Genomic DNA, 123,232 nt, shown 5'->3' with positions numbered 1-123,232 from the left:
GCCAATAAATCGAATAATTTGATAACACCTACGACAGTCACTTATAATATGATAATAATAGTATTAATATGTTAGTTAGAGTGGTGAAGAGTAGACAAATACTACAATAACCAAAATAATCAAAATGCAAATGTAGTAGGTATTTAAACTTCACCTATTTTTAGATGTTCCTACTTAATTATAACCTTGCATGCAATTAGGAAGTTAGTCAATTGGAAATAATTTTTACAATTAGATAACAATGTTTAAAGTTTATTTGAAGGTTACTTGTTTTTGACCGAGTGCAAAAAAAAACAATAAATTGGTTCTATAATATTAAATAATTGGAGCCTGCATACCCGTGAATTTGACATTAATGATATTACTATTAATATGTTAGTCTTAGAGTTTTCAAATACTAGAATAATCAAGATTTTATATTAGCCCGCTGAGTGTTACTTTACCTATGTATAAATGTTTTTACTTATTCCTAACCTTGTATACAATTAGGAAGTTTTCCAATAAGATATAATGTTATATATATTTGACTGTCATCAAAGTGAGAGGTTTAGCTAGCTATAAAACCAGGTTCAATCCACCATTTTCTACATTTGAAAATGCCTGTACCAAGTCAGGAATATGACAGTTCTTATCCATTCGTTTTTGATGCGTTTTGTTATTTGATTTTGCCGTGTGATTGTGGACTTTCCGAATTGATTTTCCTCTAAGTTCAGTATTTTTGTGATTTTACTTTTTAATATGATAAAGGTATCTATCGTCCTTGAATTTTTCTATCAAGAGCATGCAATGAATGTACCAAATAAGGAATATGACTGGATATTTTTCACATTCGTTTTATGATTTCGAGCTTTTGATTTTGTCATTTGAAAAGGACTTCTTGTTTTGAATTTTCATTGGAGCTCGATATTTTTGGCTATTGTACTCTTTGATTGTCATTAAGATAACCTCATACGAGGGTTCTGACAGTGGACAGGCGATTAAAAATAGACAGACATGTTTAACTAGTAATTGTATATATTCATATGTTTATATAATTTAATTTTGGATGTAACGCGTCTTCTGATTGGCTGACGTTATTTTGTTATGAGCCCATAGACATAATTTAGACATGTGATCGTAACGTCATCAACGTTTTTTCATGGTTTTCTACGGTTTAAAATAGAATTTAGAATTAAATTATAAGAAATGACTGTAATATTTTTTCTGTCTATTCGAAATAACATAAAAAATGTGGTGCACACTGTTAAATAACCCGCTACGCGCGTTATTCAGTGTGCACCAAATTTTTTATGTTATTTCTTCATAGACAGAAAAAATATTACAGTCATTCCTTAAATAAATAAGGCCGTTAGTTTTCTCGTTTGAATTGTTTTACATTGTTATTTCGGGGCATTTTATAGCTGTCTTTGCGGCATTGGCTTTGTTTATTGATGAAGGCCGTTGCTTGAGTTGTACGTTTCAATCGCATGCAACCCATTTCCATAGACTATCAACATAACATAAATACAGTGAAACCTGGCTAAACCGAATCTTGCATAAACCAAAATCCTATATAAACCAAACATGTTCTTAAGCACCGCCATATCAAACTGTATGCGTTGTGAACCTGAAAAAAAAACGAAAAGGAAACAAAAGTCCCGAAGAAGTTCGGTTTAAACAGGTTTTACTATATTGTGTTACTTTGCTAATAATTGTGAATAAAGTAATAGTTTATTACCTTCAAATTGAAAATTTTAATGACAAAAATGGTAAACTATTAAAAAAAAAAAAAAAAAAAAAAAAAAAAAAAAAAAAAAAAAAAAAAAAAAAAAAAGATGATTAAAAAAATCATCACCGAAAGCTCGATGAGGATAGCTAAAATTGTTAACCCTCATAAAATATTGTCAACATTGGCTATGCTCTATTTGCACTATCGTTCTTTTATCTCTGTGTTATTTAAAAACAATATAATTAGTGGATCTAAAAATCTCTATACCGGAAAGAATGATAGGGTTCTTTGTTACCCTTTGTAAAAAAAACATTATCAACATTGGCCTTAGCTGCCCTATTTGTTCTATCAACCTTTAAGCTATGTCTAACATTGTATTTATTTACTACAGTGAAACCTGTTAAAACCGAACCTCTTCTGGACTTAAGATTTTGTTCGGTTTTGGCCGATGTTCGGTTTAATCAGGTTCACAACGCACTTATTTGATATGACGGTGCTTACGAACAGGTTTGGTTTAAACAGGTTTTCGGTTTATACAGGATTCGGTTTAGTCAGGTTTCACTGTAGCTTTAATTTTGTATTAAAGTGCATCATAGTATTAAGTATTCAGATTTCTTAATGTATCGTTAAACTATTGTTATATAAAATACAAAAACACGTCTGTGCAATTTGACCATCCATTGAATATGTGATATATTTAGCTAGGTCATAAGAAATAGTACTATGTCGTTATTATTAGATGTTTCTCTCCACAATCCCTCTTACATTATTAAAAAGTTTGTGTTTGCTTGTGTTTTAGCACTATGGATCGCAAAAGTGGAGCGAACCTGTATTTTGCAGTTCTTCTTGTTATTTTGCACATCACAGTAACAAATGCGTTAGATCGTAAGTAAATAATATCATCATAGATACCAGGAGTAAAATTGTATACGCCAGACGCGTGTTTTGATGAAAGGGGGATGCCAAATTTCTTTTACTGTATGAAAAATATTAAATTGTTGGTACAAAATGTAAATTTAAGATAGTGCTTGCAAAATGCTTTTTCTATGTTTATTTTGTAAAAATAAAAAATCTTCCTTGCCTAAATAGTTTGGATTTTTTTAGGAAATTTAGAAATTTATTTCAAGATATGAATGAGGGGGGATATACGATTGAATATAGGAAATAGGAGGTAAAATAATTTTGGGTAAGGAATTAGTATGTGGATGGGTTAAATCGTGGGACCTTTGAAAGAGGAAAAAAAGTTGTGAGTGGGAAAATTCAAAAACGTGGTGTTAGAAAAAAAAAGTAAAATCACAAAAATACTGGACTTAGAGGAAAATCAATTTGGAAAGTCCATAATCACATGGCAAAATCAAAATGACAAAACACATAAAAAAACGAATGGACAAGAACTGTCATATTCCTGACTTGGTACAGGCATTTTCAAATGTAGAAAATGGTGGATAAAACCTGGTTTTATAGCGCTAACCCTCTCACTTTGATGACAGTCTCATCAAATTCCGTTTGAAGAAAGCAGCATCTCCTTATCACCCCACATAAATTAGTAAAAGCTTCACTGTGACTTTGAGATGAAGAACAGCAATAAATACGCAGTTTTTTTTTTTTTTTTTTTTTGTGTTTTATTTATTGCTGTGCAAGTACTGATTTTGTAAATTTAATGTGAATACCCTTCGCCTAAAATAGTATTATGGTCTTAAAACAGCAAAATGGCGTTTATGAAAAACGGAATAAATCAGTTGAACTTCGTACATATATTTCAGATGCTTATTACCTCTTATTTTAACAGAAGTCCTTACTAATTCATGTTAATTAACAGTAAGCAATGTGAATTTTGAACATTAAATTATAATCTAATTCATATCTCCTTATTTTTTTTTAACCAGAATGGCAAGATAAAAGGCTGACATTTTAGTCGCCTATGTGTAACAGACAAAATCGGTCGCCGTGATTTCGTCGTTTACGCAGAAGTGGTATCATTCGGCAATCCGCGGTAGAATCCGCTACTCTCCTTCTAAGGGTACGGAATCGGCCGAGTTGAGACGAATGAAGTGGTATAAAACAAATATTAGCCTTTTATCTTGCCAATCTGGTAATAAAAAAAGGAGAAATGATATGATTATCATTCAAGCAGCTTTGCATCAGAAACCAAATAACATACATGTATAAGTTAGAAACTAAAGTATATGAGTGATCCGATATGCTCCGGAAGGATAAACAGATTCTTCTCTAAACGAGACAGTGTTTACATTAGATCATTGTATAGCCGACCATACGGTATGTGTTATTCGCATTGTGGGGCCGTCGTTGTTGCATGTCTTCCAGTTGTCTGTAAATGCTTAAAACAACTTTTTTTTTAACTATGGTGAATAGTTGTCCCACTGGCAATCATACAATATCTCCTCATGCTTATTTCTATGTATTATCTTTCAGAGGAATGTACGAATTCAACACTGATTGAACCCCTTGCTACAAACTGTGTCACAACTAGTTTTGTAGCGTTTTCTGCCGCTGCTGATGATGCAGCCAAATGTGTGTAAGTGAAATAATTGTGAGGGCCATGTCCTAATTAACAATAAGAAAAAACAATAATTTCAAAACAAAATTTTGTTATAAATAATTGACAATTATGATTATGCATTTAATTCTATATTGTCAATTTTTTTACCGTTATTGATTTGTATTGCAAGTTCTCAATATACAAGTGAATTCTTTTTTTTCTTTGTTTTTACAAAAACACGTGTTATTGTTGATGAAGACAGCCATCTTGTAAAGCATACGATTGTTTCGTAATATTTGTATACCTGCTTACCAAAAAAACAAACTCCTTCCTCTTTTGCATGTAACATCTCTCTCATATTGAAGATGCTTGTTTACTTTCAGGTATTTATAGATTTGTGTTCTGTGTAGCATTGTCTAATTATTTAACATTTTATTTCTCTTTGATGATTTAACGACTGCATTCTTTTCTTGGTACTAGCCATTTTTAAGGAACGACTATAATATTTTTCTGTCTTTTTTTCTGAATATTTTTTATGAAGAAAAAGAAAAAAAAAGTGCACACTGAGTAACATGCGTAGCATATTATTTAGAAGTTTGCACCAAATTTTTTAGGTTATTTCCAAAAGACAGAAAAATATTATAATCAGTCCTCATAATTTAATTCAAACTTCGGAGCAAATCATGAAAAAACTTTGATGACGTTATAAATTGGGACTGTCGTTGAAATATGACGAAACATTAAACAGAGGCGTATGGCAGAGAAGCTAGTGTCCAAAACATGACTAGTGTTAAATAATGTATACTTCCTTCAAAAACTTAAAATTGTATGTTTCTATCTAATTCCATGTATGTGTGTCAGGACTAGGTTTACAGAATAAAGAATGTTGGAGGAATACCAAAGAAACAATTGGAGCAATAATTGAGAAAAATCGACTACTGAGGGAGCTACCATCTGATTTTTTTGCGGGGAAGGGGAACGTACAGATTGAAAAATAAAAAGGTATAACATAAATTACAGCTTAAACAAAAGCAGGACAGATCTTTTGCCCCCCCCCCCCCCCCCCAATACAAATCCAAATGGTAGCACCCTCAGATATAAAAAAAAAAAAAAAAAAAAAAAAAAACATAGAATAATCAGCAAAATATTTCAAAAATAAAAAAAAAAACGGTTTAAATAAAAAAAAAAAAGTAGGAATAAAAATTCCAATATCAAGATCCTTACGTATTTGTTTGTTTTATTTAGGATCGCTACAGGTACTATCTTGCCATGTATAACGACTGCAGTACAGGACACGTACACTGTTACATGTACCGACGCACAACAATACATTGTTATAATAGGATTCAGGTCAACAATTACAGCAGCTCTACAAGGATTCGATGTTGTTGAAAAATGTAAGTAAAAAAATAAAATACCAATGCCTGTACCAACATAATCAAGTCAAGTTGTTTGATGTGTTTGTGCTTTTGATTTTACCATTTGATTAGGGATTTTTCGTTTTGAACTTTCCTCGGAGTTTTGTATTTTTGTGATTTTACTTTCTAGCACGTGCCAGGTGTGCTGGACTTCAATCTTAATTAATTCGGATTGTAAGTTTTTCTGTCGAACGTCGATTATTCTCTCCGAACGCTCCATTTTCCTCGGCCAATAAAAACTGAAATAACGAAAGGTGTTGAAAGTAGCATTGAATACCAAACAATTACAGCTGATTGCTAGCTTGACAGTGTTAAGTCATTATAAGGTATACTATACCCTTTTAGATTTCAAAAAAAAGCAGCCTAATGCCGCTAGGCCTTGAAGGCAGAACTCGAACCCGCAAAGTGGAAAGGGATTTATATAAGTTTCAAAACTTGTTTCCCCAATCCACTATGAATAAATATGTTTAAACTAAACTAAGGTATACTATCCTCCTTTTAAAGTAGTATAGTTTACAGACAGATGGATTGTTTATCTGTCGGACAAGTCTACTCTTAAAGTAGGGTATACCTTAGTCCCACTAGGCCACGATCGCACTACGGTCTGTGAAAAAATGCAAATTTTGATGAGCGTAGTACGATCGTATAGATCGCAGTAAGGTCGCATCACGGTCGTGGTGAGGTCTTCAAGATTGTGATGAGGGTGGCCAACTTTGAACATGTTCAAAACAATCGTGGTGCGGTCGTGGCGAAATCAGGTCGTAGTAAAAGCGTAATGAAAGCGCACTAAGATCGTAGTAAGATCGCAAAGGTCGTTGTACCATCGTAGCGCGAGCGTAGCGAAAGCGTGATTCTTTTCGGAGAAACTGCGCTACGATCTCACAGCGACGTTATTACGACCTCACTATGACTATCACGTTCTCACTGCGACCCAACTACGCTTCCACTACAACTACACCACGCTGTTCAAGACCATAGTATGATTCTAGCACGCCCTTGTCGTCCTCATCACGCTCTTCTCACGACCTGACTACGTTCATACTACGATCATTATTCTCATTGTCATTTTTAATCTCTCCAGGTTTTGTTTGTCTGTATGTAATCGAAACTTCTTGTCCATTTTCTCTAACGGCTCAACCATGTTGCTGGTTTTCATATAGATTAGACCATTGGTTTTTCCGTTTAAATGGTTTTACACTAGTAATTTTGGGGGCTCTTTATAGCTTGCTGTTCGGTGTGAACCAATGCTCCGTGTTGGTTGAAGGCCGTACCTAGGCCTATAATGGTTTACTTTTAAAAATTGTTACTTGGATGGAGAGTTGTCTCATTGGCACTCATACCACATCTTCCTATATCTATTGACACACCTGTGTCATCTCTGCTATCGTTCACTAAAATATCGTCATTTCAGCTTTATGGAAGAGCAATAGGTTTTAATTTAGGTCGGATTGGTCGGTCCGACATAACTACTTGATCAGGATCGTTACTATCAAAGCTCCCTCTGCCTATACATCAAGCCCTATACCACCACATCCACGTGTTCTAGTAGATTTTGGTGGCATGACTATGTTTCGAGAAATCTACGTATTAATCAGAAATAGAAGGAATGGAACTATATTGATATGGAACACGATGTTCACGTTATTGTTGAGAGCGTTGTAAGATCGCAATATGAACGTAGTATAATCGTGGTAAGAACGTATAATCGCAGTAGAAGCGTTGTAAGTTCGTGTTGCAATCGGATAACTCGTGGTATGGTCGTAGTGAGAACGACGTCGTGATGAGCGTAAAAAGATCTTGATAAGTGTAGTGAGGTCGCAGAATAAGCGCGGTGAGAACATGGTATAATCGTAGCAGGATCGTTTTAGAAGCGTAATGAGGACGTAGTAGCATCGTGAAAGCAACGAAAATTTACATTTTCATGCCGCTCATACCGCGACCTCACCACGATCTGAATTTATTTTAGATCACGGTGAGCGTGGTGCGCTCGTGGTCTAGTGGGACTATGGCTGTAGTTTACCTAACCTAATAATGACTTCTCATTTCAGCTAGCAAGCAAGCTAACCAAAGATATTGCCTTTCTCTACACACTCAATGCAATCGGCTATAACATGTATTATGTATAGATGTCAATGAAACTACTTTCTTTCAGATACCAAACTACAAAGACGTTAACAACTATCAGTCATTGTACGACCTTCATAAATTAGAAAACATCGCATAGTCAGCAACAAAGTGCCCGGTATGACAAATGTAAAACAGTTCAAACTATAAAAAGCCAAATTTAAATACAAAACAATTATAACGAAAAACAAATATGATATACAGCAACAAACGACAACCGCTGAATTACGGCTCCTGATTTGAAGCTAGAAAAGTGTTGCGGGTTTACATGTACATTGTATTTCTAAATATGTTAATGTTCAATCTATTCTTCATCGGAAGAATTGCAAGTACAGTGAGACCTGGCTGAACCGAACCTTTTCGAGACTTAAGATTTTGTCCTTTTTTGGCCGATGTTCGGTTTTATCGGTTTCACAACGCATAAAATTTGATATGACGGTGCTTAAGAACATGTTAGGTTTATACAGGTTTTCAGTTTATGCAGGATTCGGTTTAGCCAGGTTTCACTGTATATTATTCTGTAACACACGGTATCACATTAAATTTTCAATCAAGAAACATTGCAACATTGTTCTAGAAATTTTGGAGAAGGTATGTCTCGTTGCCTATATATAGCTATTTATTTAAATGCAGTAATTCTTAGAAAAACAAAATAGTAGTCAAGACCGTGGTGGTTTTCTTGAAAATGAATCTATGCAACGTTTATTGTTTAACAGGTCTACCTACGTTTACCTGTGGGGATATTACATCTATTGTATACTATGCAGCAAGAGCTTGTTCTGAGCAACTCCTTGAATTCCAGACACATACTAATTGCAGGTACATTACACCATATATGAGAGTTTTTCTTACCCCTTTACATTTCTAGGAATATGATTGGTTAAAAGCAATCGCGTGGAGACCGTGTATATTCCATATTAGGTTAGTAGGCGGGGCTTGTTATATTTGGAGGGGATATCCTTCAGTTGTGTATATTTTAGATTTTTAACATTTTATCTAATTTTCCCAAATATTGTCTACTCATTAGAATCTAAAACCCCATTATTATCTATTCAGTATTTTTATTTCCTTTTATTCTGCATTCGATTATAACTCGATCATTCAAATAAGTCGTCGTATTTTATTTGACAATTTCAAAAAGTTTGTTCATATGTGTCATTGTCCTTAATATGCATGAAATATTTGCCACTGGACGTTAAGCAACCAATAATCAATCAAACAATTCGCCGTTTCAAAATCTAATGCATCCTGTGTAATATTTTCAAAAGTGTACACCACAACGTCCTGATTGGTTAAAAATGTCACAAACAATGGAAATTTAACCAATGACGTGGCGTTATTTTCATTTTGGGGTACGAACAATGAAATTACCCATGATTCTTTAGATTCTAAAACGGCCAATTATCGGCTTCATTTAAAGGAATAAATATGATTTTCAATGCTAATCTGAGACTTGCAAACACCGTGTAAACAGATTTTCGAATGTAAAACAATTATTACGGGTGCCTCATGTGAAGCGGGAACACTTACAATACTCCCGATTTCTATCTTTCTATGTTGTGATTTCACACTATTGTTTCATGTAATGGTGAAGGTTCTGGTACCATTTAAACGATTAAATATGTTGCAGTTCTTTGCACCTCTCCTAAGTCGGGAATCTGATGTTCAGTAGTTGACATTAGTTGATGCGGTTCATAATTGTCTCTCATTTTTTATGTAGATTAGCTACATGTATAGACCGTTGGTTTTCCCGTTTTAATGGTTTTATACTAGTAATAATTTTTAGGCCATTATATAGCTAGCTCCGTGTTGAAGATCGTACCTTGACCTATAATGGTTTACTTTTATAAATTCTGATTTGGATGGAGAGTTGTCTCATTGGCACTCATACATGTACCACATCTTCTTATATCTATTTTGACTTATTGTAAATAATTATAGTACATTGTGTGGCCTGGCTACATGTTATGCCATAGCAGCCTCGGAGGTGTCATCATGTTCAGTAGATGATTTCGAGCAGACGATCACAGACAATGCAGCAGCTTGGCAAGCTGCATTCGCAGAAACCCAAACGGAAATGTGTTGTCGTGAGTATTTGTAGAATCTAGTGCATTTTGGGTAACATTTTCAAAAGAATACACCTAAAACGTAAAATTTGGTTTGAAGAAATCAATATATATGTTTTTATTGATTGTTGTAAATTATAGTTAATTTATATATACAATGTATGTGGCATGGCTATCTGTTATGCAGTGAGTATCTATATAATCTGGTGCATTCTGGGTAACATTTTCAAAAGTATACATCAAAACGTCGTAATGTGTTATCGACGTTAGTAACGATTATCAAGGTAACTTCTGTTGTCCTGAACATGCATGAAATATTTGCAACTGGAGGTTAAGCAACCAACAATCAATCAATCAATAAATCACGTCGAATTAATACCCCCCGAAATGAAATTACCCATAATCCTTTAGATCTTGATTCGACGAATTTCTGGACAGTTTTGTTTTATAACCATTAATCACGTTATAATAAATCGTCTATAACTACATGTAATTCCTTTTAAAATTCTTAAACTTTAAATTTATTAAACTTTGTAGTTGTTTACTGTCTTATTGTATCATTGGCAATCAAACATGCAAAGCAGAGCATTGTTTTTGTATGTTTTAAAAAGTTCAATATACAAAGTTACATTTGATAGGAGCTACCGATCTTTAACTCCGAACAATTATTAGTTATAGAATTGGACATACGAGCTGACGTATCTCGCTAGGTCTAGTGCAATAATCTATCTTTAAAATTTCCTTTTATTAGATTAACCCCTGATCAAATAATTTCATTCAAATGAATAATTTATATTGATAGTTTATATATATAATATATATATCTACTTTTATGAGTCTCTGGGTGGATTTCACAGAGTAGAGGATGTTAGGCCATACAAGAATATAGAAATAATACAAAAAAAGAGTACTAACAAAAGAGCACTAAAATACAACAGAAAACACTTGAGTAAAAGATAAAGAATATACAAAATTACATTAAAAGTTATTGAATACAACTCCTAATCAGGAATAGATTACCATAGCTGTATTTCGCAAAACATTTAGGAATTTGGTCCTCAAAGCTCTTCAACTTCGTACATGTACTTGGCCATTTTAACATTTTTAATTCAAGCGTCACTGATGATTTTTTTTGTAGATGAAACGTGTCTGGCACAAATATGAAATTACAATCCTGGTACAGTGAAACCTGACTAAACCGAATCCTGTATAAACCGAAAACCTGTGTAAACCAAACATGTTCTTAAGCACCGTCATATCAAATAAAGTGCGTTGTGAACCTGATTAAACCGAACATCGGCCAACACCGAACAAAATCTTAAGTCCAGAAGACGTTCGGTTTTAACAGGTTTCACTGTATCTATGATGAGTTTATCATCAAACCCTCATTTATGGCATAAAATGTTATACAGTGAAACCTGACTAAACCGAACTCTGTATAAACCGAAAACCTGTATAAACCAAACATGTTCTTAAGCACCGTCATATCAAATAAAGTGCGTTGTGAACCTGATTAAACCGAACATCGGCCAACACCGAACAAAATCTTAAGTCCAGAAGAGGTTCGGTTTAAACAGGTTTCACTGTACTTTTACAGTAAATGATCCTGAAATAAGATACAACTGATAAGTATAATCTATATTGAACTGAAAACGAAGTACTACAAACATATTTATAACAAAGATTTTAACGTCTATATTTTTCTTATCTTCTTTTTCAGCATCAGTAGGTTTGATCTTCAATTTGGAGTTGACCGTTTACGCACTTGCTGTCATAACTGGAGTCTTCTTACAGAAACATTTTCTGACGTGAAATATATTTGCATTTAATTGTTAAGACTAAAATGATATGCATATGTGATGTACCAGAGACATTGTACATGTAGTATAATTATATCTCTGAATGTACAAACCTAAGTTTTGTGTCATATACAGTAACTGGTTTTTGAATAATTTTTTGAATTGATTTGTGTTTAACGTTGCAAGATCATGTACTGTAGTGAGAAATTAAAATAAATATAGTGACTTAAAATGATTTTTTGAAAAATTCAGAAATTGAGGAAAAATATATGAAAAAAATAGAACCAGAAATATTTCTCAATTCTGAATTCGTAAGTAAATTGAATAAAAGACATATATCTTTATAATTATCATATATGTTCATACAATATTCTTTTATGCACCGACCTTTTTTTTTTTTAATCTTTTATGGCTTTTTTGTTGTATAATTCAAAATTTAAAATTTAAAAATAAATGTTTAGAAGGAAATTCAGTTCTAATAGGACTAAACAATTCAAAGTCATAAAAAAACTCAAATTAAAAAAAAATATGCATATGTTTTTTATAAATAAATGGATAGTTTTCATTATACAACTTATGTACATATACTTTTTTCTAAAGAAAGTTCTGTAAATTGTCCACATTTAGAAGAAGTTTACTTATTTTTATTTGCTTGCTTCCAGTAAGCAATTCGACGACATATTTTCCGTATGCATAGTGACCTGAGCGTAACCGTCCTCGTAAAAATCCGGTGATCGCAATACGCATGAATCTGTCATTAAAATAAACAATTACCGGATTGTACATGTTAAACACGTTCCCAATACCCATGCTTTTTGTTATCTGTTTACTATAAGGTGACAATCGGTAAACTTCGGCTTCAAAACACGGCATTTAATGAGCAGCGATATTTGTGAAATCATAACAGACAGCGTGAAAAAAAATGACGATATATTTGCGTAAAAAATGATAAAATTGTGCACAGAGGACTAAGTTTATGATATATACATGCATTGGTTCAAGAATTTGATAAACATTATTTTTCACCACTCACTGGTTTCTTATGACTTTTTAAATAAAATGTTCCTTCAAATCATTTGCATTAATGGTATTTGTTTGATTATTGTATATTTTCTCTCTTACTATCATCTCGGTATTTTGGTTTGACCAAGCTTGGTGTTATTTAAAAATTGAATGCTTCTTTTTGTAACTTCATTGGGGTGTAAAAGCGTTGACCGAAGTACATTTTGTATGAAGCGCGGAAGCGCTTCATACTAAAAATGTGCGCACGGTCAACGCTTTTACAACCCTATGAAGTTACAAAAAGAAGCATTCAATACTTATAATTACATTTTTTAGCAATGATAATGAAAACACGAATTTTATTATTGTTTTATTTAATTCACCTGTGCACTTTATTGTGGGACCACGTGTTATCATGAATGAAAAGTTTTATTGAGCAATGCAATTGCCTACGGAATAACACGTGAGGTGCAGTTAACCAATCAGAATAAAGTATCATAATGAAACATACATCTAATGTAATTATTTGTTATTCAATATCCAATCGGTTGCTTGCAGTCGGTTCGATAATCAACTGATGTACATGTATTAGTTGAAAATAATAAGATATTAGATATTCGATATTATTAAAAGCTTGATAGTCGTAGTTAGAAGGAGAAAAAAGATATGTAGGAATATATTGTCCCGAGTAGAATTTTTTATTGCACGAGCTTGCGAGTGCAATATATGTTCTACTCGGGACACTATTCCCCAATATTCATGCAATAACCCTTTTATTGTATAGCAATATAATATTTGAAAGTAAAAATTGGTTTAAACTAAGATTTTGTCGTTGATGACGTCATGAATTTTGAAGATTTATTGCACACTACCGTTTGGTTACTTTCTGTGGGAAATATTATATTGCTATGCAATAAAAAGTGCACTAGTGTAATAAATCTTCAAAATTCATGACGTCATCAATGACAAAATTTTAGTTTAAACCAATTTTTACTTTCAAATATTATATTGCTATACAATAAAAGGGTTATTGCATGAATATTGGAGAATATTGTCCCTCGTAGAACATATATTGCACTTGCAAGCTCGTGCAATATAAAATTCTACTCGGGACAATATTCCCCAATATTCATGCAATAACCCTATATTATGACCCCTTTAAGCTTTCATCAATTTTCGTTCTCCTCAAATACAAATCTCAGTTTAAAAAGTATAATATCGAAAATCAAACCGACCACTAGCTTCACATACATGCCTATCGCCAAGGAAACTGCTATTGCACCACCTCGTGACTGTTATATATTGCTTAACCACACAAACATACAAAAAATTAAAACACTTTATAAATTTTAAGTGTTTCTGGTTTTACCGTCTTCTGGATCATTCAATGCCAACGGACGTGTGAACCATCATTTTGATTCCGGAACAAACATTCAAGAATTGAAATGTGGCACGATCGAGACAAAAGGACGTAAATGCTAGTACATTGGAACTAAAACTCATGTATGTTAAAAGGTCAGCTTTAGCCTGCCTCCGGGTGCGGGGATATTTCGCTGTGTTGAAGATCAATTGGTGGCTTTGCGCTGTTATCACATAAGCAATACCGTATGGGTGCCACATGTGGAGCAGGATCTGCTAACCCTTCCAGAGCACCTGATATCACCTCTAGTTTTTTGGTGGGGTTCGTGTTGTTAATTCTTTAGTTTTCTATGTTGTCTCATGTGTGCTGTTGTTTGTTTGTCTTTTTCATTTTAACCATGGCGTTGTCAGTTTGTTTTAGAAGTATGACTTTGACTGTCCCTTTGGTATCTTTCGTCCCTCTTTTACTGCTCTTGGGTCAGTTGTTGTCTCATAATTTAGACACATTGCTTACATCAATCAATCTTTATGGGCAAGTTTGCTGATCAAAGATTGGTGTGCAATGTCCAGTGGGAAATATTATATTTTTCACTTAAGTGGATACATAGGCAATCATACCACACCTCTTTATTTCAATATATATATATATATATATGTTATATGAAAGTTAACCCTACTTTGTCCAAAAGGAATATGCTATAAGTCGGATTTTTAAAGCGTATTTCATACGGTAACATAACACCCAATCCGGATACATCTTGGTGAACCCACCATCCGAGGAAAACATGCACTAACCGTGCGTACAGCCGAAGCTGATTTTAAAGATGAATTAAAAAGTCCCAACAGGGATATGATGAACATTTGTCTGTTTTATGTCCAGTGGCAAATATTATATACATTTTCCAGACTCAATGTTTTTGAAATTTTTATAATAGATTGTTTCATCAAGAGATACGGAACTTTAAAAGTTGCCTCTGGATAAGTATGGTAAGTTCGATAAGAGCAAACGAATCTTAATTGACCCCTCAGACAGTTATAAGGATTCCATAACGACAAAAGAGCTTACCACTCTTTCCAAGACTTTCCTTAGACTAACTATAGGATTAGGGTCTAAGCATAAACTGGACGTAGCTGCGTATTTACATTCGTCACAACTCGACCGATTCCGTACCTCTAGCGGAGTCAACCGAGAATTGTCGATTGTGCGTATTTATACACCACAACCAAAAGGACGTAAAAGCTTAACTTCCGAACGTGAGAAGTCCAAAGACAACTATGTGTGCAATACTTAATCAATCTTCGGGGTTTCTGGACAAAATTTAAGAAAAGTGTTTACATTCCTTAGCTATTAAGTGATCATATATCATGAATCAGGCTCAAGCTGGCAGCCTCTTTTAGTAGCCAATCAACATAACACCCACTTTTTTTCCAGCAGCAAATTAAATTGTACATTGTCCATCCAAAAATCACGAAAATGTCGAATTCCGAATCTGCTCGTGATTTCCATTCCCCAATACATATATTATAAATTTTATTTATCTTGTCCATGTACATGTATAATTCACAGATTGTTAGTTATATATGATCAATATTCAATATGTATCTATCAATCATGTTTACAAACATTTTGGTTGTTATATTAAAACATTTACTATTAATAACTACATGTATACCAAATGAAGAACCTAGGTAAATTGGTGTCATTCTTTTCGACTTGCACTCGAACTGGCACTCGGTCAATTGAGAGCAACCAAAAGGAGTAAAATCAAACATATAATCGGTGCAATTTTTATTGGAGGTTTTGTGTTTTCATTGCAGATGATTTGCTGTGAATAGAAAATATTTAACAGTAATCCCCCCCCCCCCCCCAAGAAAAAAAAATAATTTTACCGACTGAAAGGTTAATTTTACTTCTTTATGTTGCTCTTACTTGACGGAGTACCAGGATGTCCTATCAAAAAGCAGATAATCTGTCGAATGAATATAAATTCCGAAGTCAAAAGTTGGTTATACAGTCGGAAACCCGGTTGAAATACAACAAAAGAATCGAAGCTCTTTGTTAGAGAAGGCGGTAAATGTGTACTGTAATGTTTACTATAGTGACAAAAAAATTAAAAGTTAATAGAAACAAACAAAATTACAAATTTCTTCTCAATTACGAAGTGTTTTATTTCAAAAACACCGTTTGCCTAAGTTTTCAATTTATCTAGTACATAGTTAAGCAGAACAATTATATATCAAATCGACGACATGGGTATCTTTCAAGATGGATGTAGAAAATGTGTAACCTCCGATTTTTAAAAAAAATTACCACGGACGGAAAACATATCAATCTATTATTGACGACAGTCTTTCAAGTTGGATGATGAAAATGCATATCTTCGAAAAATCATATTTGTTTATATAATACATATAAAAACTCTAGATGAGTTGAATAACATTTCCTTTATACATGTAATACTCTATGTAATTCGTTAATAGCAAATACACAAGCTACAACTACATTTTCCCTTAGGCAATATTTTCTTGTCACATGTTGTAACGGAAGTACTAATTTTACGACAACAACCCATGTTTCTACTATAATAATTATACCTGATGGTTATTCGCGGAATGAAAATTGGAATATTTAACGGACTTTAAACAAAATATTACAATGTTTGACGATTTCGATATGTTTTGCAGGATAATTATTTAACCATCAATAGTGTAGAAAACAATTATGAAGATATTCCTTTTAATATTGGTTGTAAATTTACAATTTCTATATGTCACGGCAAGTGAGTATATATATATAAAACATTACGAAAACAATAACAGTAATATAAGCCTTTGTATCAACAATAATCTTTTAAAAAGACCTTTAAAATGTAATTATAGATTGTTTAAATGTATTTGACATACATAATTTTATATAAATTGCATAGTATGATTTATTTTGAACAAAAAATATATACAAATACTAAGTATACAGGAGACTTCCATCGCATCCAAATGTAAAATTAATAAATCTTTATGTAATCCGCTTGAAAAAGATCTAAATAATATATGACTTTGTCCAGAATACTTTGAATTGTCTGAAACAGATGGATTACTATTACTTCGAATTCTTATTTTATCTTCATTTGATACATGTATTATGCAGCTTACTGTAAGAGTTGGGTTCTTTAAAAATGCATTTGCACAGAGGGGAGTGGACACAACACCTGCATAAATATAACTGTAATATGTGCAACTCTATATCTGATGTTTAATATAAAAAAATATTATAAATTATGTATTGTGTACAAATTTGTATTGTATGGTTTATGATATGCCTTCAATCCCTAGTGGTATACATGTTCATTTCATTAATAAATTAGGAATAAAAAATATTTTGCATTAAGTACAAATTTAGCATTAAGATTCAAATTAGGTAAAACATTCCAAATAAGCGAGTGCAAAAAATGAAATCAACACTTTACAAATGTCCTGCATCCGAAGCACTTTTCTGGATTTACCTTCATCAGGAACTCTTGTGATGTACTTAGGTGAGGTTTTAGAATTTGTGTCAAATGTTCGGACTCCTTGATGTTTTTCGATACAATACAATGTAAAATATCTTGCCCCATAACACCAATTTATTTTTTCGTATAAGCCCTAACAGCTCATGAAAGGTCATTTGCCAAAATTTTAGAAGATTCTTGATTTCCTTTCTTTTGTTTTGAGACCCAAATAATACCAACGAAATACAAGGTGAAAGTCCGAGTCAGCCTTTTCCCGCCATATTTTAAATCTCAACTATCTCGAAAAGGAGGTCCATGACCCATCAATATTTTTAGCTTATTTTTATCCTCAGTTGATGCTCTACCAACTTATAGTATTAGTTTTAACTTCTTAATTAAAGCTTAATATTTGACAGCAAAGGATGTGTTAGAACTACAACAGTTGACCGAAATAAAGTACATGTATACAAATCAATAGCCAAATCAATCTGAGTGTAAAAATAAGTAAGGGAGCTACCATTTGATTTTTATGGGGGGCTTAGGATGGAAAATTTTGTCCTGCATTTTTTTTTTAGTTGTAATCTCTGTCCTGCCTTTTTATTTTTCACTCTATTCGGTCCTGCCTTTTTTTTTTTATTAGTTTATCCTGACCTTTTTTACCTAAATTGTCATCCTGCCTTTTTTTTTTGCAAAGTGTCTCATCCTGCCTTTTTTTTTACTCAAAACTCCTGTCCTGCCTATTTTTTTCAAATTTCATCCTAGCCCCCCATAAAAATCAAATGGTAGCTCCCTAAGTCGCGGTTTGTCTGCCAACGAGAAAACTCTCCAACAGCGTCCAAATGACAATGACATTAACAACAATAGGTTACCAACAACGAGCTTTCAACAATCAGCAAAGCCCATACTGAACTATAAATGTAAATAATCCAACGAGTAAACTACCGACCTGATTTATGTACAAAATACTAAACGAAACATAAATATGCAACGACAACCACTGAATTACAAGCTCCTGACTTGCGACCTGCGCAAACAGACAAACTTCGCCTGACAAAGTAGAAACGAAATGATAGTATATTTTAAAGCGGTTAGGCGTTGCTCATCGTTGATAGCCGAACGATGACCTATAGTTGTTAATAACTGTGTCATTTTGTCTCTTGTGGAGAGTTGTCTCATTGGCAATCATACCATATCTTCTTTTTTTATATTGAGTCTGTAATTTACTTTGTATTTTCAGACCCATGTACAAACGGTGAACTGATTGAAGGAGCTGCCTTAAAATGTACAGCCCAACAGTTGATTGGTCTACTACAAGCAAAATCACTTGAAGAAAAATGCGGGTAAGATATTTTTATGACGGCGTATCATTACATTATATTCAGGTACCCATTCGGCAAGTCAGGAACCAGAAGCAGCAAATGAACTGTAACATGCGTATAAATTCAATTTGAAAAATGCCTACACATATTTTTTTTTTCATAAATTAGACCGTTAGTTTTCTCAATTGAAATAATTCAGGCCTGCTTTTATCGACTATACGGTATGAATTAATACTCATTGTTGAAGTACGGTTGCTTATAATTGCTTACATCCGCTTTAATTGAACTTTGGTGGAAAGTTTGCTCAACATCTCTTTATTTTATATACATGTATGCAAACACATCATAATGATGTTGTTCTTTAACTTGCTAGCTACTATGAGATCTGGACTTGCAGACTCCAGTATCAACCAATCAAAATGCTGGATTTCATGTTTCGAGCATGATTTTAGTGTCTTGAAGTCATAAAACTTTGCTCAGTGCTTGGAGCACAAGTATCATGCTCGAAACAGGAAATCCAGCAATTTCATTGGTTGATTTTCGAGTACGAGTACAAAAAACTGTCTCTAAAGTTTTATGACCGCAAGACCTGGTCTCTAATTGGGAAATCATGTCTCATTTTTTATCAGACCAAATCTTCTTATCTTCAAATAAACTTTTAGTTTCATGTGTTTATTCTATTTATTTTACCAGCAGAAATATTCACAAGAGCTGTTTAATTTTTACTATAATTTACTTATCAATGTTAAAGAAAGGGATTAGCCTATTTTGAGTTTTTATATGATGGACAAATAGAATGGAAAATCCTTGCCGACAGCAAAAATCTATTAAAAGTGAAAAAGCTATTGAATTCATTTTTGTATCCGATGTTATCCGAAATAAATTTAACAAGAAACGTTTCAGCGATTCGAACAAACACAAATGTCATGTATCTTTCGTCACAACTAGGCCGATTCCGTGCCTTAGAAAGAGGTACATGTAGCGGATTCATCCGAGGATTGCCGATTAACACATGAATAAACGGCGGATTTTAAAAGTAGTGTTTTTTGTAAATAAGGTAATGGTATAATATGTTCACCAAGGCTGTATTTGTATTTTTCAGAATTGTTTTAGATAAAGTAAGACCCTGCATTGTAGAAGCCATCAGCACAGACCACAATAGAACATGTAAAGCACGAGAGATACACGAGCTCATTGTTAACTTTCGTGACGTCATTGTCGAGCATTTGAAATTCGATGTTACAGAATGTATGTAAAAATGTTTAAGGTGATACCTAATACTTTCACTAAAATAAATTTGGCTCGTTTAATATTCATAAACTTTTGACAAACTACTTATTTTGACCCTTTGACAAATATATAAAAATTTCAAAAAATTTGAACCAACCATTTTATCAGAAAAATTACACTGGTTATATAGCAGTTTGACAAACACTAATTTTGATCATTGAGAAGCTTAATATTCCCCTAACAACACAACGTAATTTAAACGTTTAACTGATTTTACAGAGTTATCTCCCTGTAGTGTTAGGTACCAGCTTTAATAAAAATAAGATACGAAAAGTATTTGCTTAAACACCTGAACCTTTTTGATGTCCAACTATCATGTTACAATAAAAAGAAATGACGTTTTAACGCTATTTTCTGAATAATGTCCCCAATTGTCGCTAATCATTTCTTTTACACTGCTCTTAAACAAATATTTGATATTTACAATTTGTTTTCAAATTTATAATTACCACACAATTGGCTATAATATGTGCAGTCATTTGAACTCAAGTGGAAAGTTGTCTCGTTGGCAATCATACCATATCTCCTTATTTTCATATATAATTATAAACTAAAAAGTAAACTGAGACGAAAGATACCAATGAAAAATTCAACAACCATGAGTCGAGGAGAAAATGAAAACGCCTTATTAAAGATTGAATAACGATAAAAAGACAAACCAAATCAAAACACAAAACAAATCAAAACAAAACAAAACAAAACAAACAAAATAAATTAACGGCAGCAAGACTAACCATTAACTGTGGGGATTTGTTTTTGTTATACAAGACCATGTATCATGATTATAACAAATACTATGTTTCTTAACTTTTTTAGATGCTTAACTTTCCTTTGTTCTTTGATTTTAACGTTGCGATTTACTAGTATAAGAATGGAATCATATCCTTTATGGCAAATGAAACAACCATAAATGAACAGTCATAAAGAAGGAGCCTTCAAATTCTTGAGATTTTTTAATAAAAGAACAACTATAATATGAAACACAAGAAACTTGGTTTAACTCATGTTGTAATTTCAGGTTTACCAGTAATGAATTGTTCAGATTTCGAATCTGTGATGTACTACCTCGAGGTGTCGTGTGAATCTCAATTTGAAAGTTTTATAGAATACTCAAATTGTGGGTAAGTTATAATAGCTTAACTATACACACATACAAGTTTGGCTTCTATCAAATACCAAATCAACAACACCTTAACAAAGTAATAGTACATTTGCATTGTCGTAAAACTTAAGAGTACTTCAATCGACACTCCTTGAGTTGAGCAGTTACATGTGGAGCAGGATCTGCTTACCCTTCCGGAGCACCAGAAATCATCCCAAGTTTTGGTGTGGTTCGTGTTGCTTATTCTTTAGTTTTCTATGTTGTGTGTTGTGTACTATTATTTGTCTGTTTGTCTTTTTCTTTTTTATCCATGGCGTTGTCAGTTTATTTTCGATCTACGCGTTTGACTGTCCCTCTGGTACCTTTCGCCCCTCTTTTACATCTCGAAAGAACGGAATTTACCGAGATGAGCTCGAGACGATTATGACTACTATAATATCAAACACATAGCGAGGCATCATTGATATGCTTAGTATATAGTATATTTATTATAAATCAACTAATTTTGACGAGCGTTTTATTTTGTGCCGCTCTCACGAGAAGGAAAATAACGTTAATATAATTTATGTCAAATATATGCCAATGAGATATTAAACTCATAATGTTTATAACAAATTAAATTGTAACACCGCCATGGCAAGACAGTACACAAATTATAAACATAAACATGATAAATTAGACATTTAAAAAACATTGCTAAACAACACTAACCATATATTCCAAGTGCTCTTGAAGGGTAAGCAGATCTTGCTCAATATGTGGGACACGTTGTGCAGATCATGCAAGAAATTATTATTGCTTTTAATTTTTATCACATAATGACAAATGTAAAAATAAATAGAAGTACATTATTTTTGTGTATACATGATTACATGTGGTATTTGATATTAATTATTTCATGTTTATATTTTTGTTCAGAAATCTGTGTAGATTAGGATCTTGCATGTCAGATGCAGTGACCGCACAAAATAAAACGTGTTCCCTGATAGAGTTTCAGAATTCAATAATGTCTAACAGAAACGCATGGACGGCGGAAATGGGAACTTCAGAGGTCGATATTTGTTGTAGTGACGGTATATACTATTTAGATCACAATATTCCATACACAGTCAAATCTGCTTAAGAGACCACCTGTATTAAGTAATTATAACACCTGTGTTCAAAGACCACCAATGTTATCCTTCTGAAGAACATTTCATATAAATTAAACCTGCATTAAAGACATCCTTTTTGCTCTTCCTCAAGTGGTCTCTTAAAACAGGGTTGACTGTATATAAGAAATGATTTAAGTTTGACTTAGTGGCCGCCATTTTGGAGAGATACATAAAATCGCGAAGATGAGAACATCAGAGGTCGATAACTGTTGCAGTGAGTATTTAATACTTTGTAAACCACAAAACTGCATGAATAGATAAATTTAAACATGACATAAATTAAGGTTGAGTTATCTCCCTTGACCGCCATTTTGGAAGGGGTATAAATGGCTGATTTTCTTATTTCACTTACCAAATTGAAACATGAAAGCATATTCAAAAATACGTCATACTATATTTGGAAGTGGAAGAACACACATGAAGTCGTCGTACTGTAAATATCACGACATATAAAAAAAAACTTCAAAAAAAAACGTCTTTTTCTTTGTCTTCGTCTTTGTATCAGATAAATTCAAGATGATATCCCCTACATATGAACATGTACGTTCTTGTTATTAAATACACACGACATGAAATATCGCCAAAACCAACCATCAATACCATCGAAAATTTAACGATAAAAAATGACGACAAAAGACATAAAACTAATTAAAAAAAAGTACCAATTACAGTAAGCAAGCGTCAAAATAGATGTCTTAGGGAGCTACCATTTGATTTTTATGGGGGGCTAGGATGAAATTTGAAAAAAATAGGTAGGACAGGAGTTTTGAGTTAAAAAAAAAGGCAGGATGAGACACTTGCAAAAAAAAAAGGTCAGGACGATAATTTAGGTAAAAAAAGTCAGGATGAACTAAAAAAAAAAAAAAAAGGCAGGACCGAACAGAGTTAAAAATAAAAAGGCAGGACAGAGATTACAGCTAAAAAAAAATGCAGGACAAAATTTTTCATCCTAGCCCCCCCCCCCCCCCCCCCCCCCCCCATAAAAATCAAATGGTAGCTCCCTTATATTTGTTCACATTTGATTGATGTCTCTGTGTATAATACCCCGAATATTCCTTTTTTTAAGTAAGAATATATTACTATGATTTTATTCCATTAAAATCATAATGCTTGAAAAAAATATATAATAATTTATCAAGAGTCGACCATGTCGACTGTTTATCTTAATTTATGTTATTGAGTTATACACACATGCAAGCAGCAGTCTTGCGTTATAGCAATATTGATATACAGTGAAACCTGACTAAACCGAATCCTGTATAAACCGATAACCTGTATAAACCAAACATATTCGTAAGCACCGTCATATCAAATAATTAAAAGTGCGTTGTGAACCTGATTAAACCGAACATCGGCCAAAACCGAACAAAATCTTAAGTCCAGAAGAGGTTCGGTTTTAATAGGTTTCACTGTACATACATTATGTTCTTTGTAACTGTTTTATGTGAAATGTGAGGAATGAAGTCATTCTCATTTATTTTCAGATGTAAATTCAGTCAGTTTGCCATTCATATCAGTATCACTGAACTTATTGTCGTTATTCGTCATGTTTGTATTGCTTTGATTATTTAAAAGACGGTGTTATGATCTAAAACAATGTTGCATTATTTTGAAAATATGGCAACTCTATGTCTTCTTCCGACAAAAGGGGGACTTATGTTTTTGGATGAGCAAGATGTAAATAATCAGGATGATAAACCCGAAGCCTCGTGTGGATTGAGTTCGTATGTTGCCTGTTGCAAGGCGCGAAATATCCGATATGCCCTCATCTATCAGTGGCAGTCCAAATCTCCTTGACCTTCATCCCACACAGCCTCTTTTACAATACATATCGTATTCTTCTTCATGACCCACCTTCGACAGTTGATAGGCATTATATTTCCTGGTCGGTGCGTCCGTCTGTTCGATCGTCTGTCTGTCCCGCTTCAGGTTTTAAAGGTTTTGGTTGAGGTAATTTTTGATGAAGTTGAATTCCAATCAACTTGAAACTCAGTACACATGATCCCTATGATATGATCTTTTAACTTTTAGTGCCAAATTAGAGTTTTTACCTCATTTCAGTCACGGTCACAGAACATAGAAAATTAAAGTGCGAGAGGGGCATCCGTGTACTGCGGACACATACTTGTTATTATTTGTTCTCGTCCTGATCATGCATGAAATATTTGCTGCTTGACGGAAGGCAACCATCAATCATTCAAACATTCACAATTTATTTAGAAGTGAATTTCAAAATATGAACAATCTTATGTTGCTAGGGTCTACATTGAGTTTGCAAGTTTCAGATGTCCTTGTTTACAACCTTTTACGATTTGACCAAACCACTACTCAACATCACAATTCGTGACTCAAACGTTTTCTAGTTCAACCTCATCTCCTTATTCATGCATTAAAAATAAAGAAAGCAATTGGGTCCCAGCAATGCATATGAAAACAAATTTACCGTCCACAAAGGGGACTATATTTTAAAGGGAGATAAAAGTGGTATTGGGTTCCTATACAGGCGATTAAAACTTAGATGTAGCCTGTAATTTTCAACTCTTTATTCGTCAACATTTTTTGTATACAATGTATTTAATAGAAATTTGTATTTTTCGTCATATGACATTATCATGATTATTGTTTGCATCTTTATTACTTTTGAATCTTCTCCTTGTGAGGAATAATAATTACTAATAAAATGCACATGTTTTATATAACTCTAATGTTCTATTATTCTATATATTGTATTGTATTATATTGTATTTCATTGTATTGCATTGTACATGTATTGCATTGTATTACATTGTTTTTCATTGTATTGTATTGTATAAAATTATTGTTTGATTGTATTGCTTGACCCTCATGGGTGTAATTTTGCAATAAAGATTATATATTAGTATGAGTTATAATAGTCCATGTATTACCAACTAATACCATTTTTAGTTACTTAATGTGAAAAAAATTACTCAACTACAAATGGCATTCAGAATTTTAATTGAAATTGTTCACCTGAACTTGTTGAAGACAAGCAGTGTAAACTATCATGTTTCTACGACACCGAATCGCTATGTCGGCCATAACTTTCCTTTAAAATTCAGACACAATAAGAGAAAATATCTGACGCCAAAAAGAGAAGTGATTGTTTTATGACGTCAACAGTTCAAGTGTCGCCAATTCTCGGGCCAAATGTCGCCATTTCTGGGTCAAATGTCGGGTCAAATATCGCAGATCCCCATGAGGTCTATACATTGCTGGTACAATTTGTCTGTATGGGATGATCATTTGGGTAATTCTCGAGGCCTAAAATTTGAAAATCCAAAAACTTAATACAAACGTTGAGGACCTTATACACTCGAAATGGACCGACAAGTGTAGCCAAAACTGGACTTTCATATTACAGTACCAAGGTGCATTTGTACCCCTGCTCATCCTTTCCAATTCTGAACAGTCTATTATTTGAAAATGTCACTGTTTATGTGAACAGTGCTGTGTGCTAATCAGCCGCCTCGAAGATCTCGTGGAAGTGCGTTCGCCACGAGTATAGGAGATCTCGGGTTTCGACCCCGACCGGGTCCAATAAAATATTTCAAAATTGGTATTTTTTATTCTCCCGGTAAGCACACCGCGCTGTAAAGAGTAAAAGCAAATACTGGTCGGCTCGAAGTCAGAATAATGTTCCCGGAAAGTTGTTGAATAAACAAGGAACTTAATCAGATGCTGAAGTCCTTTAGCGCCAAATGCTGTTTTTTTAATCATGTACCATGTATCAATCATTTTCAATGGTATCAATTGCGCAAATTTACCTGTACACTTACATTATTTATGTAGAATTACAGCGGATTTCAACTAAAACTACCCTACTTTAAGAATAGACTAGTCCAACAGAAAACCAATCTATAGATCTGTCTGTTGGAGTCAGGACTATGCTACATTTGTACTTCCAAAGAAGGGAAGTATACCTAACCTAATAATGACTTCACGGTTCAGCTAACAAGCAAGCTAACCAAAGATATTACCTTTCGCTACACACTCAATAAAATCGGCTGTAAATATACTATAACTATAAGGAAGGCACTAACAGGAAGACAAGATTGTAAAAGTGCCCAAAGCTTATTCTGGAACATAATGTAGTAAACGTATTTTTGAGATTTTATAGTACAAGTGTTGGTACTGATTTTTCTGACGTTTAATCAACATTCCTATACATGTACATGTAATAATATTGTACATTGTACATGCAGTGATACTGGTGGAAGACATATGTATGAATCCGAAACTATAATCAAAAGTGGTGTGCTTTCATTGGCATAGTAGATGTTTACAGGTACAAGTACAATTAATGTTTATGATATCTGCATGATTTCCTTTTTGATATTTTAGTAACGGACTTGAAAAGGAAGATATTGCATGATTCCCAATGAGACAACTCTCCAAATATCTTTATCTTATCTTTATCTCTTTAGTATTGCGACTGACCTTTAAAAAGACGCTTAGTTAACGGGATTAATGTTACGGAATAACACAAGGCTGAAAATTGCTTTAAATGATAGAAAAATATTCTATATTTTGTCTTACGTCTGGTCGTAAAAAGTTTCTTTGATCACATTTTTGTATTTTAGCCCTTAAATGGGACACCCCTCAATTTACTGATTTTAGAAGTCACCTTAAAATCCCAAAATAATATTTGTACCTGTAAACATCTGCTATGCGGTGAAATATAATAGCTGTTAATACAGGCTATGTTCTTTAATATTTCATTTCCGATGCACATATCATCAAGGATAATCGGAATGATGAAGACATAAATATAATACCATCCCCGAATAAAACTTTGAAACTTAAAAAATGCAGTTTTTTTAGAAGAGACCAAATGACACAGAAATTAACAGCTATTATATTTCACCGTACGGCTTTCAACAATGAGCAAAACCGCATAGTCAGCTATAAAAGACTCCGAAATCTCAAATGTAAAACATTTTTCAAATGAAAAAACTCAAGGCCTATTTAATGTACAAAAAACAACGAAAAACATATATGTAACACAGCAACAAACGATAACGACTGAATTAAAGACTCCTGACTTGGGACAGGTACATACATGTATATGTATATACAGAATGTGGCGGGGTTAAACATGTAAGTGTTATCCCAACCCTCCCTCGAACCTTGTACAGTGGTGTTTTACAGTACAATTAAAAACAAACTATAAAATCAGTTGAACAAGTCTGTACTAATCAGATAGATACAGATAGAAATAATCCAACAAAAACACAAGGTTCACGGGGATGGGTATTTGTACATCCCAACAACAATTATAATTTTAATTTCTTATGTTTTGGGAAATTTTACTAAAATGTGTTTGAGGAATTAGCTATTACAAAAGGACAATACAATCGTGAATTGCTTGTTGTTTGTGTACCGTTCAGTGACAAATAGTTCGTGCATGTTCAGGACTGGAAGAAATTGTATAAGTTTCTTAATTGTATGAATGTTTATGATCATGCAATGATTAAGGAAGGAATTGTCATTGTGTTTATTTACAGTCCGAAGTCAATAAATCAAAAATAAAACTACATTTTATTCGATTCTGTAGGATTTAATAATGTCCTCCATGAAAAAATGTCCACCGGACACATTTTGACAATATTTACTTATTTAAATGTGTCCTGGGCACAATTTTCCTATGAAAACATGTCCTCAGGTATGAAAAAGTGTCCATAAACATGGACATTATTCACTACCATAATATTGTTCAGGTGGACATTTTTTTCACAGGACATTGTGTATTAATTCCCTTGGAGGACACAATTTAATAGCAACTACTATGAAAATTTGTCCTGTGAGTGGACACTATTTCATATTGTTAGCAGTAAAAAAAAATCCTTTTGAGGGACACCATTCCATGGCAATGGACATTATTAAATAACAAATTTCAATGAAAAAGTGTCCATGTGGACACTTGTCATAGGACACTATTATGTCTTACAATTCCTCTTCATAGAAAAAAATGCCTCTTAATTCGTTGATATATTTAACGAATTTAAGAATTAAAATTCTCAAATGAAATTTAACTTGTTATTAGATTCAAAATAAAGTTTTGAAATTTGTATTCTCAAAATAACCAGGCATTCAGTTATTTGAGTAAGCGTGTTAGCTGAATGTTTTTATCAGATTTTTTCAATCATATAGATTTATTTATTTTTTGAATTATTGAATTTGTTTTATATTCTATATATTTTGAAGTAAGAAGTTATAGGTTATTCAGTTCGATTATTTTTTTATTTTCTTATTAATGTTGTTGCTTCAATTGTATTTCTGATACGACGTAGCGCAAACACCAATGAATCATTCAATCCAAATTTTGATCAATACCGATAAATTTGCTTTAGGGTTATTATAACTTGTCTAGGGAAGAGAGTGTGGGTGGGGGTTTGCAGAATACATACTACTGGGTAAAAAATATAAAGAATAGAGAAAAATGGCATATAAAATAAGGAATACAGAAATGAAAGGCCTCATCAATGCATTCTCCCATGGAAATTCTCCGTTTTAAAAATTGAGCTGTAGAGGTAAACATCAGGATAATCTCCCTTAGAACAAGAATTAAGGAACATCGAATCATTGTTCGAATGCAAAATAAAATTGATTTTAAGTGAACTGTTATCATGACTTTTCTGACTCGAAATATAATTGTCAGTTTGTGAGAATTAACATAGTGAAAGAACTGTAAATATATCCTCCTGAACATCATGTGTACGAGATTCTCGACGGTTTCAAACCAAAACAAACGTACTGTTATACAGGTAAGAATGATACATTTTACACTTTTACCAGCAGCTGAGCTAACGGAGCTACCATAGGTGGATCCAAGGGGGCCTAGGGAACCCAATGTGGGACAAATTTGGTTGATTAAAAAGGGATCACTGAAGCATGACTGGACCTGACCCCCTTAGGTCAATCAGTGGCCCCCCTTATAAAAAGACGTTCGGGATCCGCTTTTTATGGGAGGGCTAGGTTGAAATTTGAAAAAATAGGCAAGACAGGAGGAGTATTATGTTAAAAATAAAAAGGTAGGATGAGACAATTTACAAAAAAAGGAAGGATGACAATTCATGTAACAAAAAAGTCAGGATAAACTAAGAAAAAAAAGCAGGACCGAATATAGTGAAAAAAAATGCAGGACAGAGATTACAACTTTTGGAGAAAAAAAATGCAGAAAAACATTTTCATCCTTGTCCTTCCCCTCTCCCAATTTAAATCAAATGGTAGCTCCCTAAATGTTGTCATACAGTAATAATTAGGGTCTGGATGGAGTCATTCGTTTCTATATTCTTTTATTTTGAGGCACTTTTTTTATATTTTCTTTATTTTGTTGGACCATTTTTCACCATTCTATGTTTTACAAGTTAACCCCCAGTATTCTATTTCCTAATTTTGTTTGCCTTTTTTTCTGAATATTTAAATACAGAAAATTGACATAGAAATTCAAAAAGATAAGAGTACAGAAAGGAAAGACCAGTATTCAGACCCTCACATATCAGTGGTATTTTTATAGAACTTGTAGAATATGCATTTTCTGTTTATGTCGTTTGATTTCTGGTTTGTTAACACATAACCAACAACCCGTTTAATTCATGATAAGGTCTGGCTTGGATTTACAGCAATGAAAGTAAAATAGCTAAAAGTTGCAGAATAATGGGATAGAAAAGACAGAAACTCCAAGGAAATTCAATAAAGAATAATGGAGTTGTAAAATTTCTAAAATACAGAATTAACATTTTGATTAAAATGCAGATCCTATAAACAAGAATCCGACAACACTCATTTTACTGTATGTTCTAGTAATTTGTATCAGTTAATGAAATTTCAGCTTTCAAATCTTTGAAGCAGTGTAATAATCTGACAAAACCAAAGGATCCCGAAAGGTCTTTAAAACAGAAAGTAGATTGGAGTGTTTTTAGATCTTTCTAAGTAAACTTTTAAGCTTTAACATAGGATAGGATATGTTTTCTAATCGGATTGAGGGAATGATAGTAAAAAAATCTAAAGATTATACCTGTGTAGGGGAGAGCCATGGTGTAGTGGTTAAAGCTTCGGAATACAAACCCAAGATTCCTGGTTCGATTCCCGTTCAGGGTAGAAATTCCAGGGACTTAATTTTCAGCTCTCCCTTGACATTATTTGCGAGTATGGTTTTGAGAAAAGTCCGTCGGAAGGGGACGATAAATGGCTGGCCCTGGCCCCAAGTTAAGAGAGAGCCATATCTCTTGCACGTAAAACACATCCTAGTAGATTTCGAAAAAGAGCAGGGTAATGCCGCTACAAGGCAGCACTGGCACCAGCAAAGTGGAAAGGGATTAGTATAAGTTGTAATAACATGTTTCCCATTCCACTATAAATAAGTATGTTTAAACTTAATGCCTTTTATTTATTATTTCTTTTACAGAAATATCTTGATAATCACGACCCATGTGTTAGAGTGATGATCCTACTATTGGTTTTGACAGTGCTGCCTGTTTGTATTTACGGAGGTAAGGGTCAGTCAGTATTATAATGAGGATCTTGAAGAATAAAGATTGATAGACAAAGGGTGCAGAATAAAGAGCCCGATATAGAGAAAATTTATAGGCTTAAGGTGGTACCCAACACTTTCACTAAAATTAATTTGGCTCGCCATAGCAAATAGATGTCAGGGGTTCGCAAAACAATGCCTTCTTTGTATACATTAAAAGGGCTACTTTGCTATTTATGGTAGCAAATTTTAAATCAAAAGTGACGGATGTTTAAAATATCTTATTTTCATAAAATTTACATCATTAAACAGTTCAAACCTTAAAGAAACTATATTTAACCACGCGAAGAAGAAATTCAAATGTTAACATAAAGTAATACGGGTATAAAACTATTTGCCCATACAAATCTATAGTAAAAGTAATCGCTGTATATGGATAATTACTAGCGCATGCGCATTAAAGACCGAACGAATTCTTGTACATGTTTAATTTTCATAAAATTTTGTCAAAGTATTTACTTTGACCCTTTAACAAAAATATAAAAAATTCAAAAAGTTTGAACCAACTGTTTTGTCAGAAAAATTACACTGGTTATATAGCAGTTTGACAAACACCAATTTTGATCATTGGGAAGCTTAATATTCCCTTGACAACACAACGTAATTAAAACGTTTAGCTGATTTTACAGAGTTATCTCCCTGTAGTGTTAGGTACCACCTTAAAAACAAAGAACAGAGTACCGTAAGATAGGGGTGGTAAAATATAAAAAGAATAGAGAAAAATGATCCACAAAAATGAAAACAGAAACGAAAGCTCCCCTCGTCTAAACCCTGTATAATTTTTGATCCATTTTATTGTGTCGTCCTTCATTACCCTACAAAATCTCCACTATCGTTAATTTGTTATAGTCCTTAATATGCATAAAACATTTGCCACTGGACGTTAAGCAAACAATAATCAAATTGTGTAAAATAACTTTTCTAAGACAGGTTGAAAATGAATATTCTGCAACACAAAATGCTGGAAATAATTTTACTCGTATAGCAACAGACTAAATGAATAAAAGTATCCTTCTGTCCATCCCCCCGCCAAAATTAAAATTATAGCTATGGATAACATATTTCTCCTAAATTTTTGTATCAATCTGCATTTGGTGGTAATGTTTTTGGGTTCTTTAAATTGATAATATTATGATAGTTAAATGGTCGCTTCACATTTCTGTGATAAATTTTTTAGATATTTTTTTAAAGATAAATGACTATTAATTGTAGATATATGTACTGACAGCAAAAAGTTAGAAGAAATAGCTACGACTTGTGCTACAAAAGACATCCTCACGTTCTATCAGTCAACAACAACTGAGGAAAAGTGTGGGTAAGAAATGATTTATAATGACTAGCGAAATTAAAACTATGTACGAGGGTATGGATGGGGTCTGTCATTTTTTTATTCTTTAATGTTAGGCTTTTTTTCTCTATCCCTTATATCTAAGCACCTGAATACTCTCTATTCCTAATTTTTGTCCATTTTTTCTATATTCTTTTTATATTTTGCTCATTATTCTCTATTCTTTATTGTTTCGATCCATTACCATGATTATCTCTAATTTCTTTATGTATTTTGCCCATTTTTCTCTATTCAGTAAACCCCATCCACATCCTCATGTATTTCAGTATACACAAAAATATTGTCGAAAAATATGTAATTTATTCATTTCTGTACGAGTTTTAGACGAGAGGTTTGTTACGTAGCAAGTATCAATAAAATTTATATTATCCGGTTCAATATTATTTTCTCCTGCAATATTTACGTTCCACTTTTCCTGTTTTTTTTTAATCCCTTAATCATTTACATATTTAGCAGACAGCAATGAAACAAATGTCAAGTTACAAGTAGAAACATGTTCCACAAGAAAAGTGTCAAGATATTTTGTATAGGGTGAACATGGTCGGATTAGGTGAAAACATCAGAATTATACCCACAAAAAAAGGGAACGTCTAAGCCATTGTAAATCCTTTTTACCTACTATTGCATGTTTTGAACTCCATCAATTATTTCGAATTGAAAAGTAAGCCATTTTGGTAATCTGTTTTGGGTTTGATGTTCATGTATCTACAATTGTGTTCATTTTTTTGAGGAAATACATGAATTTATATAACGTAAGCGGAATTTTTTATATAAGTTTTTTTTTTTAAATTTTGCTTGACAAAAATAGGTGTAATTAGCAAATACAATTTATTTTTAAACATTTTTACTACGAACGCAAGTATCATTTCATGCTAATTCATACTCTATATAATTTATAGATATTTGCTAAATAATGTACAGAAGTGTGTGTTCGATACAGTCAATGCAACATACGACGAGGTATGCTCGGCAAAAGAACAACACCAAATGATTGTGGACTTCAAGGAGGAAGTGCAGCAATTTCTTCAGTTCGATATTAATCTATGTGGGTAATCTTTCTTCTTAGACTGGTACACGCCTTTATTGACAAGTTAACATTTGTATATTCCGAAGATATACAGATTTTTTATGGAGGCAACCAACCTATCTTTTTATAAACATTCGTTAGGGAGCTACCATTTGATTTTTATGGGGGGGGGGGGGGGGGGGCTAGGATGAAATTTGAAAAAAATAGGCAGGACAGGAGTTTTGAGTAAAAAAAAAGGCAGGATGAGACACTTTGCAAAAAAAAAAAGGCAGGATGACAATTTACTAGGTAAAAATAGTCGGGATAAACTAATAAAAAAAAGGCAGGATCGAATAGAGTGAAAAATAAAAAGGCAGGACAGAGATTACAACTAAAAAAAAATGCAGGACAAAATTTTTCATCCTAGCCCCCCCCCCCCCCCCCCCCATAAAAATCAAATGGTAGCTCCCTTACCTGTCCGGGTCAAACTAAAGAATTTAAAATTTGTATTCGCTTCTCAACTACGCACGCAGCATTATGGAGTTAACAGAGCAAAGACTGGTTGACTCAGAATAACGTGTCCGGATATGGTGACATGTTGTCGTGCTAAATGTTACTTTCTGGACTAACACGTTCAAACTACGACTCATCGTATCAATTAAGTACAAACCATGGTCAATATTCATAAACTACTACATATCCATGTTCTCGTCTTGTACACTAGCATTTGCAGCTTGACGTTCAAAAATCATCAATCAACACCATTATTATAATTTCATGCTAGAGAAAAGCGAGAGTACAAAGTATCCTCGTGTTGATGAATACCATATTACATAAAAGTAACGGATTTAACATTGTAGCTTTAGACTCACAAAGAAAGATTAATCTATATATTTATATCGCAGATTATGTTTATACTTATGTTTATCTGTGTTAGGAGGGGTAAATTAAATACTACTAAAAAATGGTACAAGGAGTCCAAAAAATTTAAAATTATGACACAAATATATTAGAGTTATTGCCCGTATACCGTAAGTTCTTTGTCCGTTTATAAGAAATGAAGCAAGTTAGGTTTTAAAAAGTATGTTGGAATATCATGCAGTTGTATATATATAGGCGTGTGAGCTTGTAAAATCGTTGAAAGAAACAACTTTACATGGCGCATTTGGGCATGTGATATAATGTAGCGTCTTAGAATTTAAATGGTGCTGAAAGTGGCAATTAAACACCAAATAACAATTAATATACTCTTTATTTTATTAGGTATACCACCGAAGTCATGCAGCAATATTGAGTCAATACTTTACTATCTTCCGGCTGAAATTGGCGCTTAACATCAACAACCAATTTATTTATTTTATGTTATTAGGTATACCACCAAGGTCATGCAGCAACATTCAGTCAATACTTTACTATCTACCAGTAATATGTGAATCTGTATATTATCAGTTTGTCCAGACCGGAAACTGTAGGTGAGTTTGAAATTCCATCGATTTTTTTTTTTACCGTACTCGTCTGTGTATAATACGCATCCGTGCAAAGCATAGACCCTTGTTTGAACATTGAAACTGTTGGGAAAGAACTATTTATGTATTATAACAAGTATGACCTCTCTGGAAAAACAACTTTAATTACTGTTCTTAAATTTGCATGTTGTCATGTGAGTGTTATGTCGATTATTTGCTTGAAGCTTTCTTATTTTGGAAGACACATTTCTACAAGAGTATAATGAAAGTTCAAAAGATAACTTAGCCATATTTTGAAGAAGAAAAAAATGGTACTTTAAAACTTTTCCGTCTTACAATTCAAAACAAGTGCATAAATTGAAATAATCTGCACCCATGGACAAGTTGAAATAATTTGGTGTCAGTAGTCAGGACCAATTTTTTACCACTGTACTCCTTAGAGTATTAAATATAAAGTTTGTGTCTTCCACCAACTAGTCAAAATATTCGTCATGCATAAAAACTAGAACATGGGGGTGAAATGCAAGTAATTTCATAATTTCTTGAAAACTTGATTGATACAGAGGGAGTTTAAAACCAAAATTTAAAAATCAGTCAAATGCTGAATAACTACATGTATTTTCATTTTAACGACTTTAAACTCCAAAGTACATATAAACTCTGTGGTTAATTTTGACATCATGGTACTCCGTGAAGTAGAGGGCTTATAATTTATAGCAATTCGAGTGGGGTAAATTAAAAAAGTCAAAAGTCGGTGATACGAAAATAGTTTATTGAAATTAAGAGTCTCCTTACAGCAATTTTGAATATTTGTCACGAGATCAAGGCGCTTACATGTACCAGCCCCATTTTCAATTTTCTTTTAAATACTTTCTTGAAATATTCATCCATTTTAGCGTATATTTAGATGACCTTAATTGCTACAAAGGCAACATTAATACAACTGAATCATGTGACATCAGCATTATGAATAATATTATCAAGTCCAATATTGAGATGTGGACGGGATCAACTCAACAACAAGCCGATTGTCCTGCAGGTAATTAAACCAATAGAAATATAGCTATGTTTCCCGCCTGCGTACATGTACTTGTACCAAGTTTGTATGCTCATACATGTGCTTGTTTCAAAATTAACACCAATATCACTCTGTAGCATTATCTAGGTACATGTATATTGGTATTCCCGAAGCGAAGAAAAAATGATAGCAAAACGTATCTGTGTAATCCCCAATCTCTGTTGCAGTGTTCATATCCGTTCCGTATATATATGCTTTGCAGATCTTTGCAATACTGCACATAATGTGTTATTACGTATTTGTGTAGTCTAAGATAGAAATAAACAGTTAGGAGTGTAATTTCGCACTTTGGCCATGGTGGATTTTTTTCAAATATTAAAGTTATTGTACAATAATTATATAATATATTTTGAGATATCGGATGACCAATTGAGCCTTCAAACGGGAGTTCATAAGAACATCTATTACAATATTTGCTTGTATATGGTTGATATTTATTCCACAAATTAATCCCATGAAAAAGTTATATCAATGAAAAAGGAAATAAACTCATTATTTCATTTTTACAATCGCTATGTATTTTTATTTCATTTTTACAATCGCTATGTATTTTTATTTCATTTTTACAATCGCTATGTATTTTTATTTTATTTTTACAATCGCTATGTATTTTTATTTCATTTTTACAATCGCTATGTATTTATTGCGTTATGTCTTAATGTGTGTTTAATACTTTTATAGGATATACAGCGTCGGCGCAAGGAGATACTAATTCAGCAGATACAATTTCGTCATATTTTTATTTTGTTTTAATTTGTTACTTCTGTTGTTTACCGTTTGGTTTCCTAATTCTTTAATAAAAGTGTTTTTTGTACATTTTGAAATGTTTATTGTAAAATGTTATCAGTTTAAGTAAAAAAAAAGTTTGCGAAACAAAACCAAGATTTCTTTTGTTCTTTTCTTGTGTGTGACATTGCTTTACTGTAGATTCTACGTGTCTGATGCATTCTGGGTACATATTTCATTTTGTAATGAAAAGTTTATGAATTCATTTGTTCAGAAAGAGTATTGCGGAAACAGAGGTCATACATAATAAGCGGTTGTTTGTTTTATGTCCAGTGGCAAATAGTTCTTGCATATTCAGAACGAGTATGTATAGTAAATCATCAATTATTTTTGCTTCTGTGATTTTTTAAAAATCAGATGGACCTACATGTACAAATAGCCAATCAGCTCTTAAAACATCCTATAAATTAGCTAGGACACCTATTTGTTAAAGATAACTTGTTGGTGCTTTGTATATAAACAATAACCTGGCTATCCGAACAATTTATTTTCGATTCCCTGTCACTTGAATTTTTTACAAGTCCAATTTTGATGTAAATGGTACGTGGACATATTAATTAGATATAAGAAGATGTGGTACAAAAAAATGTATGAGTGCCATTGAGACAATCTCTATCCAAGTAACAATTTATAAAAGTATAAACCGTTATATGCCAATGTACGATCTTCAACACGGAGTCTTTGCTCACACCAAACAGCAAGATATAAAGAGCTAAAAAAAAAGTACTAGTGTAAAACCTTTCAAACAGGAAAACCAACCGTGTAATATAAAAAAAAACGAGGAACACTTATGAACCACACCAACAAACGACAACTACTGAACATCATATTCCTTACTTAGGATAGGTGCAAACAAATGCAGCGGGTTTTAACATGTTAATATGTACCAACCATTACCCTCATCTGAAACAATAGTGTAAGTAACAACATACATGTAGAAAGACACTACAAAATATCAATTGAAATGACTTAACTCAATCATTTGACATATCAATAAAAGTCTGAATCGACGCACCATACAATTGAAATGCATGAATTGATTGGGTATGATACAGTGAAACCTGACTAAACCGAATCCTGTATAAACCGAAAACCTGTGTAAACCAAACATGTTCGTAAGCACCGTCATATCAAATAAAGTGCGTTGTGAACCTGATTAAACCGAACATTGGCCAAAACCGAACAAAATCTTAAGTCCAGAAGAGGTTCGGTTTTAACAGGTTTCACTGTATTTTGAAAAGTATCTCGCATGCTCAAAAACTTTGGCGCCAACTTGAGAGTAAAACATCAAAACTTCCGAACTTCACGGACGTCATGCTTCTGGTTCTTTGTGTTCGGAGTCCAATGTGCTTTGTGTAGAACTTGCGTCTGTTAGCAGCCTTCGTGATCTATGTTTTGAATTTTTATGCCCCACCTACGATAGTAGAGGGGCATTATGTTTTCTGGTCTGTGCCTCCGTTCGTCCGTCCGGTTAAAGTTTTTGGTCGAGGTAGTTTTTGATGATGCTGAAGTCCAATCAACTTGAAACTTGATTCACATGTTCCCCATGATATGATCTTTCTAATTTTAATGCCAAATTATAGTTTTGACCCCAATTTTATGGTCCACTGAACATAGAAAATGATAGTGCAAAGTTCAGGTTAAAGTTTTTGGTCAAGGTAGTTTTTGATGAAGTTAAAGTTACATCAACTTGAAACTTAGTACACATGTTCCCTATGATATGATCTTTCTAATTTTAATTCCAAATTAAAGTTTTGACCCCAATTTCACGGTCCACTGAACATAGAAAATAATAGTGGGAGTGGGGCATCCGTGTACTATGGACACATTCTTGTTTATACATGCAGTAAGAGTTTTTTTCTCAAAAATAGTCAACAGCCATGAATTTACCAGTGGTATAGTGCTTGAGTGCGGGAAGTAGAAAGTTCGATCCCGTCAACAAGAAACCAAAATTTAAAGGTTAATTGTGTCTGGTTGTCTGTTATCAAGAACACGGCATTATCGGCATAAGAGCAAGGACTGACACGACTCTAGTCGAATGTGCCTGAGAAAAAACTATATATTTTCTTGAAACTGTTTCACCTGGGGTGCAAGACTGGTCGGTCCGTAGACATCTTTGACCGCCTCTTAAAAAGCTAACTCGGACCGTCTAATGAGTTGACTCTGTCCGACTTGTCTGCGGCCCGAGTTGTTCCGCATTCTTTAGCTGGTACCATAAAAAAGTCCCGACTCAGAAAACATGACAAATTTGTCAACTACATTTTTACAGGAGGGTGAAGTAATATAAGGATGTGGTAAGGGTGTTGATAAAATTGATAATAATGGGTAAAAATATAGAATATAGGGTCAAACAATTAATAATTAGAAAATTATACCATACGACAAATGAAAAGAGAAATATGAGTGCTAAACTATAAAAAAAAAATCGAGAAAAATATGCTCAACCAAAAAAAATCCGAATAAAGAAAAAGGGACAACAACAAAAATTAAGGTGGTACCTAACACTACAGGGAGATAACTCTGTAAAGTCAGCTAAACGTTTTAACTACGTTGTGTTGTAATGGGAATATTAAGCTTTTGGTGATCAAAATTGGTGTTTGTAAAACTGCTATATAACCAGTGTAATTTTTCTGATAAAATGGTTGATTCCAAATTTTTGAAATTTTTACATTTTTGTTAAAGAGTCCAAGTTAATATTTTGTCAAAATTTTATCAAAATTAAAAGAGCCAAATTAATTTTAGTAATAGTGTTGGGTACCACCTTAAGAATCCTCTTTCCAGACTGAAGTGTCAAAATATCAAAAATTTCTTGTTTCTTAAAAAAAGACATTCTAACTTCTGACATTTTTGTTCAAATATTATCATTTTAGATAAGATGCAATAAGAAAAGTCGGTGTTAATTTAGACTGATACATCTGTCAAAGGGACAGAACTCGTCAGTCAAGTGTTATTTGTTCTATCTATCATATCTTCAAACTATGATATATTATATAATATTTCAAATACATATTACATTTTTGCACCTCGGGCTTAAAAGACTCAATCATATAAGTTGACAAATGCTGTAAGAAGAATATATATGTCGAAGAAAAATAATTCTTCATTAAATCAGCAAATCACATGGAGTGGATCCATGATTTTAGAAAAAAAAAGGGTCAAAATGAATCATCTCCTCTTGAACTACTGGTAATGTTTCCACGCATATATTAACATGATACTAGTTCAAGGAGAATTAACTGTTAATATAATGTTTACCAATTTAACTCAAAATTTTATATCTAAATTATAACATACTGAAATATATATAAAAATGGAAAAAAGGCCCAAAAATGGTGTATATTTATTGGTATACAAAATGTACAAATGTTTCTTCTCATATTGACGATTTTTGTATAAAATTGCTTCTGGCGCTAATTTTTGTGAGTACAAAGTTTTCTTAAACAGATCAGTGGCGGATCCAGCCATTTTAAAAAGGGGGTTCCCAACCCAGAGTAAAAGGGGGGGTTCCAACTATATGCTCCCATTTAAATGCATTGATCGGCCAAAAAAGTGGGGTTCCAACCCCCGGAAACCTCCCTCCGCCACTGCAGATAATGTACGAAGGGTGAGAAGGAGGTTAAGGGTTGAGTTCTTTAAAACATTTTGAACCCAGTTACATTCTAATTTATTTCTTTTACGAGCTTTATAAACAGGAAAAAAAACGAGTTTTTCTCTTGAGTCTTAATGCACAAGGGTACAAATGCTGTGTTCTTTGTTCTGTTCTTACACCAGCTTAGGGGAATACAGTGAAACCTGTTAAAACCGAACCTCTTCTGGACTTAAGATTTTGTTCGGTTTTGGCCAATGTTCGGTTTAATCAGGTTCACAACGCACTTTATTTGATATGACGGTGCTTACGAACATGTTTGGTTTACACAGGTTTTCGGTTTATACAGGATTCGGTTTAGTCAGGTTTCACTGTAGTTGAAAGCATACAAACATGTTCAAACCATAATATGAATAAGATTAATGAAGTTTTTAAATATAAAGAAAAGTGAATATTGGTCAATTAGATATAAAAAAAAAACAGAAAATGGTATAAAACTAAAGAAGAGACCTTCATTCAGACACCCCCTCATTGTCTTTGATTCTTCGACATGACTTTAATTGACGCGGACCCCGATGAGAACAGCTTAATTACATGTATCTCTGAGGCAAAGAGTTCACTCGGCAATCCTCGGTAGAATCCGTTACTCTCCTTTTCAGGGTACAGAATCGACCGAGTTGAGATGGATGGCAAGCATTTATTTTCACATTTCAGCATAAATGCAGGACAACACAAGACTTTATTTTACAAAAATAAAGCAAAAACCAGAAGTTTTCTTTGAGATTTAGTCATGTGGCTTTTTTTTAAAAGGTACTGACCATTCGTTATAGTCTTAATCCCGGGACTTAAGGAGGTAGACCTAGGTTAAGGGAAATAACTCTTAAAATCATCAGTACGTTTGTGTCAACCATTTTCAAAAATATATTCTTAGCTTCTAGGTTACATAGATTATTTTCAATCTGTTTCAGGTAAATGCTTAAAATACATTGATGAACTTGACTTTTACAAACGCTTAACTGATTTAAAGAGTTATCTCCCTGAACCAAGGTCTACCCCCTTAATATGATGTTTCGCCATTTTTTTAAATTTTTTTTGAAGATTTTTTTTTATAATTCGACCTTTTTAATATAAAAAAAAAATAAAGTTTTTTCAATTACATTCAAGTAACAGCATTATTTTTTTTTTAACTCAACTTGGTTTATTTCTTGATTTGTCGGAGGAAATAAATAACTTTCATAAAAAAAAATCTCGAGAATCAAAAATCATCAAACAATACATTTTTTAAATTCATGAACAATCGATGCTGAAAACTATAAATTGATTACAGTGAAACCTGACTAAACCGAATCCTGTATAAACCGAAAACCTGTGTAAACCAAACATGTTCGTAAGCACCGTCATATCAAATAAAGTGCGTTGTGAACCTGATTAAACCGAACATTGGCCAAAACCGAACAAAATCTTGAGTTCAGAAGAGGTTCGGTTTTAACAGGTTTCACTGTATATCGTTCTAAGGGAGCTACCATTTGATTTTTAGGGGGGGGGGTCCTGCATTTTGTTTTTAGCTGTAATCTCCGTCCTGTCTTTTTATTTTTCACTCTGTTTGGTCTTGGCTGCCCTTTTTTTTTTAGTTTATCCTGACTTTTTTTCACTTAAATTGTCGTCCTGACTTTCTTCTTTTTTGCAAGTGTCTCATCCTGCCTTTTTTTTTTACTCAAAACTCCTGTCCTGCCTATTTTTTCAAATTTCATCCTAGCCCTCACCCCCTTTTCCCATAAAAATCAAATGGTAGCTCCCTAATATTCTACGAACAAAGAGAATATTTTCAAAAAGAGTCATTGACAACTTCAACAATAAATTATAAGTTTATAGGGAAAGTCCCTTTAGAGTGGTAAGTAATATTTTCGAATTATGTTTTCGCGTGTTTGCTTTTCTCGTGCTAGAAACTATAGATGTCCAGAGGTATTTAAACCTCGTCTATCGGGGAAAGTCCCTTTACAGTTTGGATTTGGTTTTGGCGGGTTTGCTTTTCTCGTGCTAGAAAGTCGATGTGCAGTGGTATATAAACCTTGTCTGACCACTGTTTCAGTAGACCTTGGAAAGCAGTCGAATCCGTAAGTTGAATTTTCTGTTTTTGAACTTAACATTTGGTTTTTGTTTTTGTTTTTTCTTTTTAGAGTCGAACATTGTTCAGTTTTAAATTTACATCTCGGTTGCAAAAATGAACGAATTGTACACATTGTTTGCTACTAACTAAGTTAGAATATTTAAAAATTGAATGCTTCTTTTTGTAACTTCATTGGGGTGTAAAAGCGTTGACCGAAGTACAATATATGAAACTTCATTCTGAAAATGTGCGCACGGTCAACGCTCTACAACCCTATGAAGTTACAAAAAGAAGCATTCAATTCTTATAATTACATTACTTGGCTATGATAATGAAAACACGAATTTTATAATTGTATTATTTAATTCACCTGTGCACTTTATTGTGGGACCACGTGTTATCGAAAGTTTTGTTGAGTAATGGAATTGCGTAAGAAATAATACGTGATGTGCAGTATTAAAGTCAATTAGAATAGAGTATTATAATGAAACCTACATCTAATGTAATTATTTTGAATATTATTGTGGATATCTTGTGTACATTCAATAGACCACTTTCGAGTTCATTCGTCACCGGAAAAAACTCGTCAATTATACGCGCTTTTATCACCGTCATTTGTGCGTTTTGGGGCGTCGTCACTTCCCTTCCAATGTTGAGCGAGTGGTTGGAAAACTATAATTCTATATTATACGAATTATTCGGCAAATTGAATTTTCAAAATTGACAATCAACACTGCTGTCATTAGGGAATTGTCAGTAAGTACCTACAGAGCAACCATTATTTCTAGTTTATCCTGCACAAAGACGATCACCAAGACGCTTGATGAACGTAAATAGTGCAGGGATACAGGCGACCCCCTCTATCTGGTAAATGACGTCATAAAGGCGTGCATAATTGACGAGTTTTTGCCGGTGACGGATGAACTCGAAAGTGGTCTATTACGATAGCGATATGATAAGACGGTTAGCAGTAAGTATAAGAATTGCCGTAGTTTAGAAAATGGAAGGGGGCATGGATTTTTCGTTCAAACACTTTTTTTGTTTCAATATTTCTTATTTTCAAGAGTATACTTTAAAGAGACGCAAATTTTTCTCAAGAAAAGAAGACCGCCCCCCCCTTTTTTTTTTACATAGGACGAATGGTCAAAGCATCAGAAAATGATTAGAGTAAACCTGCCAAAGTGTGCATGTATCATTTACTAAGAGAAAACATCAAATATATTTAAGAATTGAATGCTTCTTTTTGTAAATTTATTGGGGTGTAAAAGCGTTGACCGAAGTACATTTTGTATGAAGCGCGGAAGCGCTTTATTCTAAAAATGTGCGCACGGTCAACGATTTTACAACCCTATAAAGTTACAAAAAGAAGCATTCAATACTTATAATTACATTATTTTTTTAGCTATGATCATGAAAACACGAATTTTATGTATTTTTTTTATTTAATTCACCTGTGCACTTTATTGTTGGACGACGTGTTATCATGAATGAAAAGTTGTATTGAGCAATGCAACTGCTTACGGAATAACACGTGATGTGCAGTTAGCCAATCAGAATAAAGTATTATAATGAAACCTACATCTAATGTAATTATTGAATTATAAATATAACTTTTATTGCATTTCATTGAACATCGGGATAACGATTTTGTGCACACTTTTACTGAACACTCGCAGATTGTTGTGTTTTCATGTAAATCCCATTTTTCTTGTTTTCTAAGATTTTAAAGGTAAGATTTCAAAATGTTGTATGTTTCATCAGCAATATATATTTATTTTTTGCCTCTCGTTCGGTAATTGTACTACATGTATATAATTTTTGAAATTAGCCTGTAAAATGCGATATAACTATTTTAAATAGGATTCGTCATAGCGCCTTGATTAACCGATTTGAATATACAGTCAACTTGGTCAGCAGTTTTGAAACTCTCGGACAGTACATAGTTATACCAGAGACGCATAGTTATACCAGAGAATAACCATGCTTCGACTTGCATTAATACTTTTAGTATTTTATTTAGTTGCGCAGGTAATTTAAATATTATTTTAATCATTATTATCTACTGGTTTTTGTGTTTGAGGGTCTGGGTGGAAGTTCATTTATGTATTCCTAATTTGCCCATTACAGTAAAACCTGACTAAACCGAACCCTTTCGGGACATGAGATGTTGTTCGGTTTTGGCAGGTATTCGGTTTCATCAGGTTCACAATGCATAAAATGTGATATGATTGGTCTTCAGAAAATGTTTGGATTAGACAGGTTTCCGGTTTATTCAGGGTTCGCTCTAATCGGGTTTCACTGTATAATGTTATTCTTTTGAGTGCCAATCAGACAACTCTCTATCAATTCAAGTAAAAATTTATAAAAGTAAACTATTATATGTCGAGGTACGGCCTTCAACACGGAGCATAGGCTCACAAGCTATAAAAGGCCACAAAAACTAGTGTAAAAACAGTCAAACTGCAAAACCAACTGTCTAATCTATATAAAAACGAGAAACACGTGAACTACATAAACAGACAACCACTGTACACGTAAGAGGGCTGGATAGGGTTTTACGTGTTTGACGGTAATGCGTAAAAAATGTAGAACCGAGATAAGGTTCCTTCCCAAAAAATATTGAATTGTTAATAATTACATTAGATATTATAAAAAAGATGCATGATTGCCAATGAGACAACTCTCGAAAAGAGACCAAAAATGACAACGGTTCTAAATTAACAACTCTAGGTCTCCGTTAGGCCTTCAACAATGAACAAAGACCATACCGCATAGTCGGCTATGAAAGACCCCGAAATGACTATGTTAAACAATGCAAACGAGACCTGACTAACGGCATTATTTATTTTTAAAAAATAAAAAAAAATAAAAATATTAGGGGGCCAAAAATATATGTAACAATGAGAACGATATTCGAGAGACCTAAGGGAGCTACCATTTGATTTTTATAGGGGGGGGGGGGGGGCGGGCTAGGATGAAATTTGAAAAAAATAGGCAGGACAGGAGTTTTGAGTAAAAAAAAAAAGCAGGATGACACACTTACAAAAAAAAGTCAGGACGACAATTTAGGTAAAAAAGTCAGGATAAACTAAAAAAAAAAAAAAAAGGCAGGACCGAACAGAGTGAAAAATAAAAAGGCAGGACAGATTACAGCTAAAAAAAATGCAGGACAAAATTTTTCATCCTAGCCCCCCATAAAAATCAAATGGTAGCTCCCTAATTATGTAAAAATCACCAAAGATAGGCCATCGCAATGTCATTTCTTTGCCAAAAAAAACCCACCAATATCTCATTGTAACTTAAAAAAAAAACCAGCCTTAACCCTCTTGCTGCCAAAGCCACACATTTATGGCTTTTACACACAAATCTTGTTGATTGTGGTCCATGGTAACATCACAATACTGAGGGGCATTGACGACGTAAAAAGACGGTGCCTAAAGGACGATTTTGGCGGGAATAAAGCAAACTGAATAAGGGAGCTACCATTTGATTTTTATGGGGGGGGGGGGGCTAGGATGAAAAATTGTCCTGCATTTTTTTTTAGCTTTAATCTCTGTCCTGAATTTGTATTTTTCACTCTGTTTGGTCCTGCTTTTTTTTTTTTTTTTTAGTTTATCCTGACTTTTTTTTACCTAAATTATCCTGACTTTTTTTTTTTTTTTGGCAATTGTCTCATCCTGCCTTTTTTTTTTTACTCAAAACTCCTCTCCTGCCTATTTTTTTCAAATTTCAAATACCACTATTGAATTCTAAGGGGGTTGGGACTGAGGGGCCCTGATCCCGAAATCCCGGCCTTAAAACATGAAATCCCGTCGTCCCGAATTTGAAGAAATTTAAATCCCGACATCCCGAAATTCGAATAAAGAATTCCCCAATCCCGACCTTAAAAACACCCAGATTTTAAAGAAAAATGACTCGGAAACCGATTACCCCTGAATTTGCTATTTCAAAAACTATCGAATTCTGGGTAATATTTTTAAAAACGTAAGAAGAAACGTTGATTGTCAAGTGCATTCACAAACTGACGCGACGTTATTTTCTACAATTTTAACTCAGAACAATAGAATTTAAAAATAATATTATCTTGATTACTGACATCATTATCTTGTTTTTTCTATATATCCCGGACTGCCCCAAAATATGAATCGTAGTTTAATTTTCATTTTTTTCATTTTTTTTTTCTTCATTTTAAGGTTTATGGTAGACACCCACCTGTAGGTCTTCTTAAACGATATTACGACATGGTTCTTCATGAACGAGGTAAGGGTTCTGCAAGGAACGAGGTAAGGATTCTACAAGGAACGAGGTAAGGGTTCTTCAAGGAACGAGGTAAGGGTTGTGAAGGTACGAGGTCACAGGCACTTGTTTCTATCCATTGGAAGACCCACTATCAACGTATATTTACGAGAAGGTACCCAACTACTTTTTTTCACCTCTCCGGTTAAAACCCTTATTTCTCTGTCAATTCACTATCATTTTTTTTGTTCCATACACCCTTCGATTCATAAAAAGTTTATCTTTCAGATGATATGCATTGTATTTACCCTTAGAGTACCCCTTACCCCCAGTACACAAGATTTGTCAATGAATTTTCATGTGATCGTTTTTAGTCCTACAAAATACAACTACTTCCGTTTTAGATTATTTGCATAAAACAGTGAAGGATAAGTCTAAAGAGTCACAAATGATTAATGTAAAATCTAGAGAGTGAATAACCCTATGAACTATGAACCGACTAATCACAAGCGGTTTTGAATTTTTCTGCTTTTACCGGTTGTATTTTGTAGGACTAAAATGATAACATGAAAATTTATTGACAAATCTTGTGAACTGGGGAGTAAAGGGTACTCGAAGGGTAAATACAATGCATATCATCTGAAAGATCAACTTTTCATAAATCGAATGGAGTATGGAACAAAAAATTGAGACTAAATTGACAAGAGAAATAAGGGTTTTAAGCGGAGAGGTGAAAAAAAGTAGTTGGGTACCTTCTCGTAAATATACGTTGATAGTAGGTCTTCCAATGGATAGAAACAAGAATTTTAGTATTAGTTGAAATCTATTACGACTCATTGCATAAGCAAATGCAGCTAGGAGTACTTAAAAGACAGTTGGTATTCCAATATGATTCTATACTTGGTTTTTGTATTATGCCCATGAGAAGCAATAGGCCAATAAATGTTCTCATTTCGGCTAAAGTAACATCTATCCACTGTCTGCTTCTTGAGTTCGGTGGCAGGTTCTGAACAGGGTGTTACTGGAAAAATTGTGCTGCATATCTGTTATTTGTTAACAATTCAAATAAACTTGTTTCACCAGTAGATAACTGATTTTCAAAATAATCTATAGGTTGGGGGTTTATGATATTTCTATTGATTGGACCAACAGGACCATCTGTGATAAAGTCATAGATGTGATCTCTTACATAATTTTGCTGGTCAAAAACAGGAATCCAGGGACTTCGTCCGCCCTCGGAAAACTGCAAGTCATCGTCATCACTGGACATATCTTCGTCATCCGTTAAAATTTCTCCGTCGATGTCCGAACCGCTGTCTTCTGACCCAGACGCCATGATTGAAGGATGATGACGTCATATAATATGGGGAAACCGTTTAGCCCATTAGAATTCCAGATAATAATTAGTTTATATTTTACATTTTTTTTATTTTAATTACTAATTGGATATGAAATTGAGACAACCCGTACCAATAGACAATAATAGTGCATTGACTTGACATATCAACGATATAAGGATGAGGCTTAGAAACGGGGAAATGCGAGGCTGTGCCGAGCATTTTCCCCGTTTCGGGCCGAATCCTTATATCGTTGATATGTCAAGTCAATACACTATTATTGTCTTTATAGTGCAATCTTAACAAAAACATTTTCAATTGTTGTTTATTGTGTTAATGTTATTTATTTGATTTAGATATTGGGGAAAATCCCCCTTTAAAAAGGCCTCATATCACACAGACGGAGAAATATAAAACACGATGAAATGTACATCATTACCGCAACGCAATCAATGGTGAACGAATTCGTTGCAGACTAAAATATCAACAATAAACATAAAACATAATGATTTATAGGTTGCAAACACAAAAATATTAATAAGTGAAATATGTTTTCCCAAAAATGGCAAAAGAAACAAGTTTGAGTCGTTAAACGCATCGTTGTTTACATTGGAAACAAGAACGGGTTGAAAAGGTCGTATGAATAATTAAATATAATTTCGACAATTTCTATTTAAATATTCATGAGGAAAAGTGATATCAGGTCAGTGACTGTATATGGCATAGAAATATACAGTCAACGTATTTTGACTGCTCAAATAGAACGAGTGCAGTATAAAAAAGGATAACCAAGCATCACAAGTCATTCAAATGGCTTGCCTATGACTTACCGTAATATATATTATTTATCTTTTCTCGTATTCAGACGTCACACATGTGAATTAATCAGTCCTTTCATATAAATCATGTTTGTATAATGAATAGGTTACTCGTAAGCAAGAGGGAAAACATACACTGCAATAGATATTTGCAAAAATAAAAGAACAGTGTAATATATGAACATATTTTTATATGAAAATTATATTAAAAATGCCGCAAAATTATACAGTTGATTCCATAAGTTCAGCATACAAATGATTAATTTCTGTTCATTTCTTCGCTCATTTTCTTCTGAACAGTTATTTCAAGTACCAAAAACTGCCTTTGCTTTAGTTTACTTCATTCCCGCCATAATTATCTTTTCGCGTCGTCTTTGGGTTACGTTTCCCTCAGTTTTAGTTTGTTACCCCGATTTTGTTTTGATTTATGAGTTTTGAACAGCGGTATACTACTGTTGCCTTTATTTATGGTCAAGGTAGTTTTTGATTTTAGTCCAAATCAACTACATGTTCCCTATTATATAATTTTTCTGATTTCAATGCAGCATTAGATTTTTTACCCCAATTTCACGGTCCAATGAACATAGATTAGAAAATGATAGTGCTAGTCGGGCATCCGTGTAATATAGACACATTCTGATTCTTTGCATATTTTAACTTTTGTAGAAGTTGACAAATGCATGGGATTCCCAGAATCCTTTTTGGACTGCGCAATTGTACAAGGATGTGAAAACGAGGCGTGTCCAAAAAACATGTACTGTTGTTCCACTGATAAATGCGGAAATATGTGTCGTAAGTAATATATATTTTCTCGTTGCATTGAAGAACCATTGGTAGCCTTCGGCTGTTTTCTGCTCTTTGGTCGGGTTATTTACTTTGCATGACACATTCCCAATTTCCTTTCACAAAACTATGTTTAGCTAATCAATTTACAGTCAAACCTGTTTTAAAAAATCACTGAAGGAAGAACAAAAAAGTTGTCTTTGAATACAGGTAGTCTTTTTAACACGGGTTTTTGCTTAAAACAGGTAATCTCATTAAGCAGGTTTAACTGTATTTTAATCATAAATTTTATAATTGACCAATTGAGGTGGGTAAAGTAAAACAATCATCGGGGATTAAAACGTTTCTTATTGTTCGTGGCGTGGATTAAAACTATAGCTTAAAAATGATTCGGACGTAAAAAGAGGTTACCAAACAAAACGATTTGTGTAAAATTCAGAGTTTGGAATTTAGACACTGCAGATAAAAGATTTGTCAATTACTTCTGGCTAGCAAAAAACAACTATTTTCAGTAGGAATTATTTTCAAACTACCTTTTTCTATAAGAATTATTTTCAATAAGAATTATTTTCAAACTTTTCAATAAGAATTCTTTTCAAACTACCTTTTTCAGTCTGTAAGAGAGATCCTGAACACTGCAATCTTTTCTGTCACGATGGATATATTTTGGGGGCCAATGGATGCCCTGAGTGTGCCTGTCGTAAAAAGAGCCAAAGTAAGTAGTACAAGTTTGAGCTTTCTAAAAAGCTATGGACTGCTTCGCTCGCTTGTTATGTTTTGGATTTTTTTGTCAGATTTTCGGAATCCTCTGGTTTTATCCATTTGAATGTCTAAAAAAAATACCTATTGACCCCTATTTTTCTTCATATAAGTTTTTTACATGTATAATGAGAAGCCATCTGTAAATGTCTTATAAAATTTTAATTATTTTTTAATAATTTTTGAGAACTTGTCAATGATAAAGCTATGAAAAGTCACGAGAACATTTTCCTGCCAAAATTTCAATGGCTAATATCTAGAAAACAAGTACATTTACCAATATATGTGTTTGCTCTTTTGATTCCTTTATTAATTCCCTATTAATATAAACTAGTGTTTTGAAAAGCTTATTATTTCGAAATTTGAGAAGCGAACTCCCTTAATTAAGGTAATGTGTGTGCAAGTGGTTGTTGAATTAGTATTGGAAATGGGGTATTTTATATTTATTGATTGGAGGCAGTTGCTATTTGTCCGGCTAGCCGGACGAATAGTACCAGGACTATTTGTCCGGCCAATACAATGCGCATGTCACTATTTGTGTGTGCGTGTAATATTATCTTCAGCAGCACCAGGGGGTAGCAAATGTTTGTAATCTTTATATTGTATTGGCCTAATCTTGATACTGGTAATTGAAATTGTTAATTGTTGTTTTATTCATACTGTATATAGTCCAATGTGGATAACGAATAATAAAATAATATAAGAAAAAAAATTACATAAGAAGAGAGAAGAAATCGTTTGTAAAACAAACTTGGGACGTGTTTGACTCGTGCATTTTAAGTTAACGTAAAGGATTTTGTCTAGCTGAAAAAGTTACAAAATTATTTTGTCTCGGTAGCTATCAAAGAGAATTATAGATCCCTTGACATAGAGTTATCCATATTTTGAGTGAGAGGTGGGATATTTTTTCTATAATGCCCCCACCCCAATCCCCCAAAAAGTAAACGACACTGTTAAAATCTTATTCAGAAATTCTGGGTGGGATTTTATTTTATTTACGTGAGGGGGTCGGGGTGACACGGTGTGCTCCTTTTCCCAAATTCCTCTTTTCTTTTTTTTTCTTCTGATCCCATCTTTATTGTCCCGTGTATTTCATTACCCCACTTGTTATAATCCTATATCCAATATCCCCATGCACTTCAAGTCAGTTGTAACCTCAATCCCCCCCTATATATCACTTCGAGGGCTACTTTCAAGATTCCGGCATTTTCGGAATATAAGTAAGCTAAATTTTATTCAGTTAGACATGCAATTGTAAAAGCCTTTCTCAACTACTCTTCGCGAAGTTGCTTTGAACATATTTTCCACCATTTACACAGCTATAGCGACGGAGTCGAATAACTTTGTAAAACTATAGTTCTCCGATCAATTATCTTTATTTCCCATTTTCTTTCAGTTTGTGATTTAATTTTTTTTAGTCCCTTTTACAAGATTATGTCATTATATGAAGAACATATACTATCCTGTTCCATTTGCAAATATCAAAAACTGCAAAATTTATCACAAATATTGATATCGCCATTTCCAGCCATGATCTTGAAATTGGTAATCAGTGATCGAATTACACGCTGAAGATAATATTACACGCACTTCCGAACGCACATCATATGACATGCGCATTGTAATGGCCGGACAAATAGCCCTGGCACTATTCGTCCGGCTAGCCGGACAAATAGCCACTCCGTTAAATGGATGCTTTTAAGAGTGCGTTATACACGCATGTTTGTAGTAAGGAACATTGTTTAGCAAAGCAAATCGTGTAAATTGTAGAGTTACAAAGTTACAAAGCAAATAACGTTTTTAGAATTGCTATTTCAATATTGAATGTATCTGTGAAATATATGCATATAATGATAAAATTATCATGAATTAATGAATTGATCGGAACTGAAATACACATAGTTAATTTTCCGGCATTTGATTTCTTATCCTGGACGAGAAAAGTAGGTATTTCTTCATCTCAATTAACACTGGCTTCAATATCAACGCATTCACGATAAGTGTATATGAGACAAGCGGTTTGGCTCAAATGAACATTTTACTGCACGAAAATCGGAAAAGAAAAACTTATCCCTAGAGTTGTCTCCCATTTTCGGACTGTCGTAACTTTAAGTTAAGTTACGATCATCCGCTTACCACCAGTGATTTAAGACAGTAGCTGTTACTGCATTTCAGCCGCATCATAATGCAACCGATCAGAATCAATCATGTGATAAGTGATTAATTCAAGATGGCGTGTATGTCGACTGAAACCAATAGCTCCGCACCGTGATGGGAAGCAATAATTTATGCGTCGGTTGCCAATGATCGGAGAAGTGGCGGTTCCAGGAAGGTTCCGGTGGTTGGGTCCAACCCCTTTTTTTGAACGATCAATGTATCTGAATGGGGACATGTAGTTAGAACCCTCCCTTTTTTTGTCCTGGTTTAGGACCCCCCCCCCTTTTTTTAATGGCTGGATCCGCCCCTGTGACTGGTGTAGATAGTGATCTTGGCATTGATAGTAAAAAGCCCATGCAACTTATTTCTGGTATGTTTAGACAGCGTGAATAAAGCCGAATCTCCAAACTTTATGCTTATTTAATGTTACAAGTTTCACATATTTTTGCCGTTTCCTTTCAGTTTTGTTTCGTACTTTATAGATTTAATTTTGAGAACCTTTTTAATTATGTGAATATAAATGATTAAAATCCACATTATTAAAAAAGTTACCAAAAAATAATGGCTAGCTTTAATCATTTTATCATAAAAAAAACTTCCCATTTAAAATATATGTTAAACACGGTTGTATAAAGCTACTTTTTAAAGATACCTTTTCTGAAATCCTCCAGCCATGATAAAATCTGTTACAAAAATTTTCACTACAACTCTACATACTTTCAAACCAAGAGACTAAATGCCTGCGATTTCGCGATTCTGTTCTAGTCTTAATTTTAATTGTGTGTTTTTTAATTAACAGATGAAGATACAAGACGAAGAGGATATTACGGTCGTCAAGTCAGACGAGGATATTACGGTCGTCAAGCTAGACGAGAGGAAAAGGAGCTCGAGAGCAGGTATGATCAATCTTTAAAATTGAGAATGGAAATGGGGAATGTGTCAAAGAGACAACAACCCAACCATAGAACAGACAACAGCAGAAGGTCGCCAACAGGTCTTCAATGCAACGAGAAATTCCCGCACCCGGAGTCGTCCTTCAGCTGGCCCATAAACAATTATATATACTAGTTCAGTGATCATGAACGCCATACTAAACTTCAAATTGTACACAAGAAACTAAAATTAAAAATAATACAAGACTAATAATAAATGCTCCTGACTTGCGACAGGTGCAAAAATGCGGCGGGGTTAAACATGTTTATGAGATCTCAACCCTCCCCCTATACCTCTAGCCAATGTAGAAAAGTAAACGCATAAAAATACGCACATTAAAATTCAGTTCAAGACTACCCCCCCCCCCCCCCCCCCCCAGTTCATTAAGGGGCATAAGCTATCGTCTCTCATGTAGAGTTATTGGTCCTTGCCCTCGACATGGTAAACAAAGCACATGTGTTAGTAGTGAAACATTACTTTTCTTCTACGTAAATAAAATAAGTTTAATCTAATTGTAAATCAGAATTGACAAGAGAGCAAGGACCTATAACTTTCATGGGAAGGATAACCTTTAGAGATATACGAAAAAATGTAATTGTATTTTTATTCAAACGAAAAAATGTAATTGTATTTTTATTCAAACGAAAAAATGTTATTGTATTTTTAATCAAAAACAAATGAAAGAAATAGTGAGAGAAATAATGGCTTTTCGCAGCCAGTTGAGTTAGATTTTGTCAAAATTAGCTAACGTGAATTATTCAGTTTGCTTTTAGTTTTCGAACACTTTCTGCCAATGATTACTTGAATTGAATGCTTCTTTTGGTAAATTCATTTTTTTGTGTAAAAGCGTTGACTGAAGAAAATTTTGTATGAAGCGCTTTATACTGAAAAAAATACTAGAAGCATTTAATACTTATAATTATATTTTTTAAATATTTTCTTTTAACTGAGCACTTTAATGTGAAAGCTCGTCACCATGAATCATTTTGAAATACAGAGTCATTCAAAATGACGCGATATTGCTGTTAGCCAATCAAAATAACGTATTTGTAATTACATGGGATGACATGATATTTGGAAAGCAGACAGAAGAGAAACAAATGAAAAATATTGAAAAAAGGGATAAAACGGGAATGTGTCCAGTACATTGTACATCGATGTCAACACGCACTTGCATTTACTTATGTTCAGTGGACCGTGAAAGAGGGGTCAATACTCTTAATTTGTCGTTGTAGTTAGAAAGATTATATCACAATGCACATTTTTTAAGTAAAAATTCAGTTGATTGGACTTCCAACTTCATCAAAAACTACCTTGACCAAAACTCTATAATGAAGCTGGGTGAACAAACGGTCGTACGGACACTTCCCTGTCTCTAATTGGGCATAACTCCAGTATAGAGCATTGAGGAATAAAAAAATAAAATAGAAAACAAGAGAACACAAATACCAGATCTGGCTGAATTAAGCAGGGTTTATTACTCGATTTATTTCACTTGACTCGGCGGAGTTTAACCGGTTCGCTCATAATAAACCAGTTCATCTATTGATAGGTGTTTTATGATAAACTCATCAATGAAGTGTCCAGTCATTGTTTTGTAAATTCCTTTGATGACACTGATAGGTGATTAGAAATCAGTAATAGTTATAACGGCAATCATCCTTATCACACACATCTTCAAATAGACTGTCCTTGTGCAAATTAAAACGTAAGCTCCGCCCGATCAGTTGAAATAACATTGGTATCAAGTTCAAAACCGGCTTGTTTCGGGCTAATGTGCGCGGGGAAAGGCGTTAAGTGGGTTCCTAATTTGTGAAATCAACTTCAAAAGTTTTCAACACAGTACCTGCATTTTACAGGACGATTGCACCTGCCATTTTGGATTTGTTTGAAAATCTTTTTTCTCATGACTGATATTGGTTTTTCTTTGTGATGCTGCATGCAATGCAGATTTTGCCTTGTATGATATTATTCTATAAATATATTGTATGGACTTTAAAAATTATTCTAACTGTATACGAAAATTATGAAATGTACTTAAAATGATTTTATCTTTTACAGATTTGAATGATATAGGAAGAGGAAACAAGAAAAAAAAATTTTGATATGAAAAAACATAAAATGGAAAAAACAATACTTAAAAAAAATTGCAACTTGAATATTTTGTTTGGTTATTTCTTGTAGACATTCTGTCGTCACAATATTTGTTGACTGTCATGAAATAGGTAAACCCTTTCCCGGACTTGCCCTTTCCCGGACTTGCCTAACTCGTTTTTTAGGGGGGGGGATACTGCCAAAGAGATGCCCAAGTTTGGATGTATAAATACGTAGACAAGTCTGGTACCGGTCGCAATAAGGAAATCAAATCCGATGATTTGTAGGAAGAGAAAAGTAGACTATATAAAAAAGACGATGTGGTACATGTACAAGTATGATTGCCAATGAGACAACACTCCAAGAGACCATAATGACACAGAAATTGACAACTATAGGTCACCGTTCGGCCATGTTTATATAAACCGAAACATTTTTTAGGTTGTGATGTTACACTATAATTGTTTCAGTTGAGGACTAAGGTTGGTACCTATTAAAACATTTAAAACCGCTACATTTGTCCAACACTTAGTCCCAAGTCAGTTGATGTGGTTCATAAGTATTTCTCGTTTCTCGTTTTTTATATAGATTAGACCGTTAGTTTATTCATTTGAATGGTATTACACTTGTCTAGTCATTTTGTGTGCCCTTTATCGCTTGCTGTTCGGTGTGAACTAAGGCTCGGTATAGCCATTAAATATTTGCCACTGGACGTTAAGCAACACTAAATCACAATGGCGCTGTAAAGTTTTTTGCCTTTTAGTCAATATTGTGTCAGTTTTGTCCAACTTTATGGTTTACAAGTTTGTAATGCTTCAACCAATAGTTGTTGTTAGTTACTGTTTTGCATTGGTCTTATTTTATGTTAAGTTAAATGTTAGTGAAATCTGATAGTTTGCCTTTTTTTCGTATTTAGTCATCCGCGACTTTTATTGACTTGTTATAAACTAATATTATAGAACCTCCTCATGGTGTTTTGATTATGTTATTACTAGGCCATTTTTATAATGCTAATTCACTAATCAGTTCAAATATTTCATGATTGAGGACTGTTTTTTTGATATTTGACAAAAATGTGATTATGTGACCACCTCTAGTACACAGCAGCATATTAATTATTTTCATCTCGTTATGCGTGCAATATTTGTTCCTGTGAATGTTCTTTTACCTGTGATGATTTCTCTTTTACAAATTATGACTTAACATGGAGAGTTGTCTCATTGACACTCATACCACATCTTCTTATATCTATCAACCCATCCTTTTCTTAGTTTCTAAATAAAAAAAATGTACAACTTGAATATTTGGACTATGCATTGTATTATGTGTACAAAATGTATTGTATGAAAAAATGAGCTGTTTAATGATTGCTAGCTGACTATGCGGTATGGGCTTTGCTCAAAAGCCCATTGTTGAAGGCCGTACGGTTACCTATAGTTGTTAATGTCTGTGCCATTTTGGTCTTTTGTGGATAGTTGTCTCATTGGCAATTATACCACATCTTTTTTATATAGACAATTACCTACCAAAGCTGATCTTATCAATTAAAACCAGCCGTTCAGCCTTTAAAAACAATGAGCGAAAACACTTGTTTTTCATATTGGGACACCTAAATAAACTATGAATTATATTTAATGTACAAAATATGATATGAAATAAAGAAGATATGGAATATTTGCCAATGAGACAACTATCCATCAAAGCTCAAATTAAGTTGATGTAAGCAATTACAGTCAACAGTACAGCCTTTAAAAAATTAGCGAAAACACAAATATTTTTCATATTGGGACACCTAAATGGACACTTCGAACTATCATACATTATATTAAGTGTACAAAATATATGATATTACAGAAAAATAAGAGATGTTGAGAACCATAAGTACGGCCTATAAGCAATGAGCTAAAACACATGTTTTTCATATTAGACACCTGAATGGACACTTCGGACTATCATACATTATATTAAGTGTACAAAATATATGATATTACAGAAAATTAAGAGATGTTGAAAACCAGACGTACGACCTATAAGCAGTGAGCGAAAACACTTGTTTTTTTTTTATATTGGGACACCTAAAATTGCAGTTTCAGACTCAAACTCCCCGGCAGTTCCAGTTCCGATCCGCATACTACTCTACACTAATTGGTTTAATGGAGTAAAGGAAAATAGTTCCGGAACGGAAACGATCACTGTCCGGCGTTTGTTTCAGACTATGCATTACCGGGTATATTAGGTGTACAAAATGTTATGATATAAAATAAGGAAATGTAGAATGATTGCAAACAAGACAATTGTCCACCAATTTAAGAGCTCAAATTATCAAAAGTTGATGTAAGCAATTAAAGTCAGCCTTACGGTCTATACACAATGTAGAAAGGAACTTAACGGAATAAAATGAATTACAGCTAATTTTCTAATGCATGTAGAACAAAACTTTGGTTGGCTTGCTTGCTTTGTTTGTATAACTGTTTATTCAAGCTTTGTAAATAAGATTGACATCTTTAAACAATGTATATAGGCATGGTTTTACCTGTATATATCATATTTGAATTTAATTGGGTGTTATTCTAATGATTTTACAATATACAAACAAAGCAAGCAAGCTAACCAAAGTTTTGTTCTACATGCATTAGGAAATGAGCTGTAAAACTTAAGATAACCAAATGTAGTTACATTCGCTCCTTTCCATTTACTTCTTTAAAATGATTTGTAAACAACATATGATCAAGTAATACAAGAAAAGAAACAATTGGATGATGCTGACGAATTAGGGTTTAACGTCCAGTGACAAATATTTATGTGCATATGAGAACGACAACACGTTATATGTATTGAACAATTGCTCCAACTTATTGAGTACTATACATATATTCTTATGTTGTATTGTTATACCACTGTCCCAGGTCAGGGGAGGGTTGGGATCACGCTAACATGTTTAACCCCAGCCACATTATTTATGTATGTGCCTGTCCCAAATCAGGAGCCTGTAATTCAGTGGTTGTCGTTTGTTTATGTGTTACATATTTGTTTTCCGTTCATTTTTTTTTATATAAATAAGACTGTTAGTTTTCTCATTTGAATTGTTTTACATTGTCTTATCGGGGCCTTTTAAAGCTGACTATGTGGTATGGGCTTTGCTCATTGTTGAAGGCCGTACGGTGACCTATAGTTGTTAATGTCTGTGTCATTATGGTCATTGTGGACATTTGTCTCATTGGCAATCATACCACATCTTCTTTTTATATTTTTTTTTCATTTTCGGATACCTTAATGTACTCTTCTTAATATTTGGGTGAACATATTATTATTAATTTTATTGTAAATAACAGGTACTCAAAATAGCATTAATGTGTGAAAAATCTTTTCTTAAGTAAAAATGACTATTTTTGTGAAGATATTTGAATATGATAAGAAATGTTAATGTCATTTGTCATATCTTGCCAATAATCAAATGAACTTGTATATGTAAAATATTTCAGATATATATGAAGCATTTTGTACCTTGGGCATAACAGTCAATTATTAATATACAACCTGTAAGAAAATTGATCTAATTTTTGTGGTGACATTTGAAAATAGTTGTACAATGTTACTAAAAGAGGGACGAAAGATACCAGAGGGACATGTAGTCAAACTCATAAATCAAAAATAAACTGACAACGCCATGGCTAAAATTGAAAAGGACAAACAGACAAACAATAGAACACATGACACAACATAGAAAACTAAAGAAAAAACAACACGATCCCCACCAAAAACTAGGGGTGATCTCAGGTCCTCCAGAAGGGTAAGCATATCCTGCTCCACATGTGGCACCCGTCGTGTTGCTTATGAGATAACAAATCCGGTAAGTAGTCTAATTCGGTACTAAGTTTACTCATACAAGAAGTTCTACGCACGTTCACAAATCTTGGAATTCGACCATAATTTATATTAATATATAATTAATTATATATTAATCCGTCTCCTTGAAAATTATTGTAATATTTAGGTACCTTTATTTTACAGTACATGATATGTTCTTAAATTTTGGTACAGAAATAATGGCAGGCGTCCCTTTGCGCCAATTACTCTTATTCAGGGTTATTTTTTCCGCCAATTTTTTTTCTCGAAGCCGTTTGTTTTAGATGGCCATTAATTGTGAAGTACCCATACAGTAGCAATAAGATGCAGATATTAAATAAAAAGTAAAAGAAATATACAGAATGAGAACTCAGTCGCAGAAACTTTGTGTGTGTATATTAATGAGTTTCAAATTCCCGCCTTTTATATAATGAATATGTTGTCCGACTGTACGTAGTTTTACGTTTTAAAGTATTCTATTAAATGACTGAAAATGACGTTATCTCTGACAGTGTAAACAGCCTGTCCAAGCCTGATGAAGGAGGAGGAAAGTCATTTTTCTTTTATTTGGCGCAATAGTATTTTTATTTTTGGCGCAAATCATACTATGTAACCTCAAAACAGGTGGCACAAACGTAGCATAGGAGAAAAAAAGTTGCGGCGCAAAAGGATGCATTTTTTGGCGCAAACGGATTTTTTTCGAAATAATACAAACAGGGACCACAATGTTTCATGTTTGAAAATAATAACTTTAAGGGATGTGAAATATATAGACAACCTTTCAAAAAGCTGAAAATGTAATAAAAAACAATCTGTAGTACTTACATTTCAAGTACAGTCAAATTAAAATTAAGTACTGTAAAATACAGGTACTTACAATAATTTGAAAGTAACAAAAAAGTACTGAATATTAAAAAAAGATTTCCATTACTTAAGATTTTTAGTACAGAAATAGTACATATTAAAAAAATGCAAAAGTAGCTGAGTACCAATAAAAGAAGTCGTACACATGTTAGGGCCCTCATGGGGTTTTTGATTATGTGATTACTTGGCCGTTTTTTTAATGATTATTTGATTATTAAGCCAAATATTTCATGATTGTTTGATTACCTAGGACTGTATTTTTAGTTTATGATTATTTGATTACTAAAGATAAGCAAATATTTAATGATTATGTGATTATATTGGCAAAAAAATGGTGATTATGTGATTACTAGGACCCCCCATGAGGGGCCTCACATGTTAGAAAATCTTGGCATTCTACCATATGATATCTGAAGGGAGAGGGGGTGTTGCAGAAAGATTTTAAAAGATTTAAAAATAAATAACCTTCCATTTTAGAATGGAAATAAATTATATTCTGCAAAACAAAAAGCAGGAAACAATTTTGTACAAAATATATCTCTGAGGGGGGGGGGGGGGTCAGCATGTGTAGCAATATATAAAAATGAATAGTCAATCCGAAAAAAGCCTGTTTTTGTATTGTTGTATACAACTTGAAACAATAAGATATAAATGACTGTACACAATGTAGTACATAGAAATATATAAAAGAAGATGTGGTATGATTGCCAATGAGAAAACTTTATAGTACTGGACATCTACTTTTAAAATTCAGTACTGTTTTGTTACTCTAAAATTATTGTAATATTTAGGTACCTGTATTTTACATTACTTTATTTGTACTTGAAATTTGGGTACTACAGATTTTTGGTTACTACCGTTACATTTTCAACATTTTGAAAGTTTTTCTATTTCAAATCTCTTCAAGTTATGATTTTCAAACATGGAATATTGTATTATTTCTGTACCAAAATATTTAGTACAAACAGTAAAATACAAATACCTAAATATTACAATAGTTTTAAAGTAAAGAAATAGTACTAAATATTAAAAGTAAATTTCCAGTACTGAATTTTTTAGTACAGAAATAGTACCTATGCAAAAGTAGCTGTGTACCTGTTTTTAACATTTTGCCCATTATTCTCTATTCTGTAGACCCATAGGCGGATCAAGGGAATGGTTCCCCCCCCCCCCCCCACACGCCCCACCCTCTTTTGTGTGAAAAAATTGGTTGATTATATAGATAATCTCTGAAGAATAAATGGAGCAGGTCCCTTTTATGGCTGTCAATGCCCTTCCCCCCTTTTTTTAAATGGATCCGCCACTGAAACCCCATCCAAACCTCCTTAGTATTATCGTTGTAAATGTTTATTCAAGTTGTAATATATTGCATACAATAGATATTGATTGTATAGCTAAAATATACAATGGCTAAAGGGTATATTACAACTAAAATACAGTTATCAACACTAACATATTTATAGGTGTTTTTTAACTATACCAATTATGTATGTCGAAAGTCATTAGAGAGAAGAAATAACCGAAGGTATTTTAGATTAAGAATAAGTGACATTGCTTATTTACAATTATTTTTATGAACTGTGATTTCACGTAGCGTTTATCATGGGTGAAAGGGAAATCATATGTTCTTATAAATTGAATACCCGGCGAGCATAGGGCGAGCGAGTTTCACAAAACAAGTCGATCTGTGAATATATATTAAATAATTTAACTCTCGCTTATATCAATAAAGTATGCCTTTAGAAAAATATGACAAATATTTTATACATACACCTGAAAAAACAAGTATCACACCACCCTGATTTTTCTCGTAAACCAAAATATTATATGAGATATTATTTATGGTCCCGAAAGTATATAAATTATCACATTTTGTTTCGAAAAGACCAGTCATAAATAATTTAAAAGGTTGAAAATATATTGAATTTTAATAACTTATTTTGTTTGACAAACAAGAGTTCGTGGGTACTAAATATAGACAATATTTAACTTTGAATGCTTGTAGTAAGAAAACTTCAATACAGTGAAACCCGACTAAACCGAATCCTGTATAAACCGAAAACCTGTATAAACCAAACCTGTTCGTAAGCACCGTCATATCAAATAAAGTGCGTTGTGAACCTGATTAAACCGAACATCGGCCAAAACCGAACAAAATCTTAAGACCAGAAGAGGTTTGGTTTTAACAGGTTTCACTGTATCACTATTATTTTGTTTAAAAAGCGAAAATGTGTCAATTGTTATGATAAACATTACGGTGTCCAATGACAAGTCAGGCTTCACTGAAGGGGATCTTGAACAGCAAAGGCCCCAAAGATGCAGAGTTTATTAGATTCACCACTGTATGGACATGCCCTTACTCTCACCAACCTTGTCCCAACTATTATAGGTACATAGTAAAGTAAATAGCCGGTTAGATGAAGATTGTTAACCCTGAATTATAATTTTTCTAAGAGAAGGAAAACTCCAAAATAAACACTGGCAGCTAATATGGCTCGTCAGCCTTGGTCGGCAACTTATCTGAAGGAAGAAAACCTTGACAGAAAATCCCTGGTCATCCAAGTAGGGGATCGGCATAGAGCCAACAACTATATCCTGTAAATGGCGTACCGTGCAGTAAGCAAGTAATCAAGTGCCATTCGTCACAACTCGGTCGATTCCGGATAGAAGGAGAGTAGCGGTGTCACCCGAGGATTGCCGATTGATCAAGTGCAATACCCAAAAAGTGCTTAGAAGTGGTAAGAGAATAAGCATTTGACATTCTGGTTGATTTCTGTAAATAGATTTGGTCTACTATTCTATTTTCTGCAAGCCCCTTTTCAGACAACATATGGCTTTTTAAATTGATAAAAACAGAATGACATTGAAAGTGTCTCTAAAGATCAGATAAGATCATGACATTGTCCAAATTACTATCATCTGATTATAATGGGCGGTCCATATTGCTTATGTGGTATAAAAAGGTTTGCGTACCTACTAACATCATCAGTGTGACCCCAACTGTACCACGTCAAACTGGTATATCTTAAATTGATTTTGGACATAACACATTGAACGGAGAATAATCATGTATCGGGTTGCTTTAATATTGCTAATAGTTTATTCAGTTGTCCAGGTAAATATGTTTTTTTTTTATTTATTTAATTGCTGTTTAATTGTAACACAGTTTATTTATTTATTTTGTTTTTTATTGCTTAATAGACTAAGTCTTCATATTAATATTCATGCTTTTTTCATTTAATAATTTCCCTTAAAAGTCAATATTTAAAATTAAAAGTTTCGACGGAAACAAATACTTAAATTTACATCCATGCATGTTGTATTAGAATCACTGGAATTTGAAAACTATACTTTGTTAGTTTCTGTGTCATTTGGTCATTGGCAATCATACCACATCTTCCTTTTTATATTTTCCGAAAAAGGTTGTAAAAAGTGCAATTGACACATTACGGAAAATTTGCTCAAGTTTTTCTAAATCTAAAATACACACATCGGCAAAATTGGATTTGTACTATAATATATTGTCTAAGCTTTAATACTCGACTGAAATCAAGTCAGGCAATATTATTTCAGTGATTGTCATTTGGTGCAGTATCTCATATTTACTTTTTAGTTTATTTTTAGTTTTCTCGTTTAAAATTGTCACTTCGGAGACACTTCTATCATTCGGCAATCCTCACTAGAATCCGCTACTCTAGGGTACGGAATCGACCGAGTTGAGACGAATGTAACTACACCATCACTCTGATAGCGTGTTAATTGACTGTTTTTGATAATCATAACACGTGTTCATTTTTTATCTTCACTTCTTTGAATATTTGCTTAAACTAGAACTAACTCAATTAAAATTCTAAACTTAGTTAAATCGAATCTTAATTCCAACCAGTGTTTAATATTAGCTTTACGTGAATTTTACCAAGTAAAAACTTCTCATTATGATTAAATTTGTGTTTGTTGTGAGCCAAGGCTCCGTGTTGAAGACCGCACATTGACCTATAATAGTTTAAATTGTAACTTGGATGGAGAGTTGTCTCATTAGCATTCATAATTCACTCTTCATCTTATATCTCTATATTTTAACAGGTGTTTTACGTCATGTGTAACAAAAGTTGACCCCTTATTATGTTTATTAGAAATTTTGGAAATAAAATGCCACTTTTTTATTGATTACATATTCAATATGATCTGCGTTGAATATAAATGTACATGTATTAGAGTTAGAGTAAGAGTTAAGTTGATTTTGGAATATTCATATACTGTAAATTCAGAAATTATTGCGAGGTTTTTATTATTGCAACAAATGCGACAGATGTGTAAACGCAAAAATTTAATGGGATTTGCTCATTGTTGAAGGCCGTACAGTGACCTATAGTTGTTAATGTCTGTTTCATTTTGGTCTTTTGTGGATAGTTGTCTCATTGGCAATCATACCACATCTTCTTTTTTATATTAAACTCGCATTTTGAGAATATTTTATGTGAATTAAACAGGATTTTTCTCAAAATCGTAAAAAATAAAATCGCATTTAAGTCTGAAATGACAAAATCGCAATGATAAATGCACGCAATAATTTCTGACTAGTACGAAAAAAATTGTTCTGTTTTGTAGGGTTGTTGTAACGGGCAGAATCAATTTGCGCCAATGGCAGTTTTGAAAAGGTATTAATTGCGTCGCTCTCTTTTATTTTGATGGTATTAATTGCGCCAATAAATGAAATGAAATTGCGCCACATTTACCTGTAAATATTTTTTACTTATATCATACCTGCACATGTTTTACCTATAGCATACATGTACTATTATTAAAATTTCCACTAAAGATTTAATTGAACACTCATCAAATTTAAGAAAACTCACCCCAAAATAAATTGTTTAGTAATAGAATATTTTTTCACGAGTCAAGAGTGTCTGATATACCATTCAAGAAAATAGAGTCTGATAGAGGTAAAACCGGTCATCATTGTTGAAGAACACAAAATTCCGTCAGGCATTTGTACAGAAAACTGGAGAAATAAGGTGGAGATGTAACAGTTAAGGAAAACTGGAGAAATAAGGTGGAGATGTACAGTTAAGTCGTGTTGTGCTAGGTTATTCCCAGATGAATCGTGTACAATTATTTCGAATGGAGAATTAGATTATATGTCATGAAACAAAAGTCCAGAAACAAGAACGTCAAATTTTGAGAACTGCGTGCAAAAGAATAGCAACCGATATGTTCCAGAGCGACCTTCTAAAATAAAAAAAATCAGAGCTCTTCAAAATTGAAGAAGAAAATTTAGAAAAGAAAGATTTAAGATGTGTGCGTCAGTCAATGTATATGGAGAGAATAAAACTGCATCGGGCTCAACCTAAAAGTCAAGCAGAATTTCACAGAATATTGGATGATATTGGTGTTGTTACAAACAAAGATGATGACTTTGTATTGTGTAACAAGCCAGAAAGCGGGATAATTTTATGAGGATGATTACTTTATTGGCGCAAATGATACCTATAGTTTTGAAAATTAGGTGGCGCAAAAGAAGTATTGGCGCAATTAAGTTGTGGCGCAAATGAGTTACTTTTTGGCGCAAAAAGATATCGCCCCTTATAACAACATATTTTTCAAACAGTTGCAGACTTTATAAACTCGAAATAGGATAAGAGGTGTATTGATATTAATTTGCATACGGTCGATTCCCTATCTGACATGGCTCATATGTTTTACAGTGAAACCCGACTAAACCCGAATCCTGCATAACCCCCAAAGAAACTGTATAAACCAAACATGTTCTTAAGTACCGTCACATCAAATTGAATGCGTTGTAAACCTGATAAAATCGAACATCGACCAAACCCGACCATAATCTTTAGTTCCGAATAGGTTCGGTTTTAATATTTTCACTGTGTTATTCTAATTTTTTATTTCTATAATTCATAAGGTTTATGGCAGAGAAAGCAGCCAACTTCCGGTTGACAAAGAAGATAAAAGTCTTTTAAATTTAAAAGAACGTCTTTACGACTTGATGTTAGAAGATCGTGGTGAGTTACCTTATAATGAGGCTCTCAAAGGGATGTGAAAGTAATCACATAATCACAAATGTTTTGCTAATATAATCATATAGTCATTAATAAACAAGTGATCAAAATTAATGATCAAACCATCATAAAATATTTAACCGGGTAATAAAAAAAAACACGATAAAAACGGCCCAGTATTTAAGTACATTTTGTAATACATTTGTAATTTAATTTTAGATGTAACGCGTCTTCTGATTGGCTGACGTCGTTTTGTTTATCATATCATAGACACAATTTTGTCATGTGACCATGACGTCATCAACGTTTTTTCATGATTTACCCAGGTTTAAAATGGAATTTAGATTAAATTGTAAGAAATAACTATAATATTTTGTCAGTCTACTCGAAATATCGTTACATGTGGTGCACACTGTTAAATAATCCGCTACGCGCAATATTCAGTGTGCACCACATTTTTTTTTATGTTATTTTTCTTAGACAGAAAAAAATATACAGTAATTCCTTAAATAAAAAAAACAAAACAAGAGGAAGCTCTATGCTGAAAGTCCATTTTTAATTTGATCGACATCTTTTTTACGTGAGCTAGGAAAACACTCGTAGGGAGGTCATGTCAAACGGAAAAAAACAATATCACTGTTACTAAATTTTAATTTTTTTTTTTGCAAAGGGAAACAACTTCTATTCGCAAATCAAACGATCACCGTGTATTGTGCGGGATATTACATGTGTTTTTAACTTCGTGTATGGGATTATGGAGTAAAACATTCTAAAAAAAAACTTTGAAATTAAAATTAACCTAGTACATGTATGCAAAACCAAAAGTCCAAAACACGTCAAACGAATGGATAACAACTATAATACAGTGAAACCTGGCTGAATCGAATCCTGCATACACCGAAAACGTTACTGAATAAACTAAACATGTTCTTAAGAACCGTCATATCAAATTGTATACTATTGTAATCCTGATAAAACCGAACATCAGCCAAATCCGAACAGAAATCTTAAGTCCCGAAGAGGGGTTTCACTGCATAACATTCCTGACTTGGTACAGCCATTGTCTTATGTAAAAAATGACAAATTGCATCTGTTCTTTTAGCTAGCTAAACCTCTCACTTGTATGGCATTCACATAATATTCCATTAAATTGACAACGATGTGTGTACAAAATAAAGAGACAATGCCAAGAAATTGCCGCCGTTGAAATTCTACAAACATTCCTTGGAGCAAATTACATGGTTGATTAATATTGACCTTTGGTATATAGCCGTGTTCTAAGCGACACGTACATAAATAAAATCAATAGTAGTATACCGCTGTTCGAAATTCATAAATTCATAAATCGGTTGAGAAATAAAAAAACAAATCCGGGTTGCAAACTAAAACTGAGGGAAACACATCAAATATGAGAGGGAAACAACGACACAACAGAAACACAACACTAAAATGTAGCACACACAGAAACGAATTATTATAGAACAATGGCCATTTCCTGACTTGGAACAACACATTTGGAGAAGTAAATGGTGGGTTGGTCATAACTTAATTTGTTGAATGAAATGAAATATTTGACCGCTAATTGGTGCCGTAAGAGGCCTACCAGAATTTTAAGTAAGGGTTTCTTGGAATGATGATATGTGATACAGTGAAACCTGACTTAACCGAATCCTTCACAAACCGAAAACCTGTATGAACCAAACATGTTCGTAAGCACCGTCATGTCAAACAATGGGCGTTGTAAACCTGATAAAACCGAACAAAACCTTAAGTCCAGAAGAGGTTCGATTTAAACAGGTTTTACTGTTTACTAGTATACTATTTTACTTTATAGAGATTAATTCCTGTGGAATACAAGATGCCTATTTGAACTGTGCAAATGTAAATTTCTGCCAATCCCATAACAACATATGTCCAAGTGGTCAGCATTGTTGTTCGACGACATTATGTGGAAATATTTGTCGTAAGTATTTATACATACTAGAACACACCCGTGATATCGCGGGTCCGTGACTGAATTAAAGTATATAACTATGCGTAAGCCTTATTTTAGTATTGGTATTGTCATCTGATAAAGTCATGCCGATTATAAGATATACAGTTTTCTCTGCTTTCAAATCTTTCTGTTTGAACCCGTCGACCTGGAACTTATCAATTAGTCCAGATTTTTAGTATACGTATTGTTATCTTAGAAAGTCTTGCTGATTAAAATACTACAATAGGGAACAATTTGACAATGATTGAATTTAGTAGTGTCAACCCTTTGATTATGACCCGTGTATATATATAGCAAAATCCTAATTACACCGTTTGGTGGTGCGCCTGTCAAATGCGGAACGTACAGATAAGGTAATAGGTAACAGGTGAATATACTATTGGTATCGGTATCGGATTCGACCCAGAACTTGTTAATTATTGGCAATATAAATTATGTGGAAAACAAAAGGGTCTTGAGTGGCGTAATTTTTAATCTACACCATTGTCCTATATTGGCTATATATAAAGTTGAATTCTTTGATTTGTCGTTTTTACCCGATGACGGCTGACAAATTGGACCTCGTTATTTTAGTATTATAGATACAGCAGATAAAACTTGAGTATTCCGACACCGTGCTTAATCCTACATTTTTTTCTGGTTCATTAGTCATCCCTAGCGTATCGGACGACAAAGGTCACACTGTATTTAATATTTGATGTTACGCGTCTCCTGATTTGCTGACAGTGCTTTGTCGATCAGCTAACAGACAGAAATAATTTTGGCATGTGACCGTGACGTCATCAAAGTTATCCCAGTAGTTAGCACTTCGGTTTTGACATGAATATCTACTACATTGTCGTTTTTATAAATTTACTGTTTGCAAAAGTATGAATCATCCGCAACAGTTTAGGACTTTCTTATCTCGTTCTTATATTACCGTAGTCGTATTTGGTACAACGTTTTGGAATATTGGATCCAAATGCTTTTCAACTTTATACTTGGTTGGCTTTCTAACTATTTTTATTTGAGCATCACATACGTCTTGTGTAGACAAAACGCGCATCTGGCGTATCAAATTATAAGTCTGGTACCTTGATAACTATCTTGGGGGAGGGTGGCTACTTCAATACGTAATTGATAGGGGTGTCGCTGGGTTTCAGTTACCCTACCCTTTTCATATAATTTAGATTTGAAAAATATATACCTTTAAATATACTGCATAATTTATAGGGAAAAAAGAAACATTTTCCCATATTGTTTGGGTTTCATGTGGTGTGTAATGATCCGGCATGTAAGAGTGGAATATCAAAGTGCCAAAAGAGAACAACTGTTTGATGAAAAAAGCGGGGAACACCATGAAAGATGACAGACGAAAAATTTATGGAAACTTTATTGACCTGATATATATTTCTGATAGTTTTCGCGCCCTGTTCACATATTTCAAGCTTGAAAAGGTGACCTATTCTAGCGGCACGTCCTATCACCTTGTGTATAGGAAGTGGACTCTCCCAACTCCCATCCCCACCCCAGATAACTATTGACAATCTTTGGCAAACGGGGTGATTTTAACTTCCCAATTCTCAGCAGTAACATACTATCAGTTCTGTGGTATACTGTTTACATATATCAAATGATACGTTATGCTCGTGCATGTTCACACTATACGGACTCTATATACAGGAGTGTGCTTCATAGCAGAGTTATGAGGAGGATATATTAAAAATGACACTACGTAAGATATTTGGACATCATCACGAGTTGGTTGATCTATACGATGTGTCTGTGTCTAAACTAACAAATGACATTTTCAATAATTAATATCTTAAATTATATAACGCATGTTTACGTGTTATGTTTCAATGTTGTTGTTTTTTTATTTTGCAGTCTGTAAACCAACCCCCGATAACTGTCCGATATATTGTACATATGGATATAAGACGGGACTAGATGGCTGTTATATTTGTGATTGTAATCCAATAAGTATGTACCTCCATTATTAAAGGGGTAGACATAGGTTAACGGAGATTCATTTATAGGGGAGATAACTCTCAAAGGGAGATTATTGTACAGATGTTTGTAAATAGGGATATAAGACGGGGACAGATGGCTGTTATACGTGTGATTTTTATCCAATAAGTATGTATCTCTATTCGTAAAGTGGTAGACATAGGTTAATGGAGATTCATTTATAGGGGAGACAACTCTCAAAGGGAGAGAATTGTACAGATGTTTGTAAATAGAGATATAAGACAGGATCAGATGGATGTTATACGTGTGATTGTAATCCAATAAGTATGTATCTCTACTATTTAAGTGGGTAAACATCCATACAGGGAGATTAATTTTTAGGGGAGATAACTCTCAAAGGGAGATAACTGTCCGATATATTGTACATACGGATATAAGACCGGATCAGATGGTTGTTATACGTGTGATTGTAATCCAACAAGTCTGTATCTCCATTCTTAAAGGGGTAGACATGGGTTAATGGAGATTCATTTATAGGGGAGACAACTCTCAAAGGGAGAGAATTGTACAGATGTTTGTAAATAGAGATATAAGACAGGATCAGATGGATGTTATACGTGTGATTGTAATCCAATAAGTATGTATCTCTACTATTTAAGTGGGTAAACATCCATACAGGGAGATTAATTTTTAGGGGAGATAACTCTCAAAGGGAGATAACTGTCCGATATATTGTACATACGGATATAAGACCGGATCAGATGGTTGTTATACGTGTGATTGTAATCCAACAAGTCTGTATCTCCATTCTTAAAGGGGTAGACATAGGTTAACGGAGATTCAATTATAGGGGAGATAACTCTCAAAGGGAGATAATTGTACAGATGTTTGTAGATAGGAATACAAGACGGGGACAGATGGCTGTTATACGTGTGATTGTAATCCAAAAAGTCTGTATCTCCATTCTTAAAGGGGTAGACATAGGTTAACGGAGATTCATTTATAGGGGAGATAACTCTCAAAGGGAAATAACTGTACATATTTTGTAAATAGGGATATAAGACAGGATCAGATAGATGTTATACGTGTGATTGTAATCCAATAAGTATGTATCTCTACTATTTAAGTGGGTAAACATCTACAGGGAGATTAAGTTTTAAGGGAGATAACTCTCAAAGGGAGATAACTGTCAGATATATTGTACATACGGATATAAGACAGGATCAGATGGTTGTTATACCTGTGATTGTAATCCAACTAGTCTGTATCTCCATTTTTAAAGGGTTAGACATAAGTTAATGAAGATTCATTTATAGGAGAGATAACTCCGTAAGGGAGATAAGTGTACATATGTGTGTAGATAGGGATACAAGACGGGCCAGATGGCTGTTATACGTGTGATTGTAATCCAATGAGTTTTATCTCCTATATTTAATGGGGTAAAGGGAGATTATTCTTTAAGGGAGATATAACTCTTAAAGGGAGATAACTGTCCGACATATTGTAGATACGAATATAAAACATAGCAAGATGGCTGTTATACGTGTTATTGTAATCCAATAAGTATCAAAACGAGGCTCGAGTTTAAGAAAACGTATTGTACTAGTAAAGTACATAATTCAAGGACTCTTTGCATTCTTGCGTATCCATATATTTTGATATATATGTTAATATACAGAATCCAATAAGTATGTACCAAAACGAGGCTGTGTTGTAAAATTACGTTCTTTCCTTGAATAATATAATTAAAACTTCCCACTTACGATAGACGCCATTACTGCATGCGCCATATTCATTATACATAATACACTTTTCTATTTCTACTTTCCTGTTTGAATAATTCAATATATGCACAATTTGAAATTCACAATACTTTATTACGTCATATGCCAGTTACAATACATCATAGACTAATTACTATTTGAGTCATGCAATCTTTTTCAAAATTTTCTACCCTCAAAATTTTTTAAAATGTAAGGTATAAGAGTTGTTTTGATTTTCACCGTTTCAGAATCAAATGCATTCTGGATAATATTTTTTAAAAGCGTACACCAATACGTTGTGATTGGTTAAAAAAGGTTCTAAACAATTGAAACTTAACCAATGACGTAATGTTATCTTCATTTTGATGTACGAACAATGAGAATACACAAAGTTCTTTAAATTCTGAAACGGCCAATTACAGGTCAATACGACATCTATCAATCAAGAAACAAAAGCAATAGGTGTGAACAATTACAAGTCTTTAATATAATCGTCTCAACTCGGCCGATTCCGTACCCTCATCTAGCGGATTCTACCGAGGATTACCGAATGGTCTTTAATAATGAGCAAATCAATAAAGAAAAAAAACCCACAAATCTCCATTTTATAAATGCCATTGATAAATGTCGACTACATTTTGAATTATTATTAGAATATTTTATTCAGATTTGAAACGACTTCTAAGAAGAATTCTTGACAAAAAAGAAAAGCAGCCAACGCAGGAAGAGACAGAATGAAGATGGATTAGAACAATATACAGGTACAATAATATATTCAATTTTAGATGATTGATTGATTACTGTTTTATGTCACTTTCATCCTTGTCTGTACCAAAACGAGGCTCTTTTGTAAAAAATGTACTTTGCATACGTTTATAAATTTATCTTCGAAAACCAGGGATGTATAAATACAGTTAACGGTACCTGCAACGAATATCCAAATCCATTCTTATTCAAACTATGTACAGTGAAACCTGATTAAACCGAACCCTGAATAAATCGGAAGCCTGTCTAATCCAAACTTGTTCTGAAGACCAATAGTATCACATTTTATGCATTGTGAACCTGATGAAACCGAATACCTGCCAAAACCGAACAACATCTCATGTCCCGAAAGGGTTCGGTTTAGTCAGGTTTTACTGTATAGAGTCTAGTTTATTTTGTCGGTTTTTAAAGATTTCACTTTTGAATTTACTTTTCAGTCCAGTAAATAAAGAATCTATATCATGTACAAGTAGATAACAGACCGATAGATAGAAACGACACTGTCGATGCCACTGCTGGTGGACGTTTCGTCCCCGAGGGTATCACCAGCCCAGTAGTCAGCACTTCCGTTTTGACATGAATATCAATTATGTGATCATTTTTATAAATTTTCTGTAACAAAACTTTCATTTTTTTTAAAACTAAGGATTTTCTTATCCAAGGAATAGATTAACTTAGTCGTATTTGGCACAACTTTTTGGAATTTTGGGTCCTCAATGCTCTTCAACTTTGTACTTGTTTGGCTTTACAACTATTTTGAACTGAGCGTCACTGAGGAGTCTTATGTAGACGAAACGCGCGTCTGGTGTAATAAATTGTAATCCTGGTACCTTTGATAACTATTTACATGTATCATTGAAAGAAAAAAACGTTATAAATATTAATAGATAAATAGTCAATAAAAATAAGAGATAAGAAAAACCCAACTGCCATGCATTATGAGAAATGAGCAGTATGAAAATGTCAACTGTGCATTTTTATTGTCTCTTTTCATATTATCATCTTTACAAAAAAAAAGCAAAAACCAAAACATCTATATACATTGTTATTATAAAGATATTGTACGTAATTTTGTTTCTTTTATAGGTAGAGAGTACAGAAATAACTTAAAAGAAGAGAAGTAAAGAAACTGCTTGAACATATAATCCAGTCTAACATTACATTCTAATGAAATACGTTTGTTACGATAATTTTCATTGGACGTTGACAAATATTTGCGTTGCTAGGTAAACACAATGTGCAACAGTAAAATCTTTGTTTTACGAAGGCCAAGCTTAATATATAATACAGTTATCTCCTAATTTTATTATCCTTTAACCATTTTGAATGTTATAATTACTGTAATGAACTAATAAAGCATTTTGTAGTTTAAGGAAGCTGGCTTGTCATGGTTTAGATTTTTTGTCAGATTTTCGGAATCCTCTGGTTTTATCCATTTGAATGCCTTGAAAAAATTTGCCTGGTGACCCCCATTTTTCTTTTTGTTATTCTTTTACATGTATAATGATAAGCCATCTATAAAAGTCTTACAAAATTTTAATTACTTTTTAATAGTTTTTGAGAACTTCAAATTGTCTGTGATAAAGCTATGAAAAGTCAAGAGAGAATATTTTCCCGCCAAAATTTCAATAGCTTATATCTCGAAAACAAGCACGGTGACCTGTATATTTTTTTTGCTCTTTGGATTTCTTTATTAATCCTCTATCCATATAAACAAGTGTTGTGAAAAGTTGATTACTTTGAAACTGAGAAGCGAACTCCCTTAAACAGTTTTGTCAATGTTTTTTTAAAGCTGTGAAAAAAGTAAAATCTACAAAAATAACGAACTCCGGGGGAATTTTAAAAAGAAAAGTCCGTAATCAAATGGCAAATCAAAAGCTGAAACACATTAAACGAATGGATAACACCTTTCATATTCCTGACTTGGAACATGCATTTTCTTATGTAGAATATGGTGGATTCAACCTGGTTTTATGGCTACCTAAACCTCTCATATATCAGAATTTGCGAACCCGTCCGAAGCATCTGATATCATCCTCGGTTTTGAATTGGAGTAGAGTTGTTAAGTTGCTATGTTGTGTTTTGTGAACTGTTATTTGTCATTTCGTCTTTTTATGCCCCACATACGATAGTAGAGGGGCATTATGTTTTCTGGTCTGTGTGTCCGTGCGTCCGTCCGTCCGTTCGTTCGTTCGTCTGTCCAGTTTCAGGTAAAAGTTTTTGGTCGAGGTAGTTTTTGATGAAGTTGAAGTCCAGTCAACCTGAAACTTAGTATATATGTGCCTTATGATATGATCTTTCTAATTTTAATGTCAAATTAGAGTTCTGACCCCAATTTCACGGTCCACTGAACATAGAAAATGATAGTGCGAGTGGGGCATCCGTGTACTGGGGACACATTCTTGTTTCTTTTTCTTTTCTGTTTGGCATGTCCTTATTTTCAGTTTATTTCCTCGAACGAGTTTCATTTCTTTGGTTATCTTTCGCCTCTTTCTCATTAAATCGAATTTTACATAGTACAGTGAAACCTGATTAAACCGAACCCTGAATAAACCGGAAACCTGTCTAATCCAAACTTGTTCTGAAGACCAATCATATCACATTTTATGCACCGGAACCTGATGAAACCGAATACCTGCCAAAACCGAACAACATCTCATATCCCGAAAGGGTTAGGTTTAGTCAGGTTTTACTGTATTTACAATGTACTGTACGATTATGATGTATATTGGCGTAGATAATACAAACATCCGGGTTCTGACATCTGTATTGCCGTTTTTTCAAGTCGGCATAGAAACATTAAAGGGAGGCAACTCATAATGCAAAAATACATGAATACAATTCAAGTAACGAGAATACTGATGCACAACTGGAATAATGGTAGAGTTACTTCTATTTTTCATGTCTGTGTATTGTTTATCCGTATGTCTATACCAATATGCAAATTCTTCATCAAGTTTTGTGACGTTGGAAAGATTAGTAATACATCAGCTCATTCAACTTTGAACTTGGGTTGTAAATGACATTAATGTATTTTGACCCAATTTTTACCGACAATCTCTAAAGAATGCTTCCTTTTTTATAATTTAAACGAGTTTGAGATTTTCTGATACATACTTCATCCTCAAGCATCACTGGGGTTTCTTTTTTGGTCGAAGTATTCATCTGGTGACGAAATAATAGTGTCGTCAATATAATTTTAATTTTACGATAACAAAATCATGATAACGCTACAATTACCATACACAAGATTCTCAATTTAATCCACATATAAACGTAGCAAAATATATGGCTATTGAAACAATAGGCACAGTTTTAGGTAATTGTTTATTACAAAGGTATAACACACATTATTTTGTGTTTGTTTTTTCTACATTAGGTAGAGGTATAGGGGGAGGATTGAGACCTAAAAAAAATGTTTTACCCTGTCGCATTTTTGCGCCTGTCCAAAGTCAGGAGACTCTGGCCTTTATTGGTCTTGAATAATTTTTAATTTTGGTTTATTATATATATTTCGAAGTTTAGTATGACGTTCATTATGACTGAACTAGTATATATTTATGTTTAGGGGCCAGCTGAAGTACACCTCCGGGTGCATGATTCTTTCGTTGCATTGAATACCAATTGGTGGCCTTCGGCTGGTTTCTGCTCTTTGGTCGGGTTGTTGTCTCTTTGACAAATTCCCCATTTTTATTCTCAATTTTATGTAATATCTAAATGTATCTGCATGTCGGCATCTAGCACACGTGGGTATCATCAGGACATTAGTCATTGTCTCAATACTGATAAAATGTATAAGATAGAAACGAGAGTGAATAAAATGAACGTCTTAAAGAGACAACAATTCGACAAAAGAACATGACATAATCCAATGCCTCCAAATGGTCTTTAGAGAAAAAATCCTACATACATTTTTAAAAATTATCCGTTGTAAATTTAGAAAATATTAAGAAGCTGGAACTTAGAATGTAAAATCACAAATACTGAACTCCGAGGATATTTCAAAACAGGAAGGCTCTAATCAAATAGCAAAATCAAAAATTAAAACACATCAAACAAATGGACAACAACTGTCTTATTTCTGACTTGGTAGAGGCATTTTTTTTTATAAAGCAAATGGTGGATTTAACCTGGTCTTAAAGCGCTAAACCTCTCACTTGTATGACTGCAAAAAGATATCGACTAAGTACATAGGAACCATACAATCACTGACAAGTCCCCTGAAACCATCCAATCACTGAAAAGTCCTCCGGATCCATCCAATCACTGAAAAGTCCTCCGGATCCATTCAATCACTGACAGGTCCTCCGATACCTATCCAATCACTGCCCCCTGTCCTCCGGAAACCATTCTATCACTGAAAAGTCCTCCGGAAACCATCCAATCACTGAAAAGTCCTGCGGTAACCATCCAATCACTGAAAAGTCCTCCGGATCCATTCAATCACTGAAAAGTCCGCCGGATCCATTCAATCACTGACAGGCCCTCCGGTACCTATCCAATCATTGCCCAGTCCTCTGGAAACCATCCAATCACTGAAAAGTCCTCCGGAAACCATCCAATCACTGGAAGGTCCTGCGGAAACCATCCAATCACTGGAAGGTCCTGCGGAAACCATCCAATCACTGAAAAGTCCTCCGAATCCATTCAATCACTGACTGGTCCTCCGGTACCAATCCAATCATTAAAAATTTCTCTGGATCCATCCAATCACTGACCGGTCCTCCCGTACTAATCCAATCACTGACCGGTCCTCCGGTACTAATCCAATCACTGAACAGTCCTCATGATCCATCCAATCACTGATAGGTCCTTTGGTACCAATCCAATCATTGAAAAGTCTTCATGATCCATCCAAACACTAACAGTCCTCCGGAAACCATCCAATCACTGCAAGAATGGACCTCACCATATGGGTCAAGATGCGTATTAGTTACTCCAAAGGCCGTAATGGTAATGTTTTCTTCTGTTGCTCAGTCCATATCGTTAACTTGGATATGTATAATGGCTCGTTTCGAAGCTGAGACATTTTCACATATGTGGTTAAATTTTCGGGGTACGAAGTAAGATGACCTTTTCCGTAAATTAGCAAACCCCGAGTATCCTTTTGTGATGCGGCTCCTCGTGGTAAAATATCCCTTTTTTAACACAATAAGTTCTTTGATACTTTGAACACATTTAATAGCTCCATAGTTTTTACACATTTATTCTGTGTTCTCTTACTTTCTAAATTAACACAAATGCTTCAGCTCAGTCATTTGTTTATCATAGGAATGTGTCAAATGTCTCCGGAACCAATCCAATCACTGACAAGTCCTCCGGAAACCATCCAATCACTGCCTAGTCCTCCGGAAAAAATCCTATCAATGACAAGTCCTCCGGAAACCATCCAATCACTGACAAGTTCTCCGGTTACCATCCAATCAATGATAAGTCCTCCGGAAACCATCCAATCAATGACAAGTTCTCCGGAACCAATCCAATCAAAGACGACAAGTCCTCCGGAAACCATCCAATCAATGACAAGTTCTCCGGAACCAATCCAATCAATGACGACAAGTCCTCCGGAAACCATCCAATCAAGGACAAGTCCTCCGGAAACCATCCAATCAATGACAAGTCCTCCGGAAACCATCCAATAATTGATAAATCCTCCGGAAACCATCCAATCAATGACAAGTCCTCCGGAAACCAATCCAATGCTTAGAATTTCGAAAAATTAATAATTTTGTAAACAAGAAATTTATAAAAATGACCATACTATTGATATTCTAATTCATGTCAACACCCAAGTGCTGACACCTGCTGGGGATTGCTCGTGGACGAAAGCAGTAACATGGATCCAGTGGTGTTAATAGTTAACAATGTTTATCCAGGTTTAACCTACTATCTTCGTCGTAAAATGCCTGTTCTAAGAAAGTTTTTCGCAGCGTTCTGTTGTTTGACAACGTTTGATTTTGTCCGTTTGTATAAACTTCCTCTAGTTGTATTTTCCTCAGAGTTTGTTCTTTTTATGAACTTCTTCTTGTTGAATTTTCCTGAGAGTTCGTTCTTTTTATGAACTTCCTCTTGTTGAATTTTCCTGAGAGTTCGTTCTTTTTATGAACTTCCTCTTGTTGAATTTTCCTGAGAGTTCGTTCTTTTTATGAACTTCCTCTTGTTGAATTTTCCTGAGAGTTCGTTCTTTTAATGAACTTCCTCTTGTTGAATTTTCCTCAGAGTTTGTTCTTTTTATGAACTTCCTCTTGTTGGATTTTCCTGAAAGTTCGTTCTTTTTATGAACTTCCTCTTGTTGAATTTTCCTCAGAGTCTGTTCTTTTTATTGTTGAACATCGTTCACATGGAAAATTTTCAATTGAAATATGCAAATTACAAAAGGTATCGCAACGTACCAAACTATTCGCTAGTAGCGAAGCATTTCATTAACTAAAATGCCCATTGCTATATATATCAATATTTCAATTTATTATTGCTTTACTTCAATATTAAATGATAGCCGTATTCCTTTTTGTGATAATGACAACAATTGTTTTAAATTGTTAGGTTTAAAGAAGGACTACGCGTAAATGAACATCTAATTACTTTTAAATTTCAATCAGTGATTAAATATATTATATTTGTTAATTATATGATTAAACTTAAAATTGTAAAACATTTAAAGGTAATTGACGTTTCTGCAACTCATATTTCCATACAATTATGTTGTCCATGTATTAAGTAATTATGCATGAATGACCACAAGGACACCATTGCAATGACGATATTATGAAGTATAAGTGCCACTTAAAATACGAGTTTGTTACACAAGCTATAAATCAGTGAATGTAATTAGTTTTCACATTTTTATATATTCTTTTATAAAAGGACCTTGATTTAGAATGTTATTTTTCAAAGACCAGATACTTTAATTTAAAATAAAACTGTATCGACACAATATATAAGTATTGCAGTTATTCCTGTTGTTACTTTGTACAGACACACACGTATGTTTTAAGAATCTTCATGAGAGCTATAAAAATACTGTATTTGTCCTATTAGAATCGAAATAATGCTATACGAGTAAACTTTTGTTTTTTTTTTTTTTTTTTTATTACAGTTATACTTGTGCTGCAATTATCAAAATTATTCTCATATTTAGGTTTATGTCGATCCATTTTGTTCTTTGGTTCCCATTATTGTGGATTCAGTAAGAATTTCTCCCCTTTCATTATAAATTTAAGTACGGTAAAAATGTCTGAAGGAAATGCGCCATTTTTATCTATATTTTTTTTTTGACTGACAATTATTTAGTTTTACTATGAAATTAAAACTGTTTTCGTAACGAAACACGAAAACATATACTTAAGATGAACACGTTGAGGGATTGTATGCAATCTTTCTTTTATTCATTCTATACGATTTCCTTGGTCGTCATCTTGGAAATACACACCGATATCCATATTTATAATGATCAATATTAACTTACCTGCAACTTGTAAATCATTTTTAGGTTATAAAATACACTTCTATTATAATTTTATTCAATAATATATGTTTAAAAGTCACTCAAATGTGTTAATATTGATATTTGAAGAGTTATTCGGTCATTACATGTGTTATTCGGATAATAACAGTGTTATTCGGTCATTCGTGTTACCCTTAATCCATTGGTAAGTTATTATGATGCCTTTGGACTCAGTTTTACTTTGAATTTCGAACGGTTTTTATGCCCCACCTACGATAGCAGAGGGGCATTATGTTTTCTGGTCCGTGCTTCCGTTCGTTCGTCCGTTCAGGTTAAAGTTTTTGGTCAAGGTAGTTTTTGATGAAGCTAAGTCCAATCAATTTGAAACTTAGTACACTTGTTGCTTATGATATAATCTTTCTAGTTTTAAAGCCAAATTAGACTTTTGACTCCAATTTCACTGTCCACTGAACATTGAAAATGAAAGTGGGAGTTTCAGGTTAAAGTTTTTGGTGAAGGTAGCTTTTGGTGAAGCTAAGTCCAATCAACTTGAAACTTAGTACACTTGTTGCTTATGATATAATCTTTCTAATTTTAAAGCCAAATTAGACTTTTGACCCCAATTTCACGGTCCACTGAACATAGAAAATGAAAGTGGGAGTTTCAGGTTAAAGTTTTTGGTGAAGGTAGCTTTTGGTGAAATTGAAGCCCAATCAACTTGAAACTAAGTACATATGTTCCCTATAGTATAATCTTTCTAATTTTAATGCAAAATTAGATTATTACCCAATTTTACGGTCCATGGAACATTGAAAAGGATTGATATTTCATATATAGGTTGTATAGGTGTCTAAATTAAAAATGATAGAATGTGTTCAGATTTTTCTAAAACTTAGCATATATTAATATATGTAAGAAAATATAATAAAATGATAGGTCACCGCGCACTTTCTCAATTTTGCTTATTCTTTAGTTTTCTATGTTGTATCATGTGTACTATTGTTTGTCTGTTTGTCCTTTTCATTTTTAGCCATGACGTTGTCAGTTTATTTTCGATTTATGAGTTTTACTGTCCCTCTGGTATCTTTCGTCCCTCTTTTTTAACATATATAAAGTAGATATATGTTTAATCTCAACATTCCTATAAACACTAGCTTCTATACTAAAATGTACCATCATTTTTCTTTCTGGAGTTATAGAACATTGGAATTCATAAATTTTAAATGTTTAAATGAAAAGAAACCGTCAATGTTCCAATTCGTGTTTGTTGCATTTATAAACTTAATGATCAGGAACATCAACTGGATCTAATAGGTTAGCTATGATACTGAGTAATTTGATGCAGTGAAACCTGGCTAAACCGAACCTCTTCGGGACCTAAGATTTTGGTCGGTATTTGCCGATGTTCGATTTTATCAGGTTCACAACGTATACAATTTGATATGACGGTGGTTAAGAACTCGTTTGGTTTATACAGGTTTCTGTTTTTTTGCAGGATTCGATGTAGCCAGGTTTCCCTGTACTTATTTTTCATAAAACTTCAAAGCTAATGAGCTCCTACTAACAAATATATGTGGAACAAGTAGTCAGCAAAAAAGTATAATATATAAATAGACCAATTATAAAATATTTGAGTCGTCTATATGTACTAAATTGGATAGTCAACGGACAGTTATATATATTGAAATTAGGTGGTCATGGCCAAACTTTTGATAATTAGGTTAGATGAATAAATGCAATTTGTTTATTGTGTCAGAAAGTTAACGAAGTGAAAACCTAAGATTGATCTGTTTTGTTGCTTTATCTTATGTATATATATATATATATATATATATATATATATATATAAATAATACCGTGAGAAAATCTCATTATGTCGTAAAAGTAACTTTAGCTTTTAAATGGTATACAATCTTCTTTATATCACAACTATGTGTCCCTATACGCTGTTATTAAATGAATAGTTTGTATTTTAGCGTGCAGACTTCATTTAATTTCTTTTCTATTGCAATCTTTTGGAAAATTGCCAATGTGTTTTGTATCAATAAATATTGAAAAAATCAAACTTGATTAGAAGGAAACGAATACTATATAAATATCGTAAAAAGTATAACAATGTTGTCCATGAACTACAATATAGAAAAAACAAACAATTATCTAAAAGATTAAGTATAAATTAACAAGACATTTATTTTATATAGATTCAAAACAAACGACCTTTCATTCCAAACCATTACTCACAAATATGAAAAGTATATCTAACCAAAAAAACCAGAGCGTTTTGCTGCAAAGATGAATACAAAATATTATATACTTATAGTTGTAGGTTTTTCGAAGTTTTTTTAGAATAAGAGTTTAATAAAAAAAAATGACTTTTCTCTATTGGTTGGGCGGGGTTAAACATGTTTTGGGAGATATCAACCATCTCCCTATACATTGATATATTTTCTGTCAAAAAATATCTTAAATAAATAATAACCTTCATATCAGTAAACAGATAAATTATTCAATGCAATTAAACTATTTCATTTCCAATAAATATGCAATTTTAACTCATTAAAGATAACATGCTTATAATTTAAAAGTCATCAACGGAACTTTATATTATTGATATGTTAGAAGTCGATTTTTATAGGGGAAACAGTGCTAAGAAAAAAACCTTAAATCTTAGTCGCCGTCAATCTTTTGTGATAGGGGTATATTTTTTTTTACATTTATCATTCAACTGAGAGATGGTCATGTAGAGACGTTTTTTTCCAAAAATACGGGCTAAATGTAAATGATAGATTTAAAGCTGGTTACCAAATTATTTATGTATAATTTGAATGTCACTTTATTCTATAATACTTGTTTAATATTTACAAAAAGAAGGATATAAATAGAATTATTTGAAACCAGACTCTTTTGACTTTATCTGTGCCTATGGATAAATATGGGCTTCCACATGTCTACTCTTTAATAAAAGAAAGTGACCCAGATAACCTTAGCCGTATTTGGCACAACTTTATGGAATTTGGGTAATCAATACTCCTCAACTTTGTAAATGTGGCTTTTTAACTATTTTGAACTGAGCGTCACTGATGAGTCTTGTGTAGACGAAACGCACGTCTGACGAATAAAATTGTAAGCCTTGTACCTATGATAACTAGTATCAAATGAACCAGTCGAAAAATTATCTGAATCCTAAAATTTAATTTTAAGATCGCTAACCATCGTTAAGGAAAAAAGTTAGTGATATATTAAGCATGTTCGACACTCATGCTATACAAATAACAGTAATATGTGTTAATTATAATCGTTAAATGTAGGATTGAAAATGGTTGCTTTATACGTACAGTGAATTTGCATAGCTAAGTCCCTAAATTAATTTCAACTACCGGAAACAAGACGGATATAAGGAACACCGCACATGCTGAGGGTGACGTTTTCCTCGTGACGAGTGAGAATTGAATACATGTATATTATTGAAGCGCATAGATAAGTTTGAAGGACGATCTATTGATTCCTTTAAACATACTTATTTCAAATTTAAAAAGTTCTTATTGTAGGACAAACTAAAGCCTGTTCGACAAACATGTCTTTAAAGGACAAACATTTCTTTCTTTAATTTAATTTTGCACATAAAAATTATGTGATCCTTTAATTTAGATAAATCAAAGAAGACGAATTTGTTTAGCATAACACATTAGCTTAACTTATTTTATCTTATCCGATTCTTCAAGAAATTTACTGCAATTGAAAATGGTTCTTCCCGTACGCCTAATTTCTTCGGCAGTTTCCCGTATACGTTTACCAGTTTACCTGCCATGAAACCTCATATTATAATTTTCTTCTTTTTTTTATTCTTCTTTCGTTTAGAAAGAGGGGTAGATTATTAGATTTTCAAGATCACCTTCGTTTTGGGAAAGGAGGCGGGGTTAGGTTTATAAGATTTTCAAGATCACCAATGTAAATAGTGAAGAAGATATCTGTTTGTTACTCTTCATTGGTAATTTTTTCCTTGTCAATTTGCATTGAATAACATCAAATTTAATTACATTGGAAATGTCTACCTAATAAATGCACCCTTTGGTTATTTGCATAACATTTAGTGTTCATATGGCAAACCTTGATCTTATATATACTAAATGATAGAAAGAAATTCAATGTAAATGCTTTTCATAAAATTTCATAATTAGAAATGAGTCAAAGTTGACATGACTTTAACATGTTTAAAATCGCTTGAAATATCAACCTTAACAATCTACCCCTTGGTCATTTACTATCAACAACATTAGGTGTGCATACGTCAAATTTCTATCTAATATCAATATTGAATGAAAGTAAAAATTGAATATAAAAGCTTTTCTTACATAATATAAAAAGAGTTAAATTTGACATGACTTGAAAACACATTACTGTTTTATTTTAATGTGCATAATACTCTCAAATTTTTTGATTTAGAAATTCAATTTTTATATTTGCGCCAGACGCGCGTTTCGTCTCCAAAAGACTACATAAGGACAAATAAAGAACCCACTCTTGATTTCGGAATATAGCTGTACCAAGTCAGAAATATAACACTGAATAACGTGCGTAGCGAGTTATTTAACAGTGTGCACCACATTTTTTATGTTATTTCGAATAGACAGAAAAAATATTACAGTCATTTCTTATAATTTAATTCTAAATTCCATTTTAAACCGTAGAAAACCATGAAAGATAATGAAAAACGTTGATGACGTCACAGTCACATGAATAAATTATGTCTATGGGCTGATAACAAAATAACGTCAGCCAATCAGAAGACGCGTTACATCCAAAATTAAATTATTTACGTTTGATTTTGTCTGGTTTCATGGATAACAAAAATGTACCTCCCCTTTTTTTCTCTCTTCTTTTGAATTCCATATTTCTTCTTAATACTTTTTTGCTTAAAACTTGCATGACCGTTTGTACTGATTTCGTACACATACCCAAACATTATAATCCGCAGTAATAAATAAAGAAATAAAGCAAAGCAAACAAAAGCAAACAAACAATACTGAAAAATAGAAAGATATTAACAAAAAAAGCAACCGGGATAATTTATTTGACTATGTAAATGATACCGGTTCAATATTTATTCAGATTTTAAAAAGTTCATCAATCTTTTTATCATGTAAACCCTGTTAAACTCTTTTTAAAATTTAGTAAATATTCTTTTCATTGTATGTCCAGTATTTAGTGACGGCGTGTGATCTTTATCATGTTTATGTCACTTCAATTTAAAGACTGCAATATTTACTGTCAAATTATGTGGGCATGATAACATAATGAAAATGGGAAAAAACATACAAGCTGGTTTAAATTCATAACCCTCTTTATTTGTAAAACACCTAGTAAGTATATTCGGACGTTTTTATAAATGTTGTGTTCCAATAAATCTATTGACTATTATATGATGTAAACGTTTTTCTTTGGAAGTTGATGCCCCTTCCCTCCAAATTTTTAATTCATCATATTTCAGCATAGATATAACCCATAAGGATAGAATAAAACCATTGTGCGTTAAATGTGTTGATTAGATTTAACTGATTATTAACATAATAAATGGAGAATCGTGTGAAATTTACAAACAACAAAATTGTAAAACAATACAATCAATTATCCTCGAAAACCACAATTATTATTTTTGCTAGCTATATTTTGTAAACTAGCTATGTAAGCAGGTTTGAATAAACTCATCACAGACACCAGGATTGAACTTTTATATTTGCGCCAGACGCACGTTTCGTTTCCAAAAGACTACATAAGGACAAATAAAGAATCCACTCTTGATTTAGGAATATAGCTGTACCAAGTCAGAAATATAACAGCTGGTTTCCATTCGTTTATTTATGTTTGATTGTACCTACCCCCTTTTCACTTTACTTTTGAATTCCATATTCTTCTTAATACTTTTTTGCTTAAAACTTGCATGACCGTTCGTACACTGTACTAATTTCGTACACATACCCAAACATTATAATCCGCAGTAATAAATAAAGAAATAAAGCAAAGCAAACAGAAGCAAACAAACAATACTGAAAAATGTCGGCCTTTGTTTCCCCTTGTTTTACTGTCAAATTATGTGGGCATGATAACATAATGAAAATGGGAAAAACATTAAAAATTTGCTTAAAATTGATTTAAAACAAGTTAATATAAAAAAATTACCATAAAGACATGCATTCTAAACTTTCTTTACAATAAGAATTAACACTTTTACGTTCTAATTTTTCTTTCGCTCTTGGTTTTTCTTTTTGCAATGTCTGTCTCTTTTTTTTATTTACGTATTCCATTATCCTTTTCTATCATTTTTTAATTTTAAAAATGCAATGGTAGGTTTTATTTACTGTTTGATACATTCTTTCAATTGATGATGAGATCAATAATTTTGATAAACCTGTTGTGGACCCTCAATCAATAACTTTATGATTACAAAAGAGGGACGAAAGATACTAAAGGGACAGTCAAACTCATAAATCTAAAACAAACTGACAACGCCATGGCTAAAAATGAAAAAGACAAATAGACAAACAATAGTGCACATGACACATCATACGTTTAATTGTTGTGATAGTAATAACATCCACACAATAACGTCATTTACTACAGCGGTATGGCTACAACGTACAACGTTACCATAATTTAATGTTAGTTCATCGCGTATTTTCCGACAAAACTCCCACATCTTATATACTAGTAGTATAAAACATATCAAAGGGACATATGTTCTAAACTTTCTTTACAATTAAAGCCAAAACAAACCAATGTAAGTTATATGGTTTGCTACTGACCCCCTACGGATCCATAGAGGGTTAGTAAAATCCATAGGGGGTGAGGCCGTATAACGAATTTATCGCACGCAGGACTTTTTCTGCTGCGTTTTGTAGAAAAATAAACAATGAAATACAACAACATCAATAGACGACGTCACCATTAACAGTAGGACGTGACGTCATGAACCCCCTATGCAATTTACTAACCCCCTACGGTCTCATCGGGGGTCACCACGTGACGTCGCTAAACCAATCACAACGTGATATTTTACCCGCGGTGCGATAACCTTGGATAGTAGCCCGTGGTTTTAAACGTTTGAGCTTTAACAAAAGTAGTCAAAGGATTCTTGTATAAGCGTTATTTCTTTTTGTCAACATTAAACAATATATCTTCGTAATCAAATCTAGTAATTTAACATTTCTGATCAAATCACGGTACTGTTAATAATGGGTAAAATACATAATTGACAAAGCAATTATTCTTTCATATCAGTTTTCAAATATATATGTTGAGATTAGCGTGCTAGTTTTGTTGTTAAGACTTTGACATGTCAATTAGGGTCAAGGGTTAAGGTTAGGGTCAATCAACCTAGTATAAAAAAGACTTCCCTGTAGTTGCCCTGATCATACCTATAGCAGTCATGTTTCGCCTCGCATTCATTTTGTCAGTTTTAGTGCTGGTCATTCAGGTAAGTGACCATTCTTAATTCAGTTTTTTTTTCAAAGGAGTAATTTGCTTTTGTTCTAAACAACAGTCATTTAGAGATTTCTCAAAGTTCCATTCACGAAGAAGAAAAAGACCTACCAGGTACAACTAAGGATAAAAATAACTTTAAAAAAAAGATAGTTAGGCCGGCTTTTTTTTTGTTTTGGCCAGGTTTTGACATTCTTCTTAATTGTCTGATTTTTTCAAAGACTTGCACTTAATTCAATAGGTATCATGCTTGATTGTTGAGGTTTACCAATAAGATTTACGTATAAATGATCTCTAAAATGAATGTTCATTTTAATCAGCCTGTTTTATTCTAACTTTCATAGATCCTAGGCCTGGCCATTTAGATTGCATACAGAATGTACAAATTCACACATCTAGCTGTATTGCATAACTTAAGTTTTTTTTCAAAAAGTCATTCTAAATTTTTCAACTTCACATATATGTTAAGAGTAAGTTTTGTTTTAATTTTGCAACAATAAAGAATATGAATTTGATTAATAAACATAAATAAGATTTCTTTTATGTTTGAGTTGGAAGCTTTCAGTTAAAGAAAGATGATTAAAATGAACTGAAAACTAATCTTCAAACGCATCAATGAAGGAATTGTCGGGCGAAACAGAAGCTTCTAATGACGGCCAAATTTAGTTCTTTAAAAATAAGACGATTTTTGATAATATGCTTTTTAAACTAAGTTTTACTCAGCGTACTGCTGTGTATTTGTTGATTGGTCATTAGCTAGAGATATAGGGATAGGGTTGAGATCATTAGCTAGAGATATAGGGATAGGGTTGAGATCTCACTTAACGTGGTAAACGCCGCTGCATTGTTGCGCCTGGTCCGAATCAGGAGTCTCTGACCTTTGATAGTACTGTATGTTTTTTTTTTACGTTTAGTTCATTTTTATGTTTAGGAGTTTAGTATGACGTATCTTCTCACTGAACTAGTGCACATTTGTGTTAAGAGGCCAGCTGAAGTCCGATTGCGGAACATAATGGGTGTGTTGAAGACCCATTTGGGCTTTCAGTTGATTTTTTTAACTCTGTTGTCTCGATACACATTCGCTATTTTCATTCTCTGTTTTATTTAAGAATTGAATGCTTCTTTTTGTAACTTTATTGGGGTGTAAAAGCGTTGACCGAAGTACATTTTGTATGAAGCGCTTTTACAACCCTATGAAGTTACAAAAAGAAACATTTAATACTTATAATTACATTTTTAGCTAGGATCATGAAAACACGAATTTTGTCAATTTTTTATTTAATTTACTTGTGCATTTTATTGTAGGAACTCGTGTTATCATGAATGAAAAGTTTTATTGAGCAATGCAATTGCTTACGGAATATCACGTGATGTATAGTTAGCCAATCAAAATAACGTATTATAATGAAACATACATCTAATGTAATTATTAGCAGAAACAAGTGGAGTACTAGCTAGCTACATACCCAGATTAAATTCATCATGTTCTACATTATGACATGCCTGTACCTAGTCAGACATAAAGACTTTCCGTTTTGTATGCTTCTTTATACTTTATTATCATGTTCATCTAAAGTATTTATTGTAATACAAGTTCCAATGAAGACGAATTTCAATTTTTATAGGAATGTAATAAATATGCTGACACTAGGGAAAAAATATCTAACAATATTTTTGGAGACATTCCTCTACTCATAAATTTATACAAGTGTTATACATGTATTAACAAAATGTTAACATGATTAACGAACTAAACAATCTTGGTTAAAACTTAAAATTAGCTGAGAAACTACGCTGCTGACTTTTAACAATTTTATGAATTTTATACTCTGAGTTATACTTAAAATTGAACTGTATAAGAGTAATTTTATTATTATATGTCTGTTTATGTTATATGGTGCATGTATAAATAATTTTTCAAAAATTGGATACATATCCTATCAGCTGTACTTGCTTTTTGAAAAAGAGAATTATTATTTAAGGTCTATGGCGATGACGAAAACGACCCACTTCCTGATGATATAAAAGAGAACATACTTTTACAAGATCGATTATACGACTTGTTGATGGATGATCGTGGTGAGTTACTTTATATTATTATACCTCGTGTCAAAATTCTAGATTTTGATTGGTTAATACGAGGGAGATAACTTGATATAAAAGAGAACATACTTTTATAGGATCGATAATACGACTTAATGCTGGATGACCGTAGTGAGTTACTTTATATTATTATACGTCATGTAAACATTCTATCGTGTACAGCAGATTTGGCAAAACAATAGATTTCATAGTATTGTATTGCATATTGTAAACCAATTTATTTTCGCGAATTTCGCGAGTTGAAAATAAAGCAGATATAAATCGTCGCAAAAAGTAAAACTTGGATCTTTCCTCATTCAAATACGTCAAGAAAATGAAAGAAACCGCGAACTTTAATCCCCATGATACGAGCTTGAAAGAGGATAACGTGGAATAAAATATCCGCGAAAATTAGTTGGTTTACAGTGTCTAACGTTAAAGATGTGTATTTAAACCATTGAAACGTTTACGTGAACAGTAAAATCACAAAATACTCAACTCCGAGTAATGTTCAATCAGAAAGTCCCTAATCACATGGCAACATCAAATGACAAAACACATAAAATACAAATGAACAACAACTGTGAGTGATATGAAAATATTTTGCATTCTAGAAGCCGGTCAATGTGGAATACAAGAGTCGTATCTCGCTTGTGCACATGTAAACCACTGTATCAACGAGCAGTGTCCACAAAATCAGCATTGTTGTCAAACCCAAAAATGTGGGGATATATGCCGTAAGTATTTACATTAGTAGCAAATTATTTCATGGTTATCATTTTCAGTGTACAATTCTTGTTAAATGCCAAAAATGGGAAACATTTTTTGTCGGAAGTGTCATCTTTTTAATTAACCATTTCTATGTCATTTTTCGACATGTTCAACATTTAAACTGGTTCTCTGTCCTTTTCTGTTTGGCTCTGACAACAAGAGAGACTCAGATACCCGTGTGTTATAAGGGAGATAACTCACCAGCTTACAAATGAATGTAATATCGATGTTGGATGTAAGCAGATATTTTCTATCATATTTTCGTATTTCTACGTGCCCAATATGCGGGTATATGCACTTTACATATTTATCCATTAGCCGAATAATTTCAGTTTGTGTCGCCAAGACAAATTAGGCACTTTAGTGTGTAGTGTAGTTGGTGTCACCAAGACAAATTAGGCACTTTAGGTTGTAGTGTAGTTGGTGTCACCAAAACAAATTACCAACTTTAGATTGGAAAACCATTTTTGTATGCATCATTTCCAGCAGTCGAATAATTTCGCACTTTTATTCAATTAAATCGCAATGATAAATATATTCATTATTTTCTAAATTTACAGTTGATAAGGTACACTTGTTTCCACACTCGCAATAAGCTGTACGCAATTATTTGTTGTTGTTTTTTAAATCACAAAATACATTTTTAAGTTAACATGACTTATATTTTTATTTTTTTTACTTCAGTCTGCAAACCACATCCCGAAAACTGTTCCCAGTTTTGTACATACGGATATAAGACAGGACCAGATGGCTGTTATACGTGTAGTTGTAATCCAATAAGTATGTATCAAAACGAGGCTCTATTGTAAGAATACGTAATGTACTTGAGAAGTGTGAGTCTAAAGTTTACACAACTCAAGGACAGTATGTCTTTCTAGGTATATTGTTATACATGTTCTTCGGAGTTTAGTATGAAGTCCATTATCACTGACTAGTATGCATATTTGTTTAGGGGTCAGCCGAAGGACGCCTCCGGGTGCGGGAGTTTCTCGCTATATTGAAGACCCAATGGTGGCCTTCGGCTGTTGTCTGCTCTATGGTCGGGTTGTTGTTAGTTTGACACATTCCCCATTTCCATTCTCAATTTTATCTTGTAATCTGACTAGATGGTTGGTATACGTGTTGTTGTAATCCATTAAGTATGTATCTTATTTGTTAAAGGGCTAGACATTTGTCAAGGGAAATAACTTTATAGGGGAGATAACTGTTTATAGTTTTGTAGATATAAGACAAGGATTATTGTTTGCTATACTTGTGGTTTTAATGCTAAAATATGTATCTCCATTGTTAAAAGGGGGTAGACATAGATAAAGGGACACTACTCTTTAGTTGAGGTATAAATCTTAAAGACTTAGGTGAAGGGGAATAGCTCTTAAAATAAGATCCTTTGTAATGAGAGATGACTCTTAAATGTAGATAACTATTAAGGTGAGATAACTCTGAAAATTAGATAACTACTAAAGAGACAAGATATTACAGGAAGATACCTCTCAAAAAGGAGACAACTCTTACAAGTATACAACTTTTAAAAGTAGATAACAATGCAAATCAGTGTAAATCACTTTTACCGATACTTCTAAATTGAAAGCACGTGATACAAAATCAAAAAAATCTATATAACTAAGAAACTTAGAATACGTTCATGGAAATTGTTCACACAAACATTAATAGAACTTCTCTATATGTTAAGACCTTATCAGAAAGTGATGTTCAGTTTAAGTTCGATGTTTATTAATATGTGTAAAAGAGTCATGAACAAAATTTAACTGTGTATAACATATGTTCGATCCAGATTTAAAACGACTTCTGAGGAGATTAATGGACAAAAAGGATACACAGGCTTCTAAGGAGGGGGAAATTTGAAGGTATGTGTAATCGTAAAACAGGTACAAGGTATGCTTTATTTCAAATAAAATTTTAACAAACGTAGATTTTAAGGGATGACGATTCTACAGTGAAACCTGTTGAAAATAAACTCATCATAGATACCAGGACTAAATTTTGTATATTATACGCCAGACGCACGTTTCGTCTAAAAAAAGACTCAACAGTGACGCTCGAATCCAAAAAAGTTAAAAAGGCCAAATAAAGTACGAAGTTGAAGAGCATTGAGGACCAAATTTCCTAAAAGTTTTGCAAAATACAGCTAAGGTAATCTATGCCTGAGGTAGAAAAGCCTTAGTTTTTCAAAAATTCAAAATTTTGTGAACAGTTAATTTATAAATATAACCATATCAATGATAATTCATGTCAGCACAAAAGTGCTGAATACTGGGCTGGTGATACCCTCGGGGAAATAAATCTCCACCAGCAGTGGTATCGACCCAGTGGTAGTAAATAAACTCATCATTGAAACCGAACCTCTTCGGGAATTCAAATTTTGTTCGGTTTTAACTGATGTTCGGTTTTATCAGGTTCTCTATGCATACAATTTAATATGACGGCGCTTATGAACATGTTTGGTTTACACAGGTTTTCGATTTATGCAGGATTCGGTTTATACAGGTTTTACTGTATATGTTTGTCTTGTCACTTTCATTCCTTGGTCAAAAGATAAGGTGATAAACGAACAACTTTTTTCTCTCTTTGTTACTTCGGACTTTTAAAAAAGACATTCGGGATCCTTGGATTTGTCGTTATAATACACTCAATAATAAGAAAAAAAATTACCGGCTGAAACTTCATTGTTTGGCATAATATTTCAAGGACACAAATTAAATCTCCACGTTGCCAGATCGTGGTTAGCAAAACGTGGACAAATAATCTGTATTCAAATCCAACATTCCCCTTAAATGCCTTATGTTTAAGGAATGACTGTTTTATTTTTTTTCTGTCTATGAAGAAATAACAACACACATGTGGTTTGTACACTTTCAAATAACACGCTAAACTTTAATTTGTATGGTACTTTCAATAGACAGAACAAAACAGTCATTCAAAATTTGATTCTATTTTGAAGAAGTAAAAGATGAATACATGCTGATGACGTCAAGGCCACATAACAAAATTATGTTTATGTGCTTGATAGACTAAAACACTTTCAGCCTATCAGAAGTCGTGTTACATCCCTAAAATAAAAAATATATGCATAATGTGTATATTAGTAGTATAAAAATTAAAATCACAAAAATACTGAACTCCAAGATAAATTCAAAACGGAAAGTCCCTAATCAAATGACAATATCAAAAGCAACAACACATCAAACGAATGGGTAACAACTATGATATTCCTAACTTGAAATCAAATACTTAAAAATATTTGTATTTTTTACAGACATGCAAGATAACAGAAGAGGAAACAACGTGGACATATAGTTTAGCCGGAAATGAAAACTTTTTTGAAAATTACTCAGTCATCACCACTTTCAATATTATTCAATGTAACATAAATGTAGTCTTAGAGCATATTTAAAGTTTTAGTCGTTTGTTTTTTTTATTAATAAACTATGAAACAAAATATTCATCAAACATTGTTTTACAGGACGATTTTGTTTATCAACGGGGTTGAAGTCATAAAACTTTGCTTAGTGCTCGAAACATGCAATCCAGCTTTTTGATTGGTTGATTTTTGAGTATGAGTACAAAAAACTGACTCGATAGTTTTATGACCTTATGGTAAGGTTTCTTATTATGTGAATATTAATGTACTCCGTTTCGTTAGTTCTATATCTTTTTTCTCAACATTTTCGATGGTATAGCTTTGAGACAATATAAAGATTGCATCCGCCGATATTAATTTTGACATGTCCTGCGTTTGATTATTTGGTGTTTTTATTTTACGACAGAGATTTGCATTATTTTAATACTGTGGAATCACATAGAAAATGAGATTTATCAAATATTTCTTTATTTGAAACAAAGAAAATTTCCGCACAACTATTGGAAAATGAGAATTTTAAAAGACTTTTAGAGGAACATCAATGGTGGTATTACATCTACCGCATGCAACATGACGGATGCGAAACGTGGAGGTGAATCTGCTTTCCTTTACGGAGCAACTGAGATCATCCCAAGTTTTTAGAGGGGGTTGGGTTACCCAATCTTTAGTTTTCTATGTTATATTTCGTGTACTGTTGTTTGTCTGTTTGTCTGGTTTTTTTTTTAGCCATGCATGGTGTTGTCTCTTTGTTTCAACTTTAAAGTTTGAATGTCCCTTAGTTATCTTTCGCCTCTCGTTTTCATATATATATAATTTAATTTTGGATGTAACGCGTCTTCTGATTGGCTGATGTTATTTTGTTATGAGCCCATAGACATAATTTAGTCATGTGACCGTGACGTCATCAGCGTTTTTTCATGGTTTTCTACGGTTTAAAATGGAATTTAGAATTAAATTATAAGAAATGACTGTAATATTTTATCTGTCTATTCGAAATAACATAAAAATGTGGTGCACACTGTTAAATAACCCGCTACGCGCGTTATTCAGTGTGCACCAAATTTTTTATGTTATTTCTTCATAGACAGAAAAAATATTACAGTCATTCCTTAAATAAGCATCAGCCAATCGACCCAACTATATGAGCTCACGGTTTGCGTTAAATATCTAAAATCAAAGTTTAATGATATTTTGTACGAGATCCTTCAAGTAGAAAGCTTACTAACTATTGCAGCGTGATTGGGTGTTTCAGAGAACCAGGGATCGTTTGTTTTATTTATTTGCTGAAGATACCGAAACAAATATGATAAAGCTGCTGCTTTAACCACAAGAACATTAATGATTTAACTGCTGTAAATATTCCTCAGTCTTTGTTTTTGTGGACTGTAGGTTTTTTTTCTATTCGTCAATTTTCGTTGGAATAAGTTTTATCTTTTTTTCCTCATCACAAACACCCTCTTAAAGTATGATCATTTGCTACTTCGTTTTCAACAACATTAAATTGAAGTTCTCCGGAAGAGTTATGCCTTCCTGGATCGTACATTACGATCGTGGTACTATCAAGTAAGAAAAGCAACTAATTAGTTCAACTCGTCTATTTGCTCGTTGTTGAAAGCCGTACAGTTACCTGTATTAGTTAACTTATGTGTCATTTGGTCTCGTGTAGAGAGTTGTCCCATTGGCAATTATACCATATCTTCTTTTTTTATAGGTTATGTGAATTTGAATGTTGTTGCCCTTAGCTAATACACCGTTTATTTTATCCTCTTCTTTCTCATTTATAATGCATATTACACATAATGATGTTAATTTTACGCATAGAAATGCAACAAATAATTGCTAGCTAACCTGTAAAATGAACAAAACAAAACAAATATCTGTTCAAGATGGTCTGGGCAAAATGTGCAGAATAAATGCATACAAAATAAATCATATTTTGACTATTATATTTATTGTGTCTGTTTATTTAACGCATCAATGTAAAAATATCGGAAATTGATGAGACTGTCATTAAAGTGAGAGGGTTAGCGCTATAGAACCAGGTTTAATCCACCATTTTCTACATTTGAAAATGCCTGTACCAAGTCAGGAATATGACAGTTTTTGTCCATTCGTTTTTGATGCGTTTTGTTATTTGATTTTGCCATGTGATTATGGACTTTCCCAATTGATCTTCCTCTAAGTTCAGTATTTTTGTGATTTTACTTTTTTCATAAAGAAATATACTGTAAAGAAAAAACAATGAGATGCTGTAGTATTCATAATCGAGAATTATGATAAGCATATTCAAGAAAACAATAAACAAAACAAAGAATAATGGAAGGACTAATGTTGAATTGGCAATTTCCATAAATTTCAAAGACTGATTTATTGGTTATTGTTTAACGCCATATAGAGCACTATTACTTATCTTTGTGGCCAGTTTTCATTGGGGATGGAAGTTATAGCATTCTGAGTTAAACACAGATCGTCGGTAGGACACATAGTGATCCTAGTCAATAACAATGGGAGTTGAATGCAACTAATATAGGGTGCTATCTCACATCAACATGTGGATGAAAACGTTAGACCACTCTGCCAAAACAATATTTCCTAAATTTATCTTGCAAGATACAAGTTAACTTATTATTGCATAATAACTGTCATGAATTCAATACCTTAACAGAATGGTGTACTTTTATGAGCTCATTAACTTTTATTATATATTCGGAAAAGCAATAAATTTAATATGCAAAAAAGAAGACATTTGTTTACATTTAATTGAAATTTGACTTAATATCCTTATTATGCAAGATTTATATCCGTCTAGAAAATATTATTTATTTTAATTTTAAACGATTTTTGGATTTTTGGAGTTTTGTAGTTTACTTTCGAGAAATAAAATTATGCCTTTAGTTTGATATCTGCGTGTAAATATTTAAAATTTGTTTTGAAATTACCTTCAGTAGTGTTTGTAACTTTATGTCACTTTGATAGTTAGGACCAAGGACATAGAATCAACAACAAAAATATATATAGACAGTTACTACATTACTCAACCTAAAGGTTCAATGTACAAAATAAAAATTTTATTGTATATTACTGTCATAAAATGACCTTTTCATTCAATAAAAGATGGTTCTATTAAATCCTAAGATTGAATTGTATGGATAAGTGATAGTGATATACAGAAAAGCCTGACTAATCTGAATATATATAGACAGTTACTACATTACTCAACCTAAAGGTTCAATGTACAAAATAAAAATTTTATTGTATATTACTGTCATAAAATGACCTTTTCATTCAATAAAAGATGGTTCTATTAAATCCTAAGATTGAATCGTATGGATAAGTGATAGTGATATACAGAAAAGCCTGACTAATCTGAATCCAGCATAAACCGTAAAAATGTATAAACCGAACATGTTCTTAAGCACCGATATATCAAATTGTATGTGTTATGAACCTGAAAAAACCGAGTATCGACCAAAACCGATGGAAATCTATAGTCCTGAAGAAGTTTGGTTTAAACAGCTTTTATAGTATTATGAAAGTGAACCTCTGCTGGCCAAATGCAACACTGCAATTTTATTTTTTTTTTTATTATCATAATTTTATTTGAAATTATTTAGACTATCTATTTTTTTATGTTTAGTTTTTGTTTTGTAATGCAATTCTTATCGCAAATGCTTTAGAATTCTTCACTTTAACGCATCATTTAAAATCTTTCAAAATAAAACAATCAGTCTTAAGCTTCTCAAAATAAATTTCAAAACGACATGAATAAAGGCAACAGTAGTATACCGCTGTTCAAAACTCATAAATCCATGGACAAAAAACAAAATCGGAGTAACAAACTAAAACCGAGGGAAACGCATTAAATATAAGAGGAGAACAACGACATAACACTAAAATGTAACACACATAGACAAAATCCCACGAAAATAACAAATATAACATATATATATAACATCAAAACCAAATACATGACATTTGAAATGGTGGATTAATTAAAAAATTGAAAAACAACGCAAATCCTTGCACTTTCTATGCTTAATTCCTTTTTTTATAAATAACAATTAATCAAACATCTTCATTTTGACATAGTGTTAGAATGACTATTTTCGGAAAAGTTAAGTATTGCATTAAGTATTATCTATACAGTTTTTATTATTATTAAAGATAAGTTCAATTCTCAATGATAGCTCATGTCAGCCCTTCTGTGTTGATTTGAATCATCATTTATATGGCCACATTTATAAACTAACTGTTTTCAAATCTTTTGAATTTTTTAAATACTAAGGCTTTACTACCTCAGGAATCGATTACCTTAGCTGTATTTGGCAAAACTTCTAGGAATTTTGCTCCAAAATGCTCTTCAACTTCGTACTATATTTGGCCTTTTTATTAACTTATTTGGATTCGAGCGTCACTGATGATAGTGATGTGTTTGGAATTCAATATGCAAACATAAGAGATCAGGCTCAGGACAAAGTTTATGATATAGATGATAAGAATCTGGTGTCTTTACTTTTAATTTCACATTGTTCAGGAAATAGCATGTTTAAACTATATATATGTCAAATATGATTATAGGATTATCGTATTATTAGTTGTACAGTGTATACTAATCCGACACCTGAGTATTATTCCAACATCCTGCTTTAACCGACATATTTTTATAGTCTCAAAATATGACAATCCTTGCAGAATAAACCTGAGTATTCCAACACCCTGCTTAATCCGACATTTTTTTCTGGTCCGCCAGTGTGTCGGATAACACAGTTTACACTGTATGTTAATGATTCCCTGATGAAGAGAAAATTACATATATTTAATATATTTTGTCTATTTAATTACCCAGACATATGTATACTATACTGTGAATAGAATTTCCGATACTAGATATCTTTCAAATATTATTTGCCTTATTATATTTTCGGTTTAAGAAATCTTAATCTGAATGACGCACTGTCACGTGTAAGTTCTGGCAACTGTGTATAGAGTATTCGGGGTTTTCATGCCCCATTTATGAGCATTATGTTTTCTGGTCTGTGTGTCCCTCCGTCTGTCCGTATGTTCGTTCGTCTGTTCGTCCGTTCGTCTGTCGGTTCGTCCGTCCGTCTGTCCCGCTTCAGGTTAAAGTTTTTGATCGAGGAAGTTTTTGATGAAGTTCAAGTCCAATCAACTTGAAACTTAGTACACATGTTCCTTATGAATGATCTTTCGAATTGTGATGCCAAATTAGAGATTTTGCCCAATTTTCACGGTCCATTGAACATAGGAAATGATAGTGCGGATAGGGCATCCGTGTACAGAAGACACATTCTTGTTTGTAACTTATTTTAAAGATAATTGTTGTTATCAAATCGGTTAACATTTTAGCTTTTAGTTGTATGTCTTCTCAATATGAATTAATTTCATATTTCAAATCTGAATAGGCGTTTAATTTCAGTGATTATATATATTTTATCTACATTACATCTAAATTATTACTTTACGGGTGACGAATTTTCAAATTTATACGATCATAATGATGTCTTTTATTAAGTAAATTATCGTATGAAATATATTTACAACTCTTATAATATGTTAATAAAAATGAAAAAGATGTTCTTAAAACCACAGATACATGTCTTAAACGTGATAAAAACAATACGATGTTAAAAAACAAGTGCGGGTGATAGGTTATTTTATTAGTTTACAAAACTGTTAGAGAGTTGAATAACATATACATGATATAGTAATTCGTAAAAGATAAGTATAATATTATAAAGTCAGGATTTCCTTTTCTTGATCTTGATATTCAGACATTCTTGGCATAGTAAAAAATTGAAAACAACACGGTTTATAATTTATTGCGTCCGAAGCGATTTTTTGGATTTACCTTTATCAGGAACGCTCAAAGCCAAACATTTGAAATCCGAAGATGCATAAATATCGAGACCATCGAAGAGCTATAAGTAAAAAATACCTAAAATAAATAGCCAAATTCATCTAAAGCCAACTTTGCCTGAGGAAGTTGAAACCTTACTTTCTAAATAACTTCAAAATTTATAAACGAACAATTTGAATTAATTTTGTTAAATCATGTCAGTACCGACAAATACTGACTACTGAGCTGATGATACCCTCGGAGACTGATAGTCCAATAGCAGGGGTATCGACCAAGTGATGTAAAAAATTGAAAACAACACGTTTAATAATTTGTTGCATCCGAAGTAACTGGTGCACTCGTGGACGGAGATGATTTAGGCTCATCTTTTTATTTACCATTTTTTTCCTAGTCCCAACTGTGACAGATTAACTGTATATGGATTAACATGTGGACCAATCGGTCTCGCCACTTTTACAGTTCATGCAATTTACCCCACTTATTGTTAGTTTATCTCCATTTGTATCATCAAAATGGATTTGCTCTCTCTCTCTCTCTCTCTCTCTCTCTCTCTCTCTCTCTCTCTCTCTCTCTGACGTTTTAAAAGGGTTGGTACTTGCAAAATACCATACTTATATATCATACTTCAGACGATGTTTATTTAAGAGATACAATTGGTTAATAGCATGTTTAAATTTTATAAGGATCCTATCTTAACTTTCTTATAAAATGTCCACGTCTGCATATAGTACGTAGGCGTAAAATGCGATTCGTTTTCACTCTGCATTTTATAAATGAGAAAAGTCGAGTCATGTAGCAATTTAGTATAAAAAAGGACCACAAAAGAACTTTGGAATTTATATTATTTTGATTGTGGTAGATCTTATCTAAATACAATTTGCACTTTAAAGTTGCTTATATTTTTGTGTATGAATAGCAATGTAGATTTTCACTCTTGACTTGTAAATGTTGAAACGTAGTAAATATTCACTATCAAAAACATATATTTGACAAGTCGTAGATCCTGTTATTGATTGATTGATTGGTTAGTCTTTCGGGAAGGAAACTTGAGAACCATACAAAACCTGCAATAGGAAGTTTTGGATCATAGTAAACAAAAGTTTAAAGTTTAAGTTGTATTACCACTATGATCCTTTATACATAATGTTTTCCTATAATTAGCCGTTGTTTTATTATTTTGATATATTTCTTTTTAATTTCTTTTAATTTTGTAATAAAACATCTTATCTGCTCATGCACAAAAGCAACTATGAGCTTCTCGTGGTAGTACAATATCCAATTTACCGGGGGAAGGCAGGCAAGAAAGAAGACATTCAAGCGAGAGAAAAAAAATTCCATAAGGATAAATCAACATCCATCTAGATATCTATACAACCATATTTTATCATTTCGTCAAAATATTTGTTTTATCTTTATATATATATCTTTTTTTATAAAAACGATACCTGTTCCCAAATACAAATTCGTTTTTAATAGCAGTCTTAATCCGATTACATATACCAGTCACCAAAACAAAATTTTCTTCAGGATTTGATATTTTGAACGTAATAGCTCTCCTTTTAAAAAATAATTGTACTTTTATAATTACTTAACGTTTTAAATAGTTCACTGTCGTGTAGATCTGTACATATATTTTTTAATATATAAATTACAAAATAAAAGTGTTAAAACCAGGGACGAAAGATACCAGATAGGCAGTTAAACTCATAGATTGAAAATAAACTGACATTTCGTTCATTTGTTTTATATAAATAAGGTCGTAAGTTTTCTCGTTTGAATTGTTTTACATTGTCATATCGGGGCCTTTTGTAGCCGACTATGCGGTATGGGCTTTGCTCATTGTTGAAGGCCGTACGGTGACCTATAGTTGTTGATGTCTGTGACATTTTGGTCTGTTGTGGACATATGTCTCATTGGCAATCATACCACATCTTTTTTATATTGACAACGTCATGGCTAAAAGAAAAAGAGAAACAGACAAATAATAGTACACAAGAGACAACATATATTAAATTGTATTCAAATAAAGGGTGTAACTATCATTTAGAAATGCAATATAAATGCATGAGTCGTATATACAAAGTAAAGTTTGCATGAAACTAAACTTATGTTTGTATAAAAAGTTAAATCTCAAAAATACTCAACTCCGAGGAAAATTCTCAAAGGATAGTCTTTAATTTGATGGCAAAATCAAAAGCTAAACACAACAAACGAATGAGCAACTGTCATATTCCTGACTTGATACAGGCATTAACTATGTTTTGTAGAAAATGGTAGAAAACCCTGGTTTTACATCTAGCTAAACCTCTCACTTTCATGACAGTTGCATAAAATTCCATTATATTGACAACAATGTGTGAACAAAACAAACAGACACGTTTGTGCTTAATTACCATATATTTTGGATATTTTTTGGAAAATTTACTTTTTTTTTCCTAATGGTGTTATTTCGGACATATTATTATGACTACCATATTTCTGATAAGCTTTTACGAGCCGTGTTGATCCAGGTTTTATCAAGTATCATCCACTATCTTGTATTCCAGTCATTTTCAATTTCAGAACTCATTCCAATAATCACTTGCAAACGTGAAATATTTTGAAACATGATGCAATTCATGTGTGTCTATGTATTGTAAACAACAAAAGAGGTGGCAGATATCATTTTGATAGGATAACGTCACAATTTTAATGGCATCAATTCACAACTGATGCTACGATACAATACCGTTACCTCCTAATTAAAAACTCATAATTCCAACAGAAAACCACCATGATAACATAGAAAAACGACGAGTAAACGAACAGGTCCACAGTACACTAAATACAGTAATAGGCTAGAAAAAAGAAGCGTCCAAGTTAAATTTTAACGTATGTTGATTCCGATTCGGTTTTTTTTATACCTTTTTGTATTTTGATTACGTGACAAAATATCATCATGTTGTAAAGGTAAACATGACCCTGAGATAATTATAGTTTCAAATTTATATACAATCCAGGTTTTTGTTACAATTTGTTTTAATCGAAAGTATATTTCTATATTATATAGTAATTATTTGTACGATCGCAGTTTGCACACTATTGTTGCACATTTTTAGCTCACCTGGCCCGAAGGGCCAAGTGAGCTTTTCCCATCACTTTGCGTCCGGCGTCCGTCGTCCGTTGTCGTTAACTTTTACAAAAATCTTCTCCTCTGAAACTACTGGGCCAAATTAACCCAAACTTGTCCACAATCATCATTGGGGTATCTAGTTTAAAATATGTGTCCGGTGATCCGGCCAACCAACCAAGATGGCCGCCATGGCTAAAAATAGAACAAAGGGGTAAAATGCAGTTTTTGGTTTATAACTCAAAAAACAAAGTATTTAGAGCAAATCTGACATGGGATTAAATTGTTTATCTATCTGCCCTGAAATTTTCAGATGAATCGAACAACCCGTTGTTGGGTTGCTGCCCCGGAATTGGTAATTTTAAGGACATTTTGCTATTTTTGGTAATTATCTTGAATATTATTATAGATAGAGATAAACTGTAAACAGCAATAATGTTCAGCAAAGTAAGATTTACAAATAAGTCAACATGACCGAAATGGTCAATTGACCCGCTAAAGAGTTATTGTCCTTTATAGTCAATTTTTAACAATTTTCATAAAATTTGTAAATTTTTATTAACATTTTCCACTGAAACTACTGGGCCAAGTTCATTATAGATAGAGATAATTGTAAGCAGCAAGTACAAATACGTCACCATCACCAAAACACAATTTTGTCATGAATCCATCTGCTTCCTTTGTTTAATATTCACATAGACCAAGGTGATCGACACAGGCTCTTTAGAGCCTCTAGTTTTAAATAGTGTACAGCGATATTTAATATATTGCCCGTCGAACTGTTAAATTAAACACGTTGATTTTGAGAATCCAGACAATGCAGGTCGGATTAAAAAACGAACTAGGTTAATTCAAACTTAATATCACACTCTGTAGTAAAGACATTAGAGTGAAGCGTTGTTTCAATATTCTGTTTAGCCTGTTTCGCTATGTTCTATCTTTAAGTAAAAAATGAAAACAACATGTTTCAAATTTCATGCGTCCGAATATTTGAAAGTCAAGGAAGTATAAGGTCCGAAAATCTTGAAGAGTTAGAACCAAAATACTCAAACATGCTCATTAGGGTAAATTTCATTTCTTACTCTACAATTTGTTCTAAATCACTTTCGAAAGTGTCCAGTGACTGTCGTTGGCCTGTACAAATTAATAAAAACTAAAAAAAAATGTGATCTTGAAAACAAAATAGTTTAAGTACAGGTCATAAAAAAGAATGACACGATATAAAAATCAAAATAAGACCTCTCACTGATTGTTTTGATCTGATCATGATTCAGAAAAAAACAACAACTTCAAAACCAACCTTATTCAATAGTGAAAAACGACTTCACGTCATGGTTATAAGGGTATGGATCGGGTTTGATAGAAGGGAGAAAGATAGGCAACAATAAGGAGAATACAAAAATGGACAGCAACAAAAAAAGAATAAAAAAAAAACGGTGTGATAAAATACTAGAGCAAAATTGGCAAAACAACTAAGAAACACTTTCCATACAATTTAATGATGCAGAAACGAAGACCTCTCCAATCAAGATCTTCGTTTATCAACTGATGTGATTTAGAAATGAATAATTTAATTTTGGATGTAACGCGTCTTCTGATTGGCTGACATTATTTTGTTATCAGCCCATAGACATAATTTAGTCATGTGACCGTGACGTCATCAACGTTTTTTCATGGTTTTCTACGGTTTAAAATGAAATTTAGAATTAAATTATAAGAAATTACTAATATTTTTTCTGTCTATTCGAAATAACATAGAAAATTGAGTGCACACTGTTAAATAACCCGTTACGCGCGTTATTCAGTGTGCACCAAAGTTTTTATGTTATTTCTTCAAAGACAGAAAAAATATTATAATCATTCCTTAAATAAAAGAAGAGGGGAGTAATTACATTAACTAGCGATTTAAAGCCTTGGTACCAAATCCTATGGGTATAGTTTGAATGCCACTGTATTCTATAGAATCGTATTATTCAAAAAGTATATTTATGGAAAGTTTAAAAAACTATTTCATTTTATTTTTAATTATATGATTTGTACAAACAAAAAATATCGTTAGTGAAATACAGAACAAGGAGACTATTCAAACTATTTAAGCCATCTGCCATAAAAAGGTTATTCCTGTTACAGCAATTCAAACTATTTAAGCCATCTGCCATAAAAAGGTTGTTCCTGTTACAGCAATTCAAACTATTTAAGCCATCTGCCATAAAAAGGTTATTCCTGTTACAGCAATTCAAACTATTTAAGCCATCTGCCATAAAAAGGTTGTTCCTGTTACAGCAATTCAAACAATTTAAGCCATCTGCCATAAAAAGGTTGTTCCTGTTACAGCAATTCAAACTATTTAAGCCAACTGCCATAAAAAGGTTGTTCCTGTTACAGCAATTCAAACTATTTAAGCAATCTGCCATAAAAAGGTAGTTCCTGTTACAGCAATTCAAACTGTTTAAGCCATCTGCCATAAAAAGGTTGTTCCTGTTACAGCAATTCAAACTATTTAAGCCATCTGCCATAAAAAAAAAAAAGTTGTTCCTGTTACAGCAATTCAAACTATTTAAGCCATCTGCCATAAAAAGGATTTCCTGTTTATGTTTTATCCTTATACAGGTTTAATACTTGTATGTTGAACATATTTTAACCTTGTAAAAGCACAAATGTATGTTTACAGGGTTACGGATACCATAGACACAACAGTTAACATAGACTTTTGAATACTTTCACAATGGATTAAAATATAAAAAAAACATAGAAAGCTGCCATGAATGAAAATCTCTCACTCTCTCTCTCTTTCGGCCGACCGATCAATCGATTTAATTCTATCTCTTGCGTAAAAACTCTGCAACTTTTACCCAAATGTCATATCAATAAAGTTAAATTGAAAAGTCGTAAAAATTTTAACATTTAAAAAAGTTTAGTACTTGAACAAGACCGTACTTATATATCATATGTCAGAATATGTTTATTCTGTTAATATCATTTGAAAGTACGTTAAGCATTTTTTGTCAAACGACATGATCCTTCTTAAACTTTGATATAACCTTTACACGTCTGCAAATAGTATATAGGCGTGAAATACATTTTGAATACAATGGTTCTCAGCATTTTTTAAATTAAAAAATTAAAAACTATATTTCAATGTGTGAAATACCACAAAGGTTCATTTATTTTAATGTTATTTTGAAACTTCACAAATAATACTTGATGGTCTTGGTGTATAGATTCTGCGTACTGATGTTGTTTATCATCTTAACAACATATTATAGTGTTCTTTCATTTGTCTTTGTTCTATTGTTAATTTTACTTTTACTGTTGAATTGTTTTATGTGATATCCATTACACGTGGCTCGGTACTTAAACATCCCGTCAATGTGTTTGTATATCTTTCATTTTTGCAGGTGTGTTTTGTATATGTGACTTTTTGTGTTTCTCTGTGCATTAAAAGATCCTATCAGTATGTTATTGTTCTATAATATGTCATTATGTTATATTTCTATTATAAATTAGAAAATACATTGAACCACAAACGTCAAAATATTGAAATTCTTTAGAACTTTTGGACTACTTTAAATCTCGTTCAGTCTATTTCTGAAATTAATTATTACATACTTCTGATTTGTTAACCCTGTATGCTATCATTGCCCATGTGAAATTTTAAAATTGTTTGTATAAACATTGAACGACAAAACTATGTGACGTATAAAATTTTCTGACGTCAGACACGCGAAGCAATGCATCTTCTTTTAAAATTGTAACACGCACCAATATTTTGACTATTTTATTTATTATGTCTATTTAGTTCACGTATCATTGTAAATATAACGGAATTTGATTAGACTGTCGTACACATCGAGAGGTTTAGCGCTATAAAACCAGGGTTAATCCACCATTTTCTATATTTGATAAAGTCAGGAATATGGCAGTTCTTGTCCATTTGTTTTTGATGTGTTTGTCATTTGATTTTGCCATGTGATTAGGGACTTTCCGGTTTGATTTTTCTCTGAGTTCAGTATTTTTGTGATTTTACTTTTGTTTTTGTACATTCCATCCAAATAAAACGTGTCCTTTAACAATATAGATTTATTTACACTTATGAATTTTTAAACTTTTATTACTTTGTTAACTTTAAATATCTATTACACAATTGGCAGATTGTTCAGATTTTTTTTCTTTCTTGGAGTAAGTCAAATAAAAGGAAAAAACGTCGATCAGAAAATTCATTCAATTAGGTTCGTACGTTCTTGGTTTGAACATAAATATATATAATTCCTAAAAACAATCTAGCACAAATGTGCGTAAATGAATATACGGCAGTTTTAATAGACTCATTCATATCAAAAAGCCCCTATTGTATCTTGTGAATGTCAAAGTACCCTTACTGAGGCTAAGGTTAATGACATTTTTACAACAACACTAATCCATACTTTTTGAAAATGTTTCCTCAATAAGTTGTACTAGATGGGTGTTATTTCCTTTTTGATTTTTTTCAATTATTTAAAAAACAAATAATATTTAAGTTCACGGAAGTAACTAAGTCTCTCTCCCATTTCGTTGTTATTCCCTATCTCATTGATGATTGGATTAGGGGATGGTGTAGGGTGCAAGCTGAAAAATCATTCTTTACATTGCACCATAAATTTTAAGTTGAAAAAGAATTCGTTTTATCTTTGCATACCTTTATATCATTTTATATAAATTATATGTATTAATTTTATAACGCTGTCTTATAGTTAATTAAAAGTGAATACATGTGTAAAGATTAAAGAATTTAAACTTTTGGAACCTGTTCATTTCATCTTTTATAGCTTTTTTTCCCGTCTTTTTAAATGACAACAACTCTTACAAATTCCAGTTGCAAAAACAATATTGTTTACAGGATTCGCTTATTTAAATGTAAAATATCTCCATTTAAACAAGATTTTAAGAGAAAAAAATCAAATATCGTTTTCAGTAATTGACTTTCACTTTGATCTGCACATAAATCTTTTAATATGGAAAAAGAAAAAAAAATTTATGAAAGCATTAAATTGTCATTAAATGCAGGGGGTAACTTCAATTTATAAAATGCAATATATATGCATTAGTCTGGAATAACAATTATAGCTCGCTTGGGTCTATGTGAATGCATGTGTAAAGATTAAAGAGTTGATACTTTTGGAACCTGTTCATTTCATCTTTTATAGTTTTTTTCCGTCTTTTTAAATGATAACAACTCTTACAAATTCCAGTTGCAAAAACAATATTGTTTACATGATTTGCTTATTTAAATGTAAAATATCTCCATCTAATAAAGCTTTTAAGAGAAAAGAAAATCAAATATCGTTTTAAGTAATTCACTATCGCTTAGATCTGCACATAAATCTTTTAATACGGGAAAATAAATGAATATATTAATAAAGACATAAAATATTCAGCAAATGCAGGGTGTAACTTCAATTTATAAATGCAATATATATGCATGAGTTTGTAATAATAAATGAAGCTCGCGTCTATCTACATCTATCATCTAGTTTTCTCAATTAATTTGTTTCATATTTTTAATGTCAAGGCCTTTCAAAGTTGACCAAATAAAATGTGTCGTCATCAACAATATTTTTATAAACTGTTAATATTTATAAGGGTATGTGGAGACGGTGTTTAAAAATAGGAATAACGGACTAATCATAAGGAAATACAAAAATACAGAAATGGACTCATCAAAAGAAATTAGAACATAATGTTGTATTAAAATATAAAAATAATTTATAATTTTATTTTAGAGAAACAGAGCCTTGATACAGAGCTGAAGACTTTCCTCATCAAGATCCCAGTTTATTATTCAAATGAGATCAGATCATGATGAGGGTCTTTACAAATGAATAAAAGAATAGGGGGTTAAACGTTAGTGAGATATTTAAAATCTTGTCACCAAATCCTGTGTGTATAAGTTGAATGACACAGTATTCTTTATAGCCTGTTTATTATACAAAAAAAAATAACATTATGGATTCATTTTCATTTTAAATTATGCATTTGACCTTAAAAAATCTACTTAGCCTGATTCGTTTAAGGGCAAACGATACTGTCTCAGGAGAGAAATTGACGTTACTAACAGAAAAATTGTATATTTCACGACGTCAAACTGCGGTATACAAAATGAATCAAGAAAATGCATGTTTGAGTGATTTTAATCATTAGTCCTGAAAACGAGCACATGGACCTCTTTTTTTTAAATAACATTTGACTTGAGTTTGAATCAAAGGTTGAAAATGTTGGATTTTTTTTTTGTATATGTTCTTTTTTAAGACTATTTCCAAAGTGAAATGAAAAATTACTGTCGTCAAGAATAACTGTTAAAACGTTTATTTTTTTTTTAAGATTAAATTGGGGTTTACAGAAAAGAGAAAGATGAGCACTACATATCAAAAATGCAAACAAGGACAACAATAAAAATGAACACAGAGAAAAACAGCGTCATAAACAAGAATGTGTCCTCAGTACACGAATGCCCCACTCGCACTATCATTTTCCATGTTCAGTGGACCGTGAAATTGGGGTAAAAACTCTAATTTGGCATTAAAATTAGAAAGATCATATCATAGGGGACATGTGTACTAAGTTTGAAGTCGATTGGACTTAAACTTCATCAAAAACTACCTTGACCAAAAACTTTAACCTGAAGCGGGACAGACGGACGGACGAACGAACGGACAGACGGACGGACGAACGAACGGACAAACGGACGCACAGACCAGAAAACATAATGCCCCTCTACTATCGTAGGTGGGGCATAAAAATAAAGAATTCAAATGAGGTCGGATCCTGAAGAGAGGGCGCACAGACCAGAAAACATAATGCCCCTCTACTATCGTAGGTGGGGCATAAAAATAAAGAATTCAAATGAGGTCGGATCCTGAAGAGAGGGTCTTTACAAATGAATAAAAGAATAGGGGATAAAAGTTAATGAGATTGTTAAAATCTTGTCACCAAAACCTTTGTGTATGAGTTGAACGTCACTATATTCCTAAGCTTCATCTTAATATTCCAAAAGCATATGTATAGAAAGTTTTTTTAAAAAGTTATGCATTTGACCTATAAAATTGATCCACCAAGTTTAATTCCTTGGAGGGCAAACGATACAGTAACATGGGAGATATAGACGTTGCAAACGGAAAATGTTATTTTTTGTGACGTCAAACTGCGACATATAAAATGCATCGAGAAAAGTTGCATTTTCGAGTGATTTTTTTTCAATAGGTTGAAAACGAGGTTTTTTTTAAAATGACATTTGACTTGAGTTTGAATCATAAAATAAAAATTTTGGGTTTTTTTTTTTTATGTTGGTTCTTTTTAAGACTATTTTCAAAGTAAATAACTCAGCCTTGATAATCACAAAAATAAATGGTTTGTTCTGTGGTAGTTTGAAAATAGATTACCTGAATTGCAATGTATTGAAAATAAATAACTCAGCAGATCCAATCGAAAGTATGAGATGGCACCAGATTCTTCATAGATTCATCTTTTTTCCCCAAAAAAATCGGGAAACACTTCCCAAATTTTTTAATAACAAAAGTATAAATATTATTTAATTATACTTGAAATGTCTGAAAATTGGTTTCATTTAACTTGAGGTATATTGTCTCAGAAAACCTTACCTCACTTTTATTTTAACAGGGCTGAACTACATGTAGGAAATTTCAAAACCAAACGCTTGTCTCCATATCAAATTGTGTTCACGGCCTTGCAAGAAGAAAGTTCTGTTTTCCCTCAGACTTTTAGCCCTGATTTTTCGGAATCAATGATTCTTATTTATTTGTCTTTTGTTCATTGATTGCCCTTCTGTATTCTGTTAGTGTTGCATTCATTTTGTAATCTAGAAATTTTGTTATGAACTTGATCATTAGTTTAAAAAAAACAGCAGCCACAGACTTAACTATGTGAATTCCATTTTTGCTTTATCATGCACATTGGTCTTTTGATGTTGTCCCTAGAAACTTCAGTCTTACACTGAATTTATACATTTTGCTTTGAGACCAAAGTATTGTCAAAAAATTATTTAAACAAAACTTCATTTTCAGATTGTGAAAGGGTCTTCCGAACAACCAGAAAGCATGATTTTGCATCATTTGTTCTTTAGCTTCTTGGGCCTTCAGTGGCTCCAAACCCCTTCAAAAAAAATTTTGCCTCGCTCCGATCGGCGTAGTATGTTTGCCAATACATTTAAAAGTGCCTAGTTATAACAAAACTTTAATACTATGTATGTATGCAATACATGTATATGTAGTAAGGAATTTAAAACATACATTTCTGCAGAGGGGGATGGTTAATCTAATTAAATGGTACATAATGACTTGACTATACTATATGTATTTATTTATAATAAACAAATCATTTAAAAATTGTATGTTTTCGAATATATCAAAAATATAGTTGTGAAAATGAATAATCAGTCCCTTGCTTTAATGAAAATGAAAAATCTTGCTTCAATAGTGCAGAAAATGAATAATCTGTCCTCTTAGTTTACAAAAATAAATAACCGATCAAAAACAAATCCTCCTGTCACAGAATATCAAATGGTCGTCCCCTAACTGTTAAAACAATTGAAAATTGTAAAAGAGGGACGAAAGATACCAAAGGGAAAGTCAAACTCATAAATCTAAAACAAACTGACAACGCCATGGCTAAAAATGAAAAGGACAAACAAACAACAGCACACACGACACAACATAGAAAACTAAAGAATAACCAAAAACTAGGGGTGATCTCAGGTGCTCCGGAAGGGTAAGCAGATCCTGCTCCACATGTGGCACCCGTCGTGTTGCTTATGTGATAACAAATCCGGTAAATAGTCTAATTCGGTAGGTCACATTCATGTAAGGGAAGGGGATTGTAGTTACGACGTAAGGAACATATCCGATATGGGTGTTGATGGTGGTTCACAGAATAGTTTGAGACGGTCAAAACATATCAACATTTTAAACAAGGACAACAATAAAAAAAAATGAGAATAGAGAAGAGCAGCTTCCTAAAATATAAAGAATAAAAAAAGCTTGTAAAAAGACTTGGGGAAAAAAAAAGGATACTAAATTGATGACTTTTACCATCAAGCTCCTCGTTTAAGGTGGTACCTAACACTACAGGGAGATAACTCTGTATAGTCAGCTAAACTTTTAATTACGTTGTGATGTAAAATGAATATTAAGCTTCTCAATGATCAAAATTGGTGTTTGTTAAATTGCTATATAACCAGTGTAATTTTCTGACAAAACAGTTGGTTCAAAAATTTTTAAATTTTTATATTTTTATTAAAGTCTCAAAGAAAATACTTTGACAAAATTTTGTGAAAATTAAACGAGCCAAATTAATTTTAGTGAAAGTGTTGGGTACCACCTTAACATTCAAATGAGGTCGGATCCTGATGAGAGGGTCTTCACAAATGAATAAAAGAATAGGGGGTTCAATGTTAATGAGATTATTAAAATCTTGTCACCAAATCCTGTGTTTACAAGTTGAATGTCACTGTGTACGTTAGCGTCTGTTTAAAATTCATAAAGTATATTTATGAAAAGTTTCAAAAAGTCATGCAATTAGTTGACCTAAAAAATGGATTAACCTCGTCTGACTTGTTAAAGGGCTAACGATACAGTCAAGAGGAAGGTATTGGGCGTTGCTATTAGGAAGTGTTCTTTTATGGGGCGCCAAACTGCGACCAACAAAATGTATCGGAGAGAAGATGCATGTTTGAGTGATTTTAATCATTAGCTTGTAAAAAGAGAACTTTGATCCCTTCTTTTAATGACATTTGACTTGATACTGTATGAAGATTCTTTTTTCCAATTCTAATGAAAAAAATCAAGGATTGATTTTTCTTAATTTATAATAATATGCAGCTGAAGTGCCGTTTTTTTTTTTCTAAAATCATGAAAATTTTATAAAAATTATTTATTAAAAAAACAATTTTACACAAATCAAGAGCATCTTATTGTTTAGAATATATTTCAAATCGTTCTAAAATTATCTACATGACTTTTATATGTGTTGTTTGCACCTGTCCTAAGTCAGGAATCTGATGTACAGTAGTTGTCGTTTGTTTATGTAATATATACGTGTTTCTCGTTTCTCGTTTTGTTTATATAGATTAGACCGTTGGTTTTCCCGTTTGAATGGTTTTACACTAGTAATTTTGGGGCCCTTTATAGCTTGTTGTTCGGTGTGAGCCAAGGCTCCGTGTTGAAGGCCGTACTTTAACCTATAATGGTTTACCTTTTAAATTGTTATTTGTATGAAGAGTTGTCTCATTGGCACTCACACCACATCTTCCTATATCTATTTTTATCTTTGGAAATAAAAAGTTAAGTATGTCTGTCATATATGATTGGTTGATTGTTGGTTGCTTAACGTCCAGTGGCAAATATTTCATGCATATTCAGGACGAGAACAAGTTCACAATAAATACAATAGGTAGGTTGTTGTAATAGAGGCCATCTAGGATGATGGTCGGGGAAATTTGGACTGCCACTGGAAAATGAGGGTATATTGGATAGGGACAAACATTTTGCCTTGCAACAGGCCACCTACGGACCCCTCAAAGAGTTGTTGCAAGGGTTCTTAACGTGCAAAGAGCGTGCCACTCTCTTTACACGAGGCATCGGATTTAACGTCCCCTTCTGACCGGACGCGACTGCGAACTTGATACATCCCGCACAGCCAAACGGACGCCCCACTTCAGCAAGCGTTTTGCTGCCGGTCGGGAGAAGACCAAGTGACGATATTTCTATACCCCAGTCACCCTTGGGGATTCTGTCAGATATGCCAAAGAAACTTTCGATCTTCATCTCTGAAGGTATAATTTTCATTACATACTTAAATTGACAACTTGTAAGAGAAAAAAGGAAATATGCAAGTTTTCGTAAAAAAAACACTGTGGTATCAAACTTGTATCGTACAAAATATATGCTCTTAAAAAAATACTGAACAAACTAAGGAGTGTAAATTTCAATTCTGAAATTACAAACCAATTTGAAAGTTCATGGTACCGCAACCAGTGACATGTACAAGTATGTATGAAAACACAACAACACAAAGCTACATTAAAAGAGTTACAGATGCCAGTACTGACGCACAAACGCTTGGACACATACAATTGTACAGTCGTTTCCTGACACTCTACTTGTTGTGTCTGTTTCTTTTGGTCACGCATCATTATCAATATTATAAAATTTGATGCGACTGTCGTACAAGTGAGAGGTTTAGCGCTATAAAACAAGGTTCAATCCACCCTTTTTCTACATTGGAAAATGCCGGTACCAAGTCAGGAATATAACAGTTGTTGTCCATTCGTTTGATGTGTTTTATCATTTGATTTTGCCATGTGATTAAGGACTTTCCGTTTTGAATTTTCCTCGGAGTTCAGTATTTTTGTGATTTTACTTTTTTTTATATCATAATATTAGTCCAGTAAAAAGAACTTCGGTAATTGAACAAAAATACGGATATTGTTTCGTTGAAAATTGGCATTTCAAATATCTGGCCTCGGGCATGTTAGGTAAAACATGCGCATCCGAAGAAGTAAAAGTAATGTAACTTTGCAATAACACAACGATACTTTACAGGGTTACAGATACCATACATTTTTAACACTTAAATAGTTAATTAAACACTTCTAATGCCGAAAAACTGAACTATTAGACTAGATTAAATTGAAGAAAATAAACAAGGACAACTGTATAGAATATGTAGAGGATTTGAAAGATAAACTTTCAAGTGAAATATATTCTCTGTCGGTATATCTCCTCTATAGTTTATACAAACACGCTAGAAAGCATGCTTTGTTCGATAAAGCAGTCGTTAGTACTATACGGAGGTACTCGTAAATAAATTATAAACCCGATCATTAAATAATGAAATGTGTGTTTAAATATACACTCAGTCTGTAGGGGTAAATTCAGTAAAAAATCTCCCATTGACTTTAATGCTAATCTATGTGTGGAAATAAATTTATACCTGATTTACCTTTAGAAATTAAAAACTTTCATATATCATTCATGAAAGTACAAATGTAGCCCTATCTTTTGCAACAATAAAAACATAGGGTCATGCGGCATTTTTGGGCATTCACATGGCCTTGTTTACAAACAATGCAGATTCGCACTGAATTTCTATACTGACCCCCATTACTTTTCAACCCTGTAGGAAAACAAAATAGTACATTCAGCATTTATTTTTTATTTTTTTCAACTCTAGTTTTGATCCATCTACCAAAAAATATTTATTACAAACATTATCTACCAATCAGAAGAGCACAGGACTTCACTTTTAGACAGAAAGCTCTCCCCCAAATGGGCGGTCCCTGATGACGTATATTTATTTACTGAATTTACCCCTGTATGCCTTCTTCTTGTCGCTAATATATGTCTGCTTTACTATGTTTTGTTTATTTTGCCAAAGATCAAATCACATGATGTATATGTCAAAACATTTGTGAATATTACATTACAACAAATATAAACCCATTTAAAATATGAAACCAATGAATCTATACACCACCCTACGGTGATCTATGGTCATGTACCATCCATTATACTAAGTACCCGGATGTCAAATTGCGATCTAAAATGGCGATACAGAATGTGAAAGATACAAATGATGTAAAAGTTTTTTTCTAAAATTACACCCCATTAAAAGGTCAAAGTTAACAATGATTTAGATAAAGTGAGGTTTTATTGTCGTATAAATTATTTTACTAGCCAAAAAATTATTCATAAACAACTACAAAAATAATTTTGTTTTAATACATGATGAAAAGTACGGAAGCGTATTAGCGCCACACATTTTTTTTTTTTTTTTTTTTTCTTCCTATGTTTGCGTTTAACGCAAACCCTTGCGTTATAACGCAAACCTTTGCGATATAACGCAAACATTTGCGTTTTAACGCAAACCTTTGCGTTACAATGCAAACCTTTGCGATATAACGCAAACCTTTTGCGTTATAACGCAAATATCTTGATTTTAATTATTCATTAAGTTTTGTATATATGTCCGTCTGTCATTCATTTCGAATGTGATTTACTAGTAGATAAAAAAAAGAAACATACATACAAGGCCAAATCATTATAATAAATATGCATAGGAATAATGGAATACTTGAAGTGCAATTATACATAAATTAAGACTGATTTTTGCATCAGAAAAGTATATTATTTAACAAGAAAATAGATATAGTTTAGTATATAGTCATATTTAAATTGAAAGTTCAAAAATAATGTCATACAATTGTGAAACCTCCAAGTCAAATAGACAAAATGATCTTTCTGCTTTAAAATGAATTATTAATAAGGAAACATTTTTTTTTAAATCTCAGAATATGATCAAGATTCTTTGATAGAAAGTCATTGAATTTTCATTTCAATATAATGAAGTATTTTTAAGATGCTTGGGTAGCAATTTGAATAGAGAGAACATAATTTTATTAATAAAACATCTTCATTCTATACATTCATTGCCAAAGGGTAGCTTGTTTGAATCTAACCTACTTTACACAGTTCTCAAATGAGAGCTTACTTTGGAAGGATATTTATATTCGGTTATAGCTATATTAGCAGGGTTGATTTCTTTCTTAGGTATAACCTCAATTTACTCAATTTTCTTTGTAATATATATACTAGTAGTAACATGGATATCGTTTTTGGGGACCTTTATAGTTTGTTGTTCAGTGTGAGCCAATGCTCCGTGTTGAAGACCGTAATTCGGCCTATGATGGTTTACTTTTACGAATAGTGACTTAGATGGAGAGTTTTCTTATTGGCACTCATACTTCATCTTCTTATATTATTCTGCTCATTATTAGTCATTGATATGATCTAATTATTCAAGCATTTTACTTTGCAATGACTACAAAGGTTATAAATTTTAATATATACAGCCTCCTCCATTAATAACTACTGTTTCCTTTGAATCGTAAATCAGAAATAAGATAAAACAAATGTTTTTTTTTCTATGGGAAAGGAGGGAGAGAGGGGGTCGCTAGTTATTTTGACAACAATATTTCAAAAAAAAGAGTAGACAAATTACAAAATGCAGAAAAACAAACATTAAGTTTTTCTCTTGCTTGGCACTACAAATCTATGAGGCCCCTCATGGGGGGGTCCTAGTAATCACATAATCACCATTTTTTTGCCAATATAATCACATAATCATTAAATATTTGCTTATCTTTAGTAATCAAATAATCATAAACTAAAAATACAGTCCTAGGTAATCAAATAATCATGAAATATTTGGCTTAATAATCAAATAATCATTAAAAAAACGGCCAAGTAATCACATAATCAAAAACCCCATGAGGGCCCTCATCTATCAGTTACACTAAGTCTTGAAAAGTGCTTCAGACGCTCTTAATGTATTAACTTTTTTTATTTTTGTCACTATTGTGATACGCAACCGCAAATAACGAAACAAAATCAATCAAAACAAATTACAAAAAATGTCAATTAACCCCATAAACTACAAAAATATTGTATTTCAAATAAAATGTAAATAATACCGCTTCAAACCAGTCAAAATATAATATCTATTCAAAATTTTAAAAGTTCACATATCAATGAATTTAAACATAACCTGTTTGTACTCTTTCATAATTTTAATTTATTCGGGTAAATATACTTTTTATATTATGTCAAGTATTTGGTGACGGGGTTTAATCTTTCTGTCACCTCCGATTCAAAAGAAGAAAAAACGTTTTAAGGACTCAGATATTTACTGTCGAATTATGTGGGCACGCTCACATAATGAAAATGAAAAAAAGCACGTGCTGTTTTTAATTTCAATACCATTTTAAATGTTCAACGCCCTGGTTGTGTATTCAGTTGATTTTTTTATAGAATTTATGTACTTTTAAATGTTCTGACATCTGTATGCGAGATAATGTTAACGTTTCTATAAGTAACTGCTAACATCTTAAATCATCTTTACTAAGAGTGAATATGACTCTTATGGATCGAATGAAGCCATTACGCTATATTTACATACATTTTTGTATATTGAATAGATAGTATGGTAATAAGAATGAGTGATTGATGGTTATTTGATTTACGTTCAGTGGAAAGTATTTCATGCATGTTTAGGACGACAATAAATTATCAATATTTGTAAGCAATTGATAAGTCCTGTTATAAGGACGACATGGATGATGCGCAATAAATTGCGACTGTCAATTGAAAATGGCAGAACTATTGGATAGGGGAAATTAACCCTTGCAACTGGCCACAGGTGGACTCCTCAAAGAATTATTGCAAAGGTTCCTAATGTGCAGAGAGCGTCCCACTATCTCTAAACAAGGCGTCGGATTAAATGTCAAAATGAGACCGGACGTGTCTGCATACCTATCACTTTCAAACAACGAACCACCATCCCCATCAACTCATCCCTCACGCACACACTTTGACAAGGGTATTATTGGCTGCCCGGAGAAACCAGAAGAGGCCATACTTTACACAGACCGACTTCTGTGTCACAGTCACCCTTGGCTACATTGGCAATAACAGTAATACATGGAGTTGCATTTGTAATTTCTCGACGTTTTGGTCATTTAGGCCAGCGTTACTGAACAATCATTATTTGTGTTAGCATGACTTTTAAAAGACCTTCATGGACTAAGTGATTGCCATTCTAGCTGGCTACAGTTTGTCTGGCTTATCTTGACTGAACATGTGTCGATGGTTTTTGTGAACGTGATATATTTTAAAACGTTAGAAAATGTCATTTTGTCGATTCCTGAGAACACCTTTTTTAAATTCACTTTTTTGTAGTCATGATTGTCATAATTGGTATTCCCTTAACGTCCAGTGGCAAATATATCAGTTCGAATAGAAATAATGCACATATTCCATAAGGGGTTGGCATGCTGACATTCTTTGCTCAAACGATACTCTGGTCCAAATAACCTTAAGTACCTGAGGGTTTGAAAGGGGTTTACAGAATACAAAATAATGGGTCAATATTACACAAAAATGGACCAAATATTATAAAAATAATGAAGTATAAAGAATACAGAATAATGAGGTCCTGAAATCATTCGGCAATCCTCGATAGAATCCGCTACTCTGATGAGGGTACGGAATCGGCCGAGTTGAGACGAATGGTCCTGAAATAGGGAATAGATGCCGACAAAATGAAAGATGTCAAATGAAATACCCCCATACAGGTCCTCATGAATACGGTTAAAACCTGAAAGACCTTACATATGGCATTAAGTAGGTTAGTTAAAAAATCAGCATGATCCGGAAAATATAATTAAAAAAGTTGAATATGGATAAGATAAATTTTCTGTCAAATCCAAATTCATAATTATAAGAAAATATCGTGGGGATATACAAGTTGCACCTATTTTGAAAGTTTTACCATCTACGTTTACCCAAGACCAATTTTAATCTTCTTTTATAGATGTATTCCTAATAAATGGAAACCTGGCTAAACCGAATCCTGCATAAACCGAAATCATGTATCATCAAACATGTTTTAATCACCACCATATCAAATTGTTTGCTTTTTAAACCTGATAAAACCGAACATCGGCCAAAACCGAACAAAATCTTAAGTCCCGAAGAGATTCGGTTTAAACAGGTTTCACTGTATATAGTTCCACAAATTCGATTTTTATTCCATACTGAATGATAGAAAAATGAGTTTGAATATATTCGAAAACTACCGATAATTCTGTAATGAGGAGTACCTAATTTGCAGCCAATGATTAACTTCTCATTGGTAAAAATCAAATGATTTATTTCAATATAGTTTTAGAACATTTTGTCAGAAATAGAACAATAATGTTACTCGGACTTAATCTGAATTGTTCGTTGACTTTCTGTTGACGTCATGTCTAGGCGACGCTTGTAAATGTTACTTTTCTTTCGGAGAACTTCTTCTCAGTAAATATGACCATTTTGTGCATATTTCAATATATTCACTGATTTTGCAAAATGGCAAACTTAAAAGTACAAATTATTGAAAATCTTAGGAAACTTGTAAGATTTCCGCTGCTTTAATTTTTAGCAAACCATGTATACTTTGAGTACTCGGTTCAAGTCGTGGACTGTGACGTTAGGTTTTGTAATAATTTTTCTTTACAATATCGAAAAAAACAAAACATGTATACTTTGACACATTTTGTAAAAGAAAATGCGCAGATAGGTAGATAGCCACCCATATTATGCAGTCGGCCTTGAAGAAAAGTAGTCTATAGCTACATTGTATTTTTTTAACACTTTATATATTTGCTTTCTTCTTTCAGGTTTTAAAATACCTGATAACATCATCTTTTTCAAATCATGATGATTTTAATTTTAATCAAGTACATCACTGACCATGTGGTTTAAATATTTTTTAGACAAGTTTCAGAAAAATATGAAGAGGTTTGCGTGTCAGCATTGTGTTCGATATATTTTACAGAATGGATATGTGTACAATGAAAACCTGCTCCACATGTCAGCCGTAATATGTGTAGGCTGTAACTAAACGGTCCACTAAACGAAGCGGTATAAAAAGATTCTGTCTGTATTCGCCCAGATCACACCTATTGCAGTCATGATTCGATTCGTAGTTATCTTGTCAGTGTTTGTTCTGGTCATCCAGGTAAGGACATTTTACTTAATTATGTTTATAAATGGCCGATCTGAAGTGTACACCTTAAAGCTTATACGTATTGCTATAATTTGGCTTGTTTTAGTTTTATTGATCAAAGCAAATTAAATTTAGCGGTATTTCTTATTTTTTTCTTTATTCAAGACATTTATTCAAGACATATATTTTTTGAAAAATACAGTAAAAAAATAATTTTAATTTGTGTTGTGTCCGTCTATCTATATTCTTTCTTATCCACGTATAGATTTATTCCTAAATTTAAGTTCATTTTACAAATGCAACTTTTATTCAACTGTTATTTTCCTCCATTCTAAACTACTTTAGAAAGTTACGAAAGCCACAAGTAATTTTGAAATTTTAAAAAGAGAATACAGTAAAACCTGACTAAACCGAACCCTTTCGGGATATGAGATGTTGTTCGGTTTTGGAAGGTATTCGGTTTCATCAGGTTCACAATGCATAGAATGTGATATAATTGGTGTTCAGAACAAGTTTGGATTAGACAGGTTTCCGGTTTATTCAGGGTTCGGTTTAATCAGGTTTCACTGTACGTATATTTTCAAGCAGTTGAAAGTAGATAAGTGTTGCAAGTACTTTGAATACGGGAAGATTTTAAATAATATGAACGGGTTGTAAATGCATTTTTTATGTCCATAGCACATGCATTATAGGGATTGCTAAATTAAGGATCATGCTAAAAAAAACATATTTACAACAGCTTTTTTTCTTCGTGTATTACTCGTATAACCTACACGGAACTGCGCATAATAAAACTAGTGGGCCGATTTTTTTCAGTTTACAAAATAATTTTAATTTTACCTCTGATTAATATTGGCTTCCTCTGCAACCATTGGAGGATAACGCACAGACATTTGTCGATTTTGCTAATCACGTAGGCTATGCATTTGCGGACCAACAAGTAACCCCGTTGTTTATAAAACTGTATGAAAGTTGTAACCCGAATAATCCAGTCCCTCCCCGTAATCGACCTCTCCTACTTGCGAATTGTTAATGTAGTAATCTTAGATCAGCGGAATATAACGACTGAATTATTCGGGTTATGAAAGTTCTAACAATCAAACCAAATGTATTATGAGTTTTAAATGACATTTGATATTATGATATTTTTGCTAGAAACAACTGCTCTTTGTGTATAAGTCATTGTTTGTACGAGAGAGACAGATCTGTGATGTATAAGAGTATCAGTTTCATGCATAAAAATTATCCTTACCAAGGGCGGATGCAGAATTTTTTAAATGGCTTAATTGATTCCCAATAATTGAATATCAAACGCCGAGCAGAAAGAAGAAATTATACTAAATTAAAACATTAATTTTATATATATCGTGAAAAACATGACTTTTTTTACGATCAAAAAGGGACATAAGAAGCTCTCTCCATTTACATGAATCCATTATTGCTTAAATCATTTCCCAAATTTTCAAATCACAAACATAGAACTGTTGTACTAGTATTATAGACGTCCGAAAAATCGAAATAAGTTTTACATAACTAAAGTATCAAATGATTGTGGTTTATATTTTCCTCTGGTTAAAGGGAGATAACACCAATTTGATATATATTCATCGTCAGTTTTCATTTTTTAAAGCATAATGTATAAGACCTGAATGTCCCCATACTTACATAACGTGATTAATTCCTAACGTCCAGTGGCAAATATTTCAGACGTGTTTCACGTTTATTGGTCTCTGGTTGATAGTTGTCAAATTTACAATAATACCTCATTCCTTTTATTTTATCTGTACAAGTTGTGTGTAAGATATACAATGTACATAAATCTCAACAGCCGGTGGTTGTGGAATTGCGAGATACAGTGAAACCTGTTTAAACCGATCCTCTTCGGGAATTAATTATTTTTTTGGTTTTACCGGGTTCACAACGCATTCAATTTGATATAACGGTGCTTAAGAACATGTTTGGTTTATACAGGTTTACGGTTTATGCAGGATTCGGTTTAGTCATGTTTCACTGTAATGGTGAGTGAATATCCTATGTGAATAAACTGTATTGCTTTGCTTGGACTTAATTTTCAAATATTTTTAAATAACTTACTTTTTATTTCAGGCTAAGCCTTCTGAGAATGAGTACTACCGACTTCTAGAAAATCTTCTTGAGGAACGTGGTAAGATATTTATGGGGCAATATATATATATAATTCTTTCTTTGTTGGAATTTATCTTAAACCATGACTCTGGAAGATACATGTATATGTAGTACATTGGAATTCAACACAAAGCACACATTGGAATTCAATTATCAATTGGTTTTCCTTTAATTTTTAGTTAAATTTGAATTGCAGTTTTTTTTTAAAACTTGTTAACATGTGTGATTGACAAAGGTCATTTGTATTGTTTGCTTTTGTTGCTGCTTTTTAGCGTCGATTACTCATTAGGTTTTTACGGTCTCAAGTAAAGGAATGGATATTCAGATTGTAAAATAATTATGATTTTTATAAGGACAATTCGCCTTTTCAGAATCTAAAGGACTATGGGTAATCTCATTGTTCGTACACCAAAATGAAAATAACGCTACGTCATTGGTTGAATTTCAATTGTTTAGAACGTTTTGACTAATCATAACGATTTGGTCTAGGCTTTTGAAACAATTACCCAGAATGCATTAGATTCTGAAACGGCGAAGAACTTTTTGTCATTTGTATGTACTTAATCAACATACAGTCAAAATCAAAAATATTATCTGCTGGTGAAAAAGATTATGTTATTCTAAAAATAAGCATCGATCAAGTTGTATGCATGTTTGAAATTGGCTTATTTCGACTGTTCCGCTATCTGCCGAGATGTGCCGAATTGAATAAGATTGATAGACTACACTTTATGTTTACTGAGTAAGGTAATGTAATAGTATTTGGTGTATTCTCTCTAGC

General features: G+C 32.8%; 6 protein-coding genes and 1 long non-coding RNA gene across 9 annotated transcripts in view; all 7 read left to right on the top strand.

The window, feature by feature from the left end:
- The first annotated feature begins 2,501 nt into the window (after positions 1-2,501).
- On the top strand, positions 2,502-11,816 carry LOC143051018 (uncharacterized). Of its 2 annotated transcripts, XM_076224091.1 has the most exons (6): positions 2,502-2,593; positions 4,142-4,244; positions 5,454-5,605; positions 8,467-8,569; positions 9,692-9,837; positions 11,537-11,816. In XM_076224091.1, the coding sequence occupies exons 1-6, from the start codon at positions 2,512-2,514 to the stop codon at positions 11,626-11,628; spliced, it is 678 nt and encodes a 225-aa protein (XP_076080206.1). In that variant the 5' UTR covers positions 2,502-2,511; the 3' UTR covers positions 11,629-11,816. The 2 variants fall into 2 exon arrangements, with proteins under 2 accessions (XP_076080206.1, XP_076080207.1); XM_076224092.1 differs by lacking the exon at positions 9,692-9,837.
- A 4,724-nt stretch (positions 11,817-16,540) lies between these two features.
- On the top strand, positions 16,541-25,204 carry LOC143051734 (uncharacterized). The gene is made up of 6 exons (XR_012970885.1): positions 16,541-16,756; positions 18,699-18,801; positions 19,883-20,028; positions 21,089-21,191; positions 22,091-22,245; positions 23,811-25,204. It is a non-coding gene; the product is annotated as an uncharacterized LOC143051734 (long non-coding RNA).
- A 1,246-nt stretch (positions 25,205-26,450) lies between these two features.
- LOC143051733 (uncharacterized) lies at positions 26,451-36,656 on the top strand. Of its 2 annotated transcripts, none has more exons than XM_076224647.1 (7): positions 26,451-26,632; positions 30,755-30,839; positions 32,093-32,195; positions 33,128-33,273; positions 34,604-34,706; positions 35,597-35,739; positions 36,460-36,656. In XM_076224647.1, exons 2-7 carry the CDS (start codon positions 30,791-30,793, stop codon positions 36,573-36,575), a joined length of 660 nt encoding a protein of 219 aa, XP_076080762.1. In that variant the 5' UTR covers positions 26,451-26,632; positions 30,755-30,790; the 3' UTR covers positions 36,576-36,656. The 2 variants fall into 2 exon arrangements, with proteins under 2 accessions (XP_076080762.1, XP_076080761.1); XM_076224646.1 differs by lacking the exon at positions 26,451-26,632 and adding an exon at positions 28,963-29,111.
- A 5,461-nt stretch (positions 36,657-42,117) lies between these two features.
- LOC143051737 (uncharacterized) lies at positions 42,118-55,439 on the top strand. The gene is made up of 7 exons (XM_076224648.1): positions 42,118-42,264; positions 44,118-44,285; positions 46,451-46,517; positions 49,315-49,440; positions 50,045-50,146; positions 53,147-53,243; positions 55,342-55,439. Exons 2-7 carry the CDS (start codon positions 44,238-44,240, stop codon positions 55,349-55,351), a joined length of 450 nt encoding a protein of 149 aa, XP_076080763.1. The 5' UTR covers positions 42,118-42,264; positions 44,118-44,237; the 3' UTR covers positions 55,352-55,439.
- Positions 55,440-63,084: 7,645 nt separating this feature from the next.
- On the top strand, positions 63,085-73,948 carry LOC143051738 (uncharacterized). The gene is made up of 6 exons (XM_076224649.1): positions 63,085-63,199; positions 66,002-66,101; positions 67,933-68,061; positions 69,961-70,056; positions 72,475-72,568; positions 73,659-73,948. Exons 1-5 carry the CDS (start codon positions 63,152-63,154, stop codon positions 72,543-72,545), a joined length of 444 nt encoding a protein of 147 aa, XP_076080764.1. The 5' UTR covers positions 63,085-63,151; the 3' UTR covers positions 72,546-72,568; positions 73,659-73,948.
- A 13,455-nt stretch (positions 73,949-87,403) lies between these two features.
- LOC143051017 (uncharacterized) lies at positions 87,404-93,771 on the top strand. Its single transcript, XM_076224090.1, has 6 exons — positions 87,404-87,487; positions 89,475-89,571; positions 90,189-90,311; positions 91,030-91,125; positions 92,138-92,210; positions 93,620-93,771. The coding sequence occupies exons 1-5, from the start codon at positions 87,440-87,442 to the stop codon at positions 92,206-92,208; spliced, it is 435 nt and encodes a 144-aa protein (XP_076080205.1). The 5' UTR covers positions 87,404-87,439; the 3' UTR covers positions 92,209-92,210; positions 93,620-93,771.
- A 26,392-nt stretch (positions 93,772-120,163) lies between these two features.
- The window catches only part of LOC143051739 (uncharacterized), a 17,050-nt gene continuing 13,981 nt past the window's right edge, over positions 120,164-123,232 (top strand). The window contains exons 1-2 of the mRNA XM_076224650.1: positions 120,164-120,318; positions 122,413-122,470. Coding sequence (XP_076080765.1) covers positions 120,271-120,318; positions 122,413-122,470 — 106 coding nt within the window. The 5' untranslated portion in view covers positions 120,164-120,270. The remainder of the gene's footprint in view (positions 120,319-122,412; positions 122,471-123,232) is intronic.

Source organism: Mytilus galloprovincialis, chromosome 11, assembly GCF_965363235.1.
Source record: "Mytilus galloprovincialis chromosome 11, xbMytGall1.hap1.1, whole genome shotgun sequence".
Lineage (NCBI taxonomy): Eukaryota > Metazoa > Mollusca > Bivalvia > Mytilida > Mytilidae > Mytilus > Mytilus galloprovincialis.
The sequence above is the reverse complement of the archived record's forward strand: the minus strand, read 5'-3'. Positions and strand labels throughout refer to the sequence as shown.

Coding starts and splice junctions, on each gene's coding strand:
- LOC143051738 (XM_076224649.1), top strand. CDS start 63,152: ATGTATCGGGTTGCTTTAATATTGCTAATAGTTTATTCAGTTGTCCAG. Junction 66,102..67,932: donor CTTGATGTTAGAAGATCGTG/GTGAGTTACCTT, acceptor TTTACTTTATAG/AGATTAATTCCTGTGGAATA. Junction 68,062..69,960: donor ATTATGTGGAAATATTTGTC/GTAAGTATTTAT, acceptor TTTATTTTGCAG/TCTGTAAACCAACCCCCGAT.
- LOC143051018 (XM_076224091.1), top strand. CDS start 2,512: ATGGATCGCAAAAGTGGAGCGAACCTGTATTTTGCAGTTCTTCTTGTT. Junction 5,606..8,466: donor ATTCGATGTTGTTGAAAAAT/GTAAGTAAAAAA, acceptor ATTGTTTAACAG/GTCTACCTACGTTTACCTGT. Junction 8,570..9,691: donor CAGACACATACTAATTGCAG/GTACATTACACC, acceptor AAATAATTATAG/TACATTGTGTGGCCTGGCTA.
- LOC143051733 (XM_076224646.1), top strand. CDS start 29,058: ATGTGTACGAGATTCTCGACGGTTTCAAACCAAAACAAACGTACTGTT. Junction 30,840..32,092: donor GCCTGTTTGTATTTACGGAG/GTAAGGGTCAGT, acceptor TATTAATTGTAG/ATATATGTACTGACAGCAAA. Junction 32,196..33,127: donor ACAACTGAGGAAAAGTGTGG/GTAAGAAATGAT, acceptor TATAATTTATAG/ATATTTGCTAAATAATGTAC.
- LOC143051737 (XM_076224648.1), top strand. CDS start 44,238: ATGCTTCGACTTGCATTAATACTTTTAGTATTTTATTTAGTTGCGCAG. Junction 49,441..50,044: donor TAAATGCGGAAATATGTGTC/GTAAGTAATATA, acceptor TACCTTTTTCAG/TCTGTAAGAGAGATCCTGAA. Junction 50,147..53,146: donor CTGTCGTAAAAAGAGCCAAA/GTAAGTAGTACA, acceptor TTTAATTAACAG/ATGAAGATACAAGACGAAGA.
- LOC143051017 (XM_076224090.1), top strand. CDS start 87,440: ATGTTTCGCCTCGCATTCATTTTGTCAGTTTTAGTGCTGGTCATTCAG. Junction 89,572..90,188: donor CTTGTTGATGGATGATCGTG/GTGAGTTACTTT, acceptor TTTGCATTCTAG/AAGCCGGTCAATGTGGAATA. Junction 90,312..91,029: donor AAAATGTGGGGATATATGCC/GTAAGTATTTAC, acceptor TTTTTACTTCAG/TCTGCAAACCACATCCCGAA.